The sequence below is a fragment of the Denticeps clupeoides genome, chromosome 3 (genome assembly GCF_900700375.1).
Source record: "Denticeps clupeoides chromosome 3, fDenClu1.1, whole genome shotgun sequence".
NCBI classification, from domain to species: domain Eukaryota; kingdom Metazoa; phylum Chordata; class Actinopteri; order Clupeiformes; family Denticipitidae; genus Denticeps; species Denticeps clupeoides.
In genome coordinates, this window is record NC_041709.1 from 28,527,777 (window position 1) to 28,639,614 (window position 111,838).

Below are 111,838 nucleotides of genomic sequence, written 5' to 3' on the forward strand. Positions count from 1 at the left end.
GCTCCTCTTGTTATTTTATGTTTATGCCACTTGCAGATTAACCTGTGGATCCCAAGTTCGAGCTGTCAGCTGGAATGCCACGCAGGTCTCGCTACGACCGGCCACCCACCCGCCGGCCCTTTGATCCCAATGATCGTTGCTATGAGTGTGGGGAGAAGGGCCATTATGCCTATGATTGTCACCGTTACAGCCGACGCAGGAGGAGCAGGTAAGCCTGTGAGAAATGAAAATGAACCCACTATCATAATGAGTTCAGTGCATTTGAGAGTATTTTATACGGTGGGATGTTGCTGTAAATGTTGTTTTAAAGAGATATGTACACAGGTGTCTCCACCTGTATTTGTTGCTGCTCTCTCTTTATATAGTTATATTTATATATGTGTGTCTGTGTGTGTGACTCATATATTTTCTTCCTGTTTTTCCTTTTTCTTTTTTAATAAGCTACTGTTGAAATGTTCTTTGTCTGCAATTTAACATTTTTAATGACTCACCATGGTCCAAAACCTTTCAGGTGTCTGATTGTAACGATGTCATGAGGCATCTAGCAAATTCCACTCAATCTGTCATCCCAAAGCCCAGGGGGTTTGTTCAGCTTGACTCTCTCTGCTGAGGCGACTGGCCATCTCCTTTTTTGTACAGTCTCTCTGTACCTTCACCAGACCACCACACCAGCCCTGTCAATTTGTCTTCCAATTATGGCTCCCACCCTCGCCAATTTTATAACCAGAGCTGCGAGACCTGGTGGACCAGTGGTCCATCACCGCCTAGAAACCTTGCACTTCGTTCCAGTCTCAATCAAGCAATTTGGCTCTCAGTACGATCATCATTAGAAATCTGAAGAACACGACTAGATGCCCGAGGTCGGCTGATAGATACTACTAGATCGCCTAGATCTGCTAGACCTTGGGTCCAAAGAGGCTCTCCCCTGCAAACTTGCAAGGTTTATTTTAAGTACCAATTAATGTGTATTCTTTTTCATTATTTCAATCTGTAATGTCAGTGTAATGCCAAATGCTTATTTTGTTCTTTTTTCATGCATAGAACCTATTAAAGAATTAACATTTCATGTACAGTTAGATCAAGTTCAGTACTTCTAGTATGTAATGCTATTTGTAAGTCTTTTTTTATTTCATAGAGTAGAAGGGTAGAGTACAGAGTACCGTAGCAGGAGAAAGAAAGGTCAATGATGTTGAGGCAGACAAGCTGCCTAATGCTGGATCTCTGTGCCAGCTACTGTTTGATTTCTTTTATCTTTCTCCTCCCACTCGCATCTTGTCTGGGTGTGCTCAGGTCCAGGTCTCACTCCCATGGCCGGAGGTACTCCCGATCACGATCCCGCAGCCGGAGCCGAGGCAGGAGGTGAGACCAAGAAGACCAATATATCGTTACATCTGAGGATCTAGATTTAATAGGTGTTTTAGAGCATCTCTCAGATCAGAATAGATAGTCACAGAAATTAAACGACTTGCTGACTTTTCAACCGACAAGAAAACAGCAGAGAAGTCGGCTATACAAAGTACATGCATGTAAAATCGGATAGATATGGCACACGATAGATTTACAAGGAAGCCCTTGCTGTAAAAGAAAATTCTGGACAAGACTAAACTGGCCACCTACAAAAATGTTTGAAACGTGCTTTGGAATGATTGCTCTACAATGACATGGAGACAGTAACAGCATATGTTCTGCATTACCAATGATAGCTTTTGAGCAAAACTAACCAACATCATCGCTACTGTAGGAACTGGCCATCACAGACTCTATTATAATATCCACTATCATATCAGACATGTGTGGCCATCTGTAAAGAATTTGAAGTTGCCAAGACAGGATCTGCATCATTTTTTGAGATGCTGTAGGGTGATTGGAAACAGGCTCTGAATCCAAGACACCCTTCAAACATCACAGCTTCAGGAAGAGGGGACTGCTTTCTATATTTAGAGACAGATAAAAGACACTACCAGTCAAACACAGTCTGACAAATCACAGCAAAAGCTTCCTCCTTTGGAGAGACACAAATCATCAACTTTTTGTCTTGTTGTCAGTGGCAGATCACCCTGCCGATTTTGTTTGCCCACTGACAAAGAAATGCACTTTAAAAAAGTTATAAATAAATATTATAGAGTATTTGACCCCCCCATCAATCAGCAAGATGTCTGGTTCCCAGTTGTATTTTATACAGGTAATGAGCTTCTCAACATGTTAGCGGTATAAAAGACACCAGTCCATAGAAGCAATAAATCTATTCAGATTACAAACTCTGCACCATGACCAAGACCAAAGAGCTTTCCAGGAACAAGATCATGGACTGAAATGATTCAGAGGAGGACTGGGTGGAAGTGTTGTGGTCAGATGCCACCATAATCAAGCCCTTTGCTGTCCACTTGCTGTGTTTTGAGGAGGAGGAATGCTGCCTATTACCCACAACCCCTCGATTAGGAGTGAGCTGCCTTTCCAGCTTTGCCACCACTGTATAGGGTGTCCCAACATTTTTCTCACAGGGAAATGGGATCCAAGGCTATCTAAGATTAAATTAGCTCATTATTTTCATTTCAGATACAAGAAGATTTAATATTGGTTTAATACCACGTGAAGACATGACAAGGCAAAGTAGTTAATGTAAACTGTGCATAGTTTAACACACCTGCTCCCCATTCACACTTGGAGGGAAAATGTCTATTTGGAGTGTACTCACTTTTGTTGCCAGCAGTTTAGACATTAAGGGCTGTGTTTAAATTATTTTGAGAAAACAGCAAATTGTACTGTAATACAAGCTGTACACTGACTACATTATATTGTATCAAGAAAAGAATTTATTAAATGTTTAAAAAACATTTAGCCTACTCACTTTTGCATCTGCATATTCTTCTAAAATCAAGCAATGCTATATTGTACCAAGAAAGTAGCATCTCATTATCGGGCAATGGTGGCCTAGAAGTTAAGGAAGCGGCACCGTAATCAGAAGGTTGCCGGATTGAATCCCGAACCGCCAAGGTGCCACTGAGCAAAGCACCGTCCCCACACACTGCTCCCCGGGCACCTGTCATGGCTGCCCACTGCTCACTCAGGGTGATGGTTAAATGCAGAGGTCACATTTTGCACAGTGTGCACCGTGTGCTGTGAGGCAGTGTTTCACAATCACTTCACTTTCGTTTTCTCTAATTGTACAGATAAGTTCATTATTAGGGTAGTTTAATCATGTTACTGTGCATTACATATATGGGAAATATATTGACTCATTAAATAAATCTTCTTATTTTATACTAAAAAAAATGATTGTTTTTCAGATCAAGATCTTTCTCCCCTCGCCGCTCTCGCTCTGCAACTCCCAGGCGCACTAGGTCCAGAACACCAAAAAGGTCCAGGTCAGTCTGGCTCTGCACTTGTAATTTTGGTGTATGAGACAAGTCAGTGGCAACAGTGTCAGTTTCTCTATCAGGCACTTCAGTGAGCAGTCAACAATACTTCACCGATCACACACTGCATAACCATAATCAAATAATTCAAATAAGTTTGGTTTTAGAGCAGTGTCTATTCACTCAGTACAACTCAAGAAGTATGGGATAACCAAACCAGCTGAAGACACCTTTAATCACGCCTATAGGCAGGAGATCTCCCGCCATCTCCCCTCAATTTTTATGCTCTTCACCTCGCTAAGAAAACTTTTATGGCTATCAAAATTAATTTAGCTACTGTTAACGGTTTTTTGAGTTAAGGTTTGACTGACAAAAGCCTCTCTCTGGCGAGATGTTTTTTTGGGGGGGGGAGAATTTCACAACGATGTCTTCTGATGCTCCAATGGTGAAAGGGAAGTCCTCTGTTCTCTACACTGGTGCTGTCCTGCCGAGTTGTTGGACAGTCAACGCTGGAATGGCTTGTGAGTTTGTATGGAGCTCGATGACCTCTGCTCTACTGGGCCTTTCCAGGCTGAGGAGTAAGGAGCTGCTGCTCTGGAGTGGTATCTGGACAGGGCCGAACACATGGAGATGTGCAAGATGGAGGCTTTGTTCTCATCTTGATCTTGTCACCTGCAACTTCGGGCTGAAGGGACTTTTGCTTGAGGAGGACCTCTCGAACTGCACTTCGACGAACTAGTCTTCTCATGAGGAGGACATGCAGGCCTGTTTCTCTCGATTCAAAGACGCCTGGTGCTGCAGAGGTTCATCAGGATGACGAGGAGACATCCTTCATCACCATGTTTCATTGAGCATCTGCAAAGCACCACGCTTTTGAGTTACAAAAATACGAGGGGTGTACACATTTTTGTGAGAAAACGCGTCCTTCCCAGACAGGATGACAAGCCAAGTCAGCCATCTAAAACTCGTAGACTGGTCCCGACGCCAACACCTGCAGTGTTAACTCTGTGTTAACAGAAAGTTTTGTGTTTGTGTGTGGTGTGAAAAATACAATACCTTTACATTTACAACATTTACCAGATGCCCTTATCCAGAGCGACTTATCAGTAAATACAGGGACTATTTAGGGTTCAGTGTCTTGCTCAGGAACACAGTGGTAGTACCTGGTTTTGAACCTGCGTCTTCTGGTTCATAGGCGAGTGTGTTACCCACTAGGCTGTTCTGCCATCCCGTGCAGGCCAGCTAATGGTGCGAAATGTGGCAATGTGTGCGGCAAAGCAACGCTCCGCAAGCCTCAGCAGACACCGCTGTTAGAGTTGAATATTAAAACTGATGTGTGACCAATAGAATCTAGGTTGTTTTTATCAATTCTCATCTTTTATTTCTTACCATGACACATAAGGAAGGAGAAATATGTCCAATGCTGTAGGTCTGGCAGGTTTGTTTTGACCATGAATGTTACTTCTTGTTGGCAGTGTATTATACTATAGACCTACTCTTCAGTTTACTAAAATAATGCGGTGTAGTTATAAAACCTCGGTCTTGTCTTGGTCTCGGTTTTGTACTGGTCTCGATGCTATCAGGTCTCTGTCTTGTCTCGATAGAATGGGGGGAGTGAAAACAGCGTATCCTCACAGAACTGTATCATTATTAATTATTCAACTCAATTCCAATGCAACCAGTCAGCAATAATTTTATTGTATGACATTCCAAAATGAAATCAAAACTTGATTAGCCGAGTCTTCTTCATCACAAGGTGTGTATCTTTGTAGAGATGTAAATGAATTTAGAGCTGAGAATATTATTTTCCATCAGGCCTCATAGCTATGACAATATATGTACAATATAATTGAAACGATAACATGAATTTTAATTTCAATGAGTAATGACACTTTACAGTAATGCCTTTTTTGTCTACAGTTGAGCTGAGAAATGTTATGTCAATTCTAGCCCTAGTGTTTTTGGTCTTGGTCTCGGTTTAGGCGGTCTTGACTATAACAATCACTATTATGTGGTGGGATTGTGAGGGTGGAGTACAGTAATGGCGTTACCATGCCTACTTTTTGAGCCTTCCACACAAATACCCATTGATACTTACAGTTTAACAGGTTCTGGTGCTACTGTACTAATGGTTAATGCCATTACTGTGCACCACCCGATAGGTGAATGCCTTCCTTGTGAGTTAATGTTCAATCATAATTTCTGAACCAATTTCAAAATTAAACCCAAAACCAAAATCATTCTGTCTATAAGGGCAGTATACTGGACCACACAGGGTGGACCAAACAGTTTGGTATTTTATCGTTGCATCCCTAGTATGGAATTCCTTTTATCTGCAGTAATGAACCATATGGCTCCCTAGTTATGGAATAGACAGACTTTTATGAATTGAAATAGCAACATCTGGCTTTTCATGAAAAATACATGAGAATTTACATATGCTATGAGATGATTACATCATTACAATAATATTAGTCTTTATTGATTTCAAGTATGCAAACTTGAAATCAATGACCAAGACATTTAACATTCCATGCAATATAATGACATGGCATAATAAAAGAAAAACAATTTTAGCTCAATAGAAGGAAAAAAAGAGGGGGAAAAAAAGTCAAGTAACCCCTTAAACATCAAACTATAAGGTAATAGGATATTACCTTATATTACCTTATAACACCTTCAATGAAATCTTGAAACCAACAAAAGAAATTCAAAGACTGTTAAATGTAATATTCTTAATGTTTAATATAACAATATTAATATAATATTTAACCACTGCAAATGTGTCCTCTCCTTTTTATTCCCCAGATCAAGGTCTGGATCTCATCCAAGAAGCAGGTGCCTAAGCTTGATATTTATGCTTAACTTTATCTGATAAAATTAGTTGATTGCACAGATGACAATCAGTATTCTTGTATTCATTTTGCAAACACATAGTAATATAAATGTTTGTATTATATCTGCCAGATCAATTTAGAATTAGTTTTGGGCTAATAAATGTAACTCCTCCCATCCCCCTAAGATCCGGTTCTGTGGGCAGGTCCAGATCAGACTCTTCAGCCAGGAGGTAAGAACAACACTTTGATCCTGACTCCCTTTTCCACATGATACTAGAATATTTATTATTATAAATAATAAATTCTTTCTTTAAAGAATGTTTGTGGTATTCATACATATAAATATACCTGATTTAGAAAGTACCTATGTACCGTGTAACTGAATAGTCAAAAAAACAAATAACAAATAACCAGTTATCTTCAAAACTCACAAATTTGAAACGTAGTCCACTTTTTCTGAAAGAACCCAGAAGCTGCAACCCCATTAAGCAAGATGCAGCACACACTATGAAGCTCAATGAGCTCTCCAAGTCAGTTCAGAACTCAAAGTAAAAAGAAATTCTCTGCATCACCATCAAATCCATTATCTTCAAATAAAAAGAACATGGTACCACAATACAGTTGAGACCAAAATTATTAGCAGGTCCCTCATGGAAACGTGTGCCCTGGTAGAATAATGCCTTTATAGGCAGTTTGGCCTCTCTGTATGGTTCGGTTTATGGAATGTGGGTGATAATATGCGTAGTTATGTCTTGTGTGTTATGGAGGAATATTGATTGGGGGAATTATGAAAATGTATGTGAATATATTTATATCTATTAAAAACACATTGAGACATACTGTATGTGATTATGGGCTATATAAGAAATAAATGGCTGTAGTTTATTAGGACATTTTATTGACTTTGAGCAGCTGCCACAGATTCTCAATAGGATTGAGGTCTCTGATCTGTCTGGGCCACTCTAAGGTCATGTTGGAGGCAGTGGTGGCCTAGCGGTTAAGGAAGCGGCCCCATAATCAGAAGGTTGCTGGTTTGAATCCCGAACCACCAAGGTGCCACCTGAGGTGCCGTGTGTATGTGTGGATCACTGCGTGTGTTTCTGATTCTGAATAGATAAACAGCATCCTGACTGGCTTATTTTGTGAAGCAAATCAATCATTTTTGTGGCTTTTGGCTTTTATTTAATTGCTTGGGGGGCTATGATAACCTCAAAAACTGATAACTGATGTCAGTACAGTAAAGCATCAGGAGCCTGAATTTCACAAGCTGAATAATATTATAAAAATGTTCTTGCTTATTGGCTTTGGAAATTATACATTTATACTAAAATTATTTACAGCAAAATTGTCATGGCCAAATGTTTTCAGAATGACACAAATACTGGCTTTCACGAAGTTCGCTGCTTCAGTGTTTTTAGTACTTTTTGAAGTATAATTACAAGCAGTTTCAAAGGCTTTTATTGACTGTTACATCAAATTTATGCAAAGAGTCAATATTTGCAGTGTTGCCCCGTTTTTTTCCCAAGACCTTTGTAATTTGCAGATTGACCACAGGTTCTCAATTTGATTAAGGTCCAGGGAGTTTCCTGGCCATGGACCCTACATTTTAATGTATTGGTCCACTATCACTTTGGCTTTATGGCACGGTGTTCCACCATGCTGGAAAAGCCATTGTTCTTCACCAAACTGAGAAGCAGCCCCACACATGAATAGTCTCAGGATGCTTTACTGTTGGCACGAGACAGGACTAATGGTAGCACTCATTTCTTCCTTGGACAATCATCAACAATTCTCTTCATCAGAGAAAATGACTTTACCTCAGTCCTCAGCAGTCCAATACCTGAACTTTTTGCAGAATATCAGTCTGTGCTTGATGTTTTTCTTGGAGAAAAGTGACTTCTTTGCTGCCTTTCTTGACACCAGGCCATCATCCAAAAGTCTTCTCACTGTGTGTGTGTGTGCAGATGCACTCTCACCTGCCTGCTGCCATTCCTGAAGAAACTGCTCTGGTGGCACCCCAATCCTGCTGCTGAATCATCTTTCAGAGACGGTCCTGGCACTTGCTGGACTTTCTCGGGCATCCTGAAACCTTCCTCACGACACTTGAACCTCTCTCCTTGACGTTTTTTATTTAAGTGCAATCTTAATAGCAATATATATAGCAATATCATTGCCTGTGAAGCCCTTTTATGTAATGCAGCAATGGCCGTGGTTAACAGATGAAGAACAATGATTTTTAAGCATCCCACTCCGTTTACAGCATCCAGTCTGATATTCTAACTCAATCAGCATGACAGAATGATCTCCATTCTTGTGCTTGTGAACAGGTGATTGCAGGTGATTTTGTGTCAGGGCTTAAATGCAGTGGAAATAAGGTTTTTGGGTATTAAGTGAATTTTCATGTACTTTCAGGGACTTTGCAATTCATCTGGTCACTCCTTCATTCTGGAGTATATGCAAATTGCCATAATAAAGACAGAAGCAGCAAACTTTGTGAAACTGGTATTTGTGTCATTCTCAAAACATTTGGCCACCACTGTACTATCTTCTTTCTGAGCTCCAGACTGATTTCCTTTGTCTTTGGCATAGTGAGTAACTGTAGGTCTCTCGTGTTCAAGTGACCTGTTCCTTGGAGTCTTTTCCTGCTGATTGAAAGTGAAAGTGATTGTCATTGTGAAACACTGCAGCAATGGACACGGTGCACACAACGAAATGTGTCCTCTGCTTTTTACCCATCACCCTTAGTGAGCAGTGGGCAGCCATGGCAGGCGACTGGGGAGCAGTGTGTGGGGGCGTGATTTGCTCAGTGGCACCTTGGCGGTTCAGGATTCGAACCGGCAACCTTCTGATTACGGAGCCGCTTCCTTCCTTGGCCACCACTGCCCCTGAATGTTTAGTGTTGTTAGGAAGCCAATTGCCTGCACAGTTGTAGTTTCAAAGCTGACTGGTTAATTACTGTAAGTTCTGCACTGTACATTCACCTGGGCCTAATATTTTTTGATCACCCCTTTCTTTACTCTATTTTATATGAAGCAAGCCTAAAAACTGTAATCCAGCTGGGATTTATGGAAGAGTGACCAGAGAAAACCATTCCTCAGTGTTAAAATAAGAAGGCACATCTTGACCTTGCAAATTAATGTAGGAAGGTGCTCTTGTCGAATGAGAGTAAAATGGAACGTTGAAGGAAAATGGTATGTCTGGCACGAACCCAACACATCCAGTCACACCAGGAACACCATTGCCACAGAGTAGGGATGGTTTTTGATCAGCAGGGTCTGGGAAACTGATATGAGTTGAGGGAAGGATGGATGGGGCTAAATACAGGGATTCTGCTAAAGCAACACTCAAGTGGTTTAACAGAAAACATATCGCTGTGTTTGATCAGCCTTGTCAAAGTCCAGACGGTCAAACTTGATGATTGCTGTTCACAACCGAAAGCCATTCTTCATGAAGGAGCTGGTGTGATGTCAAACTCATAATTCCAGGTTGCATGGCAATAAAACATGAAAAGCTTATTGTAAAGAAAGCTTATTGAACCCATAATCAATACTGTGTAGTTCCTATTGGTTATAGTGGGCACGGTCTGAAGGCCTTCTGTAGCTAGAAAAATTGGTCATGCATTGAGATTTCAGGAATTCATTATGAGCAACAAAACTGTCATTTCCATTTGATTATTACAGAAGACTTTCATTCATTTAATTATCAATCACATATTATGAATGTCAGTGGAAGGCTTGTGGTAAAACCTTTGTGTAAATGTATGCCCCTGCTTTATGAAGTGTATGAAGTGTGTTTAAACTTTTTCTTTAAAACCCAGTAGGTCAAAATCAAGATCTTCACCTCAAAAACAAAAAAGGTAGGGTGCATCATTTTGTTGCGTTTTTATAAATTATAAAAATGTTTGATTGATTTGTATATTTGTATGACACATTTTCTTGTTGTAGTCGTTCTTCTTCACAGAGTCCTAGAAGGAATGAAAGTCCAGGGAGAGATGACTAACCCCACCTCTAACCACTGGGGCAGCTGTCTGATAGTCTTGTACCCCTTCATCAGAATCCGTGTGCTCCTTAATCCTAATCCATTGGTAAAGTGAAAAAAGTGGACTGATTTCTTTTATACTCGTACTGAATAGATTGGTATTGTAAGAATATGATTTGAAAATGCAGATTTGGGTTGTGAGATTATAAAGTACACTGTTCAATTCATGACTAAATGAACCAGAATATTAAAGCACAAGTTCATTGCACCGTGCCCTACAACTATTGATCTTCTTTTTGCGGAAACTGAAAAAATGCGGGCAGAAATTGATGTTAATGACAAGAAGGGTTAGAATCTTTCTGGTGTATGTTTTTATTACAAAGAAAAAAACTCATTTTGGGGAATATTAAGGGACAACTTATGAACAAATAAAGAATTTTTTTCTGTGTTTTGTGCATTCTTTTGATTGCAAATGCTTTGTGGTGCAGTAGGAAAACAGCTAGTTTGTTAATTTATTTTAAGCATATTCAATTAAAATTGAACTTGAAATTGTCATCCAGCAGTTTGCATCATTTATACTTAATGTTATTCATTTATTGTGTTTAAATGTGAATGTATCGTCCCTATATATACCAGAATTAAGCTTTGCGGACAATACAGCATGCACTTCTACGTTTCTGAATTACTTATGTAAGACCAAAATTAACAAACATTATAAACTGATGCTTCTGGTGCTTTAATTAAGAATAATGAAACAGAAGCCATAGTTTAAAAATCTCTTGTTCTTTTTGTGTGATTAATCAGTTCACATCCAGAAGATTTGTGCTTTAATACCTTCTTGTGTGTTTAGAAGAGCATTGCAAAAATTTTATATCTGTTTGTCAACCCAATAGCATTAAACCTCTCCCACTGATTATTTAGGATGGGGATTACAGGTAATAACATTTCTTTTAAATTATTTCATTTAATTTGTTTCTGTACTGTTCTTGCTATGCTACACATGGTGATGTGCATCTAAATCAGAAAAACATAAAGAACATACTCCACTGGGACTGTCCAGCGGGATAAGGGGGTCTAAATTTGTATGTGTAGAATGGGCTTTGCACATTTTAGTTTCCTGTCTATTCTTTGATTTGTGTTTGTGGAATTTTGTCACAAATGTGATTATCTACAAACCAGAAAATTATGCTCAAATTTCAACTGTGCAGGCCATTTAAGAAATGCATTCAAAAAACTATTTTAAATTTGTAGTGCCCCCTAGTGGTTCATGTGCATGAAATTGCACTACTGTTGATGTAGTCTTCCATTTAGTGCAGCTGTCCTCCCAATTTAGTGCTGAATCTGAACTAGAATTAACCATTTCTGGCCATTTGTGCAAATGTATTTGATTTACAGAAATGTGGTAGGTATGATGTGTGTCATGAAAAAGACATGTTTTTGGTAATTTTTAAGACTTTGTGGAGCTTGGCTGAAAAACCTTGGACTAGTTACATTTTCTATTCATGTACAATAAAAATTTGTTAGACCAATTAATTACGCCACAGAATTTTCAAATTTGTCATACAGAGCAGGATTTAGCAAGGAGAAGAACTTGCAGTATCTTCCGAAAGTGTGTACAGCCCTCACATTTTTGTAAACATTTACTTAAACCTTTCCTTGGAACAAGACTGAAGAAACAGACATTAATATCTAAACTGCTTATTTCTCTCACTCTTTCTCATACTTTCTCAAACTTCCTTGTGGCAAAGAACTCTCCGATCCGGAAAAAAAGAATTGTTGCTTTAAATATATGTATGGTCTAGGCAGCAGTCAGTGGAAACTGAAAGTGAAGTGAATGTCAAACACAGCACAGCACACAGCAAAATGTGTTCTCTGCTTTTAAACCATCGCCTTGAAAGGTGCCCGGGCAGCAGTGTGTGGGGACAGTGCTTTGGGATTTGTGTGTGTGTGTAGGTGTTTTTTGTTACTATTTTTGTACCTATATACTGTGTATGTAGTGTTTTTAGACCTGGTTGTGTTAACTTGCCCTAATCAGTGTTTCATGTATTGTTTTCTGTAGTTTTTCATAATTTGATTCATTTTTGTAGCATAATTCAGTTTTTTATTATCTGTACATATTTGCATGTTTTTCTATATCACTTTGGGGGGGGAGATAATAAAGGAAGAGTGCTTTTTTTTTTTTTACATTTAGGCCTCTCTTTTGACTTCAGCACCGGACATCCTCCCACAGCTCACTAGGACCTGATAGGATTCTTTTTTTAGGATTCTTTTGCTTTTCTGCAACCGCCAGAAGAGCGTTCTCTTTGAAGTGACCACAATGAAGTTAATTTTTTTTTAAACCACGTGTGTTCTAGGTTCTTTGCTTGTCAAATGGAATTAATGTGTACTATTTTTGTTGGTTTAGACAGCTGTTTGTTTGAATGGCAAGGCTAGATTAAAATGTTAAGTAAGAAAATATATTTTTCAGAAATTACTGAAAGCACCACCTCCAGGGCAGTAGTTGGCCAAGCGGGTAAGGAAACATAATTGTAAGGTTGCCGTTTCAAGTCTCAAACTGCCAATGTACTACTGAGGTGCCATTGAGCAAAGTACTGTCCCCGCACACTACTTCCTGGACAACTGTCCCCGCCCACTGCTCCCTCATGGGATGTGCTAAATGCAGACACCACATTTCACTGTGCGTTTCATGTGATAACTAATCACTTTCATTTCACTAGAGCAGTGTTTCACTATGGAAGGCCATTTGTTGCTTTAACCATGTACTTTTTGATATATGTTTTTCTGACAATGGCGAGTTTACATGAAAAATCTATGCTCAAAGACATCTGGTAAATACCCCTACGCCACAAGTAAGTAAGAAGCAGAACTTTTAGAAATTTAAATATGAGTTGAAGGTCTATTTCAAATGAATTAAAAAGTCGAACTTAAAGTACAGTACAGGCCAAAAGTTTAGGCACACCTTCTCATTCAATGTGTTTTCTTTATTTTCATGAATATTTACATTGGTAGATTCTCACTGAAGGCATCAAAACTATGAATGAACACGTGTGAAGTTATGTACTTAACAAAAAGTGGAGACCTGGACTCCACAGTCACCGGGCCTGAACCCGATCGAGATGGTTTGGGGTGAGCTGGACCAACAAGTGCTAAACACCTCTGGGAACTCCTTCAAGACTGTTGGAAAAGCATTTCAGGTGACGACCTCTTGAAGCTCATTGAGAAAATGCCAAGAGTGTGCAAAGCTGTAATCAGAGCAAAGGGCGGCTATTTTGAAGAAACTACAATATTCAGTTATTTCACCTTTTTTTTGTTAAGTACATAACTCCACGTGTGTTAATTCATAGTTTTGATGCCTTCAGGGAGAATCTACCAATGTAAATGGTCATGAAAATAAAATGAGAAGGTGTGTCCAAATTTTGGCCTGTACTGTATATATGTATTTTATGTCTATATGTGTATTGTATTGTATTGTATATATCTATATATGTATTGTATGTATAATAAATAGTGGTGGGCCGTTATCGGTGTTAACGTGCTGCGTTAACGTGAGACTCTTATCAGGCGATAAAAAAAATATCGACGTTAATCTATTCACAAAGTTGGGTTGGGAGCTGGGTCTATACTATGCAAGCTATTGTGCCAGAGTTAAATGGTTACACTAGATTTATAAGTATATTTCTTCTTTCTTGTGTCTTTTCTTATTTTCTAAAGACTTTTATTTTGTTTATGTACTTTTAATACTGTATATTGTAGAGAGAGGTGCAGACGCGATGTTCTGATGCGACCTTGCTTTTTGTACAGAATACACTTTGCACAGAAAATCTCTTGGGTGTCAGCTCATCATTTGTGGTTCAAGAAATGAAATCAAAAAGAATGCAGAAGAAGAACTGCTACACTATGATGACTTTCACCTTGATATTTTAGCGCGGATGTATACCTAGCCGATTTGCACTGTAGGGGGTCTTCGAACTGTGAAATTAATTAAATAGCTGGATGCAGCTATTTAACTGAATAAACAGTTGATAAACACAAGTACATCTTATTGAACATAATTTATTTTCATCACCAATTATCATAGAACAGCTTTCACAAGCAGTTTGTGATGCATTTTGGAAACAGGAGATGAGCCCCTGGTCTGATGCACCACCTGGCTTGAGAAACCCGTTCTCAAAGACTTACTTTTAGTCATTATTTGGGTAGCACACATATTCTGAATGCCTTCGGCAGAATTCAAATGAGCCATTTTAATCTAGATCAATGTAGATTAATCAAGAATCTAGATTAATGTAGATTAATCAAGAATCTAGATTAATCTAGATTAATTCCAAGATTACAGTGAGATTAATCTAGATTAATTCCAAGATTACAGTGAGATTAATCTAGATTAAGAAAAATAAATCTATGCCCACCTCTAATAATGAAACTAAAATTGAGTAATGAAAAGTGTAGTTTAAGATTGCACCTGTGAAGATGGGCTTGGTGGTGGGAATCCTGTTTGAGGACGGGGCAGTGCTGGCCCAGCAATTAAGGAGGCGGCCCCGTAATCAGAAGGTTGCCGGTTTAAATCCCAATTCACCAAGGTGCCACTGAGGTGCCACAGAGCAATGCACCGTCCCCACACACTGCTCCCCGGTCGCCTGTCATGGCTACCCACTGCTCACCAAGGGTGATGGGTTAAATGCAGAGGACAAATGTCACTGTGTGCACCGTGTGCTGTTCTGCTGTGTATCACAAGTGACAATCACTTCACTTTAATTCAGCTTTCAACTCCCCTAAACGCTCCCAGCTCAACGTGTCACCTGCTACTTGGATCACCAGCTTCCTGACAGCAAGTACAGCTTGCGGAGGTCACTTTTGAAACAGTACACCATCGACTGCACCTCCAGGAACTGCTGAATTTTATAGATGACACCAGCATCATTGGACTCATTCAGGATGGTGACGAATCTGCAAACAAACAGGAAGTTGAGCATCTGGTACTCAGGTGCAGTTTGCACAACCAAGAGCTGAACACGTTCAAGACCAAAGAACTGACAGTGGACTTCAGGAGATGACCTTCAACACTGCTCCCCCTCATCATATCAGACAACCCAGAATAGAATTAAGCATTTTAAAAAGTAGGCGGGGTTATGGGAATTTCTAGATAGTAGGTTAGAATATAATTTAGAATAGCCACAGCCAGTTCTCTCAGACCATTTCCTGGGTCCTCTGGTTATCCCCTCTCATCTGATAGCGTGAATAGGGTCATTTAACCATGGTTTGGATCTTGGCAGGTGAAATTAAAAGGAGTAATAGCTCCTTGGAGTTGCCATACAGCGAGGGTTGGTTACAAGAAAAGAGGCGCAAAAGTGAGCAGTAGTGGAGGGGTTTACAACACGGCAGAGCCGAGCAGGAACCTGCGGCTGAGCCGAGCAGGCACACGGCTTCACGGGTTGACCCGCAGGAGTAAAACCAAATAACACAGGTTTATGATCTGAGAACCCTGCGTGTCCAATTTCCAGATTACCTGCTGATATCACACATGTTAAAACAAGGTCCAGTGTATGTCCCCGGTCCTGAGTGGGCCCAGTTACAGATTGTTCTAGATTAAAAGAGTCCAATAGATTCAGAAAGTCCTTGACCATGGGCTTGTCCGGGCAGCTCACATGAATATTAAAATCACAATGATCACTTGATCGTATCTGGGCATGAAATCTGCCAGTAAGTCTGAAAATTAACCTAAAAAGTATTTAGGTCGGCTGATAAACCACCACGCAGAAGATCGCAGGCAAATGACCCGGTTCAAAGTGTTCGATTTCAAACGACGTAAAAGGGGCATGCAGGAAGATTTGTTTGAAATCGAGAGCGCTCGAGAGGGGTTCTGTCAATAAAAGAAAGTTCAGTTCATATGAAGTAAAAATGTAGATGATGTAGGTTTTATTCGCCAGTGATGTGGTGTTCACCAAACCCAGCCTGATAGGTGACGGGACCGCCACGGCAGAGGTGGAGGAAGCCGATTCTGGTGATCCAAGCTCGATGGTGCTTTCTCAAGCGGGATGGACCTGAAGCTTGTCAGAGAAAAGTTGGTATTCCACAGAAGAGCGGAGAAGGAAAGTTCCTTTTTCAGGCCTTAAATTGTCTGGTCCCTGGCAATGAACTGCTGACGAGATGACTAAGCATGAAAGCTTCAGGGATCTTCATGTGGACCCGTAGCATCATAATGGACATGTAATGTACACCATGAAACAGGAATAAAACCAACTCTGCACGGTCCAGTACGTCCTAACATGGACAGATACTCTATATTACATTTTGGACTTTTCCACCTCTACAACTGTAGGACTTTTTCTCTTCTTGGACAAATCATCACCAAGCCTACACGGACACCACTTGCAGGCTCACTCTACACTGGAATGGCGTCCCTCTCTGTATCACTCCTTCCCAACGTTTCTTTCTTTTTTCCTTGTGTGCAGAAGGGTCAAGTGTGGGGGGTGTCAACGGGACAATAAGAGGACACTGTTATACAAAGTGTACACTGACTACTTCACACTTTGTTAATGTGTCATATGTCAGCATTGTCCCTAGAAAAGTAATTTCATTGTATTGTGGGTACATTGTACTTTTATCTGAGGCAGCGTGTGTATATGTGTGTACTCTGTTCAAAAGTATGCACACACACGCACAATAGAAAAAGTGAAAGAGAAGTGATTGTGAAACAGCACACTGTGACAGAGGACACTGTGATGTGTGTCCTCTGCTTGAAAGGTGCCCGGAGAGCAGTATGAGGGAGACGGTTCGAGAGTCGAACCAGCAACCTTCTGAATACGGGTCCGTGTCCGCTAGGCCACCACTGCCCCTCTTAACTAAAACCAACTTTCGCGCTTTACATAAAGCAGGCAGCGTCTGTGCGCATCAGACACCACTTTCTGCCTCGCATCTTCTCCACTGGTGACGCACACGCACCACGGCCAATCAGCGACGGCGAGGGCGGGGCCAGACGGGGAAATCAGCCAATGGAAGCGAGGCTGCCCTGCGCCCGAGCTGTCAAAGCAGCAACGTGAACAAAGAGTGAAGGTGTTCTGACGCTGGAGGACATCGGTTCTCCTGATGCCACTTCCCTTCGTTTTTAACCCAAAACGCGGTCTGAGACGGTTTTATCTTGGAAAATGTCGCTGGTTGAGGAATACGCGGAGGGAGAATACGAAAGAGCCCCGAAGCGCCTGAAGACGTCGGAGGCGGAGGAGGGAGAAGATCTGGAGGAAGGGGAGGACTCGGACTCAGCATCTGTCGGCCTGCCGGGGGACGAAGAGGACGAGCCCGGGCCTGGCGGGGATAACAGGGCCCGGTGGGCTGCAGCTAAATACGTCGGCGGGAGGAAGGTGAGCACCTGTGGGAAACGATGATGGTTCTGGCGACGACGTCGATTCGATCTCAGAATCCACAGAACGATGCAGAGTCACGCAGGTCTCTGACGTAAACGTACCCACGCATCGTCTTCACGCTCCTTACTCATGATGGTTTATATTTTTATTCTGATGCGTATTTTCCTCATATAATAGAAATATTTAAGTAGAAATTAGCTAGTAGATGAGGTATCCTAGTTTAATTAGATGGATATCTTCATATAAAAATATATGACAGGTCCATATTCTCAGTGATCTGCAAGATCAGCTGCTGAATGAGGTCACCAAGTGTAAAATGGACACTTACTTAACAGAAGTTGCATTTTCTGCTCTGCAAAAATAAAATGTTAACAATTTCCACTGCTGGTGTCATCTCTCTTAGTTGCCTTTACTGACACAGTCGAACCCTTCACTGTCAGTGGTACATGTCCATGACCGTGGCTCGAATTTGGAAAAGGGTCTGGGTGTAGATCCTTTCATCATGTTTATATCATATGGTGCCAATGTTTGCTTCTTTAAAACTGTTCAATATTATAAATTGCATTACATTCTTGATAAATGACTGCGTTTTAATAAGCCGTGTTGGATTAAGGGCAACCTCCATTTACATTTTTTATTCAATTTCAGTTTAATTCTAATTTCTTTTTTGTCAACAATGAATGTGATGTTATTAAAAATAAATCTGATGTTTATTTTGTGGCAAACGAGTGTTCATATCATGAATGTCAGAAGATGAATGTTGGTAGAAGTGGGGAGGAGGATCTCACCTGGATCACCCCACAGTGTGATCCATCAGTCAGGAAAGGTTACTTGTTGGATCGGGGACTGCAGGTGGAGCGGAGTTGAGAAGAGAGTTCTCAGGTTTGGCGGTTAGCCGTGTAGACGTTCGCATAACATGAGGAACTAGGGTTGTGGTACGATTATAGTCAGAGAAATTATCTTATTAATTATCTCGATTATTTTACGTGAATTGATTTCACAACTGGATTATCATATATAAACCACACAAAAGGATGAAGGATTTAAATCCAATAAGTTATTTATGTCAACTTTTCAGACAGTTAGAAAATAAATTATGGAAAAAAAAATGAAAGCAATTTCTGTACACATCTATATGTAGCACAGCTTGTTGCTGCCAAAATCCTTAAATGCAGTAACATAAAAAACACTTCACAAATCAGTTAAAGTTGCAAAAAGGTGAGCCTTGAACGATGAGGTGAGAGAATATTACCACTACTACTGAATCTGTTCCTCTTTACAGCACTGGTGAGCTGCAGAGAAATGCTTTATGGGAGTTACATTTGAAATTACTTTTTATAAGAGAAGAAAAGAAAAGATAATGCTTGAACGCCACCTTTTCCGTCATTTTATTGTAAAAACACGTTTTTTTAATGCCACTGTTTTAGAAAACGCTCCTCTTAAGTGGAACTTTTGGCAGCTTTAGCAATCTATAACTCTATATTATTCACAGACAGGAGCACCTCTTAGGTGGTGTAATCCCTTTGTTGGTTGTCTCCCATTGGCCTCCTGCCATGATCCGTTTGGGATGTTTTTTGTGTGTTTCACTTTATCCACGATGGTCGTGCCGTTCTAAGTCTTTGGTTTTGCCAGAGTATTATTATTACTTTTGCGATGTTGGGGAAGTCTTGCCGGTGGATTAACTGCAATGTTTCACACCACGGCTAAATCGTTAAACCAGATAATCCCTGCAACCCTATAAAGAACTCAATGACTGAGCACAGCTGATAGTTTTTTTATGAATGATCAAAACGGTTTCCCAGCCCCATGACAGCCACCTGACAGGTCACGTGACAAAACGCGTTAACGTGTACGATAACAGACATCATGTGAATTCTATAATGTGCTTATAACACATTTATTATTATCTACATACCTTTATGCATTTGCATAGTTTGGGTGTTCTTCGTAATCATATGGTAGTAACTTCAAAAGTATTCAGAAATGTATTAAGTCACTAAATAGTTATTTTTCTGAGACACATTGTATTGGACAGTTGCAGCCCTATCCATATATGTCTTTGAAGATTCTCAGTCATCCAGGTGAATTTGTCTGAAAGTTGAGTGGCCTGCATGGCCATAAAGTAATATTCATTCTAGATGTTCTTTTTCATGAGGTAAGCCATATTCTAAAGACTTTCTTACCCTTTAATTACAAAAAAACTGTAAATGACAATAAAAATATATACTGTATATAAATTTAAATATATATATTCTTTTGATTTAGGTCATAACATGTGCACTTGTACAAATGCATGGTTTTGGAGAAGAACATGAAAGAGCAGAATTCTTATGTGAACCAGCACTGCATAAAAGGTAGAATGATTTGAATTAATGCAAAGTTACATTGAATCATTAAAGCAAGAATATCTTCAGATATTAAATGCATATTGTCTGAAAGTTGAGTCATGGCAACTGGACTTTCTTTAATGTAGAGACATTTCATTCTGCATCCACAGAACTTTGTCAATCTTGGGACAATGTTCAGAAGTGTGAAATTTAGAACCTCCCGACTAAACAACTTCTTCTTCTCTACTGCCACCACACTCTTAACAGCTGACCCACCTCAATTGTAATTTTGCACGTTAAGCTTTTTTGCACATGAATCTCATTTTGCACAAAGCTCCCTTCCACATCCCCTCCATCTACCTCATACTGTAATGTTCAGCTTTTTGCACAGTTGCACTATGCACAGTTAATATTTAGTCACATCTGCAAACACACTTAAATCTTCACTAACGTTTAAATTTCTATTTATGTTAAACTCTGCATTTGTATGCGGATAGCAAAGAAAGAATTTCTTTGCACAGAGGAATGTAATTTCTTCTGTATAAATGACAATAAAAGACTTTGAACCCTTTAATGCTTTGAACATTATTGTAAGGACATAGGTCTTTATACATAAGAATATTTAACATTTTTAGAACATTGCAAAGAACATCCTTTTGAGATACTTACAGGGCTAAAGTGGAATGGATCACTCAATGCCACGTACAGTGCATACTAATAAGGTTAGAGGTATTTTCAAATAAAAAAACATAAATAAAATGTATTAACAAACTTTATAGAATTAATAGTAACAATTGCAAACAACAATGAACATTTGCAATGAAATTCCATTTTTGTTGAGGAATAAATAATTCTAGCTAGCTATAGCTAGTTTTAAGCTGCAATCTCTCTAGAACCATCATTACATGCATTTTAACGCACAAAAAAATTCTCTATTCAACAATGTGCATATGTGTTCATGGCTCTTGTGACTTAACTTGTAAACAAGTCTGATTGGCGCATCTTCGTCAAAGTGACATAGATTATGATGGATTTAAAAATACGACATTGGTAATATAATGGGAGTATCTGTAGATCTTCAGAGCCCTATTTGTCCTCCTGTATTTCTTAATACCATAATCAAAATATGCAGTTGCTCAGCATCATAAATGAATGCAGCCTCTTCTGCAAGGATACCAAAAATACCTTTAGACCTTGTTCTTCCCCCGTCACCTTAAAATAACCAGCTCAGCTTCTACCATCAAACATCTTGTGCTCTCTTGTCCTACTTAAGTCTTTTTTTTTATTCAGCCTTTTATGTTGAGTAGCAGTGGTAGAGGAAACTTTTTGGCTTATTTTAGATGGTGGTTGTTGATTGTGCTGAATGTAGATTTCTATTCACATCTCTCTCTCACACAGCTTGGTCTTTTCAAAGCTTCAGAATTTGTGAAGTACTGAACTAAATTGAGTCCTTGTTTGCTTTCTAAATCTTGTTTTGCTTGTGACAAGCAGACATCTGTGGTTAGAAAAATTCTCTATGTATTCATCTGGTAAAGGGATGGGTTGTGACCTCATGAATTACCATCAGGTTTATTATTAAAAGGTAACAAAGCTGTTAAAGAAGCGTCCCTGTAACCAGAAGGTTGCCTATCTGCCACTGAGGTGACACTGAGCAAAGCACCGTCCCCACACACTGCTCCCCGGGCGCCTGTCATGGCTGCCCACTGCTCACCTAGGGTGATGGTTAAAAGCAGAAGACACATTTCACTGTGTGCACCGTGTGCTGTGCTGCAGTGTTTCACAATGACAATCACTTCACTTTCACTTATAACTTGTTCAGAATAGCTGAGTGAGAGCAGTTTGCTAGCAATCAAAAGCAGAATCTTTGAAAGCAGATGTATGGCCAAACTGCTCCATATACGCTTACTCACAGGTGTTAACACTTGCAAACAAGGTGCAAAATCTTGCCAGAGACAGAAAGTACTTTCTTCACTGTCACCACAAAAGTCTGACGCTCAGACAGAGCTAAAGAGAGATAGGTGCACTGCACAAGGGTGGTGAAATCTTAAAATTCTGAATTCATCTTATAGCTGCATCTAATACTAATGTATTATTAACATGATCTCATGGGTCATGTGCTGAATTGAGCGTTAAGGCATGTTCTGTTCCTCTAGATGATCTCTGGTTTTGCCACTGTGTTTAAATAGGAAATTGCGTAAGACTTTCTTCCTGTCAACATTTTACCAAATAGAGAGAGAGAGATATAGAGACAGACAACAATGAGACAAAAAACTACTTTCAACCATTCTGCATCTGGTGTTAAATTTGGTTAATGCATAAACACAAGGAAAATGTTTCTCATCCACACAAAGTTATTTCTGACCCTGATGAAACAAGGCTTTCTCTGTGATTTCGACCTATTTTTAAACAGTCATTATTCAGACCTCATGACTTGAGAGCCTATGGCTCATGAAAGTGCTTTCTTGTTTGTTTCCCATGAGCCTGATTTTCATGTTTAACATCAAAAGTAATGTAAAATGGCCTACATTTGACACAAGAATATGCACATCTCCTCACAGTAAACAGGAAAAATTAGTTAGTGGTTGCATTGGTGCTACTATATTTTGATTGGTTGCCACATGGTGCAACATGGTATTAATCAGGCTCTTTGCTTAGTTGGTTGAGTTTGTATTGCATTCAGTTTTGCATGTATGTACATACTGACAGACTGTTGCAACCCACATACAATTATGTAGTATGGTTGGATGGACTGCCAACTTCCTGAAATCCCTCATATTAATGATTAATATTAACGATTATAAGGATTAATGATTTTTGCAGATGAACTCATCCTTCAGTAAAAGTAGTAGGTGGTAGTAGGTGTAGTGGCCTAGTGGTGGTAGTAGGTGTAGTAGCCTAATAGTGGTAGTAGGTGTAGTGGCCTAGTGGTGGTAGTAGGTGTAGTAACCTAATAGTGGTAGTAGGTGTAGTGGCCTAGTGGTGGTAGTAGGTGTAGTGGCCTAGTGGAGGTAGTAGCCTAGTGATGGTATTAGGTGTAGTGGCCTAGTGGTGGTAGTAGCCTAGTAGTGGTAGTAGGTGTAGTGGCCTAGTGGCGGTAGTAGGTGTAGTGTCCTAGTGGTGGTAGTAGGTGTAGTAACCTAATAGTGGTAGTAGGTGTAGTGGCCTAGTGGTGGTAGTAGGTGTAGTGGCCTAGTGGAGGTAGTAGGTGTAGTGGCCTAGTGGTGGTAGTAGACTAGTGATGGTATTAGGTGTAGTGGCCTAGTGGTGGTAGTAGCCTAGTAGTGGTAGTAGGTGTAGTGGCCTAGTGGCGGTAGTAGGTGTAGTGTCCTAGTGGTGGTAGTAGGTGTAGTGGCCTAGTGGTGGTAGTAGGTGTAGTGGCCTAGTGGTGGTAGTAGCCTAGAGGTGGTATTAGGTGTAGTGGCCTAGTGGTGGTATTAGGTGTAGTGGCCTAGTGGTGGTAGTAGGTGTAGTGGCCTAGTGGTGGTAGTAGGTGTAGTGGCCTAGTGGTGGTAGTAGGTGTAGTGGCCTAGTGGTGGTAGTAGCCTAGAGGTGGTATTAGGTGTAGTGGCCTAGTGGTGGTATTAGGTGTAGTGGCCTAGTGGTGGTAGTAGGTGTAGTGGCCTAGTGGTTGTAGTAGGTGTAGTGGCCTAGTGGTGGTAGTAGCCTAGTGGTGGTATTAGGTGTAGTGGCCTAGTGGTGGTACTAGGTGTAGTGGCCTAGTGGTGGTAGTAGGTGGTAGTAGCCTAGTGGTGGTAGTAGGTGTAGTGGCCTAGTGGTGGTAGTAGGTGTAGTGGTCTAGTTGTGGTAGTAGGTGGTAGTAGCCTAGTGGTTGTAGTAGGTGCAGTGGCCTAGTGGTGGTAGTAGGTTCAGTGGCCTAGTGGTGGTAGTAGCCTAGAGGTGGTATTAGGTGTAGTGGCCTAGTGGTGGTAGTAGCCTAGTGGTGGTAGTAGGTGTAGTGGCCTAGTGGTAGTAGTAGCCTAGTGGTAGTGCTCCAGGGGACTGTCCCTGATTATACTACTGGACTGTAAGTTGCTCTGAATAAGAGAGTCTGATAAATGCTGTAAATGTAATGGAACTGGCTTTTTCGTTAATGACCTAGTAGAAAGGGCTTGCCTTTCCTCAATCATTATTATTTGTACAGCACATTTTACAGTGTACACTGGCACTACACACCTCACATTAGAACAGTGCTCAATGCCCCTAGTGAACACATCCTGAGTTAAAAATAGGAAGAAGCCTTGAGAGGAACTGATCCTCAGAAAGGGGAACCCATCCTCTTCTGGTCAGCACTGGATTACCCTGGGTTGTTCGTGTCAGGCCACAGTCAGTCTGTAGTGTGGGGCTGCATCCAGGTTTACATTTACATTTACGGCATTTGGCAGAGGCCCTTATCCAGAGCGACTTACAACGTGCTTTCAAGTTACCATCGATGAAGTGATCAATTCCGGTTCACTAGGACCCCCAACTATGAATACAATCTTTTTATCCACTCTGTTGTAGATTCTGTACACAAGTTCGACAATAAGAAAGTTACAAGTTAGTCTAAATATTCTTTAAAGAGGAAGGTTCATGAGTTCATTCTGACCCAGGATTCAAAGTTTTTATTTTTCCTCATTTACATGTGTCCCCTAAACCTATCGAAGCAATCCAAATAGGAAAATTCATTCATATTCATTTACATATGTTCACATGTAAATGTGTCTTATAAGTATGAATGTGTGCGTGTGTGTTAAAGTGTAAAAGTCTATATAAGTGTTTCGTGTGTGTTGGCTGAAATCAGTGTTACAGATCAACTGGTTTCTGTTTTAACTGATGCTTGCAGATGTTTTGTCTTGACAATCTTTTTGTCTACAGATTTCTGCTTTGAATTTCCCCTGTGTAGCCCTAGTAGTGATGTGTCAGTTGCGAACGAAACGGCTCTTGAAGTGAATGATAGGAGCCGGCCTGTGAGACATTGTCAGACAGAGACGCTTTTTTCTGTTTTTTTTTTTTTTTCAAATTGCATGGGATTGGTGAACTACACAATACATGTTGTGCTACAGAGTGCGTCCAACTTGGGCTTGAAATCTTTTGTAATTTGTGATATGGTGACATTTTGCTGCGCTGACTGAAATTGAATGCATCCACAGACAAATACAGCAATTACATGCACTGAAACTGAAGGGAAGGAGACGCACAAAATGAGTGACAGCAGGAAATGGAGTAAAGTTTGAATATTTTTCAATTACATTGATAATACAAAGTCTCATATTGAACAGGCTCTACAAAGAACCTGCATTAGCACATGAGAACTGTACATCCATCATTGCAGTGAGAAAAATAATTTAAACATTGGATACATTTTTTTTCAAATTGAGATGGTTTTGTTTTTGTACCTTAAATTCTTAAAATGTTATAAGCAATAATGTTAATACAAATATGATATAATGTACATTTTGTATGTCATTCATTTCACTTATAATTTTACATTACTTCTGGTAATAAATTAATTGAAGCACCAAAAAAATCCACTTGGGAAGAGCCACTTGGGAGCCAATAGGGCCGGCTCTTTTATGTGAGCCAAGCTGTAAGAACTGACATTAATACACTTATATTAAGTCTACAGCAAGTATACATGTTAAACAAAGTGGACAAAACATCATATAGTTTTGCATACATTGCTGTTGTGGGAATAGGAAAAAGTGCTAGGCATGTACTTCCACCATTGACCACAGGACCACATTACTAAGGTTACCAGATGTGAACAATCACATACCAACTATATAAAAATAAAGGTTTGCAACTACAATGGAAACACTGTATGTTATGCTTTAGATGTAGACACTCTTATACATGCATTTGAGTTACAGAGACAAACAGGGTGAGATGGTAGAGGAGCATAAGACGGGAGAGGTGGGCAGAAGGGCAGGGGTGGCCTAGCGGGAAGGTAGTGCTGTACGATATGGCATAAATTCCTAATGCAGCGAAAGTGAAGTGATTGTCATTGTGATACACAGCAGCACAGCACACGGTGCACACAACAAAATGTGTCCTCTTCTTTTAACCCATCACCTTAGTGAGCAGTGGGCAGCCATGACAGGCGCCCGGGGAGCAGTGTGTGGGGACGGTGTTTTGCTCAGTGGCACCTCAGTGGCACCTTGGCAGATTGGGATTCGAACTGGCAACCCTTTAAAGGTTTTTCTTTTAATGCGATATAAATGTAATCATAGATGGTTGACTGAATATATGTATATAATTTGATAAGTAAAATCTTCTGAAAGTGGACTGTCTGTCACACACATGAGGCCAGTGAAATTCCAGGTATTTCTTTGATGTGAGTTATTAGATATCATTTTTGTATTTTCTATATTCATGAAAGAAAGAACATTCAACTGTAGAAAAGAAAATTCAGCTGTATAGTTTACATATAAAATATTGTCAGAAAATATTTCAATAACACTATGCTTGTTCAAATTTTATCATGTGGTCCCTCCAGGATTCTAAGGTTTTATTTTGTGATTTAAAAAAAAATTTGCTCAGTGGCACCTTGGCGGTTTGGGATCCGAACCGGCAACCTTCTGATAACAGGTCTGTTTCCTTACGCACTAGGCCACCACTGCCCCACTTGTAAAGGAAATCATGCTGGGACAAGAGTCATGGCAATGTCTATAGTCAGGTGATGTGGCAGAACTGGTGGAGAAAAGAGAAGTGTGTTGGCCCCTGGCATCTGCTGTGTTATCTTGGTAGTCCGCAGACTTGTCTTCCGCAACACTGTTGTGGAGATCGGCAACACATATCAATGTAACCATTAATTAGCTACTTTATTACATTAAATGTAACATGTTGTGTGACATTAATTATGAGTCACAGCCTGTTTATTAGCCTTGTTCTTGAGGCATTTTGCTGCTTCTGTGATGTCCCAGGGCCATGGGGCTGTAACAGCAGGTGATCATGCATGTTGCACGTTGTAAGTCACTCTGGATAAGGCCGCCTGCCGAATGCCTTAAATGTCCTGATCCATTTCACCTGGCATCAATTGGACTTAATGGACCGGAATGCAGCTGGCAGACCAGGGCTGCGACATTAAAGTGGACTCTGTTACTTACCTTCTGTATGTTTTCAGTTCCTGGCAATTGGCACACGCCTACGGGTTTGTTCCTTTCTTGTTATTAGTAAATCCCATTTGCCCAGATGTTCCGTCTCTGCGCTTCCTTCCCCAGTCAGCCCACGGACGTGACAGCTTCTTCTCTGTAGGAAAGGCCTTGTTTAATTACACAATCTCATGTGACCCCTGTGGGGTAGGAGTTAAGGAAAATGAAATTATAAAAACTCATTTATATACTGTACCCATATGTCACACATAGTGATGTCATAGGAAAAAAACAAAAGTACATGTCCACACCCTGGCATGGATGTGTACGTATGCAAAATCGAACTGCTGACATTGAAATTTTTGCATACAGGTTGTCATCTTTTTATTTCACAAGAAGACATTTTTGAACATAGTCTAAGACTTTTTGACACCTCCTGTTTTCCCCTTGTCTTCTCTGGAAAGTACGTGTCTAAAGAAGTCAGTTTGCTTATATTGAGTCATTGGAAAGAACTGTCAGTTTGCTTATATTGATATATATATATATTAGCATCCACACACAAGTGTGCCCAGGTTTAATATTTAAAAAAACTTGCCACTCTTTACAATGATTTACCTCACCACAGTTCTTTCTCAGTATCTGTTGGTCAGTTCACCTCGTCCTCCATCCAGTGTCCTATGGGTTTCCTCAGGGGTCTATGCTTTTGCCTATACATGCTCCCTATAGGGAACATTATTAGAAAAATAATTTTAATGCAGATGATTTGCAACTGCTCCACCCACTTAGTTTTAGAGATTAAGTGGGAGATAAAGGCCTGGAAAATCATTTTCTCAAACTAAACAATGATAAAACTGAGGTTATTACATATGGCTCTTTCAAATCCAGTCCCCAGTTTGTTTTTATTGTATATTCTTAGAACGTCTGTTCCCTCTTTTTATTCCAGGGCTCAACATCAGCAAATCTGTAAATTTTTCATAACATAATGTCATAATTTAATTTCATTTAAGAAAAACAATTGCAGCTCTACTGAAAGTATTTCTGGTTTGCTTTGTAGGCTTATAAGTTCATCTACAGTGGGTATGGAAATTATTCAGACCCCCTTAAATTTTTCACTCTTTGATATACTGCAGCCAAAATTTTTATTCCTTGTTAATGTATAAAAAGACTGAGTTGTTGACATTTTTGCAGATTTATTAACAAAGAAAAACTGAAATATCACTAGTACTCAGACCCTTTGCTCAGTATTTAGTAGAATCACCTTTTTGGTCTTATACAGCCATGAGTCTCTTTGGGAAAGATGTTACAAGTTTTCCACACCTGGATTTGGGCCATCCCTCCTTGCAGGTTGGTTGGTGCACAGCCATTTTTAGGTCTCTCCAGAGATGCTTAATTAGGTTTAAATCAGGGCTAGATTTAAACACTGAGACTGTGTCTGAATCCTGAACACTGACCGGCAAGCCTTTCCACAACTGCGGAGCTCTATCGGAGAAGGATCTGCTCCCAGCTGTTACCTTCTGTACTTTGGGTAACAGTAGTGACACCGCACTCTGATTGCAGGGGGCGTGGCGGGTCGTAAATAACTAAAAGTTCACTCAGGTACTGCGACACGAGACCATTTAGAGCTTTATAGGCCAAAAGTAGGATTTTGTATTCAATTTCCTAGTTTACTCATGAGTTTACTCATGCACGTACTAGAGCATCCAGACAGTAAAGCGTTGCAGTAATCTAACCTATAAAGGCATGGACCAACTTTTCTGCATTGTGCATTGAAATTATATTTCATATTTTTGCAATATTTCTAAGCTGAAAGAATGCTTCCCTATTGATATTATCTACGTGCGCATTGAATGAGAGACCTAAGACAGTTTTAAACCAGTGTTATTCCTGTAGAGAGAGAATATGCTAAATGCACTAAACTAACTAAACTAAATCTCAAGCAACACTATAGTCCAAACTATAGGCCTATTGAACCGTTGCAGCCTTAGTTTGGTTTCTGTGTCAGTTAAAACTCAGTCCTGTTCTCATAACAGAAAATGTCTGCAGAAATAGCACATCATCTATAGCTGCAGGTAAATGGGTCATGACCAAAACCTCCACACTCTGTTCTGCACCCTGTGCATCCGTGCCACTGCAAGCATAAATGGCTGGGAAAGTTCGCCTTCTCAACTCTGAACATTATAAAGGAAGTAGTTTTGCTGCTGCAGATGCAAAGACATAATATGCAGCTGAGAAGGTCAGGTTGTTCTAACATAGATTCATCCGCAGGTTATTTAAGTGTTTTATTGTTTTGTTCCAATGCCCTTTTACCTTGACAAAGATTTTTTATTGCTGTTTTAACAGTAGTGCTAGAATTCAGGAAATGTTGGATTTCAACAATGTTGGGCCATTGTTAGTCCAAGAACATCCTTTACCACTGGCTACCTGCACATTTGCACTTTGCTTAAAAAGAAGAAAATAACTGGACGAATTATTGTTAATTTTTTGAGCATTAAAAACACATGCTTTTGATGATTAAATACATGCTAGCCTCTGCGCAGAGGTTTTCTTGTGTTCAGTGTGCAGTTTTAGCTTTTACCTGCTTTTTTTTACCTGCTTGAATGCATGAGATACAAATGCACAACATAATGCGTTTTAATAAATGAAGACACTGCAAGTAAGCGGCACAGAGACCAAAACATAAACAGGAAACAAACTTGCACACAAGCGACACAAAAGTGAGGGAGGCAAGATCTTAAATAGGAAACTAATTATTTATACAGCTCCGGCGACCGTTCACAGCACCCCAGGCCCAGGGGGGGGGCTTTACGATCCGGCTAGCCCCTTCTGTGTCCGTTGGGACAAGCAGACCCTCTTCCTGCCTGTCCCAGCTGGGTCCTCATGCCTACCAGGGGGCTCTATGGCACTCCACCCCTCTGGAGGCGGATGCAGGCCCATGCCTGGCCCGCCCTCCTCACCCATCTCCGTGCTTCCCCACCCACCCTCCCCTCAGGAGGAGCCCCCAACCAAAAAAATTCTTTGGGGGATCACTTAGGGGTACCTTGGGGCTCGTCCACCTCGCCTCCAAAGAGGCAGGACATACTGGGAAAGGGATTTTATTTCAAACAATAAAAGAACACAAATAAACACCAGCGCAATGGCTGTAAACAGGGGAATTTAGCCACAGCAGATCTGGCACTGTTGTCAGATGGGAGGAGAGTGTAATCTCTTCACAACAAAATTGCGGGTCGTAAATAACTAAAAGTTCACTCAGCTACTGTGGGGCGAGACCATATAGACCCTAACCCTAACCCCATATTGTCCACAAACTCATACCGATCATACCATACCATACAAGGGCTATTCCCTTAATCCCAACAACATTCTCTAACCTGTCAAGGAGAATAGCATTATCAATAGTGTCAAATGCTGCACTCAGGTCAAACAGGACAAGCAGCGAGATGTGGCCCTGATCAGAGGCCAACAGCAGGTAATTAACCACTTTAACCAGTGATGTCTCAGTGCTATGATGAGGTCTGAATCCAGATTGATATATTTCATGGATATTATTGCTGTCTAGGTATGTGCTCAGCTGCTGGGCGCATACCTAAAATTTTCGGAAGGTTGGATATCGATCTATAATTCGAAAGCAGACTGTGATTAAGATCAGGTTTTTTAATCAGGGGTCTAATGACTGCTACCTTGAATGAACCTGGTAGGTGGCCGGTGCTAAGCAACAAGTTAATAATTTTAAGGATAGGATTTATAACATCAGGTGCTACTTGTTTAAGGAAACTTGTAGGAAGCTGATCCAATATGCAAGTACATTGATTTGACAAGGATATTAGTTTAGTTGAAGAGTTTAGTTGAGTTGCTACTATAATAATATTGAGTGGTAGTATCCAGTTCTGTCTTGTTCCTGGTTATCTTGGCTATCGTGTTTTGAGGGGAGCAACATTATATAATTCTAGACATTTGTTCACTTGGTCGACTTCAGCTGGGTCTGACGGTGAGTTGATCAGCGTTGATGAATATGGTAGTGTATTAATAAACCTCTGTGCTGTACTCAATGTAATTGTCTGTTTGTCTCTATAACGAGGGGAGTTGAGCTTATTGTGTCTAAGACATATTTTAAAAGCGATGAGGAAATGATCTGATATTATTTCAGATTGCGGAAGATTGGGCATAGATTAATTTTCTTAATCTAGATTAATATCACTGTAATCTTGGAATTAATCTAGATTAATCTATAGCAATCTAAATTAATCTAGATTAATCTTTAAAAAAAAAATTCCCTGAAGCAAACCCGGCGGCTTCATAGCTGCATCCATGTTTCCACGACAAGGGATGTGGTCATTTCTAGAGCTGTGCGATTCATGACTCACCCGGGTTAATTGCCCGGATCCTTTAAATGACTCATGAGTCACGAATCTGAGGTCTCCATTGAACCGAATCCTTCGAGTCCTAACTACACCATGTCTAAATTGTAAACTCCAATATATTGGCTTACATGAGTCCGGTTGTAGAGGAAGTTAACCGCCAGGAGCGCTAACCCGCTCTCTGATCCGGGGGCGTACTGACTCAAGTGACTCAAGTGACTCACGCACCCGGATCAGAGAGCGGGTTAGCGCTCCACTCAAGTGACTCAAGTGACTCACACACCCGGATCAGTTTAGTGAGCGACTCAGAGGGAGCCGAATCCTAAAATGGATCCGAGTATTACAGCTGTAGTAATTTCACAGTTCGAAGACTCGTTCTCGCCCCCTACAGTGCAGGTATACATCCGCTAGGTATACATCCGCGCTAGGTATAAAAAATAAAGGTCTTTAGGAAATAAGAAACTAAAAGACACAAGAAAGAAGAAATATACTTATAAATCTAGTGTAACCATTTAACTCCGGCACAATAGCTGGCGTAGTATAGACCCAGCTCCCAACCCAACTTTGTGAATAGATTAACGGCGATATTTTTTTTATCGCCCGATAAAGAGTCTCACATTAACGCAGCACGTTAACGCCGATAACGACCCACCACTAATTTAAAGATTGAGTGTGCGACCACCTTCATGAGTAGGTTCTGTTAGATTTAGTTTAACTCCAACTGAGTCTAGTATAGACAGGAATGTTGTTCTTAGTGAGACTTCTAATTTATCACAGTCGCCGACTGTTATGTTAAAGTCGCCGACAATTAGGGCTTTATCCACAGATACAACCAAATTGGAAACAAAATCTGTAAATTCACTAAGAATCTCGGAGTAAGGTCCACGGGGTCTATAAATAATACTCAATGGAATGAACTTATTTTTATTTTGCGAGACTACATGTTGGTATAGAGAATCTCAAAAGAGTTAAATCCATGTCCGGGTTTATGAATTATCATTATAAATTACTGCGACGCCACCTCCTCTTCCAGTTAAGCGAGGTTGGTGTACATAGCTGTATCCAGGAGGACTAGACTCGTTTAATGCTATAAATTTGTTTTGTTTTAGCCAAGTTTCGGTCAGGCACAGTACATCAAACCCCTGATCTGTAATAATTTCATTAACAATGAGCATTTTAGGTATGAGAGATCTAACATTTAATAATCCTATTCTTATATTGGGCAGTGGTGGCCTAGCGGTTAAGGAAGCGACCCCGTAATCAGAAGGTTGCCGGTTCGAATCCCGAGCCGCCAAGGTGCCACTGAGGTGCCACTGAGCAAAGCACCGTCCCCACACACTGCTCCCCGGGCGCTGGTCATGGCTGCCCACTGCTCACTCAGGGTGATGGGTTAAATGCAGAGGACAAATTTCACTGTGTGCACTGTGTGCTGTGCTGCTGTGTATCACATGTGACAATCACTTCACTTTAAAAAAAAAATATTGCAGGTGCTGGTGGTACGTTCAGTAGGAATGATGGTAACGAGTAATAAATTGCTGAAATTGACACCCCGTCCAGCCCGGGGAACAGACACAGTGTCAGCATATTTATGGGTTTTATTATTAATCTTAATGTTTCTTGTAATATCTCTTGTTTTAATAACGAGAGGTAAAGACACAGTATCAATAGTGCTCACACTGGGTAAAGGTTCTACGCAAAGGTTTAGCCAGTCTGTCTGCCGCCTGGTCTTGGCTCTGGCGAGTCAGATTCGTTTATGCAGATCTTCTACATGAACAGATGCAGAAATCACTGTTGATGTGAGTTGTTATTGCTAAGTTTACTGGATGTGTTATTCTGCCTCACTATGACTACATTGCCAAGTCCGCTCAGCAGAGATGATGGAGCTGCATGTTTCATGAGTGAATGCATACAGCATTATATATTCTGTGGTGTTCCTGTTCCTGCTTTTCCAGTGGTCATTTACCAAGCTGTGCTGTTATTTTTGACTTCAGTGGGACTCTCTTCCTCCTGACCTAGATTTACTTACTTTTTTACTTACACACTTTTCGTGCCTCAATTTTGCAGTGTTAGGTTCTTTTAAGAACAAAAGCATCCTCACAGGACTTTTTCTCTTTGTGTTCCAGGAAGATGTAGATGATGCCCATCGTATTGCCCCATCTCCAGTGGTCCATGTGCGGGGGCTGTGTGAATCTGTTGTGGAAGCAGATCTGGTGGAAGCCTTGGAGAAGTTTGGAAATATCTGGTACAATAAAAAAAATTGCCTACCTTTAGTTGACATAACTTCCTTCATTACTCATTCAGGGTTATCTGTTGGCTACTCTGTACAATTAGCATTAATAAGTATTAAATACATTATATGAGAACTATATTGAGCACAGTAGGTCAATCAATTTCCAATACACTTTCTGTATAAGTGGAAGTGTAGTGATTGAAATTTGTGAAACACTGCAGCGCAGCACACTGCGCACAACAAAATGTGTTTTCTGCATTTAACCCATGACCCTTAGTGAGCATTAGGCAGCCATGACAGGCACCCGAGGAGCAGTGTGTGGGGACTGTGCTTTGCTCAGTGGCACCTCGGTGGTGAACCTGCAACCTTATGATTATGGGTCTGGTCTGCTTCCTTACCTGCTAGACCACCACTGCCCCTAGGAGTACCTTGAGGCAGTGGCAGCGCCGTAGGCATAGAATTCTGATCTGTGGCCAAAAGCTTTAAATTATATTTGTTTTTGTCAGGCTGTCTTAATGTTAGTTTTAGCCTACTGTTTGAACAAAGTGGTAATTTTAGTCTTTATTATTCTTAGTCACATCCATACTTATTTTAGTCTAGCCAAGTTTCAGGTGATTAAAAATATGAGCAATTTAGTCTTATTTTGCTCAGACTTATCCATGACTATTTTTGTCTACTTTTAGTTAATGAAACAGATGACATTTTAGTGTAGTTTTAGTCAACGAAAATTGTATTATAATCTCTCTTTTTTTAATGCAATTCTATTTAACCCAGCTAATATAATACAAGTACTGTCACGACTACGGACTTACGGGGGAAGGAAGCGCAGAGGTCTGACATACTGGGAAGGGGTTTTTATTAACAAATATACAATAAACACAAATAAAGACTGGCGCGGTGGCCGAAAAGGATTTAACTTAAATGAAGAACTTAAACAAACCCGTAGGCGTGTGGCGATTGCCAGAACTGAAATTACAAAAACCTACGCGGTTACAATATCAAGTTCACGAAAATGCCAGCGACCCCGAACGGGCGGAAACTTCCGGCATTTATGGGGCGTCAGGATTGGGTTCCGGTGTGGAGCCCAGCTGCAGGCAATCCTGACAGAGCCCCCCCTCCAAGGGCTACGTCCTCGGAGCCCCAACAGTACCATCAGTGGAGGCGGCGGGGCGGACGGCGGCAACCACAGGGCTCCTGCCCTGCTGTATCCTCCCCTTGGCGGCCCCGGTCCCTCGGGCTGGCTCCCCGGCGTGGTCAGGCGTGGCGGCCCCGGTCCCTCGGGCTGGCTCCCCGGCGTGGTCAGGCGTGGCGGCCCCGGTCCCTCGGGCTGGCTCCCCGGCGTGGTCAGGCGTGGCGGCCCCGGTGCCTCGGGCTGGCTCCCCGGCGTGGTCAGGCGTGGCGGCCCCGGTGCCTCGGGCTGGCTCCCCGGCGTGGTCAGGCGTGGCGGCCCCGGTGCCTCGGGCTGGCTCCCCGGCGTGGTCCGGCGTGGCGGCCCCGGTGCCTCGGGCTGGCTCCCCGGCGTGGTCAGGCGTGGCGGCCCCGGTGCCTCGGGCTGGCTCCCCGGCGTGGTCCCGCTTGGCGGCCCCGGACCCTCGGCCTGGCTCCCCGGCGTGGTCCCGCTTGGCGGCCCCGGACCCTCGGCCTGGCTCCCCGGCGTGGTCCCGCTTGGCGGCCCCGGACCCTCGGCCTGGCTCCCCGGCGTGGTCCCGCATGGCGGCCCCGGACCCTCGGCCTGGCTCCCCGGCGTGGTCCCGCATGGCGGCCCTGTCTCCACATGTCCCCTCTGACACGTCTTGTGTCACCCCCTGCACCGCGCAGGGAGATTGTCCCAGAGCCTCCGGCGACTGTTCCAGGCACCCCAGGCTGGTGCCTTCTGGGACTATGCAGCCCCTCTCGCTGCACGGCCCTGGTGCCAAGGGGGGGGCATTGCCAGACCATCCGGCTAGCCCCTTCTGCATCCGTTGGGACAAGCAGGCCCTCTTCCTGTGTCCCAGCTGGGTCCTCATGCCTACCCGGGGGCTCTATGGCGCTCCACCCCTCTGGAGGCAGACGCAGGCCCATGCCTGGCCCGCCCTCCTCACTGGCTACCGGAGGACCCAGCTCCATCGCTTCCCCACCTCCCCTCCCCTCAGGAGGAGTCCCCAACCCGAACTGCACCCCCCCAAAAAATTCTTTGGGGGAGCACCCCCCCCGGCTGGACTTAGGGGTACCTTGGGGCTCGTCCACCTCGCCTTGGACCGGTGCAGTCAGGTTGGGAACTCCCTCCCTGGGGTTCGGCTCTGCTGCTGGGTCACCATCTGGTGGACACAAAGACGGGAAGTGGGGGCGACATACGGACACATATGCCAGCACACACACACAGACAGAGACAGACAGAAGAGAGGGTCGTCTAGTTCCCTCTCTGAGCACTCCGGGACCTCCTCAGGGGGCACAGCCAGGATCTCGGGAGGCGCGACCTTCTCGTCGCCCGCCAGTGCTTGGTCTTCTTGCCCCGGATCCTGACTGGCGCTGGATGTGGTGGAGGGGCAGAGTTCGATCCCTGGCTCAGGCTCTGGCCGATCAAACTCCGCCCTCAGTCTCTGCTGGAAGTCCCGAAAACTGCTGTCTGTCTCTCCCTGCTGCCAGAGGGCTGCGCTCCAGCCCCATGCTGACCCAAGCAGACACGATAGGATGGTGGTGGTCTTATCAGTGTCTGCTGCCCCACTGAAGGGTCCCGGGACAATTGGGCTGTCCCACACGGGGCTGGGCACGTCGCTGGAGATGGTGGTAGGTGTGTGGTGTGGAGGGGGGTGGACGTCTTCTCCAGCAGGTGTGGGCGCTGGTGCTGCGCTGCCATTTCGCTGGGGAACGTCCGGGCAGAGGGAAGGCGGGTCGGCGACTGGAGCAGGAATGGAGGATTCCCTGCGAGGCAGTCCCGGCAGCGCAGTTGCTGACTGGCGACCTCCCGTCGCCCTCTTCCACCAGCTTTCCTCACACTGCTGGGAGGGACGTGGGTTTCCACGGACCTCGTGACGATCCTGGATGGGCGCGATGGGCGGAGCCATCCCGGCACCGACTGCCCAAACGGCGTCATCCTGGTCGTCGTCCGTGTCCACCTCGTACCCCCGGAAGTCACATGGGTCATCACGGACGCCGCGATGATCTCGGACGCGCACGCTGGGCGGAGCCATCCCGGCAACGACCGCCCACCGAAAATCCACGTCATCATCGCTTTCGTCATCCGTGTCCTCCCACCGGTGACTCAGAGGGTCGTCCACCCTGCGGACATCCTGGACCCATGGCGCGATAAGCTCCCATGGGCAGTACTCTGGCCATTCGGGCTGGAGGCTGCCCACCTCCTCGCTGGAGGAACGCCGCCGTTGTTGTTGCCGCTTCTCACCCCCCTGGAAGTGACGTGGGTCCCCACGGACCTTGCGACGATCGCAGACTGGTGCGATGGGCGGAGCCCAACTCTCGTCTCCCGTGCTCTCGTCGTCGTCCGTGTCGTCCCAGTCCACAGGGAGCCTTGCCAGCAGAGCGCAGAGTTCTTGGCTCGACATGCCGAAGATCGTGGGGGTCGCATCTACTGCGCTCGCTGCCCACGTCACTTCCTCGCTGCTGCCGACCCAACGTCCTCGCTCCGCCCACTCACCCGCCGACGTTGTCGCTTCCGGGTTTCGCGGAGTTTCCCGGGGGTGACGTCATCACGCGGCGCCGCGTACCACGGCTTCTCGGGGAGAAAACGCTCCACCAGAACGGGCGGCGCGTCTCTCCCCTGGCGTCCGCGTTCACCGCGCCGGGCTGCGTCCTTCGCGTCGTTTCTTCTCCTCTGCTTTCTACCTCTGCGCTTTTGGGTGGGTCGCTGGCATTCTGTCACGACTACGGACTTACGGGGGAAGGAAGCGCAGAGGTCTGACATACTGGGAAGGGGTTTTTATTAACAAATATACAATAAACACAAATAAAGACTGACGCGGTGGCCGAAAAGGATTTAACTTAAATGAAGAACTTAAACAAACCCGTAGGCGTGTGGCGATTGCCAGAACTGAAATTACGAAAACCTACGCGGTTACAATATCAAGTTCACGAAAATGCCAGCGACCCCGAACGGGCGGAAACTTCCGGCATTTATGGGGCGTCAGGATTGGGTTCCGGTGTGGAGCCCAGCTGCAGGCAATCCTGACAAGTACCTAGTAGTACAGACACAAAATAAAATTTCCTTTTAGTCAAACCCATTTCATAATTAAAATTAGGTTATCTTATTATTATTATTATATTATTGTTACCTTCAAAACCCAATAATACACTACATCCATTCCAGACATGGAAGACTCTGATTTGTTCCACTGCCACCTGCTTACCCATCACAAGTCTCCTGAAATCTAATTAATGCCACGATTGTGTATTGCGAAAGTGATGTCATCTGTGTGACTGGATTAAACAAGAGGAAATAACGACCCGTCTTGTTTTCGCCAAATAAATTTTTTACTTTAGTTTTTACTTTGTAAACAATATTTAGATTTATTTTATTCATCAACAACATTACATTATATATTTCATTATAGTTATCATCACATGACCAGCATTTACGTAGTGTCTCGTCATCTTTGTCACATCAAAAAGGTTCATTGATGAAGACAACACTAGTTTGAATCCAGTCATCAAGGTGTCACTGAGGTACCCTTTCCGCAAGACATACCGTTAAGGTCAGAATTGTTAGTCCCCTGAAGAAATCACATAAAACCCTTAATACTCCCATGGGAATGACCATAACAAAATCTTTTCATACTTGATTGCTTCCAAAGAACAAATCAATACAACAAATTGCCATGAAGTTCTGTTCTGAATTGTAACAAGAAAAGTGAAAAATGAGAAGGTCAAAATTTTAAGCTCCCTTACTTCCAAGACAAATATGACCATCAATTAGCTTTAAGACCACACCTGAATATTCAATTAACTGTCACACCACACCTTACATGAGGAACTCATGGCCAGTGACATTTGAACACTTTGAACCTCTTTAAAGAATATTTAGATTAAATTGTTGTCGAACTTTGTGTACAGAATCTACAACAGAGTGAATAAAATAGATGTATTCATAGTTGGGGTCCTAGTGAACCGGAATTGATCTCTTCATCGATGGTAACTTGAAAGCACGTTGTAAGTCGCTCTGGATAAGGGCGTCTGCCAAATGCCGTAAATGTAAATGTAAACTTAGACTAGTCTGACAGAAATTTCTGGACCTCAGAAATCGAATCGCCAAATCACAGCTTGGTCATGCATCATACAGTGTACATGATGTATGATCACCGATTCCCCCTCCCTGTTTGAAATTTGTCACCGTTGTGAGGTTTGTACTCAATTTGCATGTGCGACTACTGAACTGCTCAAGTTTAAGTAGCAGCACATGGAATCTCAGCTCATTCAGCTGTGACAGACACCAGCAAACCTTTTTTAATGTGGTGTCACCTATTTATCATGACTGTGCACCCAGCATAAATCTATCGGGCATAGCCGGACTTTTAAAAAGCTGTACTTGTTGTGTCTGGTTTGGATCAAATTCTGTCGGGTTCAGTTGGGATCAGGCCTAACTTTTTTTCTTTTTGTTAGTCACCAATCTACTGTGACAAGCAAACATTTTTCCCCCGTTTTCCACTTCACCCATGTGCACATCTAGAGTACAGGCCAAAAGTTTGGACACACCTTCTCATTCAACGTGTTTTCTTTATTTTCATGACCATTTACATTGGTAGCTTCTCACTGAAGGCATCAAAACTATAAATGAACACATGTGGAGATATGTACTTAACAATAAAATGTGAAATAACTGAAAACATGTTTTATATTCTAGTTTCTTCAAAATAGCCACCCTTTGCTCTATTTACTGCTTTTTTGAGCTTCAAGAGGTCATCACCTGAAAAGGTTTTCCAACAGTCTTGAAGGAGTTCCCAGAGGTGTTTAGCACTTGTTGGCCCCTTTGCCTTCCCTCTGCGGTCCAGCTCACCCCAAACCATCTTGATTGGGTTCAGGTCCGGTGACTGTGGAGGCCAGGTCTCCACTTTTTGTTAAGTACATAACTCCACATGTGTTCATTCATAGTTTTGATGCTTTCAGTGATAATCTAACAATGTAAATGGTCATGAAAATAAAGAAAACACATTGAATGAGAAGGTGTGTCCAAACTTTTGGCCTGTACTGTATTTCAGTTTCAGAAAAAAAATTGCGAACAATCCCAGGTAGAGCACCATTTATAAAGAGTATTTTGTGTGCAGCTGTGCTTGCACATCTTGTCATTTACATTTTACATTTACAGCATTTATCAGACACCCTTATCCAGAGCGACTTACAATCAGTAGTTACAGGGACAGTCTCCCTGGAGCAACTTAAGGTTAAGTGTCTTGCTCAGGGACACAATGGTAGTAAGTGGGATTTGAACCTGGGTTTCCACCCATCTGAATCTGACATTTTCTTTGTGTACTTAATTTTTTTCTTTTGATTGTACATACACTTTTAATATAAGTTCTATGCAAAGATTAATATACTAGACCCATGAACTGTCAAAAAAGATCCCCGGATCTCTGCCAAGGTGATTGTTGCTCTCCTGAAGTTGACATGTCCAGTGGGAGAGTTGTTTGGGCTCTTCATCATGGCACATCAATGGGCAACTTGTTCATGTCCTGAAAAAAGAGCAGCATGTTGGCATTGTGAAGACTAATTTAAATAAATTTCTTGATTTAGGCCGCATTTGGCAGCCAGATAATGACCTATACCTCTGTTGGTGACAAACCAAGTTGGTCACAAACGTTTTGAGGGACATCAAAATCAGGGTCATGGAGTGGCCCTCACAAAGCCCAGATCTCAATCTTATTTAGAATCTGTGAAGGCTGCTTAAGGTCAATGTCAATGCCTTCCGACCACTCGATTTGGATTAGCTGGAATGATTTACCAGGGAAGACTGGGCTAGCATACCTCAAGAGACATGTGCCAACCTAGTGATGAACTACAGGGAGAGGCTGTCATCAGTGCTAAGACAGAGAGGCTACACTACTGACCATTAAATGTCAGGGGGCTAATAATTTTGACCGTGTCATTTTTGTTGTTTTCTTGTTAAAATTCAGCACATCAATAATATATACTGGTCAAACTTGATGAAGATCTTGTCTTTGTCCTTGGGAATATTAAGGGTTTTGTGATATTTCATGGGGGGCTAATAATTCTGACCTTAATTAATTGGGGTGTTTATGGTGGCCGACCCATCCTTAACAGGTGCCATGTTATGCTGAGAGTCACAATGACAAATGATGTACTTGATTATTTAAAATACATGACAGATTCTATAACCATGCAAAAGAAGACTAATCCTGGTCTTGTGTTTCAAATGCGCTGATGCTGACCCTCACATCATTTAGTGTAAGAGTCAAGACAATTTCTCACATGCAGCTCTTCTTTTTTTCTTACAGCTGTAAAGACGGCAGCTCTGAGCATATCTAGTATGGGTTATTGGTTAGTGTTGGCTAATACTTTTCCAGTGTGCTATGTAGAAATGGAGAAGTTGTCAGAGTATATAAGGCCTTAGGCAATATTGATTAAGGTATCTCTGAGAATAGTGCCTTATACTGACATATAGATATATAGAGGGATGCCTTTATTGTCAATATTGTCAGCAGATATTTACATTTACAGTATTTGGCCGAAGCTTTTATCCAGAGAGACTTAACACAAGCGCTTGGTTCAATAGGACCACATAAATATTGAATAAAGAAAGTGTCTGTTAGATCTCTTTTAGTCCATATAGTTTCTAAACAGGAAGGTTTTCAGTTTGCTCTTTAATGACCCAGCTGTTTGGACATCTAGTGGAAATTCAGAATCCAGATGAATGCCTCTTACCTTGAGAGATGGTAGTACCAGTTCAGCAGTGGTGGAGGATTGGAGGGATTGAAGTGCAAAGCAAAGAGCGATGAGAGATCTGAGGTACGAGGGTGCTGAACCTCCTTGGCATTGTAGGCAAACATCAGTATTTCGAATCTGATGCCGGCAGCTCCAGGAAGCCAGTGGAGGGAACGCAGCAGCATTCTGGATCTTTTGAAGAGGTCGAATAGCCAGGAGTGAGTTACAGTGAATTACATCCTGTCGACTATGCTCTAAGCAGGGCAGTGGTGGCCTAGCGGTTAAGGAAGCGAATCCCCGAACTGCCAAGGTGCCACTGAGGTGCCACTGAACAAAGTACTGTACCCACACACTGCTCCCCGGGTGCCTGTCATGGCTGCCCTCTGCTCACTAAGGATGATGGTTATGTGCACCGTTGTGGGCACCATGTGCTGTGATGCAATGTTTCACAATGACAATCACTTCACTTTCACTTACAGTAATTCAGCTTGGAGATGACCAAAGATTGGACAAATATCTGACTAACCTGAGTTGATAGAAATGGACAAATCCTCCTAATGTTGCAGAGAAGGAATTGACATGAATGAGAGACATTAGAAATGTGAAACGAGTAGGAGAGGGAATACCCCAAGGTTGCATGCAGTGGCAGAGGGAGAGAATGAAAAATTGTCCAGGGAGATTTGAAGGTCATGTTGTGAGGAGGAATCAGCAGGGATGAATTGCAGTTCAGTTTCAGATGATGTGCTGCTATCCAGGAGTTTTGGTGGACACATTTGTGTCTGATGGCAGAAAAGAAAGGTTGAGTGTCATTTGCATAGCAATGATAAGATAACCCATGGGAAGATATGATCTCACCAAGAGATTTGGTGTAAAGAGAGAACAGGAGAGGGCCAAGTACTGGGCCCTGAGTGACATCAGTCGAGAGCTTGTAGGTGCAATTTAGAAACCAGACTGATGGGGTCCTGAAGGTTGTTCTGGGTAAGGTAGCTGATTATAGATTCTAAATTCTAGGATTTTTGGAGTAGAGGATCCTTGATGCATGGTAATGAGGGGATGACTGAAGACTAGGTCTAAACTATTTCCCTTGTTTTGTTAGTTGAAGACCAGTTTTTGATAGTTAGATTGAAGGAGTGGAGGATATGAAGACTGGAGCATGTCCTGTTGAAGATTGAAGGGTTAATGGGGTATCAGTGGGGGACTCACTAAGAAGAGTGTCTAGTTTGTCTACAAAAAGTACAAGGGTTCTAGGGGAACAACAATGACCTGTAGATTGACTGGGGAAGAAATATAAACAGCATGGCTCTGGCTCTGGATAGCATGATACCCACACACCCGCCTCTCGCAGTTTCTTTTGGGGTGTGAGAGAAATTAAAAGCTGAAGAGAGAGCTGCTGGTGTAGCAGATTTATGTGGGTTCATCCAAGTTTCAGTTAGTGCACTTCACTTTCACTATTGCACATAAGCAGTTATTGCACTCCAAAGACACATAAAATGGGAAAGGACATTTTTACCACGGCATTAAATAATAAGGACAGAGTGGCTTCCAGTGCAGCATTAAGTATCTGTGGTGCAAGCAGACGTCCAGTGATTTCTGAGGTCAATTAGGAAATAAGTGCGGAAATTCAGCAGTTTGATAGCGGAGGGGTAGAATTTGTTCCTGAACCGTGATGTGTATTGTGACACTGACTACTCTTCAGCAAAAACACTGTAATAGTTAATTTCTTCTTGATTTTTTTCTGTTATCAAAATGCTAAACATAAAAAAAACAGTTTGTAAATGGGTTTATCAGCTTCAAAGTTGAAGAAAAATGTTTGCAATGCAGTTTAAAGCCATAATTATACTGTCTTTTACACTGCAACAGCTATGTGATGATGATGCCATTCAAGCGGCAGGCTCTAGTGGAGTTTGAGGACCTAGACAGTGCATATCGCTGTGTTTTGTGTGGCACCAAAGAGGCGGTCTACATTGCTGGCCAGCAGGCTTTCTTCAACTACTCTACCAGCAAGAGAATCACACGCCCCACCAATGCAGATGATCCCAACAGCGGAAATAAAGTTCTACTGCTCTCCATCCAAAACCCACTGTACCCCATCACTACGGTGAGGGACACTTCATAATACTTTTTTTTTTAAATGAAAGGTTTTTGTTCCAGATTAAAGTTTCCAGTATTATTTTCTGGTCTCCATTTTTCCTGCAGTTCTATGCTTCAAATACATTTACAAATACATTTAACCTTTGATGTTACATTAAATACATCCTGACTCATAGTGTCCTGATGATAGAAATAGAATGTAGATATAGAAAAATACTTTCTGTGTGCTGCTCTGCTATGCAGAATGCAAAAATGCTCCTCAAAGATTTTTTTCATCCTGTTTTCTGTTGTAAGGTCTGCCCATTAGCCCAACAATTGAATCTAACCAAGTGTTAAAGCGGGCAAATAATTCTAAGTACTTAATAAAGTTACTAAACAATTGTGAATTTACTGACATAATCTATCGACATAGTAAAATGATAGATTAGAACAGTATTAAGGCCTGCAAAAAACAGAAAGAATGAAAAACAGAAAGAGACCTATGAGAACACATGAGGAGAAAGAAGCCAGACTACCCATCTGTAGCCTTTTTTATGTCAGACTTTGGTAATCCAAAGGATTGTCACAGACCAATCACACTATACTTTGATGTTTTTGACTATTTTGACTATGAAATGTAAGGCAGTAATCCACCCTCCACCCTACTGTCCACCTGACAATTTAGGCCTTTTTGTTTGTGGAAGTTTATGTACCAAATGGTGACTGTCATCAGGTTCAAACAAAATGCTCAAAGTTATGTGCTTTGTAGCATCTACATATACATATCATTTACATAATTACAGGGACAGTGACAAATAGCAAATTAGCATAATATTGGAATATGTGATTACATTCATGGAGCAAACATGTTTTAGCTCAAATCCGTGTGTACAACAAGGTGGGAAATTAGCATTATCACGTCAAATTTAGCACAGTGGTGGGTCAGCAATTTCGTCAGGATAGACAGATTCAATTCAGTTAGTTGACGGATCTCTCCAGGGCAGCAAGATGCCTGTGCTTTGGCTAGTCTGCAGCAGATGCCATTAACAGTAGGAAAATTAAACTGAAATGTGTCTGGCCCATCTATATGCTTTTGTTTTATGACACTGCCAGTTTATAAAGTGAATGTGAAGATGTTTTAAGATCCTTGCTCTATTTATGATCACAACCACTATGTCTCACAGATTTCAGTCATAGCAGTAAGTTGATTGTGGCTTCTTTCTTTTGTGTGCTTGAGTACATTTATTTTAAAGTTTTAAAGTATTACATAATATGAAAAGCAAACTGATTACCATTAAAATTAATTCTGGCTTTGAGAATTTTTGTTTCCTACATTGTTGTACATGTAGGCCTATTCATGTAAACATGTTCTATTAAATATGTGTGGTTTGAAACTGACTGATATAACAAAACAAAAAAAACCTGCGTTCTTTAGTCCTTTAGACTTTTATGTAAAACACCCACATTTTATGTACTACTTTATCTACTACAATAAATGTACCCATTCTTACCTCTTTCTGTGTTCCCACAGGATGTTTTGTACACAGTGTGCAATCCTATTGGAAATGTCTTACGTATAGTGATCTTCAAGCGCAACGGGATACAGGCCATGGTGGAATATCCTTTGAGAACTGAATTTTTTTTTTTTTGTGAAGTGATTTTCATTGTGAAACACTGCAGCAAAGTACACAGTGACACACCAAAATGTATCTTCTGCATATATTTCATCACCTTAGTGCAGTGGACTCCCATGAAAGGCACCCAGGGAGTAGTGAGTGGGGACGGTACTTTGCTCAGTGGCACGTTGGCTTCAGATTACGGGTCCGCTTCCTTACAAGCTAGGCCAACCAATGCCAACCACAGATATAAAGCAGAGACATGAGGCTGTGCTGCAACAAGCAGGAACAGAGGTTTTGTGTGTATATTGGTGTGTGTGCAGATCCCAGATGTAGAATTAGATAGCCTTTATCTTGGTTTTGACACTGCTTGGCTGTGAACATACAGATAACATTGGGGTCTAAATCAAATTCCATAAAATTAAAGCACAATGCAAACCCATTTTATTCTCAGTAGAGTTTTATTCTCTGGAGTGCTCCACTCAGAGAGCTGGGGTTCCCTAGGTTGAACAGAGCTCAGCCTGATTAAGATAATATAAGATAAGATAAACCTTTATTAGTCCCACAAGTGGGAAATTGCACTTGTCACGGCAGAAAGTGGACAGAAGCAGAAGGTAAAAGCATCACAAAAAATAACATAAATATGTATCTGTATATATGTACAAAAAAAATTTAAACAGTTAACAATTTAACAGAATGTGTCAAAGTGTGTGTGTTTGTCTGTGTATGTGTATGTGTGGTCAGCTGTTAGGTCTTTGTTATAGAGTCTGACAGCGGTTGGAAGAAAAGACCTTCTGAACCTCTCCTTCCCACATCGTGGGTGCAGTAGCCTGCCACTGAAGGAGCTGCTCAGTGCTGTCAGAGTTTCTTGCATGGGGTGGGAGATGTTGTCCAACAGGGATGACAGCTTAGTCACCATTCTCCTGTCACTCACCACCTCCACTGGGTCCAGAGGGCATCCTAGAACAGAGCTGGCCCTCCGGATCAGCCTGTTCAGCCTCTTCCTGTCCCCAGCGGAGATGCTGCTACCTCAGCAGACCACACCGTGAAAGATGGCTGATGCCACTACAGAGTCATAGAAAGTCTTTAGGAGTGGCCCCTGTACTCCAAAAGACCTGAGCCTCCGCAGCAGGTACAGCCTGCTCTGCCCTTTTTTATAAAGTGCATTTGTGTTATGAGTCCAGTCCAGTTTATTGTTCAGGTGAACACCAAGGTACTTGTAGCTCTCCACTGCCTCAATGGCCATACCCTGGATGTCCAGTGGTTGCAGTGGAGGATGTTCGTGCCTGTGGAAGTCTAACACCAGCTCTTTGGTTTTTCCAGTGTTGATCTGGAGGTAGTTATGCTGGCACCAGTCCACAAAGTCCCTTGTCAGTTCCATGTACTCCCTGTCGTCCCCATCAGTGATGAGGCCGACTATTGCAGAGTCGTCAGAGAACTTCTGCAGGAAGCAGTTGGTGGAGTTGTGTGAGAAGTCTGCAGTATAGATTGTGAAGAGGAACGGCGCAAGAACCGTTCCCTGCTGAGCCCCCGTACTGCAGACAACTGTGTCTGACACACAGCCCTGAGTTCTCACATACTGTGGTCGGTTAGTGAGGTAGTCCAGGATCCATGTGGCTAGATGAAGGTCCACTCCTGTGTGCTCCAGCTTGTCCCTCAGGATTGTGGGTAGAATGGTGTTGAAAGCACTGGAGAAATCAAAGAACATGATTCTCAGAGAACGAATTTCTCTAACTGAACGAATTCCCAATGGGGAGAATTGATGATGTTGACATTTTTTACTATTTCATGAAAATATTTCAGATTTGTGCCACAAAAGCTGTAAAAGTAATTAGATCTACAGGAAATACCTTGAGGAACATTGTGCATCAGAAAGTATGTGAGTAAACACATACAAGGAATTTTATTCTGGTCAATGGTATCTCTCAATCACAGTATAAAGAACAACACCAATATACAATACAGTCTGTGTCCAGAGTGTGAGGGATCTGTAAATATCTTTCTTGCCCTTTCCCTGGTTCTTGAGATGGACAGGTTCTGAATTGAGGGCAAGGGAGCACCAATGACCCTTTCTGCTGTCTGTACAGTTCGTTTCAGTTGGACCCTATTCTGTTTAGTGGCTGCTCCATACCAGACTGTGATGGAGGAGCATCAATACAATAATATATTGCGTTATTTTACGTGGTGATATTGTATTGATAAAGGGAATATTTTTGTATACAAATTTAGTCAACTGTGTTGTGCTGTCAAGCGTTTTCTTTAGTGTGCTTAGCAACGTTGGGAATAACTCCTATAGATGTCACTGTACAGCTGGGTACTTTGAATCATCTTGTATATTAGCTTTCTTTTTATATTTTCAGTGGACTGTAGAATATTGCAATATGTACAGTATCACAATATATTATCATACCGAGACCCATGTATCATGATGCAAATCTTGAGATCTTTGCTAATACTCACACTTACTTAGGAAGTAGATCATCTGCTTTTTTTTATATTTATAATATTTTTAAATATTGAAGAAATGTTGATCACCCACTTTAGGTGCTGGGAGATGGTGGTACCCAGAAAGCTCTCCACAGAAGACTGTCTGATAGGGTGAGGGGGAGCAGTGTTGAGGGATATCTCCTGATATCTCCACTGTCATCTCTACAGTCATGGTTCCCCTGTGTTCCTGATTATCCTGATTGGTCCCAGCTGTTTATAATTATAAATGTATCCTAGCTGTGTCCTGTCTTTGTTAGGTCATTTGTCTTTTACTTGTTACTTGTTACCACAATGTCATGGTACCAAGTTTTTCTTTATTAAATTCCTGTTTATGTGAGTTTGCGTTCAGATGAGGGCAAGCTAAAGGGGTTGGCCTAGAAGGCAAAGGTTCTTTTGTTAGGTCTTTCGGCGATCAGAACAGGTTGGTGTCAACACAGTGAGAAAACTACTAATGATGAGTGGGTAGGGATCCAAGAAGGCTTGGAAGGCTGCATACAGACTACGCAGACCCTGCCCTCATCTGCTTCCAGGTCGCCATCCAATTTTTTTGGCAGTTTAACCTTTGGTGATCAGTTGATTTTCTGCTCACTGAACTACCTATAGTAACAGACATGCTCAATGCATGTCACTGTATCAGCTCATCCTGGACCTCTGAACCTGCTCAGCATGAAATCACCAGTTCTTTGGCTGTAGCTTCTTCCTTTATGTTTCTATGAATAGAGCAGGATTCAAGCAAAAAAATGTGAAATGTGTAAAATGTTTGTGTGCACAGTCTATCTTATGTTTTGGCTCCTTATTCTCTTACCCCTTCTTTTTTAAGGCAAAGTTATACCTCCTTGACTTCCAATTACATTTGAAACTATTTCAAATGCCCAGAAGGCCAAAGCAGCCCTCAATGGAGCCGACATATATGCAGGCTGTTGCACCTTGAAAATTGAATATGCCCGGGTAAATCCGTACTGCTCTCATGCACACACTCTCATACGCCACACACATACACACACACTCACACACGCACACACGATCACTCTAACACACATGCAGCACCTCTCTGCTCTCTCCCCTCCCTCTCCATCCATTGCAGCCCTCACGTCTCAACGTCATCAGAAATGACAATGACAGCTGGGATTACACCAAGCCATTTCTTGTCAGACGAGGTAAGACGTGGCTCTGTTGTCATTATTGTTTGTGCATTTTGCTCTGTGTTTATTGCTTTTATTGAATGTATATCATTAGAAACTGGTGGATACAGCTATTAAAATACACTACTCACAATAAGATAAGGATATTGTTATTTACATGAGTACTTTTCCTATTTGCTCTGAATTTTAATTAAATAAGTAAAAGTTCCCTTTGATATAACTAATAATGTTAGTTTAATATTTATTACCCCAAATAATGGGGATATCCACAAATAACAGAAATTGACAATGTCAGTAGCAGGTGTTTCCACCATTTGCTGCAGCTTGACAGCGATGTCTCATACCCCTCATCTAGTACCCCTCACATCTCGTAAACGGGCCTGCAGTGTGGCAGTTTCATAACAATGTCTGAGTGCATAGGTCCTTAGGCACTGTCACATCATTGCGGGCTCCACTCCTGGGTCTGTCATGGATCTGCTAGTAGTTCTGTGTCTTGATGCAAGTCTGCTGATGACACTTTGAGACACCAAGTTCACGAGCAACATCTGACTGCCTGCTACCGACCCAAAGGTGCGCCTGGTGATGCTGCTCGTCCGTTAAGTGACGTTGTGTGTTCATGGCTGTTTGAATGATGAACTTGGAATGACTTAATGACAATACCAGCTTTTTATACCTACAGAATGTTGAAATTGATGCCACATTGAGAAAGGTTGTCTCTTGGTATTGGCCCCAATATAAGGCAGACCTGTACACAATGAGACCATTACATGGAAAACACAAAATGAGGTGTGTCACCCCAATACAATTGCCTCTCTATCCCAAAAATGTCTGAAGTGAAACAAACATGACATCCACTAAGTCTTTCACAATATCCCTAACTTACTGTGAGTAGTGTATATTTGCTTAGTTAAGTAATTTTAACAGTTGAACTTCAGAAAGTTTAAATTCTGGATATTGTCTGGATTGTATCCTTTTCACACATAATAGCACTATATTACATTATATTACAATTACAGCATTATCCAGAGCGACTTACAATCAGTATTTACAGGGACAGTCCCCCTGGAGACACTCAGGGTTAAGTGTCTTGCTTAGGGACCCAACGGTAGTAAGTGGGTTTGAACCTGGGTCTTCTGGTTCATAGGCGAGTGTGTTACCCACTAGGCTACTACCACCTATACTGATACTACTGCCAGTTTGTACACATTTACAAAGCATTTTTTTTTACATAGAACAAAACTGGACTGTAAAATAACACATTTGAGGCTATGTAATAAGGCAGTGTTTCTTGCATCGAATTCTTATTGCCTTCTGCCAGAATTTTCTTCATGCAAATTTCTTTATCCTTGGATTTTCAAATATTTTTACATTTACAACATTTTTCACATGCCCTTATCCAGACTGACTTACAATCAGTAGTTACAGAGGGCAGTGGTGGACTAGTGACAAGGGAAACAGACCCATAACTGGAAGTTTGTAGGTTCACAGTAGGACACAATGGTAAAAAGTGCCATTTGAACCTGTGACTTTGTGGTCTTATGGTTCATAGGCAAGTGTGTTACCCACTAGGCTGCAACTACCCCCATATAATCCTTGTTTAATATTCAGTTGAAAACTTTTTTACTTTCCAGATATCTATGCAATGTCCATTTGCATCATTCCATAACTCCAAGCACAAACAATTTGTGTTCAAACAGGATCAGTTGAGAATTTGAGCTTTTAATTGTGAAAATGAAGTAGATTTTTACCTTTAGTGGTAAATTACCTTTGCTGTTATGGCACCCGCATCATATGATTCAGGGTTGTTTAAAGTTTTTCTGACTTCTGCTTGCAAAATTTTTCGCCTCCTGTCTGCTGATTCTGAGTGCCTGATTACCCGGTACAAACTAAATTTATTTTTGTATGTCTCAGTGGGATTAAGAACCACTAAAAATGACGGCCCTCATTGTGCACAATGAACATAGCAGCTTTAAAAGAGATTTTTGGCCAGCTCCTTACCACAGCCGAAACTAGATAGGCTTGAATGTGTCATTTTCAGCCTGGCCAGTCTGTCTTGCTAGTTCCGAGCTCTACAGACTCACACAGCTGATCCCAGCACCAGCAAAACCCCAGTTCCATCCTCTGTGGCCCTGCCAGCACCACCCTCAGTGGCAACATCTGCACAGCCCACATGCGTCACATATTTTGACGCACCCCCATTGTTCCCATTCTTCTCAACCACAGTCTCCAGTGTCACTGCCTCCATTGGTGACTTCATTGCAGGAGGTACCCTTGCATGTAACCCATCTGACTGGTCTTCCTCTTGAGTACCAGGACCTGGAGAAGGTCTCAAACATGGACCAGTTTTAAGATCAGTTCCCCTGATCCACGTGCGCCATATGGGTCCGGCAGGTCCTCCAATGCCTTTTGGAGAATCAGCTATTCATCAAGCTTGAGAAGTGCATTTTTCACACGACCCAAATTATTTCCTGGGCTTTCTTCTCAGTTTTTATGACATTCACTGCATCATCAAATCAAATGTGGATGACCACATGACCAATGGACTACCTACATCACACAAGACCAGTTAAAAGCAGCAGTCGCTCATTCAAAGTGTGACCTGCTCCTATGCTACAGGTGATTTTTTGACTGTTTCATTATGTGTTTTGACCTTGTTTGTTGGTTGACTACTGCTTTCCGTATTTCCCTTGCCTGTCACATTTATCGTTGCACCTCCATGCTTGCAGTAGATGTGGAAGAGGTTGGAATCCTGCACTCCACCTCTACCTCTCCATCAGTCATTGCACGCCAGCCAAGTGCCCTCATACATCTCGCCCTAGACCTCCTGCATCTCAAGTAATTTCCAGCATGTCTGCAAATGTGCCCCCTGGCCTCCCCTGTGATAATAACTAATAATTGCAGACCAATGCAGACCAAGCACCCAGGGGTTGTAGGATGTAATAGTGCAGGACTTTTCATAACCGGAAGACCACCCTCCCAAAACCCACCTATCCACCCACACAGACCCCACTTCCACACATTAATTGTTTGAGGGTTTTTTTTTGGCCTTTTGACTCTTTATTTATTTGTTTTCATAATTGCTTAAACAGAACAAGAGATAGAATAAATATAAAGAAGAAAGAAAACTCACATTTTCAAGTAACATACAGAGGAGAAAAAAAGAAAGAGAGGCAGGGGCTACCACTATCACAGTCTTTTTATATGCAAGTGTCATTATTTTTCATTTTTAAATATGTCCAAACATGTGCCATTTTAAACATTGTCCAAACATGTGCCATTCACTCTCTGACACCTGAATATTCAATTCTTGTTCCCACTTCAGTTTTATATACAATGGGTGGTAGTAGCCTAGGTAACACACTTGCCTATGAACCAGAAGACCCAGGTTCAAACCCACATAACCCTAAGTTGCTCCAGGGGGGACTGTCCTTGTAACTACTGATTGTAACTTGCTCTGGATAAGGGCGTCTGATAAATGCTGTAAAAATAAAAAAAATAAATGACAATGAATGTCATTCAGTTTTTGTTAGCCCCTATTCTAGACACAATTTTTCTTGGTGTGTGTTTAAATGCCATAATGAACACTTCAACCACCTTGTTATCTTCTGGTGAAATTAATTTACTAATTTCTGTATCATAGTAATGTCTCACTAGTAAGTATCTGAACAACTCCCCAATCTCTAAATTAAATTCTCTTTTAAGTTTTGTGACTGAGATGGCCATATCAGAGGTTTACTATCTCCTTCCAATTTATATTTTTTACTGTCTCTTTCCACAATTCCAGTGCGACTGAGTTCAGTTCAATGTGTTTCCATCCAGCCTTATAGTCTGGAGAACACCAGTGAACAATGGACCTCATCTGTCCAACATAATAATACTATCTAAAGATGGGCAGTGCCAACCCAACCTGGTCCTTGTTGATTTGAAGTGTCTTCAATCTTACCCTTGGCTTGTCTCCTGGCCATGTAAACTGAGATATCAACTTATCATCTTCACCTCTTCAATTCTATACAACAATGAGACAGAAAGCGCTAAACTAGTGAAATTAGTAATAAATGTGTAAAGTAAAATAGTGCAAATTTTGCTGGGCAAATCCTTCAGATTAATTAATAGACAGATATTACAGACAGATAATATTACTATATATAACAGAGGTAGTGTGAGTGTGTCAGTCCAGAGTGGATGTCTGATGGACTGATGGGATGAAGCTGTTGCAGAGTCTGGCAGTGAGGGCCCGAATGCTTCGGTATCTTCTTCCGGATGGTAGGAGAGTGAAGAGTGCATGTGAGGGGTGTGGAGAGTCCGTCACAATGATGGTGGCTTTCTGGATGCAGAGTGTGTTGTAAATGTCCTTTATGGAGGGAAGAGAGACTCCGATGATCTTCTCAGCTGTCCTCACTATTCTCTGTAGGGTTTGATACATCTCAGTTCCCAAACCAGACAGTGATGCAGCTTGTCAGAATGCTCTCAAATGTTCCTCTATAGAGGGTGGTGAGGATGGGTCTTGAGAGATGGGCTTTCTTCAGCCTCCACAGGAAATTGACACAATGCTGTTCTTTCTTGGCTGTTGAGCTGGTGTTGAGATTCCAGGAGAGGTTCTCCTCTAGATGAACACAGAGGAACTTTGTGTTCTTGACAATCTCCACACAAGATCCGTCTATGTTCAGAGGAGAGTGGTCCCTCCATTCTCTTCTGAAGTCAACAATCATCGCCTTCATTTTGTCCATCTGGTCCCAGCTGCCTTGAGATCATTGGGCTGTTCGTTCCTCATTCCTCCTGACTAGTTGTGGGTTGGTTCCAAACCATCCTCATTATGACTGAAACTCCATGAGGAGCTCCAGACTGGCAGTTATTTTGTGGTCCTTCCATTTGCAGAAAATCTGCTGTCACCCTTTTAGGTGATAGGTAAGTTGTTTTGGTATGTCCATTTATGGATAAACAACCGGGAGAAGAAAGAACAATACAGAAAAGCTCATCGCACAGATGCATTCGGGAGCCCCTTCCAGCAAACTGATAAAAAAGCTCAGAGACTCCTGACTCTGCTTTCATTTTATAGTGTCCTTTTATCTCTCCCGATAGATAAGGGAACAGACAGTCTTTTCAGTCTTCTCTCCTCCTGATGTGGAGGTACAAAAACATTCCGCACGTAACATAATATAAAGTATATATTTTGTTGAAGCAAACGTTAAGCATAAGAACAATACAGGATTTTTTCAAATTCATAAGAGGATTTCATAAAAGGATTAATCAGTATCATTAATCAACATCATAAGGAATTAAATCAACATCATAATGATTTTTATCCAACACCAGAAGACCACAAAATCACAGGTTCAAACCCCACTTACTACCATTGTGTCCCTGAGCAAGACACTTAACCCTGAGTGTCTCCAGGGGGGTATTGTCCCTGTAACTACTGGTTCTAAGTAACTCTGGATAAAGGTGTCTGGTAAATGCTATAGATGTAAAATATATTTTGAAATGCACTATTTTGGATTTTCTTGTAATTGTTCTGTCTCTCATTGCTCAAATCAACCTACCTTTGAAATGATATTTTGTTAGTGGGCAAACATATTATTAATTTTTAATAATTATTTTCCTAACTGTATATATTCCATTCTCTTTCTCATGTGTCCATTGATAAGCTGCACTAGTTGCACAATTCTTTCATAAAATAGAGAAGAAAATATTATCTTTATTATGTACTAATTAAGCCTTTCATGGAACTAGACTTGCTGAGACAGGTCTAGACAACATGATGTCTTCACTGTTTGCTGTTTTTGTCATTTCTGTGTGTCTACTTGTGCATTTTATCATTTCTGTATCTGTTGGATGTGATCTTTTGATTTTAGAGCGGGGAAAAGGAAGACAACGACAGGCAATTCTGGGTGAACATCCTTCCTCATACATTGACAATGGCTATGGTGAGTTCAGCTTACAGTTTGAAATCTGTTTCACATTTTCTGTCTCCATTAACCTCACTTCCTACATCACTTCCATAACTTTTCCCTCATAGTTTGATGACATGCAGATACGCAGAACAACGATCTTGTAATTAGGTCTTTCCTCATCCCCACTGTAGTCTTAATGAAACCAAGTGCTACATACACATACATTTCCTCATGTTAGCTTTGGGAGAGTTGCATTGTGTTACGTTTTTCTCATTATCTCCGTCTCTCTGCAGCCCCGCCAGTGTTCTAACAGATCAGCATACTTTAGAATAGCATACTCTACCCACATGCACACTGACATTATGTACAATGTCTTACCTTTATACAGTGGTATGTTATACATGACCATAATTGTGCAGGGTATGCCATTTTAATAGGTATGCTGATTTGTTCACTGCACTTTGTGCTCTTGCCCTACTCCCTACAGCAAAAAAGTCACACGGTCCCCCCTGGCAAGCACTGACATAGACTAACCTATACAACAGAGCACTGAGACAATGTAGCTTATAAAGACAGTATACAGTGGGACAAAAAAGTATTTAGTCAGCCACCAATTGTGCAAGTTCTACCACTTAAAAAGATGAGAGAGGCCTGTAATTTTCATCATAGGTATACCTCAACTATGAGATACAAAATGAGAAATAAAATCCAGAAAATCACATCCTCTAATTTTTAAATAATTTATTTGCAAATTATGGTTGAAAATTAGTATTTGGTCACTAACAGACAAGCAAGATTTCTGACTCACAGACCTGACTAAATACTTTTTTGTGCAGCTGGCTGTACCTTTTACTTCTAGTATTGGCCAGACCTGTTGTATAATTTCTTGCTTCTCTGTCTCATATTCTCACAAATACCCTGTGTCAAATGTCCAATCTTTCACTACATAATGGTGAGACACCCAAAAAGTAATGTACATTTGACAAATTATTAGTGACTACTGGAAAAAAATCATTTCTTAAGAAGAAATATCTTCCATTTTGAAACTTTCTCTTTAAATACTGGCCCTATATAAATGACAAGTCTATGCTAATTAATTTACTTTACTTTTTACTAATTTACTAACGATAGTAAATATTAGCTTATATCACTTTGTCATGATCCGGTCCTGTTCATGTCTGTTCGCCATCGGGTCATAGTGTGGTGATGTTTCCCCTGTCCTGTGTATTATGTATTAAACCCCTGTCCTGTGACGTCGTGTGTATGCGTCCTCCTTCCTCGCCATGTTCAGCCATCGTGACAGAATGACCCGACCATATTTGGATGCAGCAGACGGCGCCCCGCGGAGACCCAAAGAGTCGTGGTTCATCCTGCCTCATACTTCCATGTCTGATGGAGATCCGTCTCTTCCGGATTCCAGCAACGCACCTCCGGTAATCGCCAGTTCCCCGCCAAGATCCACGTCATGGTTTTTATCGGTTTCCCAAGTGTGACAGACTCTCGGCAGCCTACAAAAGCTACCGTGGGGTCGAGAAGATCTGTCATGCTGTCCATGTTCCCCCTGGCGATTTCGAGGCGGGGAGTTCGTGTGGCTGGACCTCGACAGCCTGCGAAAGCTACCATGGGGTCGAGGAGACTGGTCGCAAAGTTCAGGTGCTCCCGACGTTAACCGAGACGAGGAGAGTGGTGGACTTCCCAGCGGGGCGTGCCGGAGACTGACAGGAGTGACGGGCACCTGCGGACAGCAGACAGGATGCCGGTCCCCCACGGATGAGCCATGCTTTGGACCGGGCTTGAAGCCACCAGTGCAGGACAGTTGCCACTCGTCCTTATGAACTTCCTCCCCCCTTTTCATTTTGTCCGGAGGTTGTGCCTTTGGAATGTCATGATCCGGTCCGACAGGGGTTACTCCAGGTTCGGGACGGAGTTTCATGTTAGTCTCGTGTGATTATATTTCCTGATTGCACTGCATGCTGCAAACTTCACCACCCTCTTTTTCTCCTCTTCTTTTCTTTACTTTACATTACTTAGCAGACACTTTTATCTTCCCATGCCATGTGCATCACCTGACCAGCAATGGCACCCTGTCCATTCCATCATGCAACGGTCTGAAAAGTGTTAACAGCTTTCTGCCCTCATTCTCAAGTTGATCTAATATAGTGAACCACATGAATATTTCTTTCTCTGCACATCAGGCTCTCACTGCCCCCTGCTGCCACTGCCTAGCAACAACAGGTTCAAGAGGAGCTCTCATGAAATACCTGAAGTGGTGTCATACCCACTGCCCCAAACATCCTCATATATGGGCCATGCCTCCAGCTCAGTCGCCATGGTCAGCGGACTGCACCCCACCAAGATGAACTGCATTCGAATCTTCAACCTCTTCTGTCTCTATGGGAACATTGAGAAGGTCAGCATGCAAATATAAACTGTACTAAGCAGTTAATGCTTTTCTGATGGCTCTTAGATCTTACTGCAGTGTTTATAGGGGTAAGTAAGCATTGGTGTTCATTGTGGCAGGTGAAGTTTATGAAGAGTGTTCCGGGCACTGCTCTGGTGGAGATGGGAGATGAGTATGCTGTAGACCGGGCCATCACACACCTTAACAGTATCAAGGTTTTTAGTAAGAGGCTCAATGTCTGGTGAGTAACAGGGTTGAGTCTCTGCAAAAGCAATTTTTATGAAAATTATTACTTAAAAGGACATACAGTAAATGTCTTTGAGTAGTCCATCTGAGTAGTCCATCTGCTTAGGATAAAATGGGATCATGTAAGACAATACAATGTAAACGAGGCATCCTGTAATGTGTTTACTTAGTTCAAGTTCGAGGTGCTAGTAAAAAAAATCAGACACCACCTCACAAATTACTTAGAATCTGCCACTGAAGGTTTGGTACCTGATAGGGTGTCACGTCCACGGGCTGACGGGTGAAGGAAGCGTAGAGACGGGACATCTGGGCAAAGGGGATTTATTAATACACAAAGAAAACAGCACGAGGGCCAAAAACGGGTAACAAAGGGGAGAACAAAAACAAACCAACAGGCGTGTGGCAATTGCCAGGTTTATACACCAAAACACACAAAGGTAAGGGAAGTAACCACATTAATGTGGCAGCGTTGTTCTGCCGGCCAACAGGTCCTTATAACAGGGCTCCAGCCATGTACACCTAATCAGCTACTCCTGTCCATGGCTGGAGCCCTGCTGTCAAGCTGATTGGTGCCAGCTGCGTCTGCCCGGAGACCAGTCACTGTACTGCAGAGGGGCATCGCGGGACCCCTCACGGCTTAGCCCCTTCTGTGTCCGTTGGCCCTCTTCCTGGATTCTCATGTCACCCCCCCCCCCCCCAAAAAAAATACCACAGTAAAGTAACCACATTAATGTAGCCGCAGGGTGACACAGGGTGGTTTTCACAACCAATGGATAGCCTACAGCCTACTCCTTAGGCAGGTGATTTTAATATTATGGCAGATCGGTGCATAACTGTTTTCTGTTTATTTGCAGTGCCTGTTATAGATAATACTTGAAGGTGATTGTCATTGTGTTACACAGCACAGCACATGGTGCACACAAGGAAATGTGTCCTCTGCTTTTGACCTATCACCCTTGGTGAGCAGTTGGCAGCCATGACAGGTGCCCGGGGAGCAGTGTGAGCTCACTCTCTCACTATCCTGTTTCTCAGGGATGCAGCTGCTGGTGTACATCCCGGGACACTGGTCATAGGACAATAAATAAACATTCATCTCTTATTTAGCCCAAAATGACAAGCAGTATGTCACAATGGGCCATTATCAAGGCTGGTACCTGGGGGCGCATTTACAGACATGCTTTTGGAGCTGGAAACAGCCTGTTTGGGACATGCTGATGCTGCAGGAGAAATGCAGACAGCTCGGACCCAATGTCAACACTGATGACCATCATTTCTTTGCAAGGTGACCCCTTACCCAATGGTAGACCACTGCTGCATTTTCCAGGTCACATGGTCTTGTGCCCACTGCAAATGTTCACGGTGGCTTTTTGGTGTCAGTGGAGTCACCTGCAATGGTCATTTTGCATTCAAGCCAAAGCGGTTGAGTCGGTTTGCAAATGGTTTGTCTGGAAACACTAGTACCCCTTTACCCCTGCTGTTGAGCCTAATAAAAAACGGTTAAACTCGTTGGCCCTTTCTCTGTCCCCTCAGCCCCTCTGCCTGTGGACTTCAAGCCAGTGATTGACTTCATGCCCCTCTTCACCTCTCTGAAGTTATTCTGTTGCAGCCTCAGCTCCAGTTTCCTCCTGTAATTTTCCTTCCCCTCCTTTGTTTTTGGGGAAGCAGCGCACATTTTTTAAGGGTACAATGTTGTAAAAAAAGACTCACAAAGAGTGTCCCAATCTGTTATACATAAAGAGAGTTACCGAAACTAACTTGTAAAAAGAACAAAAACACTACAATAAGTAGACAGTACACGGAGCAGTTGTAACATGCGTAATCACTTGCCAATGAAACCATTACATGGAAAACACAATGTGAGGTGTGTCTGTCACCCCAATACAATTGCCTCCCAATCCCAAAAACGTCTGAAGTGAAACAAACACCATATGTATGACATCTACTGATTCCCCCTGCTCCCATCACCTGAGAGGGTGATTCAGGGCCAGGCAGGGGGCGCATTTGCAGACATGGTGGAAGAGGCCATGTTGGAGGACTGGAAAAAGAGGGGTGTGGGCCCTTGGGCTGGTGAGAGAGCACTGGAGGTTGGGGGTGCTTGGGTATGAGGAAACAGTAAGGGGCAATGACACCAAGGGCGTTGAGACAGCACATTGCGATATTATGCCTGTCTTTATTGTGGCTTGATACCATTGATCACACTATTCTCCTCTATAGGTTCAAGAATGTTGTTGACATTAATAGCCCTCCCTTGATTCGGATAATTTTTAACTAGTATATTAACGGATTCTTCCATGGATATTAATGGTGATTCCTCCTCAAATAGTGGAGTCTGGTGTTCCACAAGTATAAGTATAGATGGTCACAGCAGGGAGCAGATCTTTTTCATAGCTCTTCAGTTGTGGAACTGCTTTCTGGTTAGTGATCGGGATTCAGACACCGTCTCAGTTGTTAACTCTAAACTGAAAACACTAAAATCCCCCACACAGTGTCAATTATGAAATCCAATGTAGACCATGTAGAGTTAACAGCCTCTGTTTCCCACAAGAGTAGAATGCAGTGGTCAACAAATGCACCACTGAGATAAAGTAGTATGAAATGTCATTGTCATATGACATAAGCAGTGGTCATGGCTGCCCACTGTTCACTGAGGGTGACAGCTAAATACAGAGGATTTCATTGTGTGCGCTGTGTGCTGTGCTGTGTATCACAATCACTGAACTTTTTGTCACTGTGTGGCACCATGTTTTTATGTGCAATTCTATTTAATTTTACTTTGCATTACATGTTTTTATTTTTGTCACTGCTTATTTTAGCTGAAAGGTGTGCATATTGAGAGCTCTTTTATTATGATGACCAAGATATCAGACTTGGTTATTTTTTTTAATGATGGATGAAATTAATATCCAGTTCTTCTGAGCATTCACTGACCCCTCCAACTCTTTTTACAGTGTGTCCAAGCAGCATGCTGTCATTCCCAGCCAGGTTTTTGAGCTGGAGGATGGCTCCAGCAGCTACAAGGACTTTGCCATGACCCGTAATAATCGCTTTACCAGTGCAGGTCAAGCTTCCAAAAACATCATTCAGCCCCCATCCTGCGTGCTGCATTTCTACAATGTCCCCCCCTGTGTGACTGAAGATGAGTTGCTTCAGGTGAGCGACTCCATTTTTCACAATGGAGTCAATGTGAGTGTCCCATTTCTGGTTCTGGGAGATGATGATCCCCAGGAACCTGAATGACTCCATTGTAGCCAGTGCTGGCCATAATGATGAGTGGGGGAAGTAGGCGGGTTCCTCCTGAAGTCCACAATCATCTCCACTGTTTTGAGTGTGTTGAGCTCCAGGGTGTTAAGACTGCACCAGCTCTTTAACCTCCTGTCTGTAAGCAGACTCATCACTAGAGGTGCAGTCGTTGGTGTACAGGGAGAAGAGCAGTGGGGAGAGAGCACAACCCTGAGGGGCACCAGTGCCAGTCGTACGGGTGCTGGATGTGATTTTACCAATTCTCACTAGCTGTTGCCTATCTGTCAGAAAGCTGGTAATCCACTGGCAGACAGAGCTAGGGACAGAGAGCCGGGCTAATTTGGGGTTGAGGAGTGACGGGATTATGATACTAAAGAGCAGATATAAACAGATATCACATATATAACAGGCATTAAAGAGCAGATATACACCTTTATACATAGAGTGGGTTTTACTCTGGGAGACCTCCATGTTGCCTCATTATTAGGGACTCAGTACAGAAAATATTTTTAACTTAATCAGTCACGATGAATCAGTTGATTGAAATCAGTGGCATTTGGTTACTACATAATCCTTGGTACACACAGTCAGTAACCACTGCTTCTTCATGAATCCCACAAGTTACAAATTCAACTAAACTCCCTCTTGTGGAACACAAATCAGTCTTCCTGAATTCTTCAGCATCTGTATTTTTCTCACAGTTATGCAAAGAACATGATGTCCCTGGGTTCATAAAGTTCAAAGTGTTTGATGCCAAACGTAAGTGCCTTTCTACTCCTTTTCACTTAAATAACATGCAAAATCCTGTCACTGTACAACACTAAACACACACAGTCACAGTCTTGGAGGCAGCATCCATTAATCTCCATCCATCCATTAATCAGCATTGTCCGCTGTGTTAACATCATTGTTTCATTCTCTTTGTGTTCTCCTTCTACAGCCAGCTCCAAGACCATATCAGGTTTGCTGGAGTTTGACAGCAAGACAAATGCTGTGGAGGTGCTAACAGTACTCAACCATTATCAGATCAGAATACCCAGTGAGTGTCAGCTCTGAAGACATCTTTCCCTATTCTACCACTATGCTTCCTCAGTAGAAGAAAAAAACCTGGTGTAGTTCTATACTTAATGTACTATATTCATGAGATATACATAACAGATTGATGTTCTATATTAGTTGCAGACAGACCAGCTCCTGTAATATTGGCTGTAGCTCATTTTCTATTGTTCTCCTGCTCTCCCTCTTATAACTGGTTATTGTATCTTTTTGTGGAAAAGGGTGTTTTATACTAATCCTGTCAGGGGAAGGGCCGGAGGGCGCTTTAGCAGACATGGTAGGACGCTGGGGAAGGAGGTGCATGAGCACTGAGGCTGGCATGAGAGAACTGCGGGAGAAGGAGAGCAGGTATACTGCTTGGGTTTGGGTACCTGGAGCAGGCGACAGAAGAATCTTTGGACCAAAAGTACAAGAGGGATGAGCAGAGCTGACGTCAGGAAGCAGGCATAGGTCGGTAACAACAGTATCCAAAACATAAGGCAGGCAAGGGCAAGTACAAATGGGATGTTCAAGAAAAAAAGGGCCGGCATGTGACCAAAAAGGCAGAAAAAAGGCGAGCAGCAACAAATGGAAATACCACAATGATGAGCAGGCAAGGATTTAAGATGGCTGCCGAGTATTTAAAGAGGAAGCCGATCTCTTCCATGTCTTCTTCTGTGGGCAAGAAGGTGGAATGGGAACCGTGACAAATTCCCTTAGATCAGTGATTCAGTGTGGGGCTACTGTGCTTTCATAGTTTACCTGTATCAGACTGGTGAATGCTGCCAGAATGCCTTTACTAGCACGAATATGCGTGTAGAAGCCGATGATGTGACGAATGTCTACCGGAATATAGAGCGCACCTATAGGCTGCTCCTAAAAGACTCTGGACTCGATAATTAAGCTAATGCTAAATTTGCAAGCAGAAGTTATTATTTTTCATTCTGCTCATTTATTTTTTCATTCTGCACATTTTATTGCTTCTTCCCTTTGTTTCCTCAGATGGCTCCAATCCTTACACACTGAAGTTGTGTTTCTCCACCTCCTCACACCTCTAAGCTGCAGAGGAAGTTGTCGTTTCACCTCAGAGGCAGAAGTGCAAACTGGATTCCATATGTGTTCATACAGAGTTCAAGATTAATAACTTTAATTTGTTTTAAGATGCTCTACATAGTCTTTTTTAGTCCTGTCATTCGCCCATGAAAAACAAAACTGTTGCTTCAGTTTATCCATTTAGTTCTGCTGCTTAATCAAGTGTTTGTTCAGCGATGTTCAGTGGTACTGAATAGTTTGTTTATGTATTTTTCAGTGGACCTACTTCATTTCCGGTGTTGATGTGGCCCTTAAGGTTCCTTGATGATTTGATGTAACTGACAACTCAATTGTATACAACACTGTCAACTGTAAAAGAAATTAGTTTTCTCAACTTGAAACAGAACTACATTACCATGGTGTGAGTGTGTGTGCCTGCTTATGTATAGATCACACTGTAATATACATGTGTATAGCAGCTAGCGGAGTGAGTGTGGAGATTATATCTAGGAAAGGGTCAGTTGAAAAATGAGCCTGGTGTCCTGGTGTCTGCCCAGAGGATTGATTGGATTTTGTGAATGAAATGAGACACACAATTCTGTGTTAAGGGAGCCTGTGGATGGTGTGTTGGTGCTATCAGTTTGTCCATGTTTGTACAGTATGTGGCACATTCACAACATCCAAAGACTTCACTGTGAACATGTCCACACATTAAAACATTCACCATTCAACATATTTTATTTATTGCCTCTTTGTTGTGTGAGGAACAGGTTATAAATGATATAGAACACAATTGCAAATGGATTCATGGCGGGTGTTTTTAGATTTAAGTTTAATGTAATAATGTGTCAGATAATTTTAGTTTGCACATTGATTATTGCCTCTTCATGGTTCAGTATTTACATTAGCCCATAGACTTTTCCATTATGATGCCAATATACTGTTCCTTGAAGATCAGTGCTGCCCTAATATTACTTCAGATGGTGTAGTAACGCAACCTGTTCCTGGTGCACATCTAGGATTGTTTGTGTAAATATTAAACATACATTTTTTTTAGTTATTTCTTATCCAAAACTATTATTAAATACCTTAGTCTGAACTTTTACACTGATTTAGGTTTAATTAAAAAGTGGTTACATTTTGTGTAGTTTATATTTTTTATTAAATGTAAATTGTGTAAACATATTTGTAAATATAAAAACATACATTGTCTCAGATAGTGTTGTAATCATGATATTACATTTCAGAAAAAAAATGATAAACACAAATTGGAGTAATGCCAAATATCACATCCTTAATTATAATGTAATACTGTATTACATTATAATTTAGGCTATGATAATTAGCATTACAAAAAAAGTGTCACGGCAGCAGGACAGGGCAGGAGGAAAGGCCGCATTTGCACAACGAGGTTTAGTAATAATGCACATCGGACAGGACAGGATACAGGCACATAAACACATATAGTACGGAAAGTATTCAGAGCCCTTTAAAATTTTACTCTTTGTTATTTTGCAGCCATTTGCTGAAAACATTTAAGTTCATTTTATCCCTTATTAATGTATATACAGCACAATATATATTTATAGAATATATATTTTTGCAGATTTACTAACAAAACTGAAATATCACATGGTCCTAAGTACTCAGACCCTTTGCTGTTACAGTCATATATTTAACTTGGGTGCTGTCCATTTCTTCTGATCATCCTTGAGATTATTCTACACCTTCATTTAAATCCAGCTGTGTTTGATTATTCTGATTGGACTTGATTAGAAAAGCCACACACCTGTCTATATAAGACCGTACAGCTCACAATGCATGTCAGAACAAATGAGAATCATGAGGAACTGCCTGAAGAGCTCAGAGACAGAATTGTGGCAAGGCACAGATAAGGTTCCCAATAGCACAGTGGCCTCCAGAGTACTTAAATGGAAGACGTTTGGGACGACCAGAATCCTTCCTAGAGCTGGTATTCAGGCCAAATTGAGCTATCAGAAGAGCCTTGGTAAAAAAGGTAAAGAAGAACCCAAAGATCACTGCGGCTGACCTCCAGAGAGGTAGTCAGGAGATGGGAGAAAGTTGTAGAAAGTCAACTCCACCAGTCAGGGCTTTAAGGCAGAGTTGCCCGACAGAATCCTTTCCCCAGTGCACATTAACGCCTTCTAAAAAAAAACACCTCAGGGGCTCCAAGATGATGAGAAATAAGATTCTCTGGTCTGATGAGACCAAGATAGAAGTTTTTGGCCTTACTTTAAAGTGGTGTGTGTGGAGAGAACCAGGCACTGAACATCAACTGTCCAATACAGTCCCAACAGTGAAGCATGGTGGTGGCAGCATCATGCTGTGGGGTTGATTTGCAGCTGCAGGGACAGGCCAACTGGTTGCAGTCGACGGAAAGATGAAAGTACAGAGATATCCTGGAGGAAAACCTTCTCCATGTCCCAATAGCCAGTTTCCTTGTCCGGGGTATTGGACCGCCAAAGCTCCCACCTCGATCTGCCACCCGTTCTGCGGGTGGGGGGTCCACAGTTGGATGAGCTCATGTATCTGGTTCGGGCTGGGCCATGTGCAAAAATCTGGCCACCAGGCGATCGCTCATGGACCCCAACCCCAGGCCTGGCTCCAGGGTAACCCGGGTACACTGACTCTTTGTTTTTCCTTCCATGAAAGATCTTCTGAACCGTTCTTTGTCTCACCCTTTACCTAAGAACAATTTGTCATGGGACACCCTACCAGGGGCAAAAAGTGCCTCAGACAACATCATTAGGGCTCTCAAACTCCTCAAACTCTCAAGGGGGACCTGTTCCCAGTGAGGGTTGGACTCTGGCAGGGCTGCCCTTTGTCACTGGTCCTGTTCATAACCTATATGGACAGAATTTCTATGTGCAGCCATGGTGTGGAGGGTGTCGAGTTTGGTAGCAGGTGAATCTTATCTATGCTTTTTGCGGATGATGTGGTCCTCCTAGATTCATCAGGCTCTGACCTTGAGCTCTTGCTGGGTAGGTTCGCAGCCGAGTGTGAAGCAGCTGGGATGAGGATCAGCACCTCCAAACCTGAGACCATGGCTCTCGACTGGAAAAGGGTGGCTTACCAACTTCGGGCCGGGAGAGAGGTCCTGCCTCAAGTGGAGGAGTTTAAGGATCTTGGTGTCTTGTTCACGAGTGAGGGAAGAAGGGAGCAGGAGATCGACAGGCGGATTGGGGCAGCATCGCACGTGATGCAGACGTTGAACTGATCTGTTGTGGTGAAGAGGGAGCTGAGCCAGAAAGCAAGGCTCTCAATATACTGGTCAATCTACGTCCCAATCCTCACTTATGGTCATGAGATTTGGGCAATGATCGAAAGAACGAGACTGCGGATACAAGTGGCCGAAATGAGTTTCCTCTGTAGGGTGGCCGGGCGCAGCCTTAGACTCTTTATTTTCTCCAAGATACTGAATCAAGCACACAGACTACTGGCAGACTCCAGTGAAGAGACCAGCAGATAAATCCTGGTTCCTGGCAACTGCTAAACGAGGTCTTAGCATGAAACGAACCAGAGGGTCACCACAGCCACCACTCTTTTCTCTTATTGTACAATCACAAACCTTGCACTGAACATCACTTGCAGGCTCACTCAATCCTGGAAGGGGGTCCCTCTCTGTATAGAGTTTTTTTTGTTTGGAGTTTTTCCTTGTGTACAGAAGGGTCAAGTGTGGGGGGGGGGGTGTCAAAGCCCATTGAGACATACTGTATGTGATTTTGGGCTAAATAAGAAATATTGTTGTTGTTGATGTTGACTCAGAATAGAACCACTGCTCCTCCACATCGAAAGGAGCCAGTTGAGGTGGTTCGGGCATCTGGTCAGGATACATCCTGGATGCCTCCCTGGCAAGGTGTTTCGGGCATGTCCTGCCAGCAGGAGGCCCCCGGGTCGAACCAGGACACGCTGGAGTCTGGTCTGGGAATGCCTTGGGGTCCTGCCGGAGGAGCTGGTGGAGGTGGCTGGGGAGAGGGCTGTATGGGATTCCCTACTTGGGATGCTGCCACCGCGACCCAGAGCCGGATAAGCGGAGGAAGACGATGATGACGACAAAAACCTTCCCCAGAGTGCTCAGGACCTCACACTGGGCCGAAGGTTAACCTTTCAATAAGACATTGACCCTAAGCACACAGCTAAAATAAGAAAGGAGGGGCTTCACAACAACTCTGTGACTGTTGTTGAATGGCCCAGCCAGAGCCCTGACTTAAACCCAATTGAGCATCTCTGGAGAGACCTACATTTTAGAAATGTGTCAGTCTTCGTTATTATCCATGCAATTATTCACCAAGTGAATTTAATCATTTTTGTCTGCTTTACGTGGCATTTCAATTAGGATGCTTAACAATCAACGTGGAAGATCTAAATATTTGTTGACAAGTTTAAGATGTTTATTTTCATATATTTTCAAGTATTCTTGTAAGCACAAACCATACAATATACAAAGCATTAAAGTTCATTACTTTGATTAAAGTATTATAAACATAAAGTAAATAACAAGGTCAATACATTTCATAAACTACAGACAACTGGGTATATTCTCCTCATATATAACATGTAGCACCATGACAGCAACCACTGAAACTAGGACTGGCAACCTTCCCCTAAATAGATTTTCTATACACAGTAGTCCACTGCATTAAACTGATATTAATGTCATTTTTTGGTGTATGACAATATACCCTGAGTCTTTATATAGAAGATCAATGTAGTAGATCAGGGCAGTAGTAGCCTAGTGGGTAACACCTCACAAATAAACCAGAAGACCCAGGTTGAAATCCCACTTACTACCATTGTGTCCCTGAGCAGGACACTTAACCCTGAGTGTTTCCAGGGGGGGACTGTCCCTGTAACTACTGATTGTAAGTCACTCTGGATAAGGCCATCTGATAAATGCCATAAGTGTATTTAAAAGTTGATACATTTAACTAGAAATTAACATTAAAACCAAAAATATGTCAGCAAAAACAGAATATCAAATCCCTATTTCAATTAACTAAGCATGTTAATGCAATGCGATAAACACTGCCTATATCACAGACAGATTTCTATAAGTTATAGGGGTCTAAAATCTCTTGTTGCACACTGAGTCCAACAGCAGGAGGCACTAGAGGAAGTTGTTACTGATCTGCTGCTGGTGTTCAAACAGGTCTTCCACATCTGCACCATATGCATCTCCTGAAAATAACATTTGGACATTTGAGGTTATACAAGAGCACATTTTTTACCACAGAAATGCCACAAAAAATGAATCAATCGAAACAATACATATATTGCAAACTGAAATGCATACCAAAATGCATACCATTCTCATTCACAGCCTTATTTTACTAACGTGTGCATGCATGAGATTAACTAGCCTCATTGGATGGCACTGATGTTAAACAACATTTCAATGGAGATAAGCCTTCATAGTGTATATCTCCACAATCATTTCTGCCACAAACCTGCATGACAGCCATACATGAAGACTCTGTTTCCATCATATCTGCAACGGCAGCGCATTACATTGTTCTGGAAGTCAGACTCTGCCATGTCCAAAGATGGATTAACTTCAACCTGAAGAGAAAAAAAAAGTTTTGCTTCCACTTCATTTCCAGAATGAAATTTTTTTTTTAACAAACAATAATTTATGTGCTAAGAATTCTGCATAACATTGTGTGTAACAACGATGTCCTCAAGTTAAAATACATTTTAATAGAATTAATTTTAAAATCTATTTATTCCTGTAATTCCTGAGGACCCCCTTAAGCAAGACACACACATAGTGTGCCTAGCACTGTGCCCAGCACCAGATTGAAAATAAGTTTTTTTTAAGTTTTTTAGAGAGCAGTCACTTGTGTAACTGTCAACTTTCCGCTGACATACCTTTTTCATGATAGAGATAATGAACTTTAAACGACAAGTTGAACTATACATTTAGAAATTTTCTACATGTATAGTTCCACTTGTCATTTAATGTTCATGATGTCTATCATATAAAAAGGTAGTGTTCAGGGATTAAGTATATGATGAAAACCATATACTTAAGCCTGCTTGCAAAAACATTTTTGCTTTCTTATTGTACACAGAATCAAAGACAATTACAGTATGTTGTTTCCAGACCTTAGAAGTGAGATAAAAAGATTTATTTAATGAGCAAAGTCATTATATTTTGTAAGGAACTACTGCCTGCATGCATTTCAACATTTCTACTTTTGAAGAACATGCTGGCCTATATATTGCAGAACTCACTTTGAGAACATTTATTCTCAAAGATATTTTTTCAACTCACATAGGAAAATATGCATTCTAGGGCAGATTGCCTTGCTGATTACTTAATTATGGTGCAATCAAGAACAATCATTCTGAGTTGAATGTCATGCATTTAATCACACGTTCCTATGATAGGAGCCCTAAATTTGGTTCCATTTTGAAGCAACACCCTGTAATTGTAAAACATACACATATTTACTCGTTTGCCTGATTTTACACCAATGTTATGTGAAGGGTGCTCATGGGAACTCAAAGAAACATAACATTACGTCTCACCGGACATTTAACTGCTTTGTAAACTTTTGACAGTACAAAAGCCATCTGAGATTGGAACCCAAATCACACTCAGAAAATAAAACAAAACCACTCCCTGTTAAATTAAACTGCTTTATCTATGGTTCAGCACATGGAAATACTTGTTTTATATAAAAGCACTGCAACCATGTATAGTAAATGTTGCTATAATTCCAACTTTACAGCCATTTTTACATTCATACCTCATTCTCTGAAATATGGCCTATCTTGATTTTAGCATGTAAGAGCATGTTTTGAGCTTTGAGTCTTTGTTGCCAAATCCTAGATACCAGCATCTTAAAATTATCGTATTTTGAGAAAAAATTCCATTCAGAAAAACTGCTAACACATTTTATAATAGACTGAATATTATAGCATTTATTGCAACTTTTACCTTTATCTATATTAAATAATTTCACAGGACAGATATAATTGTATGCAGGGCCATGTGGATGTGGCCGTGGGTGTGTTACATTGGGCATTGATTGGTTTTAAAGGCACGTGAGACAACTGTGCATAAACGGAGTAAAAGTAAAAAGTCTTCACAAATGTAAATACTTGTATACACAACTACATCTTGGATACACAACTACTTAAATACAGTAAGGAATTACATTTACTTAGTTACTATCCACCCCTGAAAAGCAAACATGTAACCTGTGGTACCAACAAAATAACATAAAAAGAAATGGTAAAATTATTGTAGAAATACGATAATTATCATACATCTGGCAACACCATGTTTTTTCAGCAATAAATGTGATAAAAGTGCTAACAATAAAAGTGATAGAAAAGTGATAAACTTAATTAAAAAATGTTCATGCTGGTAAATGTAACATGTTATCATGCACAGTATGATGCAATTGCGCTTATACCCACCTTTTCAGATCTGTTTCATTGCATCTTTTTTAATTTTTCAACACAAAACACACAGATTCTGGAGTTTCATCAAGGTGAGTATTTTAAGTGTGCTGCATTAACAGGTCAAAATAGATTTAGGTGATCATATTTACAGTCTTTTCTCATGAGTAGACCACATATGTGATGTAATAAATTTTACTTGTATTATACACAATTCAAGCCGTTATATGATATAATGATCACCCTAACAGTTTTTTATATATATATATACACACACACACACACACACACACACACACACACACACACACACACACACACACACACACAGTAGTATTGAAAAACAAAATGTCTATTAGTCCATTAAAAACTCTGCATCAGTTAACAATCTCTGTGAGTGCTCAGTAATTCACACTCAGTACTAGAATTCATTCAAACAATTTTCACAGATTCAGCTTCCAAAAACACAGTCTGTTACAAAAATATAATGGTGATCTGAAGCCATAGACCCTGAGCAACTTAACCCTGAGTGTCTTCGGGGTGACTGTCCCTGTCACTACTTATTGAAAGTTGTTCTGGGTAAATGTTGCAAATGTACATATTTAAGTGAAGTGATTGTCATATATGATATTTTTATTAGTTATCAGAGGCAGAGTAATTAATGGCATTCCACTAAAAATTGATGTCAAAACATTACCTAAAATGAATTAAAATTAGACATTAGAGTCACTATTAGACATCACTGTACCCTTACTTATGATACTTAAGTACATTTGAAGGCAAATACTTTTGTACTTTTACTCAAGTAGAAATTGGGGACTTTTACTTTAACTGGAGTAAAATTGGGTAACTCTACTTTTACTCAAGTTTGTGTATTTCGTCCACCACTATTGCTTAGCATCTCATCGTGCACAGGTATATTGTTGTGGTATGAAGCTTTCCCCAAGCACTATAATGTGCTTTTAAAACTTTCTATAAGTGCTTCAGGTTAGCAGGTTGAAAGTAGCTCAACAAAGATGTGTATTTAATGAAATGAGAATCACATTTTATTGGAGCTTTGGAAGATTCTGTACATTTTTCCCCATGGTTTCTTGGTAATAACATGAATGTGTAAGACACACAGAGTATGATAATATGTGCATATGTACAGAATTTCAGTTCATTCTGACCTGGAAAATGTAATCACCAGGCCTGATGTCTGTAATGTCGACCCACTGGCAGTCAATGTCATGACGATAGGTGTCCCAGCAACCAACAGAAATACCCTGCTCTCCCATGTTGTAACATGCAAATCGCTTTTGCAGACCTGTTCCAAAGGAAACAGAACTTAATTTTTGTGAAACATTTTTTAAAAATGGGATAATTATTTTGCACTTGAGGAGGTATCGTATGTGTTGTCAATAAAAAAGAAAAAGCAAGAAAGACATGACAAACCATCAGGGCAGTAGCTGTCCTCCAGACAGAAACTGGCCTTGTGACCCTCTGCAACCTTAGTACCATTTAGCGTGAGAAGGTCATAATGTGTGAACACTTCGATACTGTGGTAGTGTCTACGAGAAAGAGGAGAATAAGGAACAAGTGGAATGTTCTAGTAGATTACCAGCTAACAGCAGAAAATAGTTTCTCATCAAAAGTGTATTCGAGTCTAATGGTCTATCAAAATGAGACATAGTTTCATTATCAAGGGTGATGGTTAAAAGCAGAGGACACATTTCGTTGTGTCACTATGTGCTGTGCTGCAGTGTATCGCAATGAAAATCACTTCACTTGACTATGTACCCTTTCTGTAACTGGATCCAGTGGAAATCAAGTCTAGGACCACACTGGCTTCAGCATTTGTTCTTAATCCAGTGCTCAGGACAATTTACTACATTAACTCATAAACTAATTTTGAGAATTTGCAAGATTTTTTAAATTTCTTTACTTTGCCTTGCAAATCCTGCAAAACGATGATTGGCATCATAAAAAACCCTACTATCTCACCTATGGCACTGGTGCCAGACCCAGGACTCACGGCCTGCTTTGGGACGGAAGTCTGCACGACCCATGTTCATAATGCGTGAGGAGAAGCGCAGGAGGCGGCGATGGCCATAGGGCCAGTGCATTCGGGCTGCAGATGATGAAAGGCAGTTTTCTTCATTTGCACAGGTAAGCAGATGAAGTGGCCTGTCCTCCAAGTATGCTGACTCCTGAACCAGTTGAGCATCCACTACCAGGTCAGGGGCACCTGAAATATTTAAAGCAAAACATTTGAATGATTGCCGTTATTATGAATGATGCCATTATTCGTGTTCGTGTCAAATCCAACCGAGCAGCTATGCCTGGAATATGCAGGTATACATGGGGAAACACAGTACTGAAAGGTCTAATAAAGGTCTGATAAATGCTGTAAATGTAAATGTCTAAAAACGGGACATGCGTGTTGAGCTGGACATGACAACTGGTCTTCAAGGGCATAATTTCACATGTGACAACTTCTTCACATTATATGCTCTTGGTAAGGAACTGCTGAAAAAAAAGCTTACCATGGTATGGACAGTTAGGAAGAACAAGCCTGAATTTCCCCCTGCACTGGTATCAACCGAAGAAAGAGAGGCACAAATTTGCTTTCACTGACACACACACACACAGAGAGAGAGAGAGAGAGAGAGAGAGAGAGAAAGGAAAGAATGCGCTATGAGCTCTGTGCCCCTAGAGACAACAAAACAAGACTGAGATGCTGCAAATGTAATGCCTATGTTTGCAAAGCATGTGCATGAATTCACATACACACACATACACAACTTCATGTTGAGTTTGGTCTTTGATTTCATTTCATAATACATTTTCAGTGCATATTTGGATTTTATGAAGTTATTTTATGTCTAATTCTATAAATTCATGTTTAACACTACTTTGAGACATTGTTTAGGTCTCCTGTTGTCACGGAATAGATATGAACTCTAACCCACAGAGAGAGAGAGACATAATCTTTAGAACTGAGCATTCACACTCCGGCCACAGACTTCACAACTCTGGTCATGACCAAGCATCCTTTCCCATTGCTCTAGTGTCCAGGTCTGTCACAGCACAGGACCCAGGCACAGATTATTTCAACATAACTCAAAATCACACACAAACACACATCCAGGGCTCAGCTTTGGGAGAGGGGGAGTGGAAATGGGGACACACATCACCACCTGGAAAACAAACACAACACTGCTAGATACATGCAAGACAGGGAGTCACACCAACTTCAACCCAGGTCTTAAACTTATGCCTATGATGTAGAAACACTATGAACAGATCAAGAACCCAATATGCATCTCCCTTTGTTCTTTGTGGTTTGCTGCAATACCAGAACCCAGAGCACTGGTGCAGGAACCTCTTTATAGTCTGAGCTGCAGGTGTGTTCCAGGTACTCTCATTAGTAAGGAAAACTCCCAGATCCTGAATATTTAATTCCAGATCACAGGCACACTTCAGGGCTTGGCAGTGGTGTTTTCTCTCTTTCTTTAAAGCACTTATTACACCTTACTTTCCTATGTTCTCATCAGTGATTGACTGGTTCCACCAACTACAAGAAGACTCAGAAGACTACGAGACACTCATCCTACATATTATGGGGTTTATTCACAAAAAAAGTGAAAAAGTAGCTCAGTTAAAACAGGTGGAGAAAAATTCATTCCATGAATTCATTCATATCTGAAGATCCTTATGTGGCCTCTATGCCACATTGATATTTTACATCCTGAAACAGCACTTTAGTGACTCGACCTTCTCTTGCATTCCCATGGCAGACAACACCAAACCCCTACCTCACGAGGGGGTGATTGAATACTGGCTAAGGATACATAATGCAATTGATGTTGCTGATGGATTTCTGCCATCAGCCATAAATAGACATGCTTCATCAGATGCTACAATCAGCAGGTCTGTGCGGCCACTCAGATCACAACATGGGTAACTTCAGGAACATCATTCGCAGCAGCAGTTTCTAGCCATATCTCACAGATCTCACCTGTAGAGGTACCATTCGCTCCACCACTGACATGTGCTGCCATATCATATATCTCACCACCTGCAGGACAGTCCACTCTGCCCTTAGTGCCCCCTGCTGCTAGGCAGTCAATTACAGAGTTACAGCCAACCTACTCTAACTGCCAACTCAATTTGTGAAATAAATTGGCTACATTCCTTGATAAGTCTACTTATAAGTCACATCAGAATGTATAAGTAGCAACCCCGGTACAGACACCAACCCAGGGGGTAACTTCAGGACGTTACCACAAGAAGAACTGTCAAGTTTGTGGTGATAGCAGACTTTCCAAGCTCATGCATTGCAGGAGAGAGAATCTGTGTGTTTCACCCAAGATCATTGGAAGAAAGACTGGAAGCAAATTGGAAGCAAAGATCAGACAAGGTGGGAAAACTAGTGGACCCACACTCGAGGAGGGGCAGTGTGGGAAGTGAAAAAAACTCAAAATGGATGATTCAGATCTAAAACATCTTTATGTTAACACCTGTTCAACCAAACCAGAAGGATATGAAGCTGTGATTCAGAGGTCAGGGAAAATGCCAGCTTTCAGCGAATTGACATGGTGGGACTGAAGGGCATGTTGGACACCAGATACATGGTTGTACCATGATTGAGACGGCTGAGGGTTTTCTTACAGAAGCTGGAGAACCTCAATCTGCAGAAAGAATCATGCAAAGGTGGATGTAGTTTCTAATGGATGTAGTTTCTAACCAATGGAGGCTGTAATGGAGGCTGACGTCCTTTTTGGGCAAATCTCAGCAGAAATATCCTGCCTATCGTCTCGAATTTATGGCCCTGAAATGCAGTATCATAGAGAAATTCAGTCATTGGTTGAAGGAGCATGATTTTACTGTATGGACAGGTGACAACCTGCTCACCCATATACTGACTAAGCTTAATGCTAACGAGCAGAGGTGGATGTCCAAACTGTCATTATATACCTTTGAGCTGAAATACATCCCAGTCCCAAAGAACATAGTGGCAGATGTTCTTAGCAGTGTACCCGCATAATTCAGGAGCCCTACGACAGTCTTGTCCAGCAAGCTGAAGGCACTGTGACTAAAGTACAAGATACATTCAGATACGGCATCCACCAACAAATTCAGGTGATTGAGCTTTTTGAGGGGTCGGGGAGCTCTTACAGCACATCCAAAGTTCAAGCCACTTTGACCCATCACTGTGACTGGGAGAGAAATGCAACTGATCCAACAAGTTCAACAGATTCAACAAGCTGGTCAAGATGTCTTGCCATCACTCACCTTGCGGGACCTGGAGGATCATCAACTTCAAGATCTCCAACATCCTGCCGTTTATAATTTGGATGAGATGAGACGAGAGAGATGTAGTATGGACACAAGAACCATGCTTAAGCACTGGGATAGGCTTAGAATGAGAGATGGTATCTTGTATAAAGAGACGCAAGACCCTGTAAGCACAGCCCAGAGGATCCAGCTAGTTCTGCCCAAGGGTCTGTAGAGTAAAGAGCTGGAAATGATGTAGCAGGACATTAAGGTCAAGCTAGAACTCTACACCTTACAGACATAGATTTTTCTGGCTGAACATGGAGAGGGACGTTAAGGAGTATGTGCATTGCCATTAGAGGTGCGTGTTTGCTAAGCTCCTTTAGAGAGCATAAAGACCTCCACCCCTATGGAACTCATATGTATTGACTTTTGGTCAGCTTACAACGCCACTGTTCACGAGGCTACAGGATATGCGACAGATCCTGTAGTGGGACATTTCAGCAGTTATTCCAGAATATCTGTCCATCATATCTAGTGCTGCACTCGTAATCACGATGTCAGTCTGTGCGATTAAATGAACGCAAAAAGCTGCGATTTAAATGTGATGTGTTTGGTCACATGACTTTCGATTCGGTTCAATGGAGACCTCAGATTCGTGACTCACATAGACATATGGGTACATGTACGTCAACGTCGCCGCCATATTGCGATAGGCTGTGCTGTGCAGTGCCTCACTCTTGTGCTGCTTGGGGCTGTACAAACCGCTGTACACTCCAAACCAGATCCCGTGGGATTACATTTCATAGGTAAGGCTGGACAATTGTTTTGAATATATTTGGCCATTATAAAATCCTGTTTTATAAGTCTTAACCTTAGCTAAGATAGGCTAAGCTAGCAAAGCTATGCATTCCTGTGTTCAAGTCAGCCTCCAAACAACGTTTTGGCTAAATGTAGGCATTAACTATTTAGACTGTTCTTAGCTGTTTAGTTAACTTTTCTCAAACTTTGAAGGTTTCCTAAAGAAATTCACCTCAGTTTACAAATCTTAACCTTAGCTAAGCTAGCAAAGCTATGCATCCCTGTGTTCAAGTCAGCCTCCAAACAACTTTTGGTTAAACGTAAGGACTATAATACAGGATTTTATAATGGCCAAATATAATCAAAACAGTTGTTTAGCCTTACCAGGGTTTGTTGTTCGACAGGAATGTTTTTTAAAGTAAAGACTTTTTTGAGATTATTTAATTTTGTAGAATATTGTATTTTGAAAGCACTGTTTTAAGTAGTTTGTATGTTTCATTTTGAAATTAAACATTTCACTAATAGTCATTTGTATGCGCCTTTTCATTGATATACAAGAAAGTGCCCTTTATCATATCGCAAACGCATATCACAATATTGATCTCAATAATTGCAATATGTCTTTTTCCCCAAATCATGCAGCCCTAATCATATCTGTCCAAGGCTGCCAGAATTGCTCAGCAACAAGAAACATGAACATCAGAACGTCAGTAGAATAAGAAGATCAAAGGAATCTCTCTTCAAGTCAGAGATCAAGTGTTACTGGCCAACAAAGGAGAGGGGCAAGAACAAACTGGCTGACCAGTGGGAACCTGTGGTGTAAACATTTTCAGAAAAAACCCCAAGACACACATCTACAAGATCAGGTAATGCAAGGTCATGCACAAAAACCTTTTGCTGGATGTAACTCCCTTCATAGTGAGCACCTTTATGTTCTTGAAGGGTGGGAAGCCTGATCAACTGTCCCTTTTCTTCACATACCAAAGACCAACGAAATGGATAGTTTTCAAACTCAACAAAGAAGTGATTTATTTTTAGATGACGTGGTCTAGAAGTAATGCCTAGGAATATAATGCTATGTAAGACTGTTTGGATGGTGTAGTGGGTTGATTTTGGTGAATTTGTGGGACACAACAGGTCATTTCTCAAAGCATGGAAATTTTGTTATTTGTGGAATTTTCCTGTAAGGTGCATTTTATTTTCTTTCAAAATATGATTTTATATCTCCTGCCTTTTGGTTTTGGTTTTGAAAATATGTTTGTGAGTGCACGAACATTATTGGGCTGATGACATGGGTACCTGCATGCACATGCGTGCTCCGATCAGAGCTTTTAAGTTTCTTCTGCCACGCTGGGTTTGGAAAAAGTGAATAAATTTGCTTTAGGACCAAAGAAATTTTCAACATTGAGTAGACAGAGCTTTATTTTTAGATTTTGATGACAGAGATTTGCTGCTTATTCTTAGCATCCTGCTCACTTTGCGTCTCGCTAAAACACACAGATTTTTCAGCTACTGTAGTAATTTTTGTTTCAGTTTGCTGCTGGACCAGACAACATCCCTGGAAGATGTTCAGAGAATGTGCAGACCAGCTGGCAGATGTTCTCACCGATATCTTCTACATCTCACTGAGCACCACCGTTGTTCAAACGTGTCACCATCCATCGTGCCTGTGCCAAAAGAAGTCCTCAGTGTCGTGTCTCAATGACTACTTTCCCGTTGCACTTACACCAATGCTTTGAAGTGCTTTGAGAGGCTGATCATGAACCATATGAAGACCCTGCTGGCCTCCACCCTGGACCCACTGCAATTCGCCTATTGTCCCGCTCCACTAACAATGCCACCTCCACCACTTTTCATCTGACCTCACCCACCAGGACAATAAGGACACTTACGTACAAATGCTGTTTATAGACTTCAGTTCAGCATTCAAAACCATCATTCCTCAGCACCTCGTCGAGAAGCTGAGCCTGCTGTGCCTGAACACCTCCCTCTGCAACTTGATCTTGGACTTCCTTGCTGAGAGACCTCAGTCAGTCTGGATTTGGAACAGTATCTCCAGCACCACCACACTGAGCACTGGAGCTCCTCAGTGCTGTGTGCTCAGTCCCATGCTGTTCACCCTGCTGACTCTCAACTGTGCAGCCATGCACAACTCTAACCACATCAACAAGTTTGCTGATGACACAATCGTGGTGGGTCTCATTAGCAAGAACGAGGAATCAGCAAACAGACTGGAGGTGCAACGACTGATGGACTGGTGTAAAGTCAACAATCCATTTCTGCATGTGGACATTCCATAACGGACAATTACCACACATGCTGCATCTGGAAAACCAGCATTGTGAAGGACTCTACACACCCTTTTCAATGCTCTCTTTAGCCTCCTGCCATTTGGAAAAAGGTACCGCAGCATTCGGGCCCTCACTGCCAGACTATGAAGTAGATTCTTTCTAAAGGCCATCAGACACCTGAATACTCAGGGACTTTCCACTCTGGGCTGTCACACACACACACACACACACACTCTCACAAACAATCACACTCTCTCTGTTATATTGAGTAATATTATTGGTCTGTAAAATTATGTATTAATGAGCCATTAAATTAAAACAGCAGTGTTAGAAAAGAAGACGTATTAGAAAAGATCATGACGTTTTAAAAAATTCAGCATAGATGTTTTCTGCCTGTTGTGATGACTTACTCTCCACACAAGTGACTCCAGCTGCTTTGGCTCCTCCGCCACGTGGACAGTACACATGGCCATTTCTACGGCACTGCTGGATAGACATTTCTGTGCCAAGACAATGAGTGCCACTCAGAACCAGCTCTGCCGCATTCGGGTTTCCTTGCCAGTACCATGTGTCCTTCAAACACACAAAGAAATTAACACTTCAGCAGCTTCCACATGAGTCTTAGACTTCAAATGAGAGCTGATCTTAAGCACCAGACAAGCTGTAAACACTACATTATCTTGGCTTTCATTAAGTTCCTTGATACTTTCCACTTTTCCCTTGATTTTTTAATCCACTTTATTTATTATAAAACTACAATGCAACACAGTGAAAGTGAAGTTATTGTCATTGTGAAACACTTCAGCACAGCACAAGGTGCAGACAACGAAATGTGTCCTCTGCTTTTAACCCATCACTCTTAGTGAGCAGTGGGCAGCCATGACAGGCACCCGGGGAGCAGTGTGTGGGGACGGTGCTTTACTCAGTAGCACCTCAGTGGCACCTTGGCGGCTTGGGATTCGAACCGGCAACCTTCTGATTGCAGGGCCGCTTCCTTAACCGCTAGGCCACCACTGCCCCCTCTCTGCATTAAAAAATCACAGAATAACTATATTTAATGGAAATAAACAAGTAAGGATCCCACGACCAGGCTCAGCATTTGATAAACATTTTTCAGATTATTTATTTTTATTATAAATAGTATTATTTTGAAAAGGCCTTACCTCATGAGCTCTGGAGGCAAATCCAAAGCCCAGCTGTCTGCAAACTACCATGGCCTCAGTCAGGCCCCAATTCTCACTGCAGACTGTACCCCAGCGTCTCACCCCTCCCACCTCAATCAACACCTCAACACGGCCTTCTGCTGGGTTTTGACCACCAGCCAAACGCACCTGAAATATGTAATGTGTGGAAAGGAACATATAGAATCCCAGGAACTTTCACAAGTAAACTCAGATGTTTTTTTGCAGTACACATTACATATGCACAGTAACATAAAGGGCTAGATCTGGCAGAACTCACAGATGCGTCCAGGCCAGTGTTGGGGATATTACAGCGCACAGAAACATCTTGATTATGTTTGCAGGTCCCCAGAGGAACAGGAGTGTGTTGACACTGCATGATAGAGGTCTCTCTGCCTGTACACTGCACAGAGTTCATATGGATTGGTCCAGTACCTATTCAAAAGGACATAGGATGAATGGCTAGGTGGCTGGATGGCTGAATTAATGCGTATGTAGGAGCTACTACAGAATATCCCATTAAATAACAGTGTATTAAGTTCACTAAATATGGTGAGTAGGCCATAAAATTAATAAGAAAACACAACCACACACATAAACTGTTGAAAAAAGACATTTAAACCCAGGCAACTCTGAACATCTTTGATGTAGACTGTAGGATGTGAGAGTGCAGTGGCCCTTACTGAAAAAAATACACACAGGTTTTCTAAAGCCTCTGTTTAATAGCTCAAAATAGAAGCAGAAGCAGAGAGGGTGAATGTGGGGTGGAATCCTTGTAATTTGGGACTTAAAATGGAAGATGATGCAATCAAGATGTTCCACTACAACGTCAAACTTGTCTGTATGTTATACAGAAATGTCCAAGGTCTGTAATTGCAGCTAATGGATGATTATTTGTAAAATTACTTTTTCACATAAAATCTGTCAAATATTGTTTTGTATACTTATTCATTTGAAATATTTCCATTCATTTTATTTTTTGCAAAATTGAATAACTAAAATAGAATTTAGTGAAATACCTACCTTGGCCCATGTGAGCTCTTCTGAGAGCCTGTTTTGCTGAACCAAAGCCCAGTTCCCTGCAGACTACACTGGCTGCATTCAGTTCCCAGAGGTGGTCACACACCGTCCCCCACTTCCCCTCCCGCAAGACTTCTACTCGGCCTTCGCCCAGCCGCGGTCCAGCCTTCAGTCGCACTACTGGCTGAAAGAGGAGGGAGAACTATTTATAGCATTCTTGGCAGATGTTATGTCATTTTTTTACTTTTTATGATTTTTAATTTGAAACTAGACTGATAAGTACAACCACCTTAGATACAGGTGAGGCAGAAGGTCTGCCAGCAAACTTGGAAAAATTGGGCCCAGGGACACATTGCACCACAGCATGCATGCCACCATTACAGGGTAACTTATTGCGGGGGATGGACAGCTGTGCCTGGCATTGGGCCAAAGAATTTTCCATCCCTGAACACAGGAACTTCTCCACCCAGTAACCTTTTTTACTGGCCAACACACTCAGCCTGAAAAGAGTGAGAACAAGTATATTGGAGAGGAAAACAGTTTCAAATATTGTTGGAAAAAACACTTCTTTCACCTCACTCTTTTATACCTGGTAGATGGATCAGCTATCTTGGAATCCCACAATTTCCTGCAAAATTTAGAGTCAAATGTTAATGATTAACATACAAAATCATACAAAACAAATGAATAAATAAGTGCAATATAGATTTTTATTTCAAATTTGTAATCAGTATGGAAAGTCAGGTCACACATCCAAGCATCTATTAGCAAACATAGAAGTTTACTAAAATGGAGACATCTGTTGACCCTTGGTTATTTAAAGCTGTGTCCACACAGCAGTCAACTTTTCAAATAAAAGGACTTCCCCCACCACACATTCCAGAACATACATTAGCTTATTTGTTACACTACGGGGGTTGCCATAAAAGCACAGGAACAGTAAACACCATGGAGACATAACATGTCTGGAAGATTTAGCCTGATCTCTGTGTTCTCTCGATCTGGCTCAGGCTCTGCTTTTTTTCCATCCCTCATTCTTGGAATTATTTTTTTAGTCTGTAGAGACGTTTTTATTTTTCCACAGGTTTATGTATGGATGCGGTGAATGGGAAACTTTTCAAAAGCTTTCATACATCTTGGGCTCTGGTGAAGCTCTATTTACAATACAGGCTTAACCTACACTAGCCTTTATCCCATCTCTTCCACACCACATCACCTTAGAATTTAATAATACCCTCAAACACACATGCAAACAAACACAACACTTTATGCAGAATCCCTTGACAGGGCTGGCATACAATAGTCTCCACACCTCAGAATCCAGAGATGACAAGTCCACCTACAAACCATCTATAATATTACATTTACATTACATTACATTTACAGCATTTATCAGACGCCATTATCCAGAGCGACTTATAATTAGTAGTTACAGCGACAGTCCCCCTGGAGGTTTAAGTGTCTTGCTCAGGCACACAAAAGTGGGATTTGAACCTGGGTCTTCTGGTTCATAGGCAAATGTATTACCCACTAGGCTACTACCACCCAAGATTTGGCTCATGTCTCAGGAAACACATTTTTTTCCTCTGATTCCAAGGTATCTAAAGCATCTCCACTGACGATTTTGTAGATGTAGATGAGTTTTTTATTTGTTGCATAATTTCAGTGCTGTGTCAATATTTTAAGAAACAAAACAGTCAGTGCCGTATGTTTTAATGTACATGTGTAAAATAACACCAATGGTGGAAATCGCTTGTCAGCTAAAATGTTATAAAATATAAAGCTACCAGGAAACCATCTCATTACATAATGAAAAGTAGACCAGGTGTGCAAGCCTGGGAGCTGCCTGTGCCCTGGCTCTCCATGTTCCTAAAGTTGGTTTAATAGAACCTTTCCTGAATGTACATTTTTGGAACCTTTTTGTAGGACCATAGAAGAAACTTTAGGAAAAATTCCACAAACAACAAATTCTCTTTCTAATTTTTAACCAAAGTCTGGATTTTAAAAAAGCCTCTTATTTGTTGTTATGTATGTAGGGTCCAGTTAATTCTTTGGCTGAGTCTTATAAAAGGATTCAATATTGCCTCTGTGTATTTAACTTTATTTTAGCTAGCATGGGGTCACAGTTAATAAATTTGCTTCTACTGCTAATCCACTGAGCATCAGAGCACCTGTAAAGAGTTGTCCTTCTTTTAAACAGGAACAGGATGCATTGTCATTGCGCATAGTGCTGCCGCACAAATACCACCGTGGAAAACAAATGGCAGAGAAGAATGCTTTCTTGATGCTTTCTTGATCCTTCCCAAATTCTCCCACACCACCCCTCTGCTACGCTCCCTCCACTGGCTCCCAGTAGCTGCACGCATCAGGTTCAAAATACTGATGCTGGCCTACAAAGCCAAACATGGAGTAGCACCATCCTACCTCACAGCCCTTATTACACCTCGCACTGCACCTCGTTTACTCCGAGCCTCCAGTACTGCTCGCCTGGTCCCCCCATCTCTGAAGGTAAAAGGAAAACATTCATCTAGACTCTTCTCCGTCTTGGCCCCTCGGTGGTGGAATGAACTTCCCCTCGAGGTCAGAACAGCTCAGTCACTGAGCACCTTCAAACGACAGCTCAAGACCTTCCTCTTTAAAGAATATTTAGATTAAATTGTAATTTTTTTGTTGTCGAACTTGTGTACAGAATCTACAACAGAGTGAATAAAATAGATGTATTCATAGTTGGGGTCCTAGTGAACCGGAATTGATCTCTTCATCGATGGTAACTTAAGCACGTTGTAAGTCGCTCTGGATAAGGGCGTCTGCCAAATGCCGTAAATGTAAATGTAAATGTAAATGTAAGGAAGAAACACAGCAGAACTTTACCAGCCTGCATTCCCCAAGCTGCTCTCTGGATAGGAGGGTCTCATGCACCCACAGCCTATTATTTCTTGATGCTAATAGAGCTAGTGCTATTGCTTTTCTTTTATTATGTATTATTCTTTTATTGTCGTGACTGACCATGGGCCAGAGTTTAGAAAACCACACCTACTGTTAGCGAATGCGTTGTGAATGCGCTGCGTGGCCCTGGCTCCATTCTCCAGTGCATTCCATCACCAAGTTAACGCTTGCTACTCCCTCAGTGAGTTGAGCTTTATTGTCATGTTAGACAGTATGTAGAGAAACGAAACACGTTTCTCCGGAACCTTGTGCTACATCTAACCCTAACCATTAAACAAAGTTACATACTGATATAAAGTGCACGTGTGTGACACAGACAAACTGGGCTACAAGGTGCAAACAGGGGGACGGACAGTGAAAGAATAAAATTTCACAAAAACAATGAGAGAGACAGCGCTAAACTAGTAAAATGAATAATAAATGTGCAATGTAAATAGTGGTCAAAAGGGGAAAGTCCCTGAGTGTTCAGGTGTCTGATGGCCTGTGGAAAGAAGCTATTCCATAGCTATTCCATGGCAGTGGTGGCCTAGCGGTTAAGGAAGCGGCCCCGTAATCAGAAGGTTGCCGGTTCGAATCCCGATCCGCCAAGGTACCACTGAGGTGCCACTGAGCAAAGCACCGTCCCCACACACTGCTCCCCGGGCGCCGGTCATGGCTGCCCACTGCTCACTCAGGGTGATGGGTTAAATGCAGAGGACAAATTTCACTGTGTGCACTGTGTGCTGTGCTGCTGTGTATCACATGTGACAATCACTTCACTTTTAACTTTAGTCTGGCAGTGAGGGCCCGAATGCTGCGGTACCTTTTTCCAGATGGCAGGAGGGTGAAGAGTGCATGTGAAGGGTGTGTAAAGACCTTCCTGATGCAGCGATGCAACTCTCCACTCTCCACTCCCTAGACTTCCTGACAGTAACAGAGACCTGGTCATCCCCTCGGACTACAGCTACAACTGCTGCCCTCTCTTCTACCTACACTTTTTTTTCTCCCACACTCCTAGAAAAACTGGGAGAAGAGGGGCTACTGGCCTTTTGGGGAAGTGGTGGCCTAGCGGTTAAGGAAGCAGCCATGTAATCAGAAGGTTGCCGGTTCGAATCCTGACCCGCCAAGGTGCCACTGAGCAAAGCACCATCCCCACACACATCACTTCACTTTCACTAATATCACAAAATTGTTCCTTCACACCATTGGCTCTCCCACATCTTAACATCTCTTCATTTGAATTCCATGCAGTCTAAGTTTTTTCTCTGGTTGTCTTATACCGCTCTCCAGGGTCACCTGGGACCTTTATTGATGAATTGGACACCCTGCTCAACATTTTCTCCTTAGACAACCCCCTAACTCTCCTCTGTGACTTCAACCTTCTAATAGCCAAACTCCAATTGTCTTGCCTTCTCCCCCCTCTGCCAACAGCAACATATATCCCACACACAAAAGAGGGAATGTCCTGGACCTGGTCTTCAGTCGTTCTTCTCCAACTTCCAACCTTTCTTCCAGTCCACATCTCTGACCACCACTTCCTGACTTTCACAATCACTCTACCTACAGGATCAACTGTCCCCCATCCATCCTTCATTCGACACAACCTTCACACTATCTCACCTTCATCTATATCTTCCTACACTGTCACATCTCCCAAACTCTGACTCATTCTTCTCACCTCACTTTCCCTTTCTATGGATCACCTCTGTCCTCTATCTTCTAAACCCAAAAGGACTTCTCCCCCTGTGCCCAGGCTCTCCAATACATTGCGCAGCAATTGAAGAGCACTTCGAACAGCGGAAAGAAAATAAAGAAAACACAGCTTATTGTATTATCAGAATCTTCCACGCAAATTCTCCACTAACCTCACTGCTGCTAAAACTGCTTTCTACAAGGCAAAACTGGAAGCCTCTGCCCACAACACTCAAAAACTCCATAACATATTCTTATCTCTACTCAACCTTCCGACTCCCCCTTCCCCATCTTCCCTAACTGCTGATGATTTTGCCAACTTCTTCACAGGAAAAAATGGAAGAAATCGGCGAGACATTCTCCACCACAAATCCTACTCTACCCTCTGAAGATTCTACATCAGATTTCTAAGATCACATCATATTAAATTATTCAGATTATATCTACAGGCAATCCAACTACCTATCCACTACATCCAATCCCTTCCACACTGCTCCAAACCATCTCTCCTGACCTCATCCCTTTAAAACAGCCAGGGTTCTTCCAATCCTAAAGAAACCCACTGCTGGTCCTACAGATATCAACAATTTCCGACCAGTTTCTCTCATCTCATTTCTTTCTAAAATCCTTGAGCGGTGTGTCTACAATCAGCTATCACTTCATAGCACGTCACAGAACAACCTCCTGGATCCTAACCAGTCTGACTTCAGAACAGCTCATTCTACTGAAACTACACTTCTGGCTGTTTCTGAGACGTTACATGCAGCCAGATCGGCAAAACTGTCATCAGTTCTTATTCTCCTTGACCTCTCCTTGACCTCTCCCTTCGGGGCTCAGCATGGCAGTGGTTTGCTTCCTACCTTGATGAGCGATCTTACCAACTGACATGGAAAGGATCCATCTCTGGTTCACGTAGACTCCCCACTGGCGTCCCTCAAGGCTCAGTACTTGGTCTTCTCCTTTTTTCCCTCTACACAAGATCACTTGGTGAGGTCATTTCCTCCCTCAGATCTACATGCTGCTTCCAAAATCTTGGCATGTCTAACTGACATCTCATCTTGGATGGCAGCACATCATCTCAAATTCAATCCCACCAAAACTTAACTAATATTCATTCCAGCAGATTCTACACCATATCAGAATCTTGTTATTTACCTGGACCACTCACAACTCCATACCTCTATAACAGCCTGCAACCTTTGAGTGACAATAGACAACCAACTCTCCTTCTCGACTTACATCAGCAATTTTTCCCAGTCATGTAGATTCCTTCTCTACAATATCAGACGAATCCGTCCATATCTGTAAACACAGACCACCCAGATACTGGCTCAGTCCTTTGTAATCTCACGACTGGATTACTGTAACGCCCTTCTAGCTTCTTAACCCTTTAGGTCAGAACAGCTCAGTCACTAAGCATTTTCAAACGGCAGCTCAAGACCTATTTAATATTTAGAATATTTAGAATATTTAGATGAACTTGTAACCTTCTTATTGTCTGACTTATGTATAGAAACTACATACTATGAATAAAAAGATTGTATTCATAGTTGGGGGTTTTAGTGAACCAGAATTGATCACTTCATTGATTGTAACATAAAAGCACATTGTAAGTCTCTCTGGATAAGGGTGTCTGCCAAATGCCTTAAATGTAAATTTCCGTTATGGAGGGAAGAGAAACTCTTCTGATCTTCTCAGCTGTCCTTACTATCCGCTGTAGGGACTTGCGGTCCGATACAGTGCAGTTCCCAAACCAAACAGAGATGCAGCTGGTTTGAATGTTCTCCACCAGTCTGTCAGTCCTCTCTGTATGCTGACTCATTGTTCTTGCTGATGAGACCCACCAGGGTCGTGTTATTGACGAACTGCTGATGTGGTTGGAGCTGTGCATCACTGCAAGTCCTATTATATTTAGTTTAACTCCAACTTAGTCTAGTATAGCCAGGAATGTGTTTTTTACCAAGTCTTCTAATTTATCACAGTGGATGTTAAAGTCACTGACAATTAGGGCTTTATCCACAGATACAACCAGGTTGGAAACAAAGTCTGTAAAAAAACTCGGAGTAAGGTCCAGGGGGTATATAAATAATAATCAATGGAATTAACTTATGATTACTACATGGGTTATGTTGATATAGAGAATCTCAAAAGAGTTAAATCCATGTCCGGGTTTATGAGTAACACCGAGGTTATCATTATAAATTACTGTGACGGCAGTTCAGTTCAGGTTTTGGGTCAGACACAGTACATCAAACCCTTGATCTGTAATAATTTCATTAACAATGAGCGTTTTAGGTGTGAGAGAGCTAACATTTAATAATCCTATTCTTATATCGGAGGAGCTGGTGGTACGTTCAGTTGGAATGATGTTAACGAGTAATAAATTACTGAAACAGACACAGGGAACAGACACAGCGTCAACACATTTATGTATTGTATTATTAATTTTTCTGTTCTGTTGTATAAGCTCTTGATATGATAGAGCGAGGTAAAGACACAGTGTCAATAGTGTACATGCTGGGTGGCGGCGACCAAATGGCTGACGCTCAGTGGAGCCAGTCTGCCGCCTGATCTGATCTGAATCTGCTGATTCAGATTCAATAAAGCCCACTTTATTTTTTGGACACCACTCTGACAACCAGCGATTTATATCGAGGATATAAACTGCGTTAATGGGCCAGAGCATTGTTTAGCCATCACCCAACTGCCCTGCTTGGTGCAATATAACAAAGAGTGAAAAATGTAAGGGTGTCTGAATACTTTCTGTACCTACTGTGTGTGTGTGTGTGTGTGTGTGTGTGTGTCCGTGCGTGTGTGCGCGTATATATAAAAGTTTACATTCAAGGGAGATTTCTGGGAGACATTTTGATTTCTTCAAAGCACATTTTCAGGGAAGCCAGCCACTTTGTCATCTTTTATGACACTTTGGATACTGATGGAAGGACATTGTGAAAAACAAGCGAAAATCCTGCCGGGACTAGTCTTGTGAGAGGACACATGCACAGTTGAATAAAATGGACACATTAATGGTCCAGACAAGTATTAGTGGGAAAAACTGGCAGATCTCCCACCTGTAGACAGGATCATCAGGTTGTGCTGCTGCAGGGTATCCCAGCATGCCACAGACCACATGGCTGCTTTTCATGTCCCAGCCATGGCTGCACACGTGACGCCATCTCCCTGCAATCTTCACTTCAAGCACACCCTCTGTTACCATTGTGTAGGTCCTGCCAGTTGTTAATGCAGGCCGAAGACGTATCTCTTCAAGGCTTCCTCCACTGGAAACCTGGCAGGAAGATGAGGGACTGCACGTTGAATATGTTTTAAATATTCCACAGAAGACAAGACAATTTTCTTTTGTTCAATTTAGGCTTTTTTAGTCTATTATTCATAATTAAAAAAAAATTATTTTAAAACGTTGATTTTAAGTCCCGAAAAAATTCATTTGATTTACCCCACTATAAATAACTTTTCTCCCTGTAGTTCCAGTCATGACAAGTAGGTGAGACCACTTTAAAAAGGTTTGCTTGTGTTTGTCACAGCTGAACAAAGTGAGATTCCATGAGCTTCTACTTGAACTTGATTCATGTGCAGTGAGGACCAACCTCACGACCGGCGACAAATTTCAAACAGGGAGGGCGAATCGATGATCATACAATATACATTGTACAACGCATGATGAACGATCAAGCAGCAATTTGGCCAGACTTGAGGAATTCATGCATGCAAAATACTTTTACCAATCAACAAAGTAAATTTACAAGTAGCGAATCACTATAGCTTGTAAATTTGTGTCTGCCGATCGGTCATTTACTGCGTGAGCTTGACCTGACCCAACTCGGGCCAAGAATTACAGCTCTAATAAGTTGCACATTTATAGAATGCACATGTTTTCTATTTATGCAAATAATCCATTTACATTTCAACAGCTGTGGCACTTAGATTAAAAATGTAGATTAAGTTAATATTCAAGTTCAAATTATACGTTTGCTTATATTCACTATTATAAATATGTGACTGAAAAAATGCAATTATATATAGTATGTATTACTCACTAGCACAAGGAATTATTATACAGTACAGGCCAAAAGTTTGGACACACCTTCTCATTCAACGTGTTTTCTTTATTTTCATGACCATTTACATTGGTAGTTTCTCACTGAAGCCAGTATATAGTATATAGCTTTTCAGGCTCACCTGATTGTGGTCAATCAAGTCAAAGTCCATGTTGTTTTCTTCAGCCACAACGGGATGAGACACCTCTTCTCTGGGCTCTGGTGCATTATATATTTGTGGCACAGGGCCTGTTAGGGTAGTACGGTGTGACAGGTTTCCAGTCATCCTCCTGTAAGATGCGCTATTGCGCAGACGTTCAGGTAGTTCATGGCCTCTGGGTATGGCGTTCTCATGGTTGCGAGGACTTGTACTTTCCTGGCCATAAGGCCGTAGTTGGATCTGGTGGCCTCGAGGTTGGGGAACATAAGATCCTTGACGTGAGCTGGACCTTTGTAGTGCAATCAGGTGACCCCTTTGATGTGGTTGTGGAACATTGTTTCCGGGAAAACTGGACATATGAAAGGTCTCAGGAGCTTGCGTTTGAAGTCCAGGCCTTCGTTCAGCATTAATTGGGTTATGGCCAGGTCTACGTTCTGGGCTACAGATGATCCCTAAATCCTCTGCATGGGTGCAGTCATTGACACCCCATCCATTCGAGTGGCAGTCAGCCAGTGAGCTTTCTAAGCCTGTACAGCGAACATTATCCAGCCAAATCACACCTGCAAATGTGTGAAAACAAGGAAACTAATTAAGCCATTCAAACTGTATTCAATGTCTTACTCATTTCAGTCCATTTCAACTTTGAGCTCCTTAAAAGGAAGAAGTTCAAAAGTTTATATACACTCATCATAAACATGGTAATTTGGGTTTTTCCTGATATCTTTGAAGTGTTATTTTACAATATACACAAACAACCAAAAGTTATGGGAAATTTTGAAATGTCCCTGTATGGTCTATTAAAATAACATTCAATTGATAAAAAATACTATCCAAACATTTTTAACATTACGAATGTCAAAGTGTCTGCATAGACGCCCATTATCACCAGTAATTTCAATTGAATACCATGCTTACTAATTCAAGTATGTGACTTAATTGAGTAATGAAACGGGGCTTCTTCAGACTAGTGGAGCATCTGGTGCATCAGAAAATGTAGGTTTGACTACATAATTTGTCTAGTACCATTTATTATTCATTCAATATATCCATACCTTTGGTTGCTGGCCCAGGTGCCTGTCCTGTGTCACAGGGTGGGGATTCACACAAGGCAGGGCCTTTCAAACGTGCTACCAAATGTATTTGTAATTTTTTAACGTTTAAAATATACAGTGCTGCTTGAAAGTATGTGAACCCCTTCAGCAGTTTATATGTTTCTGTTGTTTTACCGTAATTTTCTGATTTTATCATCGGCAGTTTTTATGTATGAAATGTCAGGTATGTTTATTAATTGTTCTTGTTTAGTGGGACTTGGTTAAGTAGCCCCTAAACTACATGACATATGGAATTAGTGTGGGGATGGTACTTTGCTCAGTGCACCTCAGTGGCACATTGGCAGTTTGGGATTCGAACTGGCAAAGGTTTGGCCTGCACTAATTAGAGGAGAGAGGAAAACAACCAAACCGCTGTGGTCCCATACAAATCAACAATGGCAAGATAAAAGCAGATTACCAAGGACAGTGACAGCCCATCAGTCTGGGAAGGGCTATAAGATAAGATAAGATGATCCTTTATAAGACCCACAAGTAGGAAATTTAATATAATCTCCAAAAGATTTCAGCTTCATCCATCCACTGTAAGACAGATAATTTACAAATGGAGGGCCTTCAAAATAACAGCAACTTTGCCATCAAAAAAATCACTCAGAAGCACCAAATAAATAAATAAATTGGGTAAAGGCCAACCCACATATCTACTCCAGAGAGTTGTAGACCACCCTGGTAGCATCTAGGACAAATGTGCATGCGTCTAAAATCAGGCAAAAATTGAATAGCCATGCCATTCATTGGAGGGTTGCCTCTGCTCTCAAAAAAGAACAAAGCTGCACATTTCAACTTTGCCAGAGAGCACTTGCACAACCCAGAGGCCTTCTGGAAGTCTATTCTCTGGGGGGACGAGTACAAAAGAGATTTATTTGTTCATAATCAAAACCGACATGTTTGAAGAAAAAAAAAAGGGCATATGAAGAAAATAACCTCCTCCCAACAGTGAAGTATGGTGGTGCAAATGTGAAGGTCTGGTCCTGCTTTTCTGCTTCTGCACATGGGTCACTGCATATTGTCCAGGGATATATGAATTTGGCATATGAACAAATTCCTGACCAGAATCTCCTGTCATCAGTCAGGGAGTCAAAAATGGATTATGCAACAAGACAATGACCTCTGTCAACTGGTATTTTTCTCATTTTTTGTGAAATTAACCACCTTTGTGTGTGCCCATTATTTGGATGTACAGTAACTCCTCATGTCTTCATTCATGTGTTCATTCATGTGTTTTGATGCCTTCAATGAGAATCTACCATGTAAATTTACATGGAGACAACTCTGATAAAATGTAAGCAATTTGCTCAAAGTTTTAGAGCAAATCAAAATATTACTAAAATTCAAATGCAGAATGGCTTGACAACTACAGACCATTCTCAAATTAATGAAACATATAGGGATTTTTATTCTCAGCTCTACACATCAGAGTCCAATACAGATCATTACTGATTTCTTTGGAAACAATGATATTCCTAGAATTCCACTGGACATTATGAAGATATTAGAGGAGCCCATATCACAAACAGAAATAACCTTTGCCATTTCCAAAATGCAGTCTGGCAAGTTTCCTGGTCCTGATGGCTACCCAGTAGAAGTTTTCTACAATACTGTCACCACTATTCTGCTCCATCCTGTCTAGCGCCTGTAAATTAGGCTCCCTTGCTCCTTCATTTACAGAAGCTTGTATCACTCTTCTTGCTAAAAAAAAGTAAAAGATCCAACTGATAGCGCCTCATAACGACTTATTTCACTCCTAAATGTAGATGCTAAAATACTTGGCAAAGTTTTAGCGCATAGACTTGAGAATATGCTCGCTACAATTATTTCCAAAGACCAATCTGGCTTTATTAAAAACAGACATCCTAGTTTCAATATTTGTTGTTTGCTCAGTGTTCTCTATTCAGCTTCCAATAAAGTGCCTGGTGAATTGTGTCTCTAGACGCTGAGAAAGCCTTTGACTGACTTTCTCAGTTAGAAAAATCGGCTTTGTTCTTAATTAGTAAATTTGGCTTTGGCCAAGGTTTTGGATCAGGGATCCATCCCACTGCTTCAATTCGTACTAACTTGCAGTATTCAAAACCTTTCAACTTGCATCGGGGAACCAGTCAGGCTTGCATACTGAGCCCTATGCTTTTTGGCTTGCTATAGCATTTTAAGCTATAGCTGTAAGGAATTGGCTTGGGGTTTGGAGAAACATAATCTTACTTAGTGCTGATGACCTGATGCTGTTTGTTTCCAATCCCTGCACTTCACTTATTTCTGTTCTGACACTGCTCAACAAATTTGGTCAGTTTCTGGTTACAAACTAAATCCTCAAAAGTGAGCTCTTCCCAATTAATAGATTATCAAAGGTCCTTGGACTTCTCCAATCTCCCTTTTAGAGTTGAGAAACAACATTTTTCATATTTGGGTATCCTAGTCCAAATATAAAGATTTGTTCAAAGGAAATGTATTTTCTAAACAAACATTGTCTGTGCATGTCATTTGTGGGGTGTATCAATTCCATCAAAATTTGTTACCTAAATTGCTTTACATCTTTCAGGCAATAGCAATTTTGTCCCCAGATGGTTTTTTGATCAACTGGACTTACATATGGCAGGGTAAGTGTCCTCATATAAGTAAGACTGATCTTCAAAAAAACACAAAGCTGCTGGTGGATTGGCTTTTCCTAATTCTTGCTTATATTACTGGACTGCAAGCCTGTTATCTGGTCTATTGGTCATTTTTACATGGCCTTGAAGTTCCTGACTGCCCTGACTGGGTACAAATGGAACTATACTCTGAAGACAGCATCTTCATTCCTGACCTACTCTTTTCTTCACATCCTCAAACCTCACTTAAACAGATCTGTAATCCGGTGGTGAAATAGTCTCAATTTAGGAAATACTTTGGTCTGTGCAGTTTCTCTCTTATGAGCCCTGTCGCTGGCAATCCCCTTTTGCACCCTCAGTGCAAGATGCAGTGGCAGAGGAAAGGTATTGTGCAATGGCAGAGGAAAGGTATTGTGCGTTTTAAAGACTTGCTAATTGGAAATACCATGGCTTCATTTGAACAGCTAAGTGAAAAATTTAACCTACCAAAATAAAATTTCTTCATATTCTTACAAGCAAGACATTATGTCCTCTCCTAGTCAACTCTGCCTAGTCTGCCATCAGATATAATGGCTGTGGGCTTTGCTTCTGTCTTTAAACAGATCATGAAGAAGGCTCACATCCTTTCTTTATGACTTGGTGCGTGGTTTGAAGCCAGCACGCATGAACAGACTTAAGGTAGCATGGGAGGAGGACTTGGGTGTCACCCTCTCGGATGATACTTGGAACTCTGAGTTCACAAGTTTAAGTGCAATGTGCCCATCATTGTTTGATTCAGTTCAAAGTGATCCACAGAACTTATGTCTCCAAAACCAGACTCTCTCCCATGTACCCTGATTTTAGTCCTTATTATGACAAGTGCAAAATCCATGAAGCGTCCATTGTCCATATGTTTTGGTCCTGTCCCAGCCTGCCTTCATGAGTTTTGGACAGGAGTCTTTTACACCCTTTCAGGTATGTTAGAGCACTTAAATGCTGGCCCTGGCCATTGCTTCTTGCTCGTCATGCCATTTTGATCAAATGGTGGGATGATGAGCCCCCCCCCACTCATTCTCAGCGGTTTTCAGACATAATGTCGTGTTTGAAACTTCAAATCTAGCATTCACTCTAGCATTTAAATAGTACGTTTTCAGAAATATTTCCTATATACTATCTAAAATCTTTGAGAGTACAGTTCCATGACTCAAAGTGCTTGATAATGGGAATAATTATTTCATGAATTCATTTATTTCATTTTTTATCCATAAACAACTGGTTGTGACATGGGTGGTTTTTTTTTTTACACTTTTTTTTTTTTTTTCAACTTTTCGGTGTTATGTTTGGGTAGGTATAATGGCATCAGAAAATACAGAAATCCGTGTTTACCTCCCTTTTGTGAATTCAACATTTCCTTTTTTTGATCTTTTGCAAAGCCATGTAAAATTCCTATGTCTGGAGGGTTCACAAACTTTCAAGCAGCACTGTATTCTATTTATTCATGTAAATCATGGACATTACTTTAAATAGTATACATCTTTAATAATCAAAAAAAGTTTCTAAAATCCACACTGGAGCAAAATTAGACAAATAGGCTGTATATACGAACTTCAAATAAAACAATGAAATCAGTGCCCCTAAAGGCAGTACCTTCTCCTTCCCCAAACTTAGCGCTGTGTTCCCATGTGAGTCCACGGATATAACCCAGTTCACGACAAATCACATTTGCCAAGTGTATGTTCACGTCATCATCACACACTGTGCCCCAGGCATCATTGTAGAAGACCTCCACCCGACCTTCGTAGGGCTTAGTAACGTTGCCGGCAAGACGCACACGGAAGCCTGGAGGGGGAATCCCGTGAGCGACTGGGAAGAGGAGAACACTCAGGAAGGACAGGAAGAGGCTCATCATTATCTCCACCTGGGAAGGCCCAACCAATAACAATCAGCCACTGCTCAATAAGTAGGTAGGACCCGAGCTATTGATATGAATTTAGCTAAAAATATCAATTCATAATATACTAATAACACACTAAGCCCTTTTACAGTACAGTTTTAGCTGGCTGTTTGAGCTAGCCTTAAATGTATTTTATATAGTAAAGTAGTGCTAATTATATTCATTAATTACATTAAAAGTGTAGTGAAAACTTTTTTTACACAGCTTACTGTGTAAAAAGATCTGAAGGTGTAAATTCACAATGCAGGGTGTTTTAACAGTGTAATTTTTACACCCTGCCTGATTTAGATTGAGATTGTATAAATAATAGCAGTGTTACACTAGCACATACAATTAAACATATGCTTTGTATTCAAGTGTTAAAGAAGAGGGGTCAAATGTATATAAAATGAATAAACTAAATGAACTTTTAAGGCCTCACATCCCAAATATTGTGTATCAATGCCCAGGAAATCTCTAAAACCACCACTTCAGATGAGCACAAAATGGAGTAACTCTAAATTCATCTCGAAGACCTTCAGAAACTCACAGATATCATTTAATAGAGACACACAATGTTCACAATGAGATAGCTGTGAAAGACATTAGGTTTTTTCCATTGGGTGTAAAAATAACTTTCCCCAACCCCCCAAAAGCATAATGCAAAAGTGGGGCTTGTGACTTCAATATTCAATATATATATTTTTGTAGCATGAAATAAGATTTAAAAGGTAGAACCTGCATAAACATAACTAAACGGTTATAAAACACATGCAATGCATATTCCTACTAACAGTACATCCTCCATGCCCTGAGGTGTCCTGTGGTGTGTGAATAATTAAGAGATAACATAACATGATAATATTCCGAAGACGGTAGATAAATAAAGTTACAATTGTTGGCAAATACAAGAGTCAAACACCAGATATATGAGGTTTGTTTCAACTTTACATAAAAAGCACCCATCAACAAGCACCCTTAAGCACCGTGTTAATAGTAGCATTAAGGGAGATAATGAATTAACAATGTGTATGAGTAGGGCAAAGAAATGGACTGATGAAGAAGATTTCAACTCACCTGGTTGGTAAGACTCGCTGAGAAGGCAGCAGTGTATTGTCAGTGAGAGTGACTGAAAATGTACTGTGTGGAAGAGAGTGAACAAATTGCTTTTCTCCTCCTCCTTTGCCTCACTGCTGTGACATTGCATCCCACCCCTTTTCTCCATTTAGAATTTGAAAAATGATCTGATGTTTGTTTTATGTGTTAAATTTATCATGTTATATAATCTCATATGCCCACTAAACATTGGTAGCTACAACTGTGATTCTCCATTATATGTGTAATATGAGATGGAAAGTTCACGATCCAAAAATCTTTGCAGTCAAGATTTGGATGTTTTGTTTAGTTTTTTTTAATCATCTGTGAAATCTCAGTGCAGGGATTTTTACAATATTGGGAGTTAGTGAGAATCCCTGTCTGTCCCAGTGTAACTATTTAGTTTTCTTTCTTTCTCTGACTCTTGTTCTTTCATTCTTCTTGGCCCACCCCATTTTCTGTCTCTCTCTCTCTCTGTAATTGTACAGTGGCAGTCCTGCCCTTAACTCAAACACATAATTAGTGGTGTGGTGAAATAAAAGGCATACTCTCCAGCAGTAAGTCTGGGTTGCTTCTTTTCCCTGTCTGTTTTTGTTCTGTTATTCGAGTATGTGCTTACTGAGGAATGAAAAAATAGTCTTCAGCGGGAAAGCAATGGGAGTTATTCAAGGAGGACATAGAGAGAAATGTTAATGTCAACAATTCATTTATTTCAAATGAATTCATTATTGCTGTGAGGCATTTAAATGTATTTTAACATTCAAGAAACCCTTTATATCTAAACATATGACCTATATTCTATATTGATATGATCTCACTTCATCTTTATTATAATAAATAATATAGTTATTTAATGAAAATGATTTCAGAGAAGAAATTACACATCACATCTCCCTCTTGTGGTGAATAAAATAATGCTCAAAACACACACCAATGTTCTGCTCAGTTTTTTAAGACATGCAGACAGACACACAAACACACACTTTATTTGTGCAATTTAACAACCGTGTATGTATTATTATTATGGTTATTATTATAACAACCTTATTTTTTACTTTTAGATTATGCAGTTATATTAATGTTGCCATGAGATATACAAGGAAAAAACATTGTCATGGCATTCATCACATGCATTTATCCAGAGCGACTTACAATTAGTAGTTACAAGGACAGTGGGGGCCTTATGATTCTAATAATCCTAGGGCCCTATGATTTTCGTGATGTGGAAAATGCGAAAGGAATCATGGGACTTAAATAGCTGTTAGCATGAAATGCACATATTATTTATATGCTTTACAAAAGCAAAGAGTAAATGGCCAAGAACTTTGTTGAACGGTGATTAAATGTGATTTGTCATATTTCATGTTGTTTTTTCCCCACTCACTGCATAATCACGTTTTTAGGTGAATAAATATATTTATAATGGAAAACATGGAATTCAGAGGAATTAAAATTGAAAAAATAAAAAAAACGGAATTTAGGAACAATACGTAATTTTAGAAATTCAGATTAATAAGCCATAGAATTGATTAAATTTCTGTGCATTAGGTCAGACTGAATGCTGAAAAGCTTATGATTAAAATCCAGACACACCTGGATATTCCTTATATTTCCTTATAACAACATTTTCCATTTCAGTACAGAACATACATACAAATAAAGACACTGTAGCTTTAATTAAAAATCATTCACTTGGTCAAAATCATCCTTGACAATTAATCTTCAAACCCTGCAAAAACACAAAGTAAAAAAACAAGTATACTCCAGTCTGCACCAAACTTCAGTCCCGGGTCGACCACATCAATACGATGCTTTGTAATGTCTTGTAACAGGAATCAAACAAGTTACAAGGTCTGGACTAGAGAGCAACATCATTCGTATTTTCTAGCACCACATAGAAACAAAAAGCATATAATTACATCTGCTACCCTGGGCTTCATGAAGAACAGTATATTAAATGGTTGTTTCTAACAGTGTCCAATATAGCCTAAATTTCTCCTAATTTCTTTTGACTGTGTTGTCATTCGTTGAATTAGGCCTACTTACAGTTAATTGGTCCAACTGTAAGGGCCTTTCTGTTGGAGATTGTGCGTTTTTTCCTGGTCAAACATGTCTGTAAATCACACATTACATACCCATTACACATGACCACAGTGTATGCAACTGCATATACTGTGTGTATTTAGTACAGACTCACTGAAGCATGTTACAAACCTTTTTCTAATGGACATTTATAAATAAATTCTATCGAATACTATACTACATCAGATGCGAGAAACATTTTACTTGAAGGGCAGGGAAACATTCGGTGGACTCATCATCTCTTTTAATTTAAGCTACTTCTGTCCTTTTCAGCTACTAATACATTTATTCGACTTGCGGATGTTTGATATGTTTTGAGTGTTCAGTTTAATAAGAAAATAAATCTCAGAGACTGAAGGGCATATTTAAAATATCTTAGAGCTGATCTTAGTGCATCAATCTTAGAGTCGGCATGCTTTCCCGGTGTTGATACGAGTTTCCTCTGGGTTCACCCACATTACAAAGGTATTCACACTAGGTGAAAAGTGAAAGTGAAGTGATTGTCATTGTGAAACACTGCAGTGCACACGGTGTATGCAAAAAATGTTTCCTTTGATTTTAACCCAACATCCTTGGTGAGCAGTGGGCAGCAATGACAGGCGCCCAGGGAGCAGGGGTCCATTTCCTTGCCCGATAGGCCAACCACTAAAATTCACCATAGTGTGTGCCCTGTGGTATCCGGCCCTGAGTGTCACAGGATGGGCTCCAGTAGCGGCAATCCTGAGTACCAGGACTAAGCAGTTAAGGATAATGAGTGAGCGAGAGGAAACACACTGACCACCTGATGGCACCACATCCTCATCCGTCTCCCTGTCTGAGTGTTAATGATCAATTCCTCATGTCTATTACCGGCATGATCTTAGGCTGACCTTGGTTAGCAGTCTGTGTTGGTTGTCTGCGTTGTCTGCTGTTAATACAGCTGTAGCCATGTCAGAGCTATTTAAAGGTTCCCTGATATGTTTTTTTTGTTTATATATAGGTCTTTGTGGTCCCCTAATACTATATCTATAATCTATATTAGAGGTGGGCATAGATTAATTTTCTTAATCTAGATTAATTTCACTGTAGTCTTGGAATTAATCTAGATTAATCTATAGCAATCTAAATTAATCTAGATTAATATTAAAAATAAATTTTCCCTGAAGCAAACCCGGCGGCTTCATAGCTGCACCCATGTTTCCACGACACATGATGTGGTAATTTCAAGAGCTGTGCGATTCATGACTCACCCGGGTTAATTGCCCGGATCCTTTAAATGACTCATGAGTCACGAATCTGAGGTCTCCATTGAACCGAATCCTTCGAGTCCTAACTACACCATGTCTAAATAGTAAACTCCAATATATTGGCTTACATGAGTCCGGTTGTAAAGGAAGTTAACCGCCAGGAGCGCTAACCCGCTCTCTGATCCGGGTGCGTACTGACTCAAGTGACTCAAGTGACTCACGCACCCGGATCAGAGAGCGGGTTAGCGCTCCACTCAAGTGACTCAGGTGACTCACACACCCGGATCAGTTTAGTGAGTGACTCAGAGGGAGCCGTATCCTAAAAAGGATCCGAATATTACAGCTCTAGTAATTTCAGTGCAGGTATACATCCGCTAGGTATACATCCGCGCTAGGTATACAAAATAAAAAATAAAGGTCTTTAGGAAATAAGAAACTAAAAGACACAAGAAAGAAGAAATATACTTATAAATCTAGTGTAACCATTTAACTCCGGCACAATAGCTTGCGTAGTATAGACCCAGCTCCCAACCCAACTTTGTGAATAGATTAACGGCGATATTTTTTTTTATCGCCCGATAAAGAGTCTCACGTTAACGCAGCACGTTAACACCGATAACGGCCCACCACTAATCTATATACTAGTCTCTTTCTGAAATTCATCTCTTTCTGAAATTCAGCTGTGGTGCAGAATTACAGCCATTTTTAGCCAATTACACAATTTCCCCAGGACGTGTGTTTCGGTGTTTGTGACTTTAAATGCTAATGAGGAGGAGAGCGGCCATTAGAAGTGAGCGGGCATTAGCGGAAACACTACTGACCGACCACAATGTTTGGCACTGACATGACGTTGTCTAACATTCCCATTATGAGGACATAAGGTGACAAATTCCAGACCCAACCTTCTTTAGAGCTGCCGTTCTCTGAACAGTGAAGCAGAATGGAAAAAGCACTCTTTAAACCTATCACCATTTCTAGCCACTGCAGGATCATAGAAAAGCTAGGGGAACTCATATTAATGTTAAGTAATGTCACAAAGCTTAGAACTCACCGCAGTGCAGGATGCTTTTTTCTTGTCACACAGGCTGATGCTGCAGTGCAGGAACATATCACTGTAAGTCCCATCATACAGGAACAGCAGTATAGAGAAACGGGCTCGCAGAGATGTGCCATTCTCAATTATCGCAACCTGTAGATGATTACTGATGCATCTGAAAGGATCAAATGAGGTTTAACAGTAAAGCCAAGAGATAAATAATGGTGTATGATTTATAATGTCATATATGTTCAAAGTCGATTGCTGTGTATAGCTTATTTTATTCCAATAGTTTAATCATTTTTGGCAAGGCCTCTCACCTATTTTGAATGAAATAGTGACGTTTTGGGTCCTTTGGGCTGGAATTGTTTGTAGCATAGCAGTTGTCCAGGATGACAACAAGGTTGTCATTTTGAATGTCCTCTACATTCACACCAATATTCAAGGCAGAGCCAACAGGCAGTGCAATAGGGCCGGCAGGGTATGGTGTGGAAAATGTGCTATTGTGGTACAGAGAAATAACCACTTGGGCTGCTGGACCATAGCCTATGAGACCCATCTCCTGCATGCTGAAGGCCAAGGAAAAACAAAAACACAATACACTTTATATTTTCTGCTTTAAGAATATCCAATTTCAGCATGGACACAGCTCAATATTTATATGTGCCACTGTACAGAAAGATTAATTGTACTTACGAAAGGTAGGGTTTGCTGATTGTATCCATAGTTATTTGTGTATCAAGTGGATACACACAAGAGAAGGGGAAACCAGTAGGGAGGCTCAACGAGGTATTTGTCATAGCAGTTGGGTAAATAAATAAAGTGTTGGAGTAGATTGCATGAGTGCTGTTTGTCTACAAGAAAAGACACAGTATATGAAGACCAAAATAGAACTATTTGTTTCTGTCAGTCAGAGAATAGACCTCTGACTGACTTACGTATGTATTCATTACCTTCATTACATTGCCACAGAGGTTATCTTCTGGAGTCACCTGGTACCACACAGTTTTATTTTCGTCCTGGTGAATGTTGCATGTTGGGTCTGCCATGTGACCTGACAAAAGGTCCAGGTTGTTGCTGTACATGGTTTTAGAAAGGCCCAGCTTCATCAGATTTCTGGTACACATCAGGGTGGGCTCTTTCTTGGCAGGAGGCTCTGAGGTTAATGGTATACATGAATGAAGCTGATTGCTTTTTGACACCTACAAATTTCACATGCAGTTATGCAAGCATCCCAGTGACAACAGGGATTTCTTTAATGATCATGGAACTGACACCCAGTTACATGTTAACAGTCAGTAAGGATTTGCATGTGGATGAAATAAAATCCACCTTACACTATAAATGTATCGTTCAAGGATTTAGTCTATGTAACTTAACTTCTATGCTTCATATTTCCTGCTAAGTTTATCCTCATTAACAGAAATGGTGCCCTTTAACGTTGAATTTTGTAATGCATTAAACAGCATGTTTTGTTAGACAAATCTTGCCTAAGCTTTCTTTTCATTACCTGCACAGTAGGCCAGGAAGCAGTATGGTGGCTTGACAAATTTGTAAACATAGTAGTTTCCAGAACAGACTTTGACTGAGATGGAGAACTGGAAGTTACAGCATCCCTCTGTCCAACTCCCACACACATTAGCCTGGACAATGCCATCAGAAGGTGTAGGATGGGGGCTCTTCATCCAGAGGGGAGCTTGGGTGCCACACATCCAGGGTTGTATGCAGTCTTCAGGCATCTGAGTGCTGACACCATTCAGGTAGAGCCGATACCAACCCTGCCAGTTCACACCAATGTCACACTGAGCTGTGGTGTTGGTGCGCCAGTTAGAGGCACGCCACGCCTGCTGAAGTGGGGTGTAGTGCTGACAAGGATCCATACAGTGGGACATGCCATCAATATTTATGCAGTCCTGGCCTGGTGTGCACACTGTATTTCCACAAGTTATCTGCACCGAATTCAGGCTCATCGGTGGATTGGCATCTGCAGCTGGAATAAAGCAATTGAACAAGCAGGGAGAGAGCCAAACTCTGAAATTAGAGTAGATTAAAAGTAGAGTCACCCAGTCACTAATGTTAAAGTCCATTAAAAACTAAATTAATAAATTTATGATGAACAAGAAAAATGTTTTGCAGTGCATTTGCATTTCCCATCCTCTGCTTTAAATGGCATTAACTTGAATAACTTATTGCTAAAATGAATTAATGAATCATTAATGAAGGTGTTAAATGTTACTTAAACTTAAACTGTTACCAGACCACCCATTTACCCACTGCTTACCTGTAAGATGACCACTGATATAGTGAATAAATAGAAGCAGCAAAGTTACAGATGCCATCATTTACACTGGAAATAAGTAATTTTCAGAAAACCTAAATGAACATAAAAATACAGATTGAACATATCTACTGAATCACTAAAAAGCCATTAAACTCTACCTGCTTAAATTTACAGTTGTCCTGAACATCAAATGGCATAACTACAATGGGGACTTACCAAATGAGATATATCGTTGAGGCTTGATCTGTAGAGAATTTATATTTTGCACGACTTGGGTGGGAACAAACTGACAGCAGATTTAGCAAGCAGGAGTGGTTGAGTAGTAACTATTTAAACTAAAGTTTATCAGAACATAGGAATTAATAATAATAATCTATACAAATTTTCCTTATGTCAATATGCATTATCCAGGTCACCCTGAATCACTAGAATAAATTGTACTTATGTTCATACACTGCAGTTCAACTTCAATAGATTCAGTTAATGCTTTATGAGATAACATATTGTATTGCACAAGACCCTAAAATATTAGGCTAACCTTTTGTCAACATTTGTACACATTTGATTTTATCAAATAAATGTGTGCCCTTTCAGATTCAATACAACATTCTGAAGTCATGTAGAACAATTGGCTGAACTTGCCAAAAGTCGCCACCTTCACTTCAACTGTATTCTTATGATTTTACTGGTGATATGAAGTCATTAACAAAGATAGCATTTTATTTCCCCAAACTGAATGACACAAATTACAAAATACAAAGTGGTTTTAGATTAAAATCTGAGACACGCCTGCACATAATTAACACACCTTTTCATATGCAGGAAATATTCAGTTATAAGATTCTTTTTTCTAGAAATAAGCAGCATAAAATTTAAAACCAACAATCTTTGGGTTTGGTTCATTGATATGAAGGGGGTGTGTTAAACAAGAAGGTGGCAGATGACTTAATCATTAACCAAATTAGGAAATAACAATTGCAATGAAATGCTAGTTAAACATACAATGACCATTATGTAATAATAATGACTAATTAATGTTTTGATTTAGATGAAATAACCGAGCATGAAAGATAATGTGGCAGTACACATTTACATTTACAGCATTTATCAGACGCCCTCATCCAGAGCAACTTACAATCAGTAGTTACAGGGACAGTCCCCCTGGAGAGTGTCTGGCTCAGGAACACAATGGTCATAATTGGGGTTTCGTGATGCAAAAGAGAATAAGCGAGGCAAAGAACCCAAGTGCAGTGTTTTTTTTAGATATATATTTATAAGAAGCTATAACACTCAGACAATCTGAGGTGTGAGCAGGGCGATGACCAGGATGCCCACTGACAGGTTCTCCAGGGTGTGATTAAGTCATGCACAGGTGCTCTATGTGAAGGTACAAGGCATGAAAGGTTTGAATCTGTGATGCTGCGTTCTTCTGGTTCATGTCCATGTGTCACAACAACAAGCATAGCAACAATTTGTTTTTTCATAGTCCAAAATCACAAACAGTATTTCTCCATGGATTTTACAGCCACTACAGATGACACCCCTCAAATGTTGGCCCTCTCTGGACACAAGGAAAAACTGACATGGAGAAAAGGTGGAAGGGGTCCCTCTTCCAGAGTAGCAAGAGTGTGCAATGGGCATCAACACTGGGTCAACTAGTCATACTTGAAAACTGACTTTGTGTCTGAGATTTTAACAGAAGGCCAGAGTGAACAGATGTATTATAGTTTAGATTTAAACACTAAGACTGTCTCTGAATCCCGTTGTGAGCCACAGCCTACAAATGCAGGGAGCATGGTGGATTGTAAATAACTAAAAATTCACTCAGGTACTGCGATGCGAGACAATTTAGTGTTTTATCAAGTGCATCCAGAAAGTACTCACAGTGCATCACTTTTTCCACATTTTGTTATGTTACATCCTTAAATTAATTGAATTCATTTTCTTCAGAATTCTACACACCCCATAATGACAATGTGAATAGGTTTACTGAGAAAGTACTAATAAAGCACATGTCTTTGCTCAATACTTTGACAATGCACTTATGGTAACAATTTCAGCCTATGATTTGTAGTCAGCTTGAAAAATGATTGGTAGCCAGTGCAGTGATTGTAAGACTGGGGTGATATGGTCGAATTGTCTTGTTTTAGTTAGAACTCTGGCTGCGGCATTCTGAACTAGCATGGTGTTAATACATGGTGTTATTTCAGCAAGTCAATAGCTAATGCCATGAGGAAGAATTGGTTTTTCAATTGCTGCAGCCGATAAATTGTGAAAATGCGAAACATTTACATTTACGGCATTTATCAGACGTCCTTATCCAGGTCCCCCTGGAGCAACTCAGGGTTAAGTGTCTTGCTCAGGGATACAATGGTAGTAAGCGGGATTTGAACCTGGGTCTTCTGGTTCATAGACGAGTGTGTTACACACTAGGCTACTACTACACGTGTGATGAAATAATATAGCTGTCATGTTATTTGTCAGCCACTCAAACCACATGTTAAATATATGGTAATAGGGTTTATATATAAAGTAACACCATGACTTGTTGTACCCAACGGTTGAACCCAGTAGAAACTTGATTAGCTTGATTAGTCCATAGTATACAAGTGGGAGATATCTGAAGCAAAGTGTCATTGTGAAGCACAGCAAGCACAGCACACAATGCACACAATGAAATGTGTCCTCTGCATTTAACCCTTCACCCTTAGTGAGGAGTGGGCAGTCATGACAGTTTCCCGAGAAGCAGTGTGTGTGTGGACGGTGCTTCTCAACATAGATTTCCCTAGGTGTGTTTTGGTGTGTGTTGCTTTAAATGGTAATGGCGAGGAGAGAGGCCTATTCGTGGAAATGACGTCATCAACACCATTCACCAACAACAATGCTAAATTGAAAGTTGTGTGAGTGTCCATAAAAAATCTAATTAGCCCTGTTTTTACAGAATCTTGTGTGATGAAACTAAAAAAAAAAACACATTTGTGTTCATTTTAACATCCAATCACCGAGCAATGCTTCACATTTTTGGAAGCCACAATGGTCAATTGAGCTGCTTTTTTAGAGGAGGTTACCTTTCTCCTGACAACATATGGGGAAACATTCCGTTTGATAAATGCTGTAAATTGCAGATCAGACTCTCAAAGCATGCTTTACACCGATCAGCATTTATAGCCAATGCAGGACCATAGACAGTCTAGGGGAACTTGTAATAATGTTAAATAATCTCACAAAAAATTCATAATAGTGGACCGTTAAATTATCTTGAGCATTGACCCCTGAAATCATTTTATGTTGAAACTAATGAAACTTGTGAAATGAAGTCTTACCTTCTGTTGTAGAATACAGCTTCTCTATTAATTGAATGAATATTAGTCTGACTGAATACAGAGAAGGATTGGTTATTTGCCATGGTTATGAAAAATTAGAAATTAGGGAACAACACTGTCGAACCCACAAGGAAGACATCAGCCAGCATAAGAGGGTCTTTTTCTAGTGAAAGTGATTGTCAATGTGAAACACAGCACAGCAAGCAGAGCACACAACAAAATGTGTCCTCTGCTTTTAACCCATCACATTTGGTGAGTAGTGGGCAGCCATGACAGGCGCCCAGGGAGCAGTGTGTGTGGACGGTAGATTCATAGTTTTCGATCACGTTTGTTGTAAGCATTATTTCTGTACTGACCTTGTTTCATGCTGACCTTTTTTGCCCCCGAATATGCCTTTTGGATTGTATTTTTGCCTTGTTTATCCCACTTTTGCTGAGTCCCTTTTCTGACAAAGACTATGATTCTAGTGCATCCTCTGATAATATATCCGCCCCCCGAGACCACACACACCCCAAGGCCACGTTTACAGCCAGCGTCCTTCCACTACCAGTACTCCGTGGTTGGTGCTCCATCTCTTCTTCCTGCTGCCTGCACCCCTCTCTCCACTGAGCACAGCCACAGCCTGCATCATGCTTCCAGCTTCACTCATCCCAGACACCACCAGAGACTCTTTCCACGAACACAGCCTTGCATCCCAGTCGCTAGTTCACCCCACGCCAGCCTGTCTGATAAACTAAAACAAAGTCATCATAAAATAACACCATAAAAGCTATGAAGTAACACTCCAAATGAAAAGAGTTAACAAAACCTTGTGTGGAAATTAACACTATGGCTGTTTGGTTTCAACTCTATAATATAAATATTAATATTAACACTATGCAAAGTGTTAAATTAACTCAAAACCAGTAAGAATTACATAAAGTCTGGGATGGTGTTGAATTTAACACTGTGGGAGTTGAAATTTTGCTGTGCATGGTTCTTTTTACACAATGGCACCACCTCCTTTCTGATATTGCAGCCTTGTGGCAGCCTCAGTGGCACTCACAAGATGACTCAGATCAAGGATGCTCTACCAGAGATATTAACCATCCACATGGGAGTGCATGGTAATGTATGAAGAAAAGAAATTGGGGCTATTGGGACTAGAAGGCTACTAGAAGATATACTGGACCATGACCAGACAAAGCTTTATGGGTGAGAAGCTGAATCTTAATGGTACTCAGTATGGTACTGGAAGCCAACGCAGAGAAAACTAATGTGTTCATACCTTCTGCCACCAAGATCCCGTGACGTGTTGCATCGAGCATTGGTTGGCTGTAAAGGTACGTGAGATGACTGCGCATAAACAAGCAAAGTACAAAAACAGAGATCTGTACCTGGTCATGCTAATGAAAGTATTTAGACATAAAATTAAGGGGTAGATTCCTTGTTATATTATATATTGTATATATTATATATTGTTATATGTTATATATTATTATGGGATTTTTTTGGAATATTGATCGTACATAGGGTAAAATCTTCAGTCCAGATGATGGTCCAGTTGGGATAACTCAAGCACAAACAAAAGTTAACAAAAATGGGACATAAAGCTAACAGGGTAACACAGGCTAACAACAAAGGGGTCTGTCACACAAAGCAACAAGAAACATGAATTAGATCCCCAACGGAGATGCTTGCAGATCTCTGGGGACCTCCCAAAAGTGTAAGGGCCTAGCATATCCTAGGGGACCTCCTGAACACCATCTGAAGTCTCTTTGTATAGGTGGAGGTGATCAATAGGCAGATGGTAGGTGGAGCTGGTGATGATGTCATGTGTTGTGGTGACAATCGGTAGCAGGGCAGCCCAGCTGGTAGCATTTAGCTAATTAGCTAGGATGCTAAGCTACTGATAGCAAGTCCATGTGTGACTTATTCCAGTTAAGTGATTGCTTGTGTGCCGGAGTTAAATGGTTACACTAGATTTATAAATGTATTTCTTCTTTTTTTGTGTCTTTTATTTTCTTGTTTTCTAAAGACTTTTATTTTGTTTACCTGTATTCTAATGTGGGTAAGGGAATTATAATGATAATCAGGGTGTTTGTTCAATTGTAGAATGTTAAAATGTGTTAATGTTTCTGGTTATGTTAAATATGTTTCTGTATTTTTGTTTGTTCAATTTATGATTATTTAAAAAAGTTATGTGGGTTCTAAAACTTTGATCACCCCCCGAAAAGTGGTTGGATGCGGCCGTGCCCTTGGGTTAGTGGGTTGGAGACCCGGTTTAGTCCTCTTAGACACATGGCATGAGCTGTGAGAGGTGCGTGGGGTTTGTGTGTAAAAAGTTATTTCTTCTATTTAAATTTATGTACATATTCGGAATATTTTGCATGTTTGTTATTTTGTGAATATTTTTTTATGTTCTGTTATTACTGTATATTGTAGAGAGAGGTGCAGAGAGACGCGAGTTGTGACGCGATGTTCTGGCGTGACCTTGTTTTTATACAGAATACACTTTGCACGGAAAATCTCTTGGGTGTCGGCTCGTCATTGTGGTTCAAGAAACGAAATCAAAAATTTACACAACACAGAAGAAGAACCACTACACTTGTTTGCTGTGTGTTAGGATATGTCATATGATTGGTTGTAGAAAAGGTACGTGGACCTGCAGTTCTGTGCATGGCCACCCTAACCATCAGCCAACAGAGTAGTAGCACTCTGCTATGCTCGTGTACAGGTTCGTAAAGACTTGCTTTACCTCCTTGTGTGTGTTGATTGACTGTGCTGAGCAAGAGAACGAGCCAAGAGGGAGCTAATCCACCAAAGCATCTTCAAGTGGCAGTGGAGAGCTACTTAGAGCTTCTCAAAGTGGCAGTAGCAGGATCTGCTAAGGACTGAGGTACCAGCTCATGTACCTTTAGCCCCTCAGGCTACCAAAGCTTCAGTGACTGACTTTCCCAATCCTCCCATACAGGCGTGAGGTGTTTTGAGTGCTGATTTTTCTACTGTGGCTAAACGGTGGTTCTCTTTCAAACATTTGCTTGGAATCTCACTATGGGAATGCCCTCAGCCTGACCGATAATGGAAGCACCAATGGCACCTTGGTGAGCCGTCAAGGACCTCGCCGCAGAACGCAGGCCTGCAGCCGCTTTCCTCGAGGTACCAAGGCCCCCTTTCACTTAATTTCTGTGGAGAATAGTGGTCTGAACCGCGCTACCCTCCGAATACCACCCAACACGTCAAGGTGAGGGGACAAGAAAAAATCTGAAAGAAAGCAAAAGAACATATTATGATGCTAACGTGTTGTGACGAGTGTCACTGACCAATTTGATATCTTACCAAGTTCATAATGGCCAATCCCTCTCCAGCCGAGCCCCCCGGGGCAAAGGACGCCGTGACTCCCACCCCATGTGTACTACGTGCATGGGGGTGAAGCACGCTCAGGCGTCGCTAGCTGACTCAGATGGCTGTGTTCACTGCAAGACCATGGCAGTCAAAATTCTGAAGCGGAGATTGCGCGTCGCCACAGCCATGTGGGCGGAGGCCGCCTTAACCCTGTGCTACAGTCAGTAGTGCATCTTTACAACCACTCTCTCTGAGCCCACACCGGGTGAGTCCATGCCCTGTACTCAATGTCCGGGATTGGGCTCTCTGTTTTGGGGCAGTGGTGGCCAAGCGGTTAAGGAAGCAGCCCCTTAATCAGATGATTGCCGGTTCGAATCCCGATCTGCCATGGTGGCACTGAGGTGCCACTGCGCAAAGCACTGCCCCCACACACTGCTCCCCAGGCGCCTGTCATGGTGCCCTCTGCTCACTCAGGGTGATGGGTTAAATGCAGAGGACAAATTTCACTGTGCGCACCATGTGCTGTGCTGCTGTGTATCACAAGCGACAATCACTTCACTTTACACTTTACTTTAACACAAGCTGGCCAGACATAATGGACGTTGAGTCCCCTATGTTGCCCCCGCTGTTCGAAGATCCCATGTTCGCAGACAGGGAGGCGGCAGATGTCGAGGATGATGACGATGATCAGCTCCTCCGAGACGAGATGAGGAGGACGATGAGGACGGCATTCTCCCGGATATGCTGCCCTCCAGTCCTCCCAGGGCAGCGAGCCCTCCCCAGGGGACTTCAGTCTGGTCGTGGTTTGTAGAAGAGCCGCGGCCAGGGTGGGCATTGATTGGCCAGACCACTGTGGTGACCTCAGTGTCGAGACGGAAAAAGACTTCCTTCATGCCCATCCCATGCAGTCAATCACTTCCCTTGGTGCCTGCGTGCGCAACCGAGGTGAAACGGTCCTGGGATAAACCTTTTTCCAACCGCATAGCTGTCAAGGACTACTCTGTTTTGAGCATTGGTGGTATAGAGGAGCTGGGGCTCTCTAACCGGTCCTTCAACCAGGAGGGCCTCATTCTCCTCAGCAGGACCTTCGCTACCAGGTAAAATGGAGTGCTTTACCGCCTCCACGTACCAAAAGATTTTTAAGTCCTCTGCACTTTCCGCATTGGGGCTCAATGTGACCTCGCCTCTGACGGCGTACCAAGCCGAACTGCTTGAGGAACTGGGGAAGCACCTGGACTCTGGCAACCCCAATCCAGCTACCTGGGAGGAGATCTGCATGATCTTGGACCTGAATCTGTGCACTTCACGAGGCACCATTCAGAGTTGTGGCTGTACTATGGGTCTCTCCGTCGTGGGCAAGTGTTCCCTGTGGTTGAACTTATCCAGTCTCAGTGACCAGGAGAAAGTGGATTTTCTCGACGCCCCGGTGGACTGTAAGAACCTTTTTGGCCCAACAGTGGAGGCAATGCGACAAAGGTGCGACCTCCAGAAGAAGAAAGGAGAAGCCTTCGACATCTGTTTGCCTTGCAAGCCGGCACCGCGCCCAGCCCCCTCCCTCAGGCTCAAGCCGGGGATTCCGGTCTGACTTCAGGTCACCAGCTTCAGACCGGCGACTGGTTCACCACGGTGGACCTGCAGGACGTGCATTTTCAATCAGGAATCTATCACCTTCTCCTATAGAGGACACATTTCGTTGTGTGCACCTTGTGCTGTGCTGTGAATCACAATGACAATCACTTCACTTCACTCATACTGTGTATACTGCTGTTTTAACAGTAAACCTCTCTTGAATACAAGCTGCTTGCCTATTGTAGATCGGCTCATTGCTGTCTTGTGCAGGTGAACTATCTTGTCCCTGGTGTCCTTAGACAGCACTCTTGGCCATGATGGAAGTTGAAGTCTGTCTCTTTGAAGGTGTGGCTATGCGTCTTTTATACAGATAACGTGTTTAAAGAGGTAAGGAGTGAAGGATAGAAGAGCTTCTTAAAGAAGAAGTAACAGGTCTGAGTGTTCTCACTTGTTGGATTTCCACCTCATTTATATTAATTTAAGATAATGATCAAACAACTCTTATTGTTATAAACATTTGAGCATTTTCTTCCAGAAAACAAAGTTTCTATGTCTACCTGTATACTCGCAATATGGATGTCTCTCATACAAGCACTGGATAGAAAAGCGGACACAATAACATCACACCAACCTTACCATCATATTAATTCTAAAATATTTAAAAAGTCATGTGAGTTTGTAATTATAGGTGAATATGTTTGTGGCTGCCAACCTGAATAAAAGAAAACCTGGTGAAAATGTGTTTAGCTTTGGGACAGTGGTTGTATTTTATTTTAACTTGGAAAAAAAAATTTAATCACCAGCGCAGACATGCTGCTCGTAAACACATGGAATACCTGCTACAGCTACTATAGACGTCTTCTTACTTGACGTTGAGGATTGTAGCAAGTTTGTTAAAGAAGATTCCCTAATATGACATTCTGCAAGGAATAGGGAGTACTATT

General features: G+C 41.6%; 3 protein-coding genes across 4 annotated transcripts; 1 reads left to right on the forward strand and 2 right to left on the reverse strand.

Annotated features, from left to right (window-relative positions):
• The first annotated feature begins 17,316 nt into the window (after positions 1-17,316).
• On the forward strand, positions 17,317-63,275 carry hnrnpll (heterogeneous nuclear ribonucleoprotein L like). The gene is made up of 13 exons (XM_028971952.1): positions 17,317-17,529; positions 33,408-33,526; positions 43,241-43,478; positions 44,982-45,067; positions 48,405-48,501; positions 48,638-48,710; positions 54,548-54,619; positions 56,782-56,996; positions 57,107-57,228; positions 60,182-60,383; positions 61,175-61,232; positions 61,414-61,512; positions 62,511-63,275. Exons 1-13 carry the CDS (start codon positions 17,317-17,319, stop codon positions 62,564-62,566), a joined length of 1,650 nt encoding a protein of 549 aa, XP_028827785.1. The 3' UTR covers positions 62,567-63,275.
• A 3,655-nt stretch (positions 63,276-66,930) lies between these two features.
• Positions 66,931-96,099, reverse strand: LOC114785553 (lysyl oxidase homolog 4). 2 transcript variants are annotated; one of them, XM_028971886.1, is made up of 15 exons: positions 96,036-96,099; positions 94,673-94,943; positions 89,338-89,915; positions 88,212-88,426; positions 81,113-81,151; positions 80,813-81,023; positions 80,527-80,707; positions 79,784-79,938; positions 79,486-79,653; positions 78,733-78,895; positions 71,955-72,198; positions 71,406-71,521; positions 71,141-71,277; positions 68,009-68,120; positions 66,931-67,739 (listed from the first exon to the last, which is right to left on the reverse strand). In XM_028971886.1, exons 2-15 carry the CDS (start codon positions 94,932-94,934, stop codon positions 67,669-67,671), a joined length of 2,652 nt encoding a protein of 883 aa, XP_028827719.1. In that variant the 5' UTR covers positions 94,935-94,943; positions 96,036-96,099; the 3' UTR covers positions 66,931-67,668. The 2 variants fall into 2 exon arrangements, with proteins under 2 accessions (XP_028827719.1, XP_028827720.1); XM_028971887.1 differs by lacking the exon at positions 94,673-94,943 and having other exon boundaries at positions 96,036-96,072.
• A 4,128-nt stretch (positions 96,100-100,227) lies between these two features.
• Positions 100,228-102,367, reverse strand: LOC114785194 (uromodulin-like). The gene is made up of 6 exons (XM_028971052.1): positions 101,908-102,367; positions 101,351-101,553; positions 101,094-101,251; positions 100,718-100,966; positions 100,413-100,572; positions 100,228-100,284 (listed from the first exon to the last, which is right to left on the reverse strand). The coding sequence occupies exons 1-6, from the start codon at positions 102,365-102,367 to the stop codon at positions 100,228-100,230; spliced, it is 1,287 nt and encodes a 428-aa protein (XP_028826885.1).
• Between the last annotated feature and the right edge of the window lie 9,471 nt (positions 102,368-111,838).

Bases quoted from the DNA above. Each gene is read 5' to 3' on its own strand.
- hnrnpll (XM_028971952.1), top strand. From the start codon at position 17,317: ATGTCGCTGGTTGAGGAATACGCGGAGGGAGAATACGAAAGAGCCCCG. The intron at 43,479-44,981 runs GTGAGGGACACT...GTGTTCCCACAG, and splicing joins CACTGTACCCCATCACTACG to GATGTTTTGTACACAGTGTG. The intron at 61,233-61,413 runs GTAAGTGCCTTT...CTCCTTCTACAG, and splicing joins CAAAGTGTTTGATGCCAAAC to CCAGCTCCAAGACCATATCA.
- LOC114785553 (XM_028971886.1), bottom strand. From the start codon at position 94,934: ATGATGAGCCTCTTCCTGTCCTTCCTGAGTGTTCTCCTCTTCCCAGTC. The intron at 89,916-94,672 runs GTACTGCCTTTA...ACACATTTGCAG, and splicing joins TAAGTTTGGGGAAGGAGAAG to GTGTGATTTGGCTGGATAAT. The intron at 78,896-79,485 runs GTAAGGCCTTTT...GTGTGTTTGAAG, and splicing joins TTGCCTCCAGAGCTCATGAG to GACACATGGTACTGGCAAGG.
- LOC114785194 (XM_028971052.1), bottom strand. From the start codon at position 102,367: ATGAGCCTGAATTCGGTGCAGATAACTTGTGGAAATACAGTGTGCACA. The intron at 101,252-101,350 runs GTAATGAATACA...CTTTTCTTGTAG, and splicing joins TCTGTGGCAATGTAATGAAG to ACAAACAGCACTCATGCAAT. The intron at 100,967-101,093 runs GTAAGTACAATT...CTTGGCCTTCAG, and splicing joins ATCAGCAAACCCTACCTTTC to CATGCAGGAGATGGGTCTCA.